This window comes from Diplotaxodon limnothrissa, linkage group LG4, assembly GCF_057381915.1.
Source record: "Diplotaxodon limnothrissa isolate DT_005_m linkage group LG4, D_limnothrissa_male_GT1.1, whole genome shotgun sequence".
In the NCBI taxonomy this organism is placed as follows: Eukaryota; Metazoa; Chordata; class Actinopteri; order Cichliformes; family Cichlidae; genus Diplotaxodon; species Diplotaxodon limnothrissa.
In genome coordinates this window covers 14,446,929-14,591,107 of record NC_140599.1, presented here as the reverse complement: position 1 = coordinate 14,591,107, position 144,179 = coordinate 14,446,929, and the positions used below count along the sequence as shown (strand labels likewise).

The following is a 144,179-nucleotide window of genomic DNA, read 5'->3' as shown; positions in this document are numbered from 1 at the left end:
CACAAGAGAGTAGGATCAGTGGCTCTGTTGGAATCTGGGATTCAGTGGAAACTCTCTCCTCTTCCTTTCCCTGGCTTTAAATCTTTATCCATTGCTCAAAATCTGTCATCCTCTACTGCATTCCCCCACCTCAGCTTCTTTTAATAACCGTCCTCTTTATCTCTGTCTCACATTTCCCCCTTCTGTCTCCCTGCTGCACACAACTCACCTCTGATGAAACCTGCAATCTATAGAAATATAGTGGGCTATTGTATCTGGAGCAATTACCAGAGTCATTAGGTGGATGAGAGGTAGCCACTTAGCGATGCTATTGATTAGTGGAATAGTACACTTGTACAGAAGCGGTGCAAGAAAACATACAGGGGTTGATTTAACAAGAAAAATCAGGTTCTCGCTCATTTGTCACTTGCACACCAGTGCCTGTTTTAAGCACTGGTAGACTTTTACCGTAAGTACTTGTAGACTAGCAGGAGCTCAGATGAACAGCTTGATAGGTAAACACGACTAAATGAAAATGGGGAGCTACAATCAGAGCAATTAGCTAACGGAAACAAAAACGAAAACACGCAGGAATAAGATGGTGACATGGGAATATAAAGCAATACCAGCGAGAAGGATATGTGACAGGTCTGACTGACAGTTTTATTATACCAAATCCAATTTTAGATTGCAGTTAGCTGGTGGAGATTCAAGTCTGGATGGCCAATCAATGTCAATCGTAGTAACCTTTCTTTCCTCTATAGCATTTCTCATGTTCGGCAGCACTGCAGTGGGAGCCACTCAGAAAATTGCGCTTCCCCCATGCCTTCTGTCCTAGCATTGGCCGACTAACCCTCATTATATCAGCGCCCACCACCACCACCACTGCACGTAATGGAACCCCAGGCCTTCTAATTTGTGCCACAGGAGTGAATCACCATGAATCACCTTTGCTCTGTTCTTTGTCTTGAAAAGTTCAGCCCACTGGCTCAGAGGCACAGCTCAATCGTCAGCCTATAGAGCCCAGCCAGTATTGATTGGTCTCTACTTCAGACCACAGAGGAAGGAGCAAGTTACAATGTAATTTTGTTCAATGAATTAGGTACCAATAAAGTACTCATGCTTCCTAGTGGCACCTAAATGCAGCTACAGTGGACGAAAGCAAGGCTATTGAAAAAGCGAGTAACATGAGGGCATTTTAGAGGATTTTTTTTTCCACTTACCATAGCAACAGGGTGGAGTATTCAGAAACTAAAGTTCAAATAAGGTTTAAAAGATTTTTCTTAAACATCCTTGAACTATGTTTCTATCTTTGATTCATTTGGCAGTTTATTGTACCTGTAACATACATAGTGTGGCTTACTCAAACTTCATTTTTCATTTGACAGTACTGAAATAGACCATGTCTTTTTGAAACACACTAAATACATTTAAGGACTTGCATTAATGAATTCATTCAATTCAGTTTTGCTTACATATCCTCAATTCATGACAGCGTTCACCCCACAGTGCTTTATATTGTAAGGTAAAAACCATACAATAGAAAGAACCCCCAACAATCATACAACCCCCTATGAGCAAGCATTTGGTGACAGAGGGAAGGAAAAACTCCCTTTTAACAGGAAAAAACCTCTGGCAAGTTCAGGGAGGGGCAGCCATATGTGCAACTGGAAGAGAAGAGAGCAGAGAGAGACAACTATCATCAATAAGAATTTGTTGTGGCTAATATCAGTAACAGGGGATATTATTACGATTTCGAGAGCAAGTGGCACCCAAAACCCACACCACACAGTTCATTGCTGGACATCCCTATTGCATGAGATAAGAAACTTTAGTTTCTTATCTCATGCATTTTAGGATTTTAGCAGCATGGTGTTTGAGTGTTTAACACCCACAGCAATATGTTTGTCCTTCTGTGATTTTCCACAGGTGTGCCGGCTTGTCCCACTATTGGAGAATATGCAGGGGTAATGTTGACTATTGTGCTATGAATACTCTGGAAAAAGAGATTTATTAGTCATATTAGCTTCACTTTCTTCTTAAATAAATGTTACAAAAATAAATTTGGACAACGCATAATAGAGAATATAAAACTAGCTATTACTTTAATTTAGAAATGAGGAGAGCTGGAGGCTAAATTATTTCTGAAAGTCAAATCAAAGGCAACATCTTGTGGACTGGGTTGTAGTTAACAGCTGGCATAATTGCCTGAAGAGGCAATTTCTTTTGTACAAAATGGGCGTATTGGTGTTTTTGCAATGTCCCAAGGATTCATTTGAACTAAATTACCCTTCTGCACAACAAAACACTGAAATTATGTAATGCCCAAACACGTGTGCTGTAGAAATCCTCTGTTCCAGATAACAATAAACAAGAGTCATTAAAGTGATATTTTTATGTCCGACTGCAGGTTCAGTGTCACAGCAATATGTGGCCCATGGTTGTCAAACATGGCAGATAAACAAAGCACGGCAGCACAACCCAAGAGAACAAAACCAAGAAATAATTGAGAAACACGGTCTGACGCACATGTTACCATAGAGTCAAATCTCTCCGCATAAGCCAAAGCCTCACGGGTCCCTGTAAAACCATTCAAACTGAAATTATGTTTTAGTGGTGAAGTCCCGGAGAGCGTAAGAATGAAATTCTGCACATATCAAGCACTCACCTAAGGCAAATCACTGTAATGAATTTTTATTGCTGGACAGGCAATGGGTACTGAATTGAGCGAAGATACGAGCAGTTAAAAACCTGATGAATAATTTCCAAACGTGTCAGTGAAGAGGGAAAGGTGGAATAGGGGCAGTCCAGCTTAAATAATCACAGGATGTAAGGGTCAAGATAGGATCGCACTCATCCAATCATAGGTGCCACTGAGCAGCAATGTCAAGTGAACCTTGCAAGCAATTAAATGATCAGCAGACGGCCATTAAATGGCATGACACGAAATTGCGTTTTAACACTGCGGAGTCTTCCTCTCTGACTCTAATCATTCTGAAATGGAAATCCCCATATTAGCTCAGGGCAAAGGCCTTGGATTCTTTTACCTTCCACTGGCGGATAATCCTGTCTCTGCTCGAAACCTTTGATCCACAGGCAGACAGGTAATCTGAATTCAGATGTACGAAGAGTTTTGATCAGGACTTCTTGATTGCATCTGACACAATGATCTATTTGATCACATACAATCAAAGGGTTGAAATAAGAACTATACACCCACAGTCACTTCACAAGATATCATACAAGTTTTGGCCTTGAAAGATCTTCCTCGAAAATAACTATTTTTATGACGGGACATCAAAGTTTAGAGGGGTTGTGAACTCGTCAATGAGCTTTACAAAGTGAACAACCTGTCGTAAGGTCATTCTCGTATTGTTCTATTACATCCCGCTTTACCCTCTAACTCTTGACTATAACTACTGGCTCAGGATCACATAAAATTCATGTTATGGTCATCTGCTGGCTCACACTCAATAAATGCAGTAATGTGCAAAAGCTTTGAGCCACTAATTATTTCTTTATATTTTGTATATTTTACACACTTTTCTAAAAATAATTAGAAATACAGGTTATAAGGCAAAAACCTAGTCAAGTCAATATTTGACATGTCCACCGGTATTCTTCAGTACAGCCTGTCATGAGCACTTGAAATGAAGGCAATTGAACACTGAAGTCCAGTTGCCTTCCTTTCGAGCATTTAAGACTCCCATGACCTGGATGAATAAGAACTGACACAGACTTCGACACAGCCTCAGGCAAGACTTGTCATTTCTTTAAGTAGTCTTTAGGACTAGTTCTCCAGGCTTCTTGAAGGACATTCAAAGCTCTTCTTTGCATGTTGGCTGCCTTTTTGTTCTGTTCTCTGTCAAGTTGATCCCACACTGCTTCAACAATGTTGAGGTTGTGGCTCTGGGGAGGCCAATCCATGACTGATAGGCTTCCATATTGTGTTTTTCTATCCAGGTATGCTTTTACTCCACTGACAGTGTGCTTGGGATCATAGTCATGCTGACAAATGATGCTCACAGTACTGTGTGTTTGTTCAAAGTGTGATACTTTTATGTGTTCAGAATTCAATCAAACTATGACATAACCTCCACCCGGTTTTACAGATGACTGCACTGACTGTTGTACCTCTCTCCTGCACATATTGTTGATGATTTGAACCAAAAATGACAAAATTGGAAATATCACTTCATAAGACATGTTCACACTGACTTTCAGTTCAGTTCTTGTGTAATTTGGCACACCTAAGCCTTTGACCACATCAGTAAAATGAGTGTATTGAAACTCAGTGAAAAAGCATCCTGACTCCTTGGAAGCAAAATACAAAGTATTGATTGGTCCCTCAAGACTTAAGCACAATACTTTATATGTTTAGTGATCTGTTAAACAACTACCTACATCATTACACCCTCTATGAGTTTGAATTGCTTTAAAATAATTGCCAATATGCACTATTTTCCTGTAATGCAAAACCCTTTCAGGGGCACCATGTAGAAACATACAGTTTAGCGGCACACTAAGAAATCCAAAAACACTGTTTTCCTTTATCTAGTAAATTATATATTATATTTCAGAAACTGTTTGAAAGGCATTTAGAACATGTCTGGAGGCAGAATTTGTGATGCTTGACCTCTCTTCACAGCTTCCTGATCATCAGTAATATTTACACAAACACATTTGCTACCCCAAAGTCATAAAATACTTATTTTCCTTATAAATTATGAATGAGATGCGGCCCGTGAATTTAGCCAAGAGCCATTCCCATTTCATATCAACTTCCATCCGCAGTTCAGACTCGACATGCTGAAAGAGCCATAAACAACAACAGATGCAAAACTCTGCAGGATTCCTTGTTTAATCATACAATATGGCTCCAACTACACAAACAACGGGGTCTCCACATACGGTGACTGCCACGCACACCCACACGCAAAACAGTGTCTGATGGGAATTCGGATTAGAGTCAAGGTAGATCATATAAAGACTGCTGGCAAGCAAATATTTGTTGTGCTACCCTCTTGCTGCACTGTCTAGCTAGCTGTATTTACAATAGGACCTAAAATACATACAGTAAATGTATTAATATGTTCATACATTGTGTCGTTTTCACATAGCAACAATTAAAGGAGCAGCTAAACAGATACAGGGAAGAGTGGTTGATGCTAACTTTGGAGTCAGTTGATCAGGATTTATAGTGCACACAGGATCTCGGAGCACTTTACAAGCTGGCAGAAAATGTATGATCTGCCACTGTACTGTACTATACTGCAACATGTCAAACCTTACTTGCTTCTTTTTAACAAGATCAGTGCTCATAACTCTTGAAATGTAACATTTTCACAAGCCAGTTTGCTGTGTTTAATGTAGTTGTAACCCCGTTAGCACTTTCACATTACTTTGCAGTAAAAAGAGCTAAATTAAGAAGGAGAAGGGGAAAAAGCCCTCAGTCTTTTTACTGGGTTCTGGATTTTGCCTTTACATTCAGTTGTAAATTGAATTACACCAGGAGGACATTAATCTTGCAGTTGTCCAAGGTAATAATGAGTTTCTTTAATGTAGTCTCAAGTTCTCTTTACCTTGAGAAATACATTCATCAGTGAGTCTACACATACAAGCGTGCCAGTTTTCTGACAGGTTTTCAGACTAAGTAGAAACCAAGAGTGGTTCTTTCTCCGGGTCTTCTTCTGTTGCTACACTATCCTTCAGCTGGTTGCTGGCGTACATGTATAATGATATTATGATCTTCAATTAAGGAGATTCTCATTTTTGTATTGATAAAAGATCAAAACGAATGGTGAAAAATGAAATTGCTTCTCCTAAAGTAGCCACATTTCAGAGCACTTTGCTCTCAGCTTGCTGGCTTTGTTGTGGTTTGTAGAGTTTTCAAAAGTGAAATGGGAGGGACTCCTGATTCCTCTTCTGTTGAATCAGCTCCCAGTTTGGATTTGGGGACAGGCACACTCTCTGCTTTTAAGATTAGCCTTTTTGATAAAGCTTCTAGTTAGGGCTGGATCAGGTGACCTTGAATCCACCACTTGTCATGCTGTAATAAGCTTAGACTGCTGAGAGGGAAATGTTCAATGCATCCCATGATGCACTGAGCATTTCCTCTTCACTCAGCTGTTTTCACCTCTTTGCATCTTTTCTCTGTGTGTTCATACAACATTACTGTTTTTAATTATTACCAATTATTAAACTCTGGCGCGCTCTCTCCTGTAGTTCGTCTCATTGTTCTCTTTTCCCCTCCCTCAGCCTGGCTCTGCAGGTGGTTCCATCCTGTTAAAATTGCGTTTTTCCTTCCCACTGTTGCTAAGTGCTTGCTTATTGATGTTGTCGATGTTGGCGATCGTGGCTCAAGAGTTGGGAGTTCGCCTTGTAATCGGAAGGTTGCTGGTTCGAGCCCCGGCTTGGACAGTCTCGGTCATTGTGTCCTTGGGCACGACACTTCACCCATTGCCTACTGGTGGTGGTCAGAGGGCCCGGTGGCGCCAGTGTCCGGCAGCCTCGCCTCTGTCAGTGCGCCCCGGGGTGGCTGTGGCTACAATGTAGCTTGCCATCACCAGTGTGTGAATGGGTGGATGACTGGATATGTAAAGTGCTTTGGGGTCCTTAGGGACTAGTAAAGCGCTATATAAATACAGGCCATTTGTCTGATTATTGGGGTTTCCTTCTAATACTGTAGTGACTTTAAAATATAAAGTGCCACGAGGCACTTGTTGTTGTGAATTAGCCCTATATAAATAAAACGGAATTAAATTTCATTTCTTTTCTATCTAATGAACTGACGTTTTTTTGTCTTATCCTTTCCTTAAGCTCATTCAACAACCAACAGATTTTAACAGTCAAAGGCCCTCGATACATTGCATTGTCTCTTTTGTTTTGAAGTGCTAATGATCCACAGAACAAAAGACTTGCACTAAATTTCAGCACACAGGATGTAGCAGTGTTGCCAAAGCAAGTGCCACAAATTGGCTCTCACATTCAGGCTTTCATCCACACGGTAGTGTGTGTCTGCATGCAACAAGTATGTAATAGGCTTAACAGATCACAGCTGAAAGATCCTTGGTCAAGAGCCTAAGCCAGTCTTGAAGGCAATTACAAGCACAATGCCTTCACACAACATGTAAGCAAGACGGACAGAAAGAGGATTAGCCAGGGGAGGCGGGGGTGGTGGTAGTTAAAGCTGTCATTGTTGAGACTCTCTGCATCGGTCTCGTGTGGAAGCAGAGAGGGGAGATTGATCATTTCAATATCCAAATCAGGATCTGAAAGGCAAGAAACACGGGTAACACACCAGCCCAAAGTTATTTTAGCCCTGACAGGTGATGAGATTCCCTCAGGCACATACAATAGGCAGACCTGTCAAGCTCTATATCTCATCTCTGTTGCTTGTCAAAGCAATTTTCCCCAACTACAGGTGGGACAGTCAAAAACATTTTCCACATCTGCATTTTGAAAACACCTGCCTTAAAGGTTTATAAATGTAACACTGACATGGTGAAACCTTGAGCAGTATACTAGGATAGGGCAAATACAGGTTAGAGCATTAAAAGGAAGTAAATTACTGTATTCACGTTTTTCTTTCCAAATGGAGCAAATCCTCCAACCTAGTCAAGGCATTCAGCTCAAGCTGCATTGCTTTAGACATGCCTCACTCTCCTGACACGATATACCAAGCATACCCTGTCAATTAGGTGGTCTATTTAAGCAGCAAAATTTCCCATCTCTCCATCTCTCTGTCTGACATACTCTGTTAGTGCATTTCTGCCTGCTGTTTCAAAACCCTCCACCTTCAGCATCTGCCTGTCCCTGCACCTCTGAGTTCCATGGGGATATTTACTCATCACTCCCCAATTACTGTATGCATCATAACCGAGGAGCTCGAAGCGCTTGGAGACTACACAGACAAACACAACTATATTCTCCTGTAGTAATAAATAATTTGAAATGCAGTTTGCCCAACTGGACTGACAAAAACCAGCTGAATCAGAGTCTTGAAACAGCCTCCTCATGAACAGTAACCCAATTTTATAAGAAGGCATTTTAAAATTCATAGAGAAGTCAAACTAACTAAAAAAGATTTTTTTTATATCTGCATAATAAAAAAAAATGAAAACCAATTTCTGGCAGCACTGTTTAAACATGAGTTGTTTAAATGAAATTCAGTGATGGCTAAACTGCTTGTCTTTCCCTACCTGATGTCATAAACTGGATAAACCGGTGGGAAAATGGGCTCAAGTGCAGAACCCAAACGAGGACCACAGAGAATGATTTTACTTTTACATTCTTTATTTACATGTTCAGTGTTAAGTGTAAAGACAAAGGCACCAAGGGGGTGGCTGGAAATCACTCCAGTCTTAGATGATGCAGGCTACAGGGGAGAGACAAGAGGTAGATGGATCCCTAGTTGATGCTAGGGATAGTGCTGGCATACATTTATGATAATGTTTTGGTCTTCATTCAAGGAAATTTGCATGGTGGAAAATACTCACTCTAAAGTTCTCAAACTGATCTCCCTGTTGGAGCTCAGTCTGGGGGGAGTTATTTTTTTCTCCTTATCTTTCCTCATGTGGTGCATTTTCCATTGTTATACCTCTCTGAACTGTCTTCCCCATGTGATGTTTTGTGTAATGTATGTATGGTCGGAGGGTAAGATGGCGCCGCCATTGCGTGCAATAGGTCGGCAGCCTTGTGAAATTTCCCCTTGTGGGACTAATAAAGGTATATCAATTCAATAAAGTAGCCACATTTCAGAGCACTCCTATCTCTAAAGTTTCAAAAGTAAAATAGGACGCAGAGCTTTCAGCTCTCAGGCTCCTCTCAGCTCCCAGTTTGGATTTGGGAGACAGACATTCTCTTTGCCTTCAAGATTAGGCTTTAACTTTTGATAAAACTTATCATTGAGACTGAATTAGGTGACCCTGATCTTGCTTTTGCTGTACTGCAATAGACTTAGGCTGCTGGGGGTTTCTTCCTTTGTCACACAAACCTTCTGCATCCATCGCTACATCCAAGCAGCTTCTTTGTGATCCTACTCTTTTCCTTCTGCCTCTAAGCTCTATATCCAGCATCCTTTGTCCTATTTCTTTGTCTCCAAACTGGTCAACCTGAGCTGTCCCCCTGTCCCAGTGAAAATCTTAGCATCTTCCAGCTCGGCCTCCTGTCTTCTTGTCATTGCCACCGTCTCTAAACCATACATCATAGCAAGTCTTAGTACAGCCTTCCCTTTCAGTCTTACAGGCTTTATGTTTTATGGATTAAACACAAACGAGGGTTAATTATTGAACATTAAGGGGCAAGTAGGCAGATTTTGTTTATGCTAAGCTAACTGGCTGCTGGCTACAGCCTTACATTTTATGGATAGATGTGACAGCGGTATTAATCATGTTGTGCAATTCTCTGCCAGGGAGGGAATTTTTCTCTAAAGGTATTTAAATTTGTGATTCTAATTCAAGCAGCATGGAGTGAATTATGAATTGCATTGACCAGTGATGGATTAAACATTCTGTAAAATTCAGATTTGAAGGTCATCGGGTTTGAAACAAGCGCAGCATTTTAGAAAACAAAAGATGATGCTTACCTACATCTAGAACCACACAGGACCCAAGTTGCAGAAGCCTCTTCATTTCTTCATAACATGGGCTATAGGGAATTTGAGCCGCAGTGTGTGCCAGTTTGCATCAAACAGTCATTCTGTGTTTTCCACTAATCTCTTTCCAAATGAAAATGAGTTTACTGTCACCTGAGAATAGAGGTGTCCCTTTACTGTGAGGAAAGTTTCTTTTAATTACACAGCACATTGACACACGCAGTTTAGACAAGGACGGAGGGCTTAGATGCTACAAACACACTGAGTGGTGTAGCGCCAGCATGCATCTGGGGATCACTTACGGCCCTGGCTTACAGTAACTACCTCATAATGTTGGAGAGAGACACGGAGACAGAGCAGTGAACACTAGTGCCAGGAAACATTTTCAGACAACAGTTTGGCTGTGTTTTTATCTCCTCTTGTTCTCTGATTCAATGCATCTGTGAAGCATTGTTTAAAACAACACGGGGACCAGACTTGTTCTGGACGGTCTGCAGAAGCCGATCTGCCGTTTTTTAAACTGGGTGACACTTTTTGTTCTCATAGATTTGCTGTCTTCATCTTAAAGTGCTGCTCAGATAATTTGATAGTATCACCTTGAGTCTTGAACTGACCTGAATTGCTGTTTATATTCATTTTTTAAAATTATTTACATTTTAGCCTAAGCTGTTAAGAGAAATATAAAATGATTTTATGAAATTACCTGTAGTTTTGTCAGCAATAATGTCCTTTTATGTCCTTGAATAAAAGTGTTTGCAGAAGATGATTGCATCTTATTTAATTTTCTGGTTAAAGACTAGGCAAAACTGATTAATTAACTAAGCACCTCACCATTAATTAGTTGGCAAAAACACTGCTTACTGATCATAACTTAAGATTACTGTACAATAGCTTATGAAGATAATGGTGATAAAACAGGCTGTCCTGAGACGTTAACACAATGAAACAGAAAAGCATAGGAACAGAAAAACAGAAGCCAGAGACATCTATAGGAAAGAGAGGGAAGAGGTAATACAGTAAAATTTAGGTATGCATGTGCAGTGGATACAGGGGTGATGGCACCACGTACTGAGCCATCCCTCTATAAAGTCTGACAGGATAAAAAGGACTGGCAGGTGAGCTGGCAGACGCTCCCATGAGATATACAGAACTCTTCAATATCTACATTTGCCTTGATCGTCCTGCTCCCCTCGTCCTTAATCTTACCTTCACACCTTTATGTCAGTCTCTCTACCTGTCTGTCTCGCTTTATTCTCTCTGCCTCTCAGCAGGTGCCCACATCAACCCCCAACAGTCTGGCTTTCAGCAAGGCAGCCCTGTGTTCATTTAGAGCTGGTGGTGAGGCTTGCTTCGAGAGGAGAGCAAAGACAGGTGCTCTGAATGTCAACATTTACTCTTTGCCAGCAGAAACACTATTGATTACCCATGATCTAACATGAAGTAGTATAGAGGAACCTTTACTGTCTATAGAAGGGACATGCACCATCAGGCAGGAAGAACTAGCTCCCTCCTGTCACATGGTAGCATTTAATAGGACACACCTCATGCAGAAGGTTAAAATATACAGTAGTGTGTCCTTTCCACAGCAGAGTTTTTGACTTGTTATAGAAGGAAAAGCACTGGTATTTTTATTAAACTGCATCAGTGTGGTATGTCTGACTTCAGACTTCAACCAATGAAAATATTAAAGCCAAGTGGCTTGCATATCAGATAGATAGATAGATAGATAGATAGATAGATAGATAGATAGATGTAGTTTGCAAGGAGGAATTTCAGAAAATGTGTCCAATTTATCATCGTTAATCATTTTATCATCACACAGACTCATTCGGTCTTATTGCCATGTTATTTTATCACTTTGGTTTGTAGATGCTTTGTAGTTGCAGGCCTGCTCCAAGTCGAAGCCACCATTTCAAATTTAACAAGTCTCCAAGCATATTGCTCCCACTGCTGTTTTCCCAGCATGAATTTTAGCTAATTTAGCATTTCTTGTTCTAAATTTTCTAAATTTCTTTCTTTCTTTTTTTTTTTTAAAAAGAGGAAGGCTTAATTTGATTTGCACACAGCCTTCGAGGTCTGTTGTCTTTTTATAGAGGAAAGTAATTCAATATTTTATGTGAACCCTGGGGCAGCTATTGTCAGGATTCAATCAATGGCATGACGATAAAGCGTGAGTTGGCACTCTTCTTTATTACAGGAAAGGGATGCAGCACAAAACATGTTTGTGGTTGTGTCATAAACGGGACTGCGATGTGGTGCTCGATGTCTCCTGTCGTTCATTCTTACATTAGACAGATTAGTTACTCGGCACAGCTTAGTAATCGATCCAAACAAGCAAAAAGATAAGTAACTGCTATAGTGTTTCCACTAAAGCATTTAAAAAAGTGTGTGTGTGTGGGGGGGGGCAAAAACTCATATTGACCTCCACAGTTCAGTGACCAATTAGAGGGCAAAGAATGAAAATGTCAACTACAGCAGTCAGTGAGCCGAGGAAGCCCAGAGAAATAAATGCAGGTGTGATTCGAATGCAGATGAAAACAACACAACTTAAAGCAGAACCTTGACAGTCTGTTGCAAATGAGGGCAGAGCTCAGAAATTGCCCTAAATTGTAGCTAGATTGATGGTCTCTCTTGTAGCAGGGAAAAATCAATGTAACACGATATGAGAGATGGTATGAAACATCAGAGATAAATAGATGTGACTGTATCTATTTGTTTGTGGACATATTAATCAAGCCCAGCAGTATATCAAGTCAGAAAATGAATTTCAAACAGGCCAATATAAGATTAGCTAATCAGACAGGTCCACAACTCAAACGAAGGAGTTTTACTGTTTGTTTTTCAGCTTCCGTACATCACACTCAAACCAGGGCCGCGATTTAGACGCACAGTTGTTTTGAGACCAACAATCCCGGGCAAAGTTTTCCTGCCAGTGTATCAAGCCTCCGGAAAATAATGTGGCGCACTAATCCGGAGCTCTCCTTTTCAATTAGTGGGAAGGTCAAGATTGTCAGAAGGAAGCAAATGAAACACGGCTTAGGTTTTAATGAGGCTCCACACTACAGTGAGAGCCTACAACCTTATGCCTGATAAGGTTTTCTCTTTTATTATCGAGTTCAACAAGAAAAAAATCCATTTTAGCTGAAGCCTGTGGTGGATAAAGAGAACTGGTTGAGCGATAAGTGGTTTTCACCTTATTTTTTATTATTTTATTTTTCGCTTTGTATTTTAGGCACTATTATCAGCTGACCTTGGCTTCTCTTAATGCATCAACTTTGTTAGCTCTTGCAAATAGACTCAGAGGAGTGTGTTGACATGGGTAAGCGGTGCATGAATCACTATTTTGCAAAGCACAACCTCCCTACCTTTTGTAATTTATTTATTTTTTCTATTCATGAGATGTAAATACAGAAAAAAAAGACAGCCTCAAAGTCATCCCCGTGTTGCCTATTTCCATGTCTGAGTCTGGAAAAGCTGAGAAAAGATCGTTCATTATCATGTACATATTCCCAGTGAAGGCTGGGATGCTAATATCGGTAACAAGTCTGAGGACTATTTCAGCAGCATATTATGAATGCAGCCCTCCTCCTGCCTGCCTGCTGTGCTCGCCAAAGAATAAAGTGTTCTAGTCTTCTAGGTTGCGGTCTTATTCCAGACTGATTTTAATTTGACTCTTACTTCAGACAAGTCCAATCTCCGCCGTGGTGGGAAAGCACATTCAATCAGCCGCTTATGAGGCAGGTTAGAGAGAGAATGTGAAATGTCTTAGGGAAATAACAGGGGGATTGAGTCTTCATTTGTGCCTATGGGGAGGCAAATTCCAGATAACTTTGCTGGAGACTTATCTGGGATGTTCAGCAGCACAACAAGCGAATAAGTAATAAGAAGTCAAAGTGCAGGTGCATTTATCAGTTCTTTCGTCAAAACTGGTGAGGAAGAGAGATAATATATAATATATTGGACAATACATTTGATCCTAAGACATCTCTTCTAGCACAGAGAGAGATTCCCATTTTTTGTGAGTAGCTTGAAATCTTTCAAAACATTTCAGGTTTCTTACAATTACAACTTAGAATAGATATTCAGGACATCTCTAATCTTTCTTCATTTTATCAGATGTTATAAAGTCAAAATTCATTCAGTTTACAACAAATATCTGCAGAAGAAATGTTCCCATCTCCTCCCCCTGCCCACTTTTAACATTACACTGTACCTAGTAAACATCAGCATGTGAGCACACAGGACGAGCTGTAATGATTAATCAGCCGAGTGATTTGTGGCTTCAGGTCAGCCAGGACACCCTCAGAAGGTGGCGTCAGGTCAACCAAACAGGTGGCCACATTATGAGGTTATGCATTATCGAGTATTTCATTTGCTTATGAAATTTTACATATGTAGACATTTTCAAGCCAATGTGAGCCAGTAAAATAATTTGGCCTTAAAATATATAACAGTTATATTAACAAAAACATTTTTTACGAGAAAATTAGGCACATCAAGATACAGAAGTGTTATTCTGTGTGTGGAAAATGTGGGTTTTGGGAGGTTGTTAGAGAAGGCTGAATAATTCACTAAACAAGCTTCAGGCTAAGTCGGTGAACTTTCTCTGTCTAACAGCACCGGCATGGCAGCAGGAAGTCAGGATGCTGGTAAATCAGCCTCAAAAAGAAAAAACTCCACGTACCTGACTGTGCCGGGATAAACACCAACATGACACGAGTTTGCAACCAAGAAGACAAAAAAAAGAAATAATAATAATAACGCAGGAAAATTCAATTAAGCTTTAGCTGGAAGCATCTGATAAGTTTATGGAAATTAAAGTTTTATGTAAATCAGTAGTCTGCCTGGCCCAGTGCCAGATCACAAGAGGCTGCACTTTATTGCATTTAAATTAGCTGCCTGAGAAAACTAAGCAGCTCCGCCTAACAAGCCCAAAAAACATTACATGAAATCTAGGGAGTGTGCTGCAGATTTTCAAAAAAGAGGTTTCATACCAGCTTCTCATTCCTAAAACCTCACCGTTTGCTCGAAGAGCAATAACAATCTCGATGATAAATCAAAGATATTGCTTCAGCACAGCTTTGCCAGCGCAGGTGCTGTTCGAAACACTTGGTGCAAGACACTCCAGAGACATCGATTATTATTGTTTTACAATTCTGAACAATTCTCCCTTCAATTTCATAGACAACCAAATGAAGACTGTGAGTTAAACTCCAAGCGGAAAGGCCGCTGCAGATTTGAGAGCAGCTCCAGCAGACTGCACTGACACCTTGTGGACAACAGAAGCACGGACAGAAGCTCATGTGTGCTTTTTTAAAATTTAATCTAAGAATATATAAACGCTACTGTGTGTGAGTCATCTCCTTTTTTTCATTTTATGCATTGTCGTATTGCAAGGATATAAGACGAAAGTGCATTTTCATCAGGTATTTGCATTATTAATGTACTCCGGTAGAAACAAAAATCAATCTTCAGTGACACAGCTCATATTTGAAAAACAAAATTCTCTTTGAAGGCACCAGTGGATACAAGTGAGCTTTGGTCATCGCTGCATCTGGACGTCCGCTTAACAGACGCTACCTTGAAATGGTAGAGGATGTTGTGGTGCCACTGAGCTGTGAGAAGCCACTGTGACAAGACTCGAGACTGGTCATGGAACCCCTAAAAAAACAAACAAACAAAAACAAATCGACAAACAACATTATCTTAACTTGAAGACGTAGTTACACCCAATCAAATACTAATCAATTATTCTAATCACTGCGGCAAATAAAAGGCAGCTTGCGCACAAGCATAAGGAACAAACAGTTTGCATAAATGTCCCTGTATATATATTTAAAGTCTTACATAAGACCCATGCAGTGAAAAAGAGCCTCAGTATAGCATCAAAAAAATAAAAATACCAAACTGACCTGAAGTCACAGGAGGCAAGGACCTCGGTGTAGTACATGATTTTACACTTGTGGGAGGAAACCTGCAGAGAGGCCAGCACATCATCCACTCGAGGCATGCTGGAGGCTGCGCAGGCTGCGGAGCTTAGGAAACGCCACTGGAGGATGTAGAAGCCGGGCCAGCGTGTTATGTGGGAGCCCTGTTTCAAACCAGAGAAATCTGCAGGATCAATTTGTGTTCGCTGTGACGGAGGATTAAGCACTTAAGACGGCGAACGGGGACAAAGGAAGGTTGTCTGAGACTGTTAAACAAAGACAGATCAAAAGAGCTTTTTATGTCCTCTCTCACCTGCACACTCTCTCCCTCCCTACACATGAGGGCTTTCTCCACCGTGCTGTAGTCCTGGCCTAGTACCCAGCTCTTGTCTATAAGCTGTGGATTAACAGCCCCTAGGGAAGCGATACCATGAGTTTCCTTTCTGGGAGGCTGAGGGGCTCTCCTGGAGTGGTAGATGTTAAATGCCACATCTCCTTTAGACACATCAAAGTCCCATGTGATGACAGAGGAGGCCTCTGTGATCTCTATCAGCAGCTGTAGAAAGATGTAAGAAGATTAGAAACACAGGTCTGAAGACTGCAATTCATTAATCACGCTATATATTTTAAGCATGCAATGCATAGTTGTTCCAGTAAGTGGCACTATTACACAGTGCATAAACTCTATTAAACGCAAAGAAATGTCGCCTTTCTTGCCCTGTTGTTAACTCTTATTGTCATAAAACTGGAGGCAAAGCATAAAAGTTGAGACTGCACCTCGTATGGAGCCCCCTTGTAGATACTGGCACTTTTATAGATGGAATCAGTCAACAGGCGGTTTTCTTCACTCTCTAATTCTTCTGCTGTTCTGTACAGAAATTTGGGAACCATTCCTCCTTCAGGAATGTCACACTGAAGAAGAAGAAATAAATGTGATTAAAGCAGAACGCTTACTAATATATATCAAAATATGAGCAACAACTTGTTGAGTGCTCACAGAACTGACTGAACTGTCACAGAATTCAAACACGCGAGTCCTCCTGTAAGGACATCGTGATGTGCCCCAGATGCAATTTTTTTCCTTTATGTCAACAAAAAAAGGAAAGAAAACTGAGCCAGCTGAGCTGAGGCAGATACTGTACCCACTAGCCAGTGAGCACAGTATGTTCTGGTCCTATCTGACAACCTGCAGCTCAAAAATCTATACAGGCCTCCAATATATCATTTCTTCATAACAAAACAACACAGGGTCAAGGGCCTGAAGTGCAAGGTGATGTTCACTGGATTTGTAGAGAAATGTCTACCCAGATGTAGCTATGCTAAACTGGTACATGCTGGTGAAACCACATACTGCAGGTATGATATGCATATTTCTGGCTGGGCTGAGACTGACTTTCACAGGTATGGTCAATAAGCTGAAGACTTAACCTCACCATGCAGTCTCCTTGCAGGAAGTCAGGGATAATTTCTCTGTCAATGTAGTCTACCAAACCTCCTGGACCCTGGTAGTCGTTTCCAGCATAAACAAGGAACTTCTTACGAGTGTTTTCATCAATAAGGGGGCTGACCTGGCGGTGAGACCGAGAGAGCATGCAGGAAAGGGCAAAGTCACTTATTATGGACTGTGAAAGCCAATCCATAATCAATGAATAATTCAAGCATGAAAAATGCACATGTTAGCTGGTTGATGGTGTTACTAAGCATCCATAGTATTTTATATTGACATCATCGTCCCAGTAGCTCATTCTCTTTCTGTAATTTCTTACAATCCTGCCACCCATGCTACTGCATACAGCAAAGATTAAATGTGCCCCTATGGGTTTTAGTTTTACAGTCATCTTTCCTGGTCCATAAATAGATTTTTCTTTGTTTATTAGTTGCTCATTTTTCCAGCATGGCTGGACTGCACTTAGCTATTTATAATCTCTGCATCTGTATTCTACAGCTTTATGAATTCTTCCATATTCAGGTGATGCAGTCAGTTTATTCTCACCAGGGTCCACAGCACAGGGAAAACTCTCGGTGCCCGCAGTATGAGCAGGCGACCCAAAGTTTCAGGGTAATTGGCCTCAACAATTTCGATGATTCTCAACAGCGCCTTAATGCCAGGTCGCCACAGATGACGCATGTTTAGACCGTCCAGATCCACCAGGCAAGTCCAAGAACTAGCGACACATAAAAACAGACATCGCATTGTTTTGGTTAAAGTGCACTGCTGATTTCTCATTAACCAATGGGACACGAGCAGGATTAAACTAAATACGATTTAGGCACCTAATAGGTTGTCCAAAAACTCTGGTGTTTTCCTCACAGCGCCTCAGTCCCTCCTCATTAATGGAAAGCACCTGCAACATTGTCACAGTTAAGTGCCAACTTCATTTAGAATATCTTCACTTTTTGCTTTGTTTCCATGTAAATTAAGTCATAAATTATGTCACCTGTCTCAGCAGCGCCTCCTCACCCAAGGCTCGTACTAAACCTTTAGTGTCCATTTGACCCAGACGCAAAATGTACAGAGGACGGCCATCTGAATGAGAAGGAAACACAGTGAACAATCACAAACTGCACTGCACACTTCCACCTGTAAACAAAGCTGGTGTTTACCGCTCTAGAAAGGGTATCGGTTTAGCATGTAAACACTCAAGGGGAACATCCTGTGTTCAAGTCTTAACTGTGATCAGTTGGATCAGCTGAGCTGTTAAAAGCAATGAAACCTTTTCCAAACATGGGAGTGAAGACATATGGTGTTCAGACTTTGCAGTCAATAATTAACAGGCTGTTTGAGAACTATATAAACACAAAAGCTTAAATCCCTGTGGCTTTTAAGATTAGCTGATAAAATTTCCCTCTGCCTGGAGTAAAAAAGCCTCACAATAATGGCAATATCAACCAGCATCGCTCACTCAGTACCTTTGTCGTGGTGGTGCCAGCCTCCAGAGTAATAATCCTGGAGCAGTTGAGGGCGCTTCCATGTGTCTAACAGGAAATCCACCTGATGCTGTCTCCTCCAGGTCAGTGACTGGCAGAGGAACTCCCTGGCCTTGTCGAGGTTGAAATCTCTGGCCCTGAGGAAGCGTAGCACATGCTGATCCTTTGGAATCTGTACATGAGAGGTGCATCGTTAAAGATGCTGATGAATCCAAAGCATTTTTTAATACTCTGCTGGTGAAAATCTTTGCAAATTGCATGTAGTGCAGTGAAAAAGAAATTGCGCCCTAAACTGAATAACTGGTTTGCTTCGTTTGCAAAAAGGTCCTGAAACAGCAAAGGAGCCCCAGACCATTACACTACCACCACCATGTCTGACTCTTGGTTTCATATTCTAATTATTAAATGCTGTGTTAGTTTTATGCCGATGCAAAGGGACTCAAACCTTCCATAATGTTCATCGTTTGTCTCTTTCTTATTGTTGAACCATGAACTTTGAGCTTATTTGAGATAAGTGAGGCCCGGAGGTCTTAAGATGTTGTTCTGGGTTCTTTTGCGATCTCATGGAAGAGTTGTTGATGCACTCTTGGTGAAATTTTGGCAGGTCATCTGCTCCTGGGAAGGTTCACTACTGTTCCAAATTTTCTCCATTTGTGGATAATGGCTTTCATTGTGGTTGACTGGAGTCCTAAATCCTTAGAATTGGCTTTGTAACCCTTTGCAGACGATGGCAATGACTTTTTTGCACGGGGCCAGGGAGGTTTGAATGACCTTTTTTCCTTAAATAAATAAAACAATAATTTAAAAAATGCCTTTTGTATTTACTGGGGTTACCTGTATTAAACCTATATTAAAATTTGCTGGATGATCTGATAAACATGATAAATATGCAAAAAACTAAGAAAACAAGAAGGGTGCAAATACTTTTTCACAGCACTGTATGTCTCTGAGCATCAAAACTGAGCTAGAGTAAGAGTGGAAGCAAGAGGGAAATAACAGGTTGCGTGAGTGTCTTAGAAATAAAGGCATACTGTATATCGCAGCATCAACTGTTCACTAATGAAAGAAACTGTGTTTGTTTATTTGTGACCTTGCCCTTGTGGGTTTCCTGCAGCCATTGACGCAACCGAATAAGACAGCTCTCCTGCAGAGGCGTTAAATCACCTAGGTAACGTCTGATGTAGTCAGCATCCAACTTGTCTACAGGCCAAAACACAATAACAGCATAATGTTACACAATATTGCATCCAACAGACTGAAGACTATGGTGCAATTTCAGCGTTTTTGAAAATAATTAGACACGGTGAGTTTTGCAGGTTTTTATCAAACACTTAAAATGTTGCTTCTGTTTGTTTGAGGTTTTTTGGCAGTGCAGTTATAGGAGGATTCCTGCACTGCTGTATAAATCACCCACTGATCTATTTCCCACACTTTTAATATCTCAGTTGGTAAATTCACTCTATGTATTGTTATCTTTTGACATTTATATTAAACCTTTGCTGGGATTAGCGAGCACACACTGACCATCAGGCGAACCGGTCACTAGCTCTGCAGAACATGATGAGTCTTTACAGTGCAGCCCGTCCTTGGCACTGTTCACTGGGATGGCTCTGGCAGCAGAGGGGGGCAGCAGCTGGTGCCTCCAAGTGACTGTCCCAGAGTCAACAGTGGAGGTCCAACGAGGTATATAAGTGACTCCTTCTTTCTCCAGCTCTCTGAGGTAGTACTCAATAATTTCTTTACCCTTCATCAGTTGAAGGAAATGAAAGACTGAATTAATTTTGACAGTTAGGGAAGCATCTGGACCAAGACGTGAAGGCAAATGAAGTAAAATATGCAAACCTTTTTAATGCTACTAGCATATTGCTTCATCGCTATCTTCTCTGCGGTGCTTTCAAAACCAAAAAAGGACTTAATATCCAGACTAGCCGACTGTTCGAAGCAAGTCCAGCTCTCATTCTCTGGATGAACCTGTGGAAGAGGACACGCATATGAATTTGAACTTGAACCAAACTGTTCAACCAAACTCTTTGTTATGTAAACAAAGCACAAGCTGAGGTTTAATACAAAATATTACATCAGTGCATACATGGTTACATATCTCGTCATCACAATTTTAACTGCCTTTTAAGTAAATGGTAGGTTCTGGTGCCAGGTACTGCACATACACTCACAAGCCACTTCATTAGGTACGCCTTTTCAACTGCTTGTTATTGTAAATATCTAATCAGCTAATCACTTAGTAGCAAGGCAAGGCAAGGCAAGGCAAGTTTATTTGTATAGCACAATTCAACAACAAGGTGATTCAAAGTGCTTTACAGAGACATTAGAAACAAATAAAAAGCATGATTTAAAATTGATTAAAACAAGCAAATAACCTAACTAACTAATTAACAAACAAACAAACAAACAAACAAACAAACAAACAAAACAGTATATAAAATCAAAACAGATAAAATCAGAACAGTAGATAAAATCAGTAGTTAATGTAAGTTTTGAAATTTAAGCTTAAAGTGTGGATTTGGTGCTTTATTCAAATGCAGCTGAGAACAGGTGAGTCTTCAACCTGGATTTAAATAAACTGAGTGTTTCAGCTGATCTGAGGCTTTCTGGGAGTTTGTTCCAGATATAAGGAGCATAAAAGCTGAATGCAGCTTCTCCGTGTCTGGTTCTGACTCTGGGAACTGATAAAAGACCGGATCCAGATGACCTGAGGGATCTGGAAGGTTCATACTGGGTCAGGAGGTCATTGATGTATTTTGGTCCTAAACCATTCAGAGCTTTATAGGCCAGCATCAGAACTTTAAAGTCTATCCTCTGACGGACAGGCAGCCAGTGTAAGGACCTCAGAGCTGGACTGATGTGGTCCACTTTTTTGGTCTTAGTGAGGACTCGAGCAGCAGAGTTCTGAATGAGCTGTAGTTGTCTGACTGATTTTTTAGGTAGACCTGTAAAGATGCTGTTACAGTAATCAAGCCTACTAAAGATGAATGCATGGACTAGTTTTTCCAGGTCCTGTTGAGACATCAGATCTTTTATCCTTGATATATTCTTGAGGTGATAGTAAGCTGACTTTGTTATTGTCTTAATGTGTTTTTCTAAGTTTAGGTCTGCATCCATCACTACACCCAAATTTCTCGCCTGGTTTGTGGTTTTTAGATGTATAGATTGAAGTTCTCTGGTGACCTGTAATCGTTTTTCTTTGGCGCCAAAGACTATTACCTCAGTTTTGTTTTTGTTTAGCTGGAGAAAATTGTGGCACAACCAGTCATTGATTTCCTCAATGCATTTACCAAGAGCCTGTACAGGGCCTCGGTCTCCTGGTGACATTGTGATATATATTTATGTGTCATCTGCATAGCTGTGATAGTTTATTTTGTTGTTGTTTATAATCTGTGCCAGTGGGAGCATGTAGATGTTAAACAGAAGGGGTCCCAAGATGGAACCTTGGGGAACTCCACATGTGATACTTGTCTGCTCAGATGTGAAGTTACCTATTGATACAAAGTATTTCCTGTTTTCTACGTATGTTTTGAACCAGTTTAGTACAGTTCCTGAAAGACCTGCCCAGTTCTCCAGTCGTTTGAGTAATATGTTGTGGTCAACTGTATCAAATGCTGCACTGAGATCCAGTAAAACTAGGACTGACATTTTTCCACTGTCTGTATTCAGACATATGTCATTAAACACTTTGGTCAGAGCGGTTTCAGTGCTGTGGTTCTGTCTAAAACCTGACTGGAAGGCATCGTAGCAATTATTCTGTTTTAAGAAGTAACTGAGCTGTTGGGAAACTGCTTTTTCAATGATCTTACTTAAAAACGGGAGATTTGAGATCGGCCTGTAGTTGTTCATTTGTGTCTTGTCAAGATTGTCCTTTTTCAGTATAGGTTTGATTACAGCAGTTTTTAGTGATTCTGGAAACACACCTGATAATAAAGAAAAGTTGACGATCTGTAACAGGTCTGACTCTAAAGTCTTTGAGACCTTTTTGAAAAAACTTGTTGGCAGGACATCTAAACAGCAGGAGGAGGAGTTCAGTTGACCTAAGATGTCCTCCAGGTCTTTGCTGTTAATAGGTTGAAACTGTTTCATGGTGTTTAAACAGTTTTTTGGTGGACACAGTACATATCCTGGATCTGCTGTTGATGTACCAATTGCTTGTCTAATTTTTTGGATTTTTTCAGTGAAGAATTTGGCAAAGTCATTGCAGGCCATGGTCGAATGAAGTTCAGCTGCCACTGACACAGGAGGGTTTGTTAGCCTGTCAACTGTAGAAAATAAGACCCGAGCATTATGGCTGGTTTTAGTGATGATGTCAGAGAAGTAGGACCTCCTTGCATTCCTCAGTTGTAAATTATAATTGTGAAGTTTCTCTTTATAGATGTCATAATGAACCTGGAGGTTTGTTTTTCTCCATCTGCGCTCAGCTTTCCTACACTCTCTTTTTTCATTTTTCACCAGTGTGGAGTTTCTCCATGGAGACTTTTTCCTTCCAGAGATAACCTTCACCTTAATGGGAGCAATAGTGTCCATTACATTTAACATGTTAGCATTGAAGCTATTGACTCAGTGCATACAGGCATGCAGACATGGTCAACACAATCTACTAAAGCTGAAAACTGAGCGTCTGAATGAGGAAGAAAATTGGTGCCAGATGGGTTGGATTATTGCTGTTGTCCATCTCTTTATGACTACAGCGTAACACATCATTTCAGAAAGCTCAGATCATGCCAAACTGGTTTCTTGAACATCACAATGAGTTCACCGAACTCAAACGGTTTCCACAATCGGCAGATCTCAATCCAATTGAGCACCTATGCAACTATGTGATGCTATTATGTTAACATGAACCAAAATTGATTGAATTTGTGCCACGAAGAGTTAAAGAAGATGAGAAGGCAGCTGTAGCAAGGTATACCTAATGAAGTGGCTGGTTCAGTAATTGCAAAATTACTGTCATACAAAATTCTTACTTTCTTCTGTGCAGACTGCCACATGATACAGAGCAGACATCAAAAAGTTGTGCGAAGCATCTTTTAACAGGGAGAGCAGTATTATAGTAACTCTGACTGAGACAACAGCAGCTTTAAAGACACCTGGTGACACTAGCTCTTTAGTGCCTTGAGCACACTATGGGAGGATCACCTAAGATGAATAATTCATGCACCACATATTGCATTGCCTTTAGCAGGGACTCTGTACCATCCGGCAAGCACTAGGCGTTGTAAAAGTTTATATAAAAACAAAGAAATAAACCTCCTACACGCTGCCACATTCTAAGCACCTGATTACCACGTTTGACTCTCAGACTCACCGTGTAGCTGCACCTCTCACGGACAATGACTCTGTTAGAAAAAGTCTCATTGTGAACCTCAATATGGAGCGTCCTGTCTCTGCGGTTCAGAGAGTTTTTTTGGATGAAGTACAGATAATCCACGCCGGCGATCTACATGCAGAAGAAACAAAACATGCTACATTTACAGTTACTGCAAAAAGTCACATCTTTTATCCTCCAATAACATGTGCAAGGCTGAAATGCATCATTTACAAGTATTTCACTAAATAAAGAGCATCTGGTTTTTGTACTTCACAAAAGAAAGATCACATCATAGTAACCAATTCCTTTGCTTTACCGCCCTCATCCCCTATAAGGTCAGAGTGGAAGTACCCGTTTGAGAAGTCGTGGGGCTTCGATGTCGATCGTACAGCGCCTCTCAGTCACCAGCACGCATCCATCATCACTTTGGCTCTCACTTATGATCTCGCTGTCCACAAACATTGGAATCAATGGACACTTTGGGAACCGTCTCACGTAGGCCTGAAAGACATTTATATAGAAAAATTGATTGATTGGGTTTATTATTATGTTGTCTGTATTAATGGCTTGCCTGGGTCCATTCAGTTTGTTCCACTGGGAGCTCTGCCTCAGTGAGGTAGCTCACTGTTAGGAAGGGAAAGCTGCTTATAGAAAACTATAATCACAAAGGCTGACTGAATAGATTTATAGCACTGAACTACTGTGTCAGGTTAGGGTGCTTTTTTCTGTAGTTAGCAACTTTAGTTTATGTAAATGCCTATTAAAATGTTGTGTTTTGCAGACACCAACAGCCTGCAGCATTTACAAGCAGTAATTGCCACGTGTTTTAAAGACCAAAGCATGTGACCATCTGCCCTCGCCACTATCACCAGGGCTACCTGTATGCATTTACTGAGCTGCCAGGCAGGCGTTTCAAGATCTGCAGTAAAAGATGTTACTTAACAAGGGGCAGTGCAGCTTCTGATAGCAAACTATTGACAACTAAGCAAAAGCAGGGGATGAACTAGACCTTTATGATACGGACAGCTGCCTGTGTAATGGCGCGGATAGAGGGATAAGCATTTTACCATGGGATAGAAAAGTGCCGTCAATGTCTTGAGGAACTGCGTTAAGCAGTAAAATCACTAAGTCAGCCAAGACTTAAGATTTTAAAAGTTTAAAAAGCTAAACTCTCAAAATCACACACACACAGACAACCTCGCACATCCTGCACGCATCAATACAGCACAGCGTATGAACAATCCAATCAACAGGATGAAATTATTCACTAAGAAAATTATTGGGAAATGTTTCTGTGCTAATTAAGCAGCAATGACTGGCGCTGTGCAACAGGCAAACTAACAAAAACAGTATGTTTCACTGATTGCAGACAAATTGAAAGCTCTGTTCTGCCTATTCCCCCTTCAGCATTATGAGCATAACCACATAATGGAGGCACAAAATATTTAATAATATATATAAAAGGGGGGGGGGGGGGGGGGGAGAACATGGGTTTCTAGTGTTTTAGGCAAAGCAAGCCTTGAGGACTTTGTGTAAGCCAAACGTCAGACAGACAGCACTTTTCAGCTCATTCAAATCATGTTTTACTCTTCTGCCGATATTGATCAAATGCATTTCTACAAGTGTCGTGCGTTTACAGGCACCTAGCTCTGTTACATAAAGGCCCCGGAGAGTCATTAAGAAATGTCATGACAGGAACAACAATGGTGTCAAGGTTAAACATTCAGTAATATCCAGGACACTGATTAGCACTGTTAGCCTGAACAACAGCTGTCAGTAGCATTGAGGGAGCTAATGAGAAGCTCTGAGGTAAATGGGAGCAGAAGAGGATGTTAGCTGTTCATTTGGATTCTCCTCTTTAAGCTGTCGCAGGCTTCTTTCTCTTCTTAAAGGAGCTGTTATTTAGCTTTCACAAAGGGCTTATTTTGAGAGTCTTTTCAATAACCTGCAGTGACGCAGGAAGAATTTCAGACCTGCAAATGTTCCATGGGGAAGCATCAAATGGCTTTGGTGTAGGTGTTATCCACACTGTCTATTGTGTTAACTCTGTATAGCAGCTGCACGGCAAACTGTAACCGCTGCAGCATCGCAGTCTCTACAACCCTTCATCAAGGATGTTGTGCAACACTTTGGCTTAATGTGTAACTTAAGAGAAAACACCAAGAGCAGACCGCACAGGTGACGGTGCCCCTCACGGGAATCCGTATTTATTTTTCTTTTGTCCTACTTTTGCTTTGCCTGGTGTTCTTGTGCTTATGGTTTTAGCCCAAAACTGCAATTTGCAGTGATGGGAAAGCAATGCATCGGTATCATAACAAAAAATATTCCATTTAAAGAAAAGCCAGCTTATAGCATGGAATTTTAATGGATTTTTCCCCCTGTGTAACTATTGAATACTGTTGGAATAATGGAAAGTGAGTTATATAAATATAGCTGCAAAGTTTTCTGCTGACAAACTCTCTTTTTCTTAGCGTTGCATTTTGTTTGCTTTCTAAAGGATAAGAGAACTGGTCAGCGAGGCACTTACATAACTTACAGCTGTTCTAAAAAACCATCCTACAAAACAACTCGAGAACTCCCGACCTCTGCCCAGGCAGCACATGATAAGAAAACAACAACCACGCTGAATGACTTACAGACACCTCAAATACACACTCACCAGCCACTTCATTAGTTACACCTCACTAGCACTGGGTTGGACGCTCTTTTGCATTCAGAACTAACATTATTTCTGAGACGCTGGAAACATTCCTCTGAGATTTTGGTCCATATGGACATGACACCATTACACAGTTGCTGAAGATTTGCTGATTTCACATCTTTGTGGTGAATTTCCCAAAGGTGCAATCTATTGGACTGAGATCTGGTACCTGAGGCGGCCAGTTGAGTACAGTGAACTGTGGTCATACAGCTTTGGACATGGTCAGCAACAATACTCAGGTCGGCTGTGGTGTTTAGACAATATTCAGCTGGTACTAAAGGGGTCAAAGCGTGTCATGGAAATATCCCACAATCATTACACCACCAGCAGCCTGAACCGCTGATACAAGGCAGAATGGATCCATGATTTCAAGCTGTTTACAGCAAATTCTGACCTCACCATCTGAATGTTGCAGAAGAACTCAAGACTTATCAGACCAGGCAATGTTTTCCAATCTTCTGTTGTCAAATATTGGTGAGCTTCAGTTTCCTGTTTTTGGCTATTTGGAGCAGCGCTCGGTGCGCTTCTTCTCCATCTGTGCTGTGCACTCTGCTTACGTTGGCAGCCCAGTATCACAGCGTTATGTAAAAGACCATTTCACACTTTGCCTTTACAAATGAAATATACACACGTAGCACTTGCAGTAACAGCAGAGGGAGATACTTTATTTCAAGCCAACATGAAAATAATCATGGGAGGAAGCATTTAAACTGACATCATTAAGACATTTACATGTAAATATATACTAGCCACCTAGCTTAATCGTTTCTGGTTATTAAGGACCCTTGAATGTACTTCATGTGTTTTTGCTTACTACTGACTTCTTGGCTTTAAATATACTATCTTCCCCTGTCGGTAATGCAACCATTATCTTTTTTCCCTCTCCAAAGTTAGAAGTGGACAGGGTGTACCGGCGTGTTTATTACACGTTTTGCTGTGATACTGGGTTGACTTTGGCTGTAAGGAGTGGATCCTTTCAGCTCAAAGCAGTCTGGTTATTCTCCTCTGATTTCTGACATAAATAAGACAAAAAGTCTAAGAAATGTAATTCTAATGCAAAAACAAAAATCACAATAGATCAGCAGTTTACAAAATACCCCGAACAAGAACGATGCCACGTTCAAGGTTACTTAAATGACTTTCTCATTCTGATATATTCTTGATTAAACCCCACAACCTTTGCATTTGCCAGACTCTGTATAGATAAGAAATAACGAGATTGACCGAAATTTGTCCGTTTTTGATATTTGCGCCAAACGAGCAGTTAAACTGACGTACCAAGTGAAGTGGCTGACTGTGAAGCACTATGGTCAACACTGTTGTTTTAATATGTGCTATATAAATAAATTTTGATTGATTGAGTGTCTATATCAGGGGTCGGCAACCCTTGGCACGTGGTGAAGGGTTAAGTGGTGGCACGGCATGCAGTGAAATAATCTGAGAAGGTGTATTTAAAATAAATATCTAAGGCTGGGCCACCAATGCACATCACAAATTAGCTCACACAGAGCTAATGACAATACAGCTAATGGTCTTTTATGACAATTTGGACGGAAGACTTTGTGCAACAGAAAGATTGTGCTGTATGTGCCCTTTGCCTCGAGAGTGTTGTTTGCCGGACTTCCAGTGTTAAACGACAATTTGAGACGAAACATCAAAAAACCTTCAAGGATGAGGCAGAGAAAGTTGAATCAATTACACGTGCTGTGTCAAGATATGAGAAGCAAGCAAGTACTCTAAAAGTTTTTACAGCTGCAAAACATCTGGTACTGGAACTGAAGCAAGTTATCGTATTGTTAATGCAACGGTTGATATGGCACTTTTTTAGATGGCACTTGTCATCAAAAAGGTTGCCTACCCCTGGTTTTTGCATAACCATTCAACATCAAGGCCAGTTGCCAAACACTAAATGGCAAGTCTGGTTTTGAAAAAAGGAGTCTTTATTGTGCTGTGTGTTTTCATGCAAAAAGAAAGAAAAGCACCCTTCAAGTTATTGTATTTAAAGCAGCACGAGCAGGAAAGAAAAAATATGCAGCATTCCAGTAAAGTCAATAAACATGCAGTACAGACTGCAAGTAAGCAAATATCAAAAATGAGACAAATGACTATCTGAGGCAGACAAGGCTACTGACTATTTTCTGAAAGTGTCTGGTCTCTTTTACATTGCCACCTAACCATGGAATGAGCTGGAAAACTTTTGAAATCTAAAATTTATTTATTTTCATGAGAGGAAAAGCTGAACAGCATTTGGATTGCAAAAGGTCAGTGCCCTAGAGTGAAAAGCAGATTGCCAAACTTTGATCCCTAGTTTGTGTATAAAGGATATTTTGCAAATATGAAGCTCATATTCAATGCTGTGAGCTGGAAGGCTGCATATATACATACGCACACAATCTGTGAATTTAAAAGATTCCTCAATATAAGCACGTCACTTACCGCCATTATCAACTCAAACGGGTGCTTGTAGACCCGAACAGGGGACTGGTACTCCTGCACCATGGCTGAAGCTCAGTCAGCAGCAAACTCTGTTAAACTGCCACAGAGATATGACACGGCAGCTGTCAGTATAGATTAGTGGAAAGGGCACGTCTTCTTCTTCTTAAAAAAAGTCTACATAACATGAGCTGAGTAAAGGTCAATGAGGGGAGAAAGAGAGGACAGTGACATTCACATGACCATAATTAGGGTTGAAATATAAGCTGTGTGCTGCAGAAGGAGAATTTCAGAAAGTTTTTTTGGAACCAGTTGGGATGTTTTGATCCATAGAGAAAATGTCAAAGTTCAAAGTTTGTTACAATGTAATGACACATAAGCAAACACAGTGTCAAGCGGTTTCTATAGCGGAAAGAAAGACACTTTGACTTACAGAAATGTTTTCTTTCCGTGCCGGCAGGTTGGCTTACTGTAGCTGTCCAACTATATGAGGGTCCATGTCGTCAGCTGAGAGAAGAAAGCGAGCCTCTCGCCTACTTTCCTACAATGAAAACCGCAAAAGAAAAACATTTCCTACCCGTCACTTTGACCTTACGGCAGACTTTTGACTCCGCCCCCTTTCGGCCAAACAGGAAATCAACGTGATGTTTGAAAAAAAAAAAAAGTCGTTTTGGTCGCACATTTTCAAGCAAAATTTCATCCGACACTGACAAACACGAAATGAACAAAAGACTGTAAATTCGTGATTTTTTTTTTTTATCTGTCTAACATTATTGAATATTTTCTACCGCCTTTCTGGACTCGGACACAAACGTAGGAGGGCATATATACAAAGCTTTTTAAAGCTGTTGTTGTTGTACCTTACCAGACGACATGATAAACACGGAAAATGTTTTTAAAAATATGTCAAAAGTTTGTTAAACAAAAATAATGTGTATTGTTGTTTATTAGTTTGTTTATATTGTTGTTTATTAGAAAAATGACAAACTTCACATTTTTAATCTAAATTTGAAGTCAGAAATTAATGAAACAAAATATTTAAACGACTAAAACGAATTCTGTTCAGAAATGCATGTAAGTTGCTGGCATTTGTCATCTTAATAGAAAAATAATAAAGACAATAATAAAAACAATGGGCTTTACTTGTTTTTCTTCTTTTTTAAAACTAAATTGAAAAATTCATGGATAGCAATAATTATTAACATATAGTAACATACAGCACAGTAATAGCAGTAATTATATTTATAGAATTAAATGTGTTATTTTGATCAAACAGGTTGCACATATTGGTATGTTTATTTGCAAAAAAAAAGTGTCTCATTTCCCAGTATTGTTGATTTAGGTCACGATCCTTTCATTGGGTCAGAAAGACAAGAGGGGTCATGATTAGTTCTCTAATCTACAGGTGAAACTATATATATATATATATAAATGTGTGTGTGTGTGTGTGTGTGTGTGTGTGTGTGTGTGTGTGTGTGTGTGTGTGTGTGTTAATGAGAGTTAAGGTAATAGAAACAAAAAGAGAATTATGATTATAAACTCATGGCCAATAATAAAAAGCTGAGCAGAGGGGAATTCTGACTGTGTGGTAGGATGTCCACATCTAGCAGCTTTAAAAATCTGTGAAAAAAAACCCAAAATCTTTACCCCTTTGAAGAAAGGGTTGGATTTCCTAGAGCTGAGCCCTTCCATTGGAGCACAGCGTAGCTCTGAGTAGCTCTTCAAAGCCTTGTTCAAATGAATCAGATTGAATAGATTGCTCATCATCTCTAAACTGTGCCTCTGGTTTCCAGCAGAACATTTCTCACTAAGTAGTGCTGTTATAACATAAAACATGGCATGAAAGCAAAGTGAAACTATCATAAGTCAAATTGTCATTCTAAGTGAAGAGGGACTCCTCAAGTGTCAGATCATGACTAGACTGAAGCTTTCTCTAAAAGGCTTTGTAGATAACAGATAAGTTGTATCTAAATCAGACTCAGGAAGGTGATAAGTGACCATGCCATCATCAGCCACTAACCTCTACCATTATTAAAGATTTGTGGGGCATAAAGCCAAACACTCCAGACATTACAAGAAGCTCTCTGGAACACTGTCACATTGTGCTGGGGCAACGAGTGTACTCTGCAGACCAAAACTTTCTCAAACACATGTATATTTCATTAGACACTTAAGCCATTGCTCAAATTATTAAGCTCATTTTGTCATTTGCCAGTTTGTCAATTAAGTTAAGAACTAAAACGACAAAGATTATTTGCTACTGGCCACAGACCTTTGGACTGCACTGAATATACAATAGGCTTATTAAATCCATCACTGCTGTTCTGCCTTGCTAGAGTGATGACAGGCATGGCTTTGGTTACTGGGACATATTTTTCATGGCATTATTTTGCAAAGGTGTTTACTGTGTCCTCGCTGCCTAACATTTGCCGTCCCATGGAGATACAGCTGGTCCCACATTGAGACTCCAGAAGCAGCATCTGTGGGGGAATTCAAAGGTTCTGGATCTGGCAGCCTACAAAAGGTAGTGCGGTCCAGCGGGGGACATCCTGAGACGGGGAAGTGGAGTTCAGATAAGCTGTTTCTCCTAATCAGCCTCAGGCACAAAGAATAACGTTACCACAGAGCAAGCTGTTCTTACCAACTGTCTCTGCAAAAAATATGGATCAAACTGCACCTCGGTTGTGCAACTGCACTGTCACTCTGTTTTTTATTTCTTGCAAAGTACCACAAAAGATGTGACATTTGTTTAGTTTAGGTTTAGGTTTTTTCCCTTTTCCTCTGTCAGGTTGTCAACCGTTTTAAAGGTTTGGCATTAACAAAACTATGATTTCAGCTGTTGATGGTGCTAAAAAACTGAAAATGAAATCACGGCGAGTGTACTTAGAGACTGAAAGACTTAATAAAATGTGCTTTACATAAAACTGACTGTGTACTTCCGATGAAACCAAAGTCAGCCATTACTCCAAGACAAGTTTTTCTGTTTTCCTGCGTGGGTGTTTTAGTTGTTTTCACCGTGGGTGTAAAAGTTGGTGTGTCTCTACCATTTGATACTCTAATTATGATCAAGGGCCATAAAAAGCATCCTTGACTCTATTATGACAAAGATGATTACTTTGAAATTCATATCCTGCCATATTTCACAGCCTAGGCGAAGAATATCACAAACACAATGACTCATCTACTCCCTTTGACTAAAATGATCACCTACACCCTCAGATGTTTGTGGTAATAGTCTGACGGGGGAAAATGCACACGGAAGTTTACTGATTGTTTCCTTTGAGCTCGGCTCATCACCTCTCTGAGCTCATCTTTCTTTTCAGTCCCTTCTCAGCTCCCATGTCTAATTAACTGTAATAATGACTAAAGCACTTTAGATTTATTTCTGTCTTCAATGCTGCCCAGACTTCACAATGACTCCACGCATTTCAACCATACAGTAGAGCATTGCATTCATGCATTGGTAATTCAGAGCATAAATACATCTCTTTTGATCTGCCTTTCAGCTTGATATGAATAAGGATGCCCAAATATGATTCTCACAAATGAAATTGTCACGCAGTTTCCAAAATTAAAGCACCTTACGGCCTTGGAGAGTCTGTATTTAAAGCACATAAAGCCATAAATATCAAACAAAAATCAGGAGAAGCTGGATTTTAGTTGTTTCTGCTTGGAATATATATTACATTTTTTATTTATCTATTTTTGTTCAACATTAATTGAATAAGCAAAATGCATGTGCAGTAATGCAGATGAGGCTCTTTGCAGTTAATTAGTTTAAGTGATTACAGGTTCCTCACAGTTTTTCTCTTCTGTTTCTCCTGGGAAAGCGCCTGAAGCAACAAGTCAGTGTTCATTAAAATGGAGGCTATTTAAGAGAAAAATAATAGGCCGAGCTGTGAGGAATTTCAAATACTTTTCAGACAAACAGAGAATTATTCTGGAAGGCTCCATGTTTAGCAGCATGAAATAGGTCATTTGAAATTCAATTTAAATACCCCCTACCTGTTCATACCCAACGTGCAGCGGATGAAAAAGACTCCACTGTGAATTGGATGTCTATATGCATACCTGTTAATTTATTTTAAGACGAGTATTGGATGTTTTCAGGACGCCCAGCAAGGGGTCGACGCCCTGCAACTGCCAGCGAGTGTGTGGACCACCTAATTACAATACTGTGCAAAAATCTTGAACCACCACTCATCTCTTTATATTTTGCTTCCAAGGAGTTCCAGTTCTCCATGAAGGACTTTCGAAGTGTTTCTTTGGATATTGACTGCTTGTTTCTTTGTTTTCAGTCGAGTCCTTGTACCTGACCAGAGGAATGCTTTCTTGTTTGTTTGTTTGTTTGTTAAGTCACCAAATACGGACCTATGAATCATTCAAGCATCAAAACCAACTCAAACACACACACACATAACAGAACGTTTAGTAAAGAACCAGCTATAAATTTTATCTGTTACAAAAATATAATTTGTTCCCATTTTTTTTAAGTTGAATCTATTGAAAATGCCAACGATAACACAGTGTGACAGGCATAAAATTATATTTTTGACATGATGATCACCAAACAGCTGATAACTAAACGCATATCTCAGCTTGGTGTGCAGTGTGTCCTTGAAGAATCTGAGGAAACTGGATAAGTTGAGGGCAAATGGAGAAATGGCAAACCTAAAAAACTATCCAGATGAACAGTAGCCATTTTTAAGGAAGGAAAACAGGGAGAAACAGTTGAAATATGAAAAATTCCACAACAGCTGAAATGAAAAATAGCAGCAACAGATCTTATGTATCGATGAATCCAAATCTGATCATTCTGCTTCAAAATGTCACCAATATGTGGCTGTATGTATGTTTGTTTGTATACGTTTCCATAAACCTGCATCCATTTTCCATTTTCCTGAATTCTTTTAAACACTGACACTGATCACAAAACGTTTAAAAAAATGAGCAAGTTGACTTTCAGCTCACAGCTGTAACCCACCTGTTAACTAGAAATGGACAAGAAAGAGTGATAAATTAGCTGAGCAGTTATTAAGTAACTGGAGTATTTAACCAAACACAGTGATGGAAAAGTCAGACAACATGAGTAATAATTGCATGGTTGAAAGTAGAAATAATAGATAAACTGTGGCAATATTGTATTCTTATTATAATTATTTATTAACAGAAGGACCTGGGAGGGTGGAGCTACACTTGTTAGCAATGTTGCCTCACAGCAGGAGGGTTGCTGCCTAGCTGGAGCTTTCATGTGCATGTTCTCCATGAGTCATTATTTGTTTTCAACAGGTGGGTCGGTTTTTTCTCACAGTCCAGCGCACCCGTGTAAGGTTAACTGAGGATGTAGCTGTGGAAGAAGGTGTGGATGTGGGTAAATGGTTGTTGCAGTCTCTGTTTGAACTCAACTGTAGCTGGGTAAGCAGTTAAGAAAACTTACTTAACTTACAAAAATACTTGGTTAAAATGTGTGTCGACACTACTGCAGTTTTTTAAGCTTTCATTAAAAAGGTGAAAGGTCAGCACTGTTTCGGCGTTCGACGTATTATTTCTTCAGGTTTCATTTCTATTTACAGTGAAAGGATTCCACATGTAGTGTTAAAACAGTCTTTGAGTAACCACACTGGGAACCACACAGATTCTGTTTGTAGTGGCTGTGATGCATTTCAGCTCAGTTCACTGTGCCGTGTTAGCTTTCAGTGAGATCCAATTAAGGAGCGTTTTGCTATCATTATCATAAAAAGCTTTACAGAAACGCAGTCTTTAACAACATGCATCCCCCAAATGAATGCTGGCCTGAGGATTTGGCAGATAGTCAGATGAGACCTCACACACTTAGTCAGACAACATAAAGGTTAAAATAAAAGGACTGCATTTATTAGCCATTCAATCTATGGCAGCTCCCCAGAGCTGCTTTTCTTTGAATGGGGGAAATTGTGCGTTAGATGGAACGCAAGGCCAATTATGTCAGGCTTGATAAACCCCATTAGCACAGCGTGTTATGACCTTTTCATTCCTGGCATTTGGCACTCACATAGATGGTTATTGTTCATTTGCCATCCACTTGAGGTCCTCAGTCCATTGGCAAAAACTAGAAAAAAATAACAAAACAAAGGGACATTTTATGTGAGGTTAATTGTTTTTTTTTTTTGTTTTTTTACTGTCGTATTAATTCCACTGCTCCTGGAACACAGAGATCACCCCTCTCCTAACAGGTGGAGGTAAGTTCTGTATAAGCTGTAACCCAAGGTTAAACTGTCTAAGCATGATGCTTCACCACAATGTCCAATTTTAGACTAATATCAGTTTTTGAAGCTTCTCCTTAACATATCTGTGGTGCAGAGCGCCTGTGTTTCCAACTCTGGGTTCTATTAGCTGTGAGATTAAGATGAAGTAAATTTTAAGATTTGCAAGAAGACAGAAAAAGTATAACAGTATTTTATTTTAATATTCCTACCACTTTAGTTAGTGGTGCTTCAGTGTAGCAATAGCACATTGTAAAGGGTGAACGTAGCAATGAAAGGAAACTCATTGACCTGCACAGTACAAATGTTCACAATCTGCTCTGTTAGTTTCAGAAGAACCACATTTTTACATGCGCCCTGTGCCTGGGGGATTTGTTTTTTTTATTATTGGGTATTTTATTGAAGTGGGAGGAAAATGTGTAACTATTTAATTTAACTGGTGTAATACAAATGCAATGTCTGAGATATTCTGCATGTTTTTTCCTCTTTCTTTTTTTTTTTTTTTTGAACAGCACAACAATTTGCTCCACTGGCCTCCTCCACCCACACACACTAGCCTGTGTATTAGCAGCATGCTTTTGCCGAAGACATTCGTGAAGCTAATCTTAAACCAGGCTAGCGAGGAAAAAAAGAACAACAAGCATGAGGCATTTTTTTGACTTTCTCGGGGAAAACAGATCAGAATTATTTCGATTAATGTTTGTCCAAATAAATGTACCAATTTTAAAGATGTATTCAGAAACTGATTCACGGATATAAACAGTATGAGAGATATTCATATGTTTACTGAATGGCCACTTTATTAGTTGCATCTGTTCAACCACTTGTTAATACATATGTCTAGTCAGCCAGTTACATGGCAGCTACTCAATGCGTTTAGGCATTGAGACATGGTCATCATGACCTGCTGAACCGCCTGCTCTGCTGGCATTTTTCCACACAACAAGAGAATGGCCAAAAAAAGAGAGAAATTATCCAGTGAGCAGGAGTTTTCTGGAAGAAAATGTCTTTTTTATGCCATAGCTTTTTTATGCCATAGTATAGAGCCATAGCTCTATACAATCACACAGTGATGAAATACATGCCATCCATCCCCTGTAAAAACTCTACATCAGAATGTGGCAGCTTCTATTACACCCCCTAAGGTGAAAAAAATGAAACAGAAAAGAAATGAGGTATGATTTATTAAATCCCATGCCTCTCATCTAAGAAGAAAGATTCTTGTAGTCCATACTCGTTCAGAGAAACATCAAGCAGAGTAGGGGAACTTAAAATTTGCAGACTAAAATGCCTCTAAGACAGAAAATCATGTTACTATGTCTTGGCAGCAGGCAAAAATAATTTCATGTGAGAGGAATACATTTCAACATCAGATTAAAGAGGCTGTGGAGAATAGGAAACAGACCCAGCAGACAGTGAAACAAGATGAGAGACCAATCAGCGAGCCCACACATGCAAAACTATCCTGAAAAATACATCAGATCTCATATTCTTTGAGGGAAAACAGGTATATTAGCCCTGGAAATAATACATGACTACAATTAGTGGGGCATTTGGTGCACAAACAGTGAGCAACTTTAAAGTATGCAACTGTTTTTTGACAGCCTGTTTGCCACATGCTAGTATAGGTGCACATGGAAGTATCTAGAAAGCTGCAATTGCCAGAAAACGTGCATTTTCTACAGACTTGGCAGCCAGTTCTGACTCAGGTCTTATGATAGTACACAGAGGTCTAATTAGTAAATCTTTAATGTGCTGGTCTTCTGATATAAAGACAGATTCAGGGTTCTGAACTTTGAGACACAAAATGACAAATGAGTCTCCAGACATTCGTGTCAGAATCAGTCATCTTGATGTAAGCTTCCACTGCCCTTTCATATTCAAATGAGGAGGACGCTGGAGCGTATAGTATCTGGGCAGCTGCGGGAATGTGAACCCATTCAGGAGGTTTAAAGGAGCAATGATCATCACCTCAGATTAGCCGTGTTTGCTCTTCCTACTGCATTCCAGTTCTGGAATGTCAATAGTTTATCGGACATTTTTCACCCATTAAGGAACACCATCTTACGATCTTGCGTTCATGAGGTGTTTGTGTATTGACTAGCTCATGGAAAATATTATATCCCTTATGCTGTTATAAGGCACAATTAAAGGCAGAGATAAAAACTACAAATTGTTGGGGATTTTTTTTTTTCTTATTTTTTACTTTTTGTTGGTGGTGGTGATGATTGAAGCCATGGCTATCAGATGCTTAACAGTAATGACTAAAAGCAGGAAAGGGAACAGCTAGTCTGCCTCTGTCCAAAGATAGCAAATCACCACACATTAAAATCAATAAATAACAAGTACAGTTCCCAAATGCCAAACTAATACTTTAAATAGCTGCTTGTCAAACTCTAAAGAGAAACAGACTGTAGATTAAGCATCTGCAAAGCTCAAAATCTGAGTTTGTTCATTTGAAAATCGACTGGGACTGAACTGGTTTAAATTAACTTCCTGCTGTGATTTTTTCTTTTAATCTTGCGTTCACATGGGGCAGTGTTTTAAGCACAGACAGGCTGCTGGAAGGTGATTTTTCACAGCAGACATTTTGACTCGGGGCTCCAGGGAAAGCACAGGTGTATTGATGTTTCACAAAAGCAGGCCCTCCCTTAAGTAGATTGTAGTCATTACTAACGCCCCCAGGCTTTTCCCACTGTGACAAGTCAGAGTGTCTGCTGTGAAAAAGGCCCACTTGGGAAAGGTCAAGTCATGGCTGAGACACGCATACGAGGGACAGTCGCTGTTTGGTGTTTGCGGGATTTCGTAAATTACTAAAGTATCTGCGTTGTGGCATAATAAGCTTGTGGCATGTGGTTCCTTGGATTGCAGTGCATTAAACTCACTTTCATAAAGATGTTCCAGTGCTCAATATTGCTTAAAGCACATAATGTAACCTTTGTCAACATTCGTTCTTGTATAGAGCACAGTGTGTAGGAGACAATATTCAGTCATGTGTTCTGATTGTCTCAGCTTTATTAAGCTATGAGACCATTCTGTGTTGCCAGAATTAACTTGGTGTCACATGATTGTTGTGACATGTACTTAGTAATTTCTCAAAGTGGCTATAATGGCTGCGTCAATTCAGAAAGCTCTAACAACTTAAATTAGATCAATTAAGGCCAATCAAAGCAAGACATTATAGCAGGTAGCGTGACAGTTATGTTCCAGACTGAAAACCTGTCCATGCCAGTCTGATCCATGCACCAAGACTTGGTAGCAAGCTTGATATCGCACAAAGAAACACTCATACACACTCCCTTCCTCTTTCTGGGTCTACCTAGTTTTAGGAATAAAAGAAGACTTTTATGTAGCTTAAATCAATTGAATAAGCATCTTTTTATAGTACCATTTTTTTTATAATTATCATGGGTTTCTTAGTTTCTCTCTTAAAAACGAATTGGTAGTGACAGAAAATGAAGCGTCTGTCCAAAGAATCTGCGAAAGAAGACCCAGAGACGTTTCATGGGATTCACTCTTGCTGCTTTCATCTCATTTGTAAAGATCAGAAAAACAGATCACACACAGAGGTCAGCTCGTGTCCCACGAGGACCTGCACAAACAAACGCAGCACTTTCTGTGATACAACCCATAACTGAGTAATGGATTAATCCAAAGCACCAACCGGGATCTTGTGGGAATTGATTAGCCGAGTGTTGAATCATTTATCAAACACCATCTTACGCCTGCTCTTAGTGTACCGTGGTACACATCTGAAGCTTTTCAGGCAGAAAGAACGTCTTTAATCATGAGTAAACATCTTAATGATTTACCACACAGGATGTGCATGTTGGCACAACGCCACTTGCCGCTTAGAGACATCATCCATGACAAGGCTTGTGGAAGGCTGACAGAAACACTGTGCAGGAAAATCTGCTGTAGAAAGCAAACTAAAAGTCTTTACTGTTATTTAGACTTAAACCTGCTATTTACAACCTTTTTAATAAGCTTTGTGAGAGCACAGAGATTGTCCAATCACAGCCTGACATCTGTGTCTTGGTACAAAGACCTATGAGGGGTCTCTTCATGCTTAATGATTATGTGGATCTCTAAGAGAGTGTTTTTTCCCTAATAAACCAACACTAAACAATAAGAGCTGTATAAATTGTAGCTGACTGGGTGACATTTATATATTATATATATAATAATGTGTTATGAGTGTCACTGTGGTCAGAAGGAGTAAAATATAGCAGTGTACCAAAAATGAAAAAGTACTGTTGTAGTCACTGACTTTTTCAGTGTGTCACTGAACATAAAAGTCATAATTCCTCTTCAGTAGCTTAAAACTGCAGAAGTCCGAGCCCAGAATCATGCACATTCTAGATTAGTGGTGTCAAACATAAAGCCTGGGGGCCAAAATCGTCCTGCCAAAGACTCCAATCAGGCCCGCTGGATGGCTTTGGAAAATATGAAGGACGGCATACATTTTGTGGCTTTTAACTCTATTTTTTGTAAGTTTTACAGCTTTTGATTCTGGTAACGTCCTCCGCAGCCATTCATACAACACCAAAGTGGATAATTAACAAAATTGATACTTTTAAAACTACAGGACCATGTGGACAGTGAGCTACCAGAGGTTTTTCCTGCAATTTTACACATTTGTCATGTAGAAAAGGGAGATGTGCTTGTTTAATCACAGTTTTTAAAAAAAATCTTATATTAAGATATCCCAGGGATTAAATGTGCAGTTAAGCTTCTTTACATTGACAGAATGTGCAGTTTCACTCGTTCGGCTCACGTAAGATCAAAGTGGGTTGTACCAGTGACTGATGAGTGCTAGGCGTGAAGTTTGAAAGATGGCAAAGATCAGGTCATGAGTGAGAAATGAGATGATGAAAATGAATGCTTAGGCTGGTTTGGGCATCAGACCCAGCTTATTACTTTCCATTTCTGTTTTGGTGCACTCGGGCATTTTTGGCCAGTATGACCTGTTTCAGTGCAAGTATTCATTGACTTCTAACTTAATTTTCCTGCTTCAGGGACAAACAGCGTTTAAACACCGGCATGGCACTTTAACTATTTGTGCTACTGATTGCTGCGGCGCTCTCTATCTTCATCTCTTCCCCAGCCCTCTCACTTCCCGCATCAATCCGAAGTTTATTTAATAATTCATGAGGACACGAAGCGTGCCGGCTGTAAAACTGCGAGACACCTTTGATCCTCCTGAAAACTTTTACATCAAGGTCCTACCAACACTGATCCAAGAAAACATGTTTTTTGATGATTTCCCGTTTGAGAGCTCTCGCCTTTTCCTGTGTATCTCTGTATGGTCTTTGTAGAGTACTTCGAGGTTGTCCACAATAAAAACTTGAATATATTCGCTTTGCCTTTCTGTCATTACTCTTATCTATTGCCACCCTGGCTTTTAATCTTGCAGCCTACTTTTCAATCATCTGTCTCTCGTCTATATCTTCTTTCCATTTGATTCATTTTCTCTGCAGGTGGTGGTCAGTCTTTTTCCACTTTTTCCCCCCCTATGCCTAATTCCTCTCACATCTTCTCAATCACTTCTATTACAGTTTGACAGTCCAATCAGACAGCAGGGTCATGAGGGCGGATGGGCTGTCTATAAGGAATATAGTATAGTATGCTCTTTCCACCTACCTTTTTTTTTGTCAGGACTGAATGTATGCAGTCACAGAGGCTCTCAAATCAAGCCAAAAGATTTTCCACAGACAGCCAGCTCTGCTCTTCAGGCAAAAGTTGCCACTTTTCCACACCCTAGCTGAGGATCGATGAAGAATTGGTTCCTTTATCTCTAGCTTTAGACGCAGATCTAATAAATCCAGCGACAGAGTGGCTTTCGGTATTGTACGGAGGATGCGGCCTGGAAGTCTGTGCCTGCAATTGCCAGCTGGCAGTTCAAGCCAGGATGACTCGGTAACTGAGAATGACTGTGGAGTATCCTCTTGACTTGTCATTGTGCACTACGCTGCTACTCAGGACATGCATTACTGAAAAAATACATAGAGATATGTCAAATGTGAAATGTGATTTACTCTAAGAGGGTGGAATTTCCTGCAGAACGAGGCACAGCCTGCAGGCCATAACTCTGTCAGCAGGAGGCTGGAAATGTAGAAAATATCAACACGCAAATGTGAAAAAGGATTTACCACACACGTCTCCCCTTGTCTAGGAAAAAAAGACACATCTGCATATTCAGCTTGACTTTACATTTCTGTAAAGTCGACAAACTGACTTTAAAACAAATGATGGCACAGCTTAATACGTACGATGGGAAAGTCAAACATTTAGGGGGAAAAAAAGCTTGGCAAACTTGGCTGTAACAAAAGTATCTAACACCTACGAGCCCTCAAAATAACATGTCATATCTAATTTCTCCGTTTCAAGACTAAAGAAGACTATATTGTTGTTGTGCTGCAGGGCAAATACAATTATACTGGCTATGCATCCCTTGCTTCTATGGACAAAAAATGAAAACAGACATAAGGTGGATCCATAAAGCCTTATTCCAAAAAGGATTAAATGAATTTTTCACCTCAAAATTCTACATGCACAAACCCATAATGACAAAATAATACAAATACAAATAATAAACAAAAATATAAAATATACATAAATATTCACAGACCTTGCTGATGCACTTTTGGCAGCAATTACACCCTCAAGTCTTTTTGAGAAAAGACTAAGCACACCTATTTCTGGCCTGTTCTTATCTTTGCAGAACCTCTACAGCTCCATCGAGTTGGATGTGGTCAGCGATTTTCAGATCTCTCCAGAGATGTTCAGTGAGGTTCAAGCCTGGCAGAGCCGGTCAAGGACATTCACAGACTGGTCCCAAAGCCCCTCGTTTGCTATCTTGGCTGTGTGCTTAAGGTTGTTGTCCTGTGGAAAGATGAACCTTTGTCCCAGTTCATGGTCCAGAGCACTCTGGAGCAGGTTATCATCAAGGATGTGTCTGTACATTGCTGCTTTCATCTTTTCCTTGAACCTAACTAATCTTGTGAGATCTTGTGAAAGTCTGCCCAGCCTTTTTAAACATAGATGGCAGTGGAGGTGTGTGCAGACCAGGAGATGACCTTAGTGATATTCAACCCCAGATGTTAGAAGCTAGGGACTCTCTGTGCACCTCTTTTCTTCTTGAAATCTACCACAATCGCCTTTGTCTTATATTTAGGATGAGATTGCTGGTAGAACATTATGCTGCCAGGTTTAGCACCTCCTCACTGTATGCAGTCCCATCATTGTTGGTTAATCAAACCAATGACTGTTGTGTCATCCATTATTTTGAGCATACATCCACCCTTTAAAAGTACCTTGTGTTTGCAGATGTATGGTGTTAGAAAAATACATATAAAATCTTTACAAATGATAGATTTCTAGTGCTAAACAATCAATAATAATTCTGCCTCTTCTGACTCAAACTGCCTCAACAGTGTGTAACCTTTGGTGAACTTTCTAGCGAACCATGAAAGAGTTTTAACACCATCTGTGGGCAACACTGCAGATCAAATTTGAAGCGTATCCTGTTTTAATTATAGTGTGTGTTCTGGTTTGGCTGTTCTGGAGGGTGTGAAGCTGAAAAATCAACATGAGTCTGTTTGCTTCAATACTTTCTCTGTTTGCACTTTCTAGTTCTCATATCTCTAAGGCCTCCAGTTAAAATGAGGTATGCTTTATTGTGGTAGACAATGGACTTTGCTATATAGCAGCAGACCAATTTTAAAATGGTAAGCACGTGCTAGTAAAAGACAAAATACAGTTGTGGTCCAAGGTTTACATAAACTCATCATAGACATGAATGTCATGGCAATTTTGGGCTCTTAATGATTTCTTTAAACTTTTCTTTTTCCAGAGTGGAATTATTCTACAGCATGAATCTTTAACAACTTTGAAATTCAGCAATTGGATGCACAAGTTTCAATTTATTTTGGATTACCTCCAAAAATATACATACAGGGTCAAAAGTTTACATATGCCAACCCTAAAAATAAGTTAAAATTCCTTTCGCAAGATACTTTTGGCATTCATCAGCCAACTACTAGAGTAATTCTGGCAGTATATTTGACCGCTGTTCTTGGCATAACTGGTAGATTTAATTTAAACTGATCATAACACTTTTCTCCAGGAGGCATTAGGTTCGTCCATGTGGACTGCTGCAAATCTCAGTCAAGCTTGAATGTGTGAATTTTGGAACAGGAGCTTCTTCCTTGGTTGGAACCTTCTCGTTTCATGGAGATTTAAAACTTCACAACTTCACAGTGGACAGAGACACTGGTGTATCAGCATTTTCCAGTTCATGGCAGGCTTGAGCCTTGGTGAATTTTTAACCAACTCCCTCACATCTGAGGGTGACAGTTTGGGTCTTCTTCCAGGACATGGCAAAGTATTGACACATCTGAATAACCAGTAACTTCAAACAGTAGTTTCAAGTGATGATATTGGAGTCTGCAGTTGCTTAGGAATGGCCCATAAAGCTTCTGGGCTGACCTTCACAAAACCCTGACCTCAATTTTATTGAAAATTTGCGTGCCATGTTAAAAAGCCAAGTTGATTTGTGACTGTATATAAACACCACAATACACAAACGCTTTATTTTTTGCTACCTCCGAGTAGATGATCAGGAGTTAAGACACTGAAACTGGAACAAAGGTGCACCTTTGCTTCCTGAAGGTTCATATATATATATATATATTTGCAACCACATACCCTAAAAATGAGTTCACATAGCGCACATAATCCACAAAGTGTTCATTGTGCACCTATAACACCTTAGAATGTCCACAAAACATTAATTTGGGTTGATATGGCATGATCATGTTGCATAGCAACCCTGTAACAATGGACTAAATCTACAAATCAAACAAAACTGTAATCAATTATTTTTTATAGCTGATAGACCACTTAGTTGTTATTCAGTTGTGATGAACAAGTTGAAAACAAAAGGTTGAAATGAAGGAAAGCAAACAGACTGAAAAAGTATGTAAATCTATAAACCCACAGATGACATTCTCCACCAAAGGCAGTTCAGTTCACTGTTTCTGAAGTTATCTGCATCTGCACCAAACTGAATGGATTCTTAAATAATGTGTCACCTCTGGGGTAGATTATGTGTAATTATGCTCAAAGACAAAAAAGGAAGTCACCAGATACCACTGGCTCGGTTCTCACTGTGGCAGAGATACCGTCTGCAGTGACTGCTGGAGAGGTATCCTCTAACAGAACTACATTTGAAAATCATTTTTTCATACATATTGGTGAGCAGAAACAATACAGTTCATCTGCCAAGTGATCTGTTTGTCTCTCACCAAGAATACCCAAAAACTATCAGATCAAAATTAGAACTTGTTGGAGACGTGGGGTCTGGCAAACCAGTGAACCGATAAAACTTTGATGTGGTTCACCGTCTTTAAAATGATGTGACTGGACGCTGGCTTTGAAGGAGGACGAGTACTTCCAGTGCTGTTCTAGTTTAGATCACAACCTAACTAATATTTCTTTTCAGTCCATTACGTCCATCAGTCCAAGTACTCTCTCTATGAGAGTGTCAGTTTTTCACACCTATTGTTATAGAGAAAGATATCCACATATAGCGTGCACACCCGGGGGGGCAGAACCATTATGTGTGATACATTTATCTTTGTGGGAGGCAGCGGTGAAGCAGCATGAACAGAAGGCAGCACAGCCCCCACTCCATCACCCATACTAAAAAGATACGGGCTGAAGAGAGAGAGAGGGGGGGGGCTGTTTGAAAAATAGTATCAAAACTACACCAATGTTAAGGATGGGAATTGGTCATGGAGAAATTTTCTTTAAAAAAAAAATAGGGTGAGGAAATAAGAAAAAAGGAACCATTTCAATTTTGAGGAAGGGATGGTGGTGGTTTCAAAAGAGGCTGAGGAGAAAGAGAAACCTGTGTAAATTGAGAAGCAGTAGAAAAAGATGAAACGAAGAGGAGTTGAAGAGAATAAGGGAGCAGCGAGGGGCACTGGTGAGGAGCTGAGCGTGAAGCGGGACGAATGAAAATGCCTGCGGTGTGTTGAGAAAACGTATTAATCCTAGTCTGTGTGATCTCTCTCTTTGAAAAAGGTGGCCTGCCACACCATGAATCATATAGTGACGTGTAAAAGTTGGTCCGTTGCTAAAACTGCTGCTTAAACAGCTAACACAGGATTTCATGCGATTCTTAATGATGACAGATCTGGACTAAAGTGATCACTCTGCCCACAGTGTCACCGTCTCGGAGGAGTGGAGCTGGGCGTGAAATGCTCAGAAATCTGGGGAAATGCTGCACTGACCTGTTTTTTAAATGGTAACCTTGAGAATTTCCCAAACGTGCCATCCCAAATTTAGAAAATTTGAAAGGAGTAGGTTATCTTCATCTTTATCTTCACTTGGAAGTGAAACAATTTGGACAATGTTGGGCTGTCTTAGCTGAAGCATCTCTGTGCCGTTTGGAAGCTGGGGATACTGCCAATGGAAATCACGGCATCATACTCAGCCTCGTATCCAATGTTTGGATACGAGGAGGCTGTTCTCGTCAGCTTTTAACTTCCAGGATGAACTGCAGCCAGCACATTTAACTAATAAGTTTGCTCTCTCAATAACTTAAACAGTCGTACCAAAATCACTTAACATAACAATTATAGCTTGCTGTCTTCCCTGGCTATGACTGGATAAAGACATTATGTTTCAACATGATTTAGCTATAGGCAACAGGAACTTTAAAAGGCTGGCCTTTTGAGCTGGCATTCTGTCTTAACCAAACTGTGTGCATATATTCATCAAAACTTGCAAGCTGTCTGAAGTGCACAATTTGAATCTCAGTAAAATTGTAAAACGCAGACTTGAAATAGATTTTCTTTCTTTCTTTGGCTGCAGAGGGGCTTCACACAGCTGAGCTCAGAGCTCGCAGGCCTTCTTTCTGGAACACGGCAGCAGCACACAGGCTATTTTGCCCGAGGCCTGACGTCAACGGGTCTTCAAGACAAAACACGTGTGAAAGAAGCACATTTTATCTGTAAGATGTCAACCCGTCATTGCGTGGTTTCTGCAAAACCCGTTTCTTGCTGTGGCAGTTCTTTCTTCCTGGAATATTAGGGATATTTTTTAAGTGGTGAAATGGAGAAAAAGAGAGCTGAATAGAAAAGCACTTAAAGGTAGGTGCAGCTTTTTAGGGTTACTTCAGAAAAAAATACCATCTAAGAAAAAAAAAAAGCCTCTGAAGTGTTACATTTATATTCTTTATACGCGAGTTTAAGTCTAAGAGGTTTTTGTTCAACACTCCATTTCTCGCCATAAAAGTCCTAAAAGATTCAAAGCTCCTGACTGCTCTTGCCACACACATCCTGTGGTTTCGGAGGATCAAGAGAAATTTCAATATTAGTTTAGAGATTATAAATTGGAGAGGAGAAATGGGCACATTGTGAAATGGTCCTTACTATCAGTCAAAGAAACACTAGCGCTGTCATTAAATGAAAACTGGCAAATTCGAGCTCTGTCTTCAGAGGATTCTCATTAAAATCCTCTTATCATAGTGACGGGTTTCAGCTTCAGTGGAGCAGCGGCTCACATGATAATGACTTCGGTGACATTGCAGCCATTCTGTGCATATTAAAATGTCCATCTGTAAAGGTGATTTTAAATAGCTCTGAATATTCAACTTCACTTAGTGGTTTCATAAATCCCACACAAACAAAATCAAAAAGTATCAAATATTGCTACAAATTTTGCTGTGAAGAGTCAGTGCCCAGCAGAGCAGTCTACATCAGGTTAGAATAGATCATTTTTAAACGTTAACGAGATCGACTAAAGCATTGAAGAGTCTTTAAAGCTGAAGTTACAGAGAGCTGCTTACTGATGCTACAGGTGGGAGAACTGATCTAAAGATCCATAGTAGCAATACCAACACAGGTAATAGTATAGGAGGTTAATAGGATCAATGCACTATGAGCAGGACTGACACTGAATTTACTTGGCATGAGATCAACACAAAGGACTGCAGCCTCACACAGCACTTATTGGTGCTAGCGCCCCATGGGAGTGTGCCAACGTTAGTAAAGAAATAAAGGAAAAATGCTAACATTACGGTCAGTAGATCAAAGCAAATGAGCAGTATAATGATGACTGTAAAAAAACCCAAAAAACATTAATGCACACTATAATGACCACTGGCCCAAAATTGAGTGATCACCTATGTGTGCTAACATGGAGATTCATTGTTGAAGGCATTCTATACACTACAGCCACCATAAACCATACTGAAGTACGGAAGAAAAAGAAAAGTGGGCACGTCCTTTTTTTTCGTCTTTTCCAGAATTCTGAGATTTAAAGTCAGAATTCTGACTGTTTGTCCTCAGAATTCTGAGATTAACGTTGGAAATCTGAGATCAATTCTGGAAAAGTTGTAACATGCAAATACAAAATAGATTGAGTGATTTATTAAATGGAAACACGTGGTAATAAATAGAATCAGTTCAGCTTGAACGTTAATGTTTGATATGACCACCTTTATTCTTTAGCACATCCTGAACACAGGTTTCTTAAAGGGCATTTAAAGCTCCTTTTTGGATGTTGGCTGCCTTTTGTTCCAGTTTCACTCAAGATGATCCCACACTGCTTCGGTAATGTTGAGATCCAGGCTCAGTCAATAACTGTTAGGGTTTCATTTTTTGTTTTTCTATCCCGGGATGTTTATACTGCACTTGTGTTGTGCTTGGTTCCATTTTTCAGAATGACAATGATCACAGTCAGATGTTTTCAGGATGGTATTGTGTGGTGAATCTTTTCTGTGTCCATAATTCCATCAGTTCTGAGAAGATCCCCAACACCACTGACTGAAATGGAGCCTCAAACCATGACACAGCCTCGGCCGAGTTTTACAGATGGCTACAGTCATGCACTGTTGTACCCACCTCTTGACCTCCTGTATACATACTGACAACAGATTTTCAGTCCAGTTCTTGTGTAATTCGCCATACCTCAGCATTTTCTCCCCGTTTCCCTTCCTTAAGAATGGCTTCTTGCCGGCCATCCTTCTGCTGAGACCATTTCTAATGACGACTCAGGGAACAGTAGAAAGATCAACTTAAGGCTTAAATTTCTGAGGTTCTGTGTCAAGTCCCTGCTGGAGTTTCATGTCCTTTCTTAATGACATGTGTTTATATACTGTTCATGCTTTTATTTAGGATTGAAATATCTTCTTTTGTCCTGTGTTTGTCAGTTTTCACTTGATACACTGCACATCAAATTGAAATATGTCAAGTTTTCAGCTAATATTGTTTTAGAAATCACATTGTTGGTGCAAGAATACAATTTTTAAGCCTGTCAAACTGTTTGCATCAAACCTTTTTATAGAGATGGGAACAATTCTGTGTTTGTGCAACAGTATTTTAGCAGTGAGTTTGAAATTTAAAATTTTAAAATTTGGTTCTTTGCTTTTAGTTACTTATTTTTTCCTCGAATAATTCACAAGTCAGCATTAATTGGCTGAAAAAAATAAACAAACAAACAAAAAAAAAACCCATTCCTGTGAAAATGTTTAGGTATGAGGGCTGGACTGGACCTTCAGAAAACCTGAAGAACTATACTTCCAGACACCTTTTAAAAAAAATTGAAATAAATAAATAAAAAATACTATACAGCATATTTTCTCCCTCAGTCTGGAAAAGGTACTTAAAGAGAAGTGTGTGGGAAAGAGCTATTTTCCATCTTCACTGTGCCATGCTGTGAAATTTGAAATACTTTATAGTCTGTACATATATGCTCTTTTTATAGTTTTGTTTTTCTAGATAAAGATATTTTCTTTAACAGCAGAAGCAAATGTAAAAAAGATGATAGCAGATAGCAGCATTACAGTGAGTGATGTACGTTAGCAGGAGATAAAATCACTGATTTGCCAGTCTGCCAAGATACAATATCATATTGCATATGAATATCACTCTTGAATAATGTGTCTCATTACTGCTGACATAATTTAAATATTTAAAATCTGATGCAGTTTCTCATACGTCCTGGGTAAAATCCATCTTTCCGTCATCGCCAGCCTAGTCTACATATATATACTGTAAATACACACACACATACTGAAGGAGTCTCTGGCCCCTGTAATCATTCAGCCAGTTCACTCTGACTATGATGAGCTTTCGTTATTCAGTTGTAATGAAAGAGAAGGTCAGTCTCCACAGTAACACGAGGCTGCAGTTAAATCAAGTAGGTACATAATCTTACTAAATCATTTCGTTATAAAATAAAATAAAAAAATCCCTCCTTGCACCTGCTATGCATAAAATAGTGCTGAAAAAGTAAGGAGGAAATTTTGTGGTGAAAACTGTAGATTTTCTGCACCTTTAGCAGGAAAGGAGTGATTTCATAGGCAGAGTGAGCTGGAGAATAAATACGGTTACCAAATGAACACTATTCTGATACGACCTGGTAACAATATTAAACCCTTTCCATGAGTGATATAGAAGCATATTGTAAAATGTGTCTTGGGTTGGGAAGCTGTGTTTTTATCATCCAAGTATTGAAGTTTGATGTCTGACTCCATTATTTTCGTTTATGCGTTTATCTATAAAGACAGTATAAATTTTTGCAAGGGATAGAGTACAAGGATTGCAGAGATGTGCCTTATGAGGAATATATTATTATAACAAATCAGCTTAGGATATAATATAGGGGAAAAAAACCCTCAAATATTCGTGCAGGAATCAAACCAAGAAGTGTCATCTTGTATCCAAAGTATACTTTATAACCAACGAGTCTGTGCCAACAAAGCTTTATGTCCGTATAAATCAGGCTGAAAGAAGTAATTGTTATATTTTGCCATAAAAAGATAATAAAAGATGGATAGTTTTACCTCACTTTAAATCACGATTTGTGCATTGTCATGTCTGTAAATCAGCAAGTTTACTGAAGAAATCTGTCTAGCCAGAAATTGTGAAAATTTGAAGCATTTGAAAAGACAGACCTCATTAAATTTTGGTGTGGATCCAGAACATTTCAGATGGTGACATTACAAGAAGGAGCTCTGACCGTGATGGAAGATGTGCTCTCTCAAAACCCTCAGAGACCTGTATTAAAATGTGTTTAGATACAGAGACTGATAGCTAGTAGAGTACTTTTTTAAATAGAAAAAGACGATGTTTCCTGTATGTATTTTATTAAACAACACTTATGTACAAATTTCATCACGGACATTTAAAATAGTACATCTCAATATAGTGTAAATGGCTTTGGGTGCATCTAGTACAAATATCCAACTCCACTATGACACTGTAAATATTCACACAACAACAAGTAACCACACTTGTGAAAATCAAGCATTTTTTTTTTATTCAAATCTTTCTTGATTACTCATATAACTCATCCATTAAGTTTTACATTTCATCGTGATTTCTGTAAAGACTGTCTGAATGCAGAACATCTGTACAGTGAAGCTTCAAACCCTCCAGACTCAAAGTACAATCATGCAGATCCCTGAGACGTTTACACCTTACCTACTTTGGTAGCCAGTTCTGGGTCAGAGGTAAGGTAGCACAGTCAGTGTGTATGCTTTGCTGCTTTTATCACACTGTCTCTTGCCAGTGAGTTTCCTACCCAAGGATTACAAAAGAGCCTCCATCATCCAGGTCCTCTTCTGGTCATAAGCAGTCCTTGCACAATGCCACCTGGCCGTTGCGAAAATCCCTGCAGGGGCAAAGGCGTCGGTATTTGGCACTGGAGCCGGCACAGCTGAACAGCAAGGGGTCCTGCTGCAGGCTGCATTCAGCATGCTCTGCTGAGAAAGCAGGAAAGAGGTGGTTCTTCTCAGACTCCACTCCTTCACATTGAAAGTCCAGCCTGGGAACAAAGACAAAGGATGAGGACACAGTTTACAGTGTGTGTGTGTGTGTGTGTGTGTGTGTGTGTGTGTGTGTGTGTGTGTATATATGTATGTATGTATGTATGTATATATATATATATATATATATATATATATATACATACATACATACATACATACATACATACATACATATATACATATATACATATATACACTGCACTGTGAACCACTGCGCTAATGACACTTCTTAAAGTTTGTGTGTCCTGCAAAAATCCGAGAAAGAGCAATACTTGTAATCCTGGAACAGGTTTCCGTGGAAATGTTCTGTGGACAGGTGACAAAACTTCTCAAAAAAGGCACAGCACAGTGTTAACACCTACTGTGGAACATGATGACCAAAACCCACTTTCGTGTCATATGAAGACAAGAAAGTGGGTAAAAATGAAGAAATTGAAGTAGGAATGCTGACCTTAAAGCAAAATCTGATAATTGTAGGGTAGCTGTGGCTCAGGATGCAGATCAATCCCTGGCTGCTCCAGTCTGCATCCTTGAATAAAATAGTAAACTTGGGCAAGATACTGAACCCCGAAGCTGCTTCCAGTGTGTTCATCAGATTGTGGATGCTAGGTAGTTAGCACTTAGACTTAGAAAAAAGTGTTTGTGTGAATAGGTGATCGACAGATGTTGTATAAAGTGCTTTGAGTGCCCAAGTAGGCCAGTAAATTGCTACACCTGAGAAATATTAAGAGTTTTGTTGGAGGAACGGTTCAAATTCCCAAAGCATTGACGTGCATTCTGAAAGCAGACAGTGTGAAACACCTGATGAAGCTGCAGATGGAGGAGGCTCAACATAGTACTAGACTCATGAGTTCAGTTACTTTTACCAGCATGTATTGTGAACGATTACTCAGGACGCTCAATAAAGAAATGAAACCATCTCAAAACAAACTACGTGTGAAGATCTGACCTCATTTTATGAGCAATGACTCTCTTTCTTCATGACAATTTATATATAAAAACCCACTAATAAAACCCTTTAATGTGTTTACTACGGCTGTTGTTCAGAATGGCAGGAAAACAACAGAGGAAAGGGTGATCCAGTTGTTTCATCAGTACTTTGTACTACTGTATAATACTGAAACTAGAAGTGCAAATGAGGCGTGGTGCTGCTCTGATGGAATGCAATCAAATAATTATTTGTAGAATGAGCTCAGTGAGATGGACTTTTAAGATGTTACAGTTTGCAAAAAAACAATGAAAATAAAAAACTGCACTAGATGTTTCAGATGAGTGCACATCACAGCTGAAGTTTCCTTTTTAGAATAAATTTACATCACATTCACATTTAAACATGAACTATGGAACTTGTAACCTTTATTTTAGTGATGCCAGCAGGATCCCTCAAATGTTTTTTTGTAAATTAACTTGTCTTATTAACCTAAAAAACACTCAGATGCTGAGAATTTTTTTTTTTCTGAGCTAGGACAGGCACGCAAGAGATGTGCACGCAAAAATGATTCATCATTCAACAAATTCAGGAAAAAAGGACTTACGCGCTGAAAGTCTCCCTAATGTTAATGAAACGATACAAGGCGGGTTCGCAGATTAGTCCTGCAGTCTGGCATGCCTTCACACACGACTCGCTCTCGAGTGAAGCCACGACACGGAGTGCAGTGAGAGGAGGCCAGGATGAGAAGGAGCTGGCGTTGGAGGCCCAGGTTAGGATTCTGGAGTTGGGTAGGAGGTTGAAAGGACTGGGAGCACTGCCCAACCAAGTCTGAGATGAGTTTACGGGAGGAAACGGAGCTTCAGGAGAACAAAAGTCCTGCAGGTGGAAAGAAAAAGTAAAATGTACAACAAAAACTAAACTCTGATTTAAAAAAAAAAGTACATTATGTTTAGCAACACGTTAAATGCTACTAAAATAATAAAGGAGCTGTTAAACACAAAGAGTTGCTTATCAAAAGTGGGAAGTCCTTGTCATCCTATATGGAAATAACATGGATGTAGTCATGGCACCCAGTAGTAAATAGGATTTGGAGGCAGAATTAGGGCTCTGGTGAGAGGCTGACTAGACCCCTCCCCACCTTGCTGGGGCTATTCATAAAACCCAGGTAATAACATTTCTCTGACATATCCCTCTGGCCTCCAGTCCCGTTTATTAAATAGGCTCCCAGTTCCCGTAGGCAATAACCAGACTTCCAATCTCTCAATCTCTGCTGCACTTCCACTCCTAAAAACAGACTACATTCCTGATTGCATACTCACGCGCGCACACGCATATGCAGTGTTCATCAGCAAAATAAGAAAGTGTGAAAGGGGCGAGATGAGGAGACGGAGGGCTTGAAACTATATTAAATCTTCAGTAATTCTTTTTAGACATTCTTCATTCCATCAGTGACGCCATGTTCAAGAAGCCAGTTAGAGAGGATCTGAGCTTTGAGATATGGCGCCAACATGAACTGGTTTCAAGCTGGAAGCAGCCATTAGAAGGTGGATCTACTGTGGTCATAAAGGGATGGACAGTTAGCAATAATACCCAGGTATGCTGTGGAATTTAAATGATGCTTAGTTGTTACTAAGGGGGCCAAAGTGTGCTAAGAAAATATCACCCACGCCATTACTCCACCAGCAGCAGCCTGAACCACTGACGTAAAGCAGGATGGAGCCATTCTTTCATGTTGTTTACACCAAATTCTGACCTTAACCTTCGAATGTTGCAGCAAAAATCAAAACCCATCAGTACAGGCAACGTTTTGTATTTTCTGTTTTCCAATTTTGTAGCCCATCTGCTTCAAGCTTTGACATGCTGTGCATTCTGCATACCTTGACTATAAAAAGCAATTATTTGAGTTACTGTGGCCTTGTTATCAGCTTGAAGCAGGCTGGCCATTCTCTTCTGACCTCTGGCATCGATGAGGTATTTTCACTGCATTTAACTGCTGCTCACTGGATATTTTCTCTTTTTCAGACCATTCTCTGTAAAGCCAAGAGATGCTGTGCAGAAAAATCCCAGCAGATCTGCAGTTTCTGAAACAGTCAGACCAGCCTTTCTGGCTCAACAACTATGCTACGTTCAAACTCACTTAAATCACCTTCCTTCCCTATTCTGATGCTCGCTTTGAACTTCAGCAGGTTATCCCGGCCACATCTACATGCCTTAATGTACTGAGTTGCTGCCATGTGATTGGCTGATGAGATAGTTGCAATAACAAGCAACTGGAATAACCAAGTAATTGCTGTGTCATCACACGGACACCATTTTTAGAAGAAAAAAAAAAATAGTGAGCTGCCATCAAACTTTATTGTATGAGGGTCAGAGAGGAGTTAGAGCTCTGCTAGAGCAAACAGAGGCGAGGGGTATTCATAGTGGGAGATAACGAGTGTGACGGTTTTGGTCAGAAAGTAGAAAAATGAGGCTAAAGGATGTGTGGAACTTGAGGAGTTAGAAGTAAAATTGGAAAAGAGGAAAGAAAAGGTTTAAGAAAGTGGCAGAAAGAACAGGGAGGAGAGCCTGATTGGAAGTCTGCCCTTGTACACGCCAGGCGGCTAGTCACAGTCTCAGTCAGTCACGGCATGTTGAGAGTGAGAGAGAGAGAGAGAGAGTGTGTGTGTGTGTGTGTGTGTGTGTGTGTGTGTGTGTGTGTGTGTGTGTGTGTGTGTGTGTACACATTATTGTGTGTGTATTATTTCTGACAGCGGGGGAAGAGAGGGTGTCAGAGCAGAACAGAGGCTAACACATTTCCTTAACCTGCCACTGCCAGACAATATACCAACCATCAAAACATCACAGATCTCATTGAGGACAACAACATCTGTAAACATTCTGCAGATAAGAGTGTGTGTGTGTGTGTGTGTGTGTGTGTGTGTGTGTGTGTGTGTGTGTGTGTGTGTGTGTGTGTTAATATTTCAGATGATTTTCTTCTTTAAAATAACTTGAAAGTAGCAGTAATACCAAGAAAGAGATACGGTTAAACACATGGTGATTGTTCATTTCTCATTTTGATGTGTGCAAATGTTAGAAATCAAGGACATTGCATATAAGCCGAAAAAACACCCCCAAAAAACAAAAACAAAAAAACTGTGCCCATCTGTTGAGCTTGCAGCCGGTGGCAGGAAAAAGGGATTTAATTGCTGACCCAGTCAGTCTAGCAGAGGGATAAATATTGTGGACAAACAACTGAAAACTTCAGAAAGGGAACGCCTTTAAAAGTGAATTCAGAAATAAAAGCTTGAATAAGACTTGTCAAAGGTCATGTTAGGATATTCCCCAAACACTGTTTTCACTCATTCAAACACAGGATCACATGAATGCACCATCAACACATGTTTCACCAGAACATTGCAACCATCAAGATAAGCAAGGACAAAGAAGCTTTCTACCACACATTTGAGAAGCATTAAAACAAGAAAATAAATACTTAAAATAGGATACAGATTATTGCCTTATATATACATACAGGGAGTGCAGAATTATTAGGCAAATTAGTATTTTGTCCACATCATCCTCTTCAGGCATGTTGTCTTACTCCAAGCTGTATAGGCTCAAAAGCCTACTACCAATTAAGCATATTAGGTGATGTGCATCTCTGTAATGAGAAGGGGTGTGGTCTAATGACATCAACACCCTATATCAGGTGTGCATAATTATTAGGCAACGTCCTTTCCTTTGTCAAAATGGGTCAAAAGAAGGACTTGACAGGCTCTGAAAAGTCAAAAATAGTGAGATATCTTGCAGAGGGATGCAGCAGTCTCAAAATTGCAAAGCTTCTGAAGCGTGATCATCGAACAATCAAGCGTTTCATTCAAAATAGTCAACAGGGTCGCAAGAAGCGTGTGGAAAAACCAAGGCGCAAAATAACTGCCCATGAACTGAGAAAAGTCAAGTGTGCAGCTGCCAAGATGCCACTTGCCACCAGTTTGGCCATATTTCAGAGCTGCAACATCACTGGAGTGCCCAAAAGCACAAGGTGTGCAATACTCAGAGACATGGCCAAGGTAAGAAAGGCTGAAAGACGACCACCACTGAACAAGACACACAAGCTGAAACGTCAAGACTGGGCCAAGAAATATCTCAAGACTGGTTTTTCTAAGGTTTGATGGACTGATGAAATGAGAGTGAGTCTTGATGGGCCAGATGGATGGGCCCGTGGCTGGATTGGTAAAGGGCAGAGAGCTCCAGTCCGACTCAGACGCCAGCAAGGTGGAGGTGGAGTACTGGTTTGGGCTGGTATCATCAAAGATGAGATTGTGGGGCCTTTTCGGGTTGAGGATGGAGTCAAGCTCAACTCCCAGTCCTGCTGCCAGTTTCTGGAAGACACCTTCTTCAAGCAGTGGTACAGGAAGAAGTCTGCATCCTTCAAGAAAAACATGATTTTCATGCAGGACAATGCTCCATCACACGCGTCCAAGTACTCCACAGCGTGGCTGGCAAGAAAGGGTATAAAAGAAGAAAAACTAATGACATGGCCTCCTTGTTCACCTGATCTGAACCCCATTGAGAACCTGTGGTCCATCATCAAATGTGAGATTTACAAGGAGGGGAAACAGTACACCTCTCTGAACAGTGTCTGGGAGGCTGTGGTTGCTGCTGCACGCAATGTTGATGGTGAACAGATCAAAACACTGACAGAATCCATGGATGGCAGGCTTTTGAGTGTCCTTGCAAAGAAAGGTGGCTATATTGGTCGCTGATTTGTTTTTGTTTGGTTTTTGAATGTCAGAAATGTATATTTGTGAATGTGGAGATGTTATATTGGTTTCACTGGTAAAAATAAATAATTGAAATGGGTATATATTTGTCTTTTGTTAAGTTGCCTAATAATTATGCACAGTAATAGTCACCTGCACACACAGATACGTCTCCATCGCTCTAGAGTCAAGTGGTGGCATGCTTTACACCACTGCATCAAACACTTCGCACTGTGCTTGATGATGTAAGGCTTAGATGCAGCTGCTCAGCCATGGAAATCCATTCCATGAAGCTCTCTACACATTGTTATTGAGCTAATCTGAAGGCCACATGAAGTTTGGAGGTCTGCAGTGACTGACTCTGCAGAAGTTGTCCACCTCTGTGCATTTTATAAACCTATGACCATGGAAGTGATTGCAACACCTGAATTCGGTGATGTTGATGGGAGACTGAATACTTTTAGCAATATAGTGTATACATCTCTTCAAATAGATTGAATTAATAACTAAAATACTTGAAAAAAATTAAAATATAATGAAAATAAAATGCACTGGCTCAGGAACAAAGATTTAAAATGCAACAGCGAGCTCGCTCCTCTGAAACAGCTGGAGCTTCACATGAGAGCCAATTAATTCCTTTCTTCTGTCAAGGGGATCGACCCAATGAGCAGAATTGAATAAACGCATCCTTTCTGTTCTTAACCTTGTGTTTAAATGTTACGCTTCTTTTCCCCAGCCATAATCCACTCTAGGACTGAATTTACCTCTATTAAGACACTTTGAAAGGTGGACATGAAAACTATTAAGCAGAACTCTTGCATGCTGTCTCACTTACTGCTGGTATTTTTAATAAGCTAGAACATATCAGTCCATCTGACCTTTATCAAGTATGCAGGCAATACTCCTGCATTCTTATATATTAGTATATACACACATAGTCAGATTAGTCCTCTGAGGCAACACTGCACACATGTGTGCCTTTAGTTTGTCAGTAGTGTCAACAGACTGAGTGAATGTGATAATAATTATTGTGACATCCATATAAATTCAGGGCAAACAAACAATGACTGAATAAAACTGTTTGATACATCAAAACACTGCATTAGCAGCCATATTTGATTTATAATAGATATAAAAACAGGTCTTAATCTATTAAAATATCTAATAAGTAGCATTAACTAATGAATGGATTAAATGTATTCAGAAGCATTATTCAATAGTTTCTACTATGGCATCATACAGTGCATAATATTAATAACTACTGAAACTGACTTTACAAAACATCAGTTTACAGCCCAAAACAAAGCGCTTATTATTCAGTGTTACATCCTCTGTCTTTTTTTACATTTGAATCATAAAGAAAATATAATATTACAGCGTATTCCCCTGAGTGACACTGGGCTTCTTGTCTTTTCATGTGACTGTCTCTATACCCTTAGTTGGTGTTAAAACAAGTTCAATACCAAAACATTAAGGGAGGTCTCGCAAAAATTAGAAGTTTTATGTTCACTTATTCCATGTTTCAGTTTTTTTATGGTTTCACTGATGTATCATCAACACAACCTGATCAAGAGGATGTGCAGTTGATCACACTTTTAACTGACTGACTGTATATTAGCAATAGGCACAGTTCCCACATAACTAATTTCCATTTTCAAGAGGAATTAAGAGAGTTTGGTCAACTAGATGTCAAGTTGTTTTGTTTTTTTCCCTCTGAACACAGTCATTATGGATCAAATGGTCTCTTAGGCTTCACTCACATTTATACATAAATGTGGAAAAAAGGTGCTTACTAACTAGTCTAAAGCTGTGTAATTACCATGTTATGTGTTTTGTGTTTAATTTGCATAAAACATAATCCTTAAAAGATTCATATTTTCCTTTTCCCCTGAATGCTTTCACTCAGTGCCCTAACTTTCTAAAGACTTTTCTGGTTGCAAGATATCCAAATGGTCGTGATAAGCTATAGAAACTTACAACAAATGTGAAAATCAGCAAAACCCCAAAACTTTTGATTGATCATGTTCAATATTTATCATCAGTATAATAGCCTTGGGGGACATGACTACCTAGGTTGGCTGAACAACTGGCCAAGGTCAAAGTTGATCTTGGAAAAAACATTTCAAGAAACCATACAGAGTAATATATCAAAGGAAAGTGTTTGGAAAGAGCTGTAAACAATATAGTTTTTCAATAGGACGCCCTATGATGCTACAATGACACTGCAAAGTCTTGAGTTTTCAGAGCTTATGGAAGCCAATTACAGCCAATTTTGCTCCAATCATAAGGATAAAGATAATAAAATTCACTAATTAGTATGTAATGCTTCAAGGTCATAGGTCAAAGGTCAGAGTCACATGAATTAGAGAATGTTAAAAAAAAACAGGCTGACGTCAGTATGTTATAATAAAAACATTATAAAACATCAGAGTTTCAGTATAGCCCTTGCACTACAGGGCGGTGTTGCATTCCCTGAGTGCTCTTTTAAGTATAACAGTAATAAATTACTGCCTGTGTCTGTTATAAACATCAGTTCCATGAGAGCCATAAGGTTTGAGCCAGACACATAACAATGAATCTTGTGGTTCAAGCCCACATCTATTCACAAAAAACGCAAACTGCTGGGAGGCGTCACGTGCACCATTAAATCATTCCTCTTAGATTTATTAAGCTTTGTGCCAGCACGTTTCACGATTCAAATGTTGAGCGACCCACCTGGTTCTGAATGTAAGCGTGGAGTCTTTCGAGCATTCCCTCACAGGTGTACTCGTACGGCAGGAACGGCTCCACCTGCAGACACACGTGCGTGCACAGATGAGCAAACAGTGGACAAGAGCATGCGCGCATGGCCGCAAAGCCAAGTCGTAGTAATTACAGGACCCCGAGCATCTGATAGTTAATCACAGTTGACACATTCATTAGCGTAATTGTGAAAGGCCTATATCACGGCACGAGCCTCGCATTAAAATCAACGACCTAATACATCACAGGTGACAGCTTTGAAAATTGATTTCATTAATTTTCGTGATGACTACATCAATATGTCAAACAATGGATTAAACCGACATCGGACCACAGGTCACGCGGCACTGAGACGGCTGTTTTGGTGACTTCTGGATACTTTGGGTGCAGTTAATAGTGTTGCCATAAAGACCTGTCAATCACTGTCAGATTGTTTTCTTAAGGCACAACATGCAAAAAAGCTCAAAAGAGAACACTGATCAATAGCTTTCCCTTCTTTCTCATATTTGATGCAGGCAGGGTCATAGGGAACTTATGGGAATAATGACTGTAGGTTGGAATCTTTGGAGACGGTGTTTATATCAATAACAGCATTTTTGAGGCTGACTGTGGATTGAACACATGACTAATTATAAAATATATCGGGACAGAACAGATTCTGCCGGTATCCCCGGTGTAGAAACCTCTCAGAATGTCTCCCTGTGGTATCTGAAGTGAGATCTCACTGTTTACCATCAGGCCACTAAAGCACTCAGGCTTAAATTGATAAATGGCTCCTTTTAGCGTTGTGTTCCTTTTAGCGCTCTCTTATTACTTTATTTCATCTGAGTTTAATGAAATGTATCTGGCACTTCATCAGCTATTCCACAATGCAATTTGCCTTTTGGGCATCTTTACATAATAGAATCCGAGTCGGACCAAAAAAAAAAAAGTTTCATAAAGTGTGATTTGAATTCAAACTCAGGAAACATTCTTTATGTGACTCCACATTTAATATACCTAAACTGACTGAAGCGGTTGGTCACAAAAAATGGGAGCAACATTCATCATTTCACACCATTAAAAGTGACATAAAATGATGGCTTATCTGTGAGGCAAGTTATGCTGGTAGTTGGTACAGACAGGACAAAAAACACACAAAGACATTTGAGTATTTCTTAATTTCCACAAGGCACAGTACTATTAAAGTAACATTAAAGCTTAGCCAGCAGCTTTTTAAGCTATCTAAATCCATAACATGAGCTGCAGGAATATGAACAGACCCCTAAAAAGCATTAAGCACTGAGCTGCCTGTGAATAAGCGTAAGTAAACTCACAATATGTAATCTACACAACCAGATGAGCCACACTAAATGCCATCTACACATGTAGCGTGCCTAATTTTACACTCAGACTCATCTCACTGAGCTTAAACTCTGCACGAACCGAAGAGTTATCCAAGTAATTGTATTACAAGGAAATGCTTTTACAAACACAGTAACTAATTATAACTTAAGATGAACTGAAAAGGGAAATTCAGTTCATCTCCTAGTGCACCTCTGCACTCTGACTGCTTTCTTTAAAATCCTATTTTAGCCACTTGTACATGTGTGTCTGCAGTTTTACCATCTATATCAAACTTTCACAGGGTGCAAAAACTAAATTGTATGTCAAACTGACCTGACACTGCTAACAGGAGCCACAATTACAGCCATGACTGGGAGACCAAACAACGGTTTTCACTGAAAGAGCGCACAGCAGCACATCAGGTCAAGAGCTCCCTGCTTATTTATTCATTTATTTTTCTGACATTAATAGGGTAGCGCACCGTGGCTTTTTCACACTGTAAATGAACATGTCTAATTTAGCATCTCGAGCTGTGCGAGAATACGAGCTCTCAGCTGAAAACAATTAGACTGTATTGTGTTTGAGCCACTGAGCAGCTCCTCACAGCAGAATAAAAATCCAGGAGGCTTTGGACACACCAACACAATCAACGCTCCTTAACCTCCCTACTCACCAAACCTAGACTATGTGACTGTCCCTTACTGCTTCAGCAAAAGAATAAAAATAGGATGGCAACCTCTTTGTGGCTGAGAATGGCCCAGAGAGTTGCTGTCAGAGTCACTTTCAATCACAAGGTGATTGCATGACTTATCTGGTGGGAGGGAACCTGTCTCCAAATATGCCAATGCCTATTGCTATCAGGCAAAAGTTTGCAAATACTTGCCAATGAGCTCAACTTCTCTGCGATCCATCGCTTTGCAGTAGGCGACTCGACTTGACTGGTTGTCAGCTGGTTGTATTCTGTTTTTTTTTTCTTATATGAATGTGTTGTTACTGAGCATCTCTATAGTTTTAATCCAGTTAAATCGCCATCCTGGAAGAACTATCTCAGTTTAGGAATTTCAGAATATCCGTTTTAGATCTATGACGCTCTATCTGCATCTCTATCTCTATGTGAATTTCCGTGTATATAGCTGGAAACAGACTTTTTATTTTTCCCAGTTTATCCCAGTTAATCACCATGGTGCCATTATTGCAAGTAACTGACCACATTCGGTTGCAGACTGATCACAGACTGATAGCACACTGACCTTGTAGTTTTATCACAGTCTTGATGTCTAGAAGCGTTTGAAGAAGGCAGCTGACTGCGAGTGGTCTCAACAATTTCAAAGGCATCGAGATCGCAAGTTTATTGCACAAAAATTCAATATTTTTAGCTGTTCAACCACTCTTTTCCCTAGCGTGACGGCATCTTGGATCCACAATTCTATAAATAAGAAACCCTACACGACTGTTTGTATAATAAATATGAAGCTACCACCCCGTTGTTAATTAAGCTTAGCAAAAAGACTCAAACAGGTTTCTTTTTGCTAATGTGAACAAAGGGACCTGTTGCCAGGCAACCAGTGGGGGATGTTACTGCTTCCTATCAAGGAATAGTCCGACACTGTTGAAAAATAGCAATTTTTGGCTTTTGTGTGCATAATAACAAACAAGATGTGATGTCTTAATAAGTAAACTTTTGAGGTGTTAGTAGGCAGATTTTGTGACAGAGCCAAGCTGCTTTTCAGTCTTCACGCTTGGCTGTTGGCACTAACTTCATATGCATTATAAGGACATGAAAACCGCATCAGCGTTCCAAAACTGATTCAAGTATATTACCCAAAATACCACACTTTTAAAAAAAGTTATGAAACACATTTTGGAGTTCTCTTAAAGTGTTTTGTTTGATGGGTTAGTAAACAGATTATTTTTTTTTTAACTTCCATTTCAACCCGTGTCTTATTAAATATGTAGAGGGTAAAAAAACAACAACAACAAAACAAACAAAATCCATCCGCTTATCCTTGTCAGGGTCGTGGGGGGCGCTGGAGCCTATCCAGCTGTCTCAGAGCGAGAGGCATGGTACACTCTGGACAGGTCGCCTCTGCACAGAAAGACCCCGGCCTGATGGTGGAATTGAACTCAGAACTTTCTCGCTGTGAGGTAATAGTGCTAACCATGATGCCACCGTGTTGCAAACAAAAAACTAAAACTGTTTTCTTCTGCTCTTTCTGCTTTTAAATTTTTAACTGAAACTCCCTCATCTTATGTGATTAGTGTTGTTTTTTTGTCCCCCTAGGACTTAAAGCATTTACCAATACCAAAACTGGTACTTTATTTTGTCTCTATCAGCAGGCAACACAAGGTCTGCTTAACACACCTGACAGGTAGAGGCACACATGAGTCTTGGAACTGCGAGATGCTTGGCAGTAGCTCTGTGTTGTTCTGGTGACAGATTGAGCACAGTGCGATTGATTAATAAGATCTGCTGTGGACAATGTGTACTGCCGGTGGGGCTAGCCTCTGGAACGCTGCCACGTAAACTCAGGTGTGGGCACAGTTTACCTACTGAGCCGCTCAATATCTCAAGCAATTAGGAGTGTGGAGAGTAAAGCGGGAGCCAGCTAAGCATTTTGCTGTAACGTCGGATGCCATGATTAAGAGCTCTATTAAACTCAGAGGGCTTCAAAAGCGGGTCAAACCCCACTGTGAAGTGTGCAAGAGTAAATTATACTTTCACCTCAGTATGCTAGTATGCAGCAGTGAGTAGCATGGTGGACTACAATATAAGAAGACCATTATTTTGTTGAATGAGTGCTGTTAAGATTGGATGGCAAACACACACACATCCACAAAAAAATGAACGCACATTGATCCTCATGATTTCACGGATGGTTGCATCAAACTCCTCGGAGTTATTGAAGTCAATAGTGATGACATGCGGTCTGCCAATGTACTGCTCCGCGTAGGGATGCTGAGAGGATACCTGAGGGAGGCACAAGTGGAATATATTAATAATCTTTCCGGCAATAAACACGGCTAAGATCAGACAGCATAACTGTCTTCTGTATATTTTTAAAAAGTCAAACATTGTGAGTTTCTACCTCCCTCGATGTGGGCTTCCCTCTGAAGAACTCGTGATTGAGAGAGCTGTGAGGAGGGTTAAACTTTGGCTGCAGGAAGATGCAGCCGTTGGCTATTGCCTCCAAAGGAGCGGGACCTTCGTACGGGAAGCCAAATCCGATGAATAACTAGTGCGGAATACAACAAAGATCAGCAGATTGTGAGTGTTTACACAGAGCTGCTCACACCCTGATCAGATCAATCCCTTTTCCAACTCTACAAAAGCAGGAAGTTTTCGCCAGTCCACTGGGATACAGAAACTGTGCGCAAACATTGACGCTTTTTCAGAGCTCAGACGTGTCGATATTGCAAGCGCACCTTGGCCTTTCTGAGGAGCTGCTGAAGTTCCTGCTGAGGCAGCAGGCCGTGATTCTTGACGAAGGCGGGCACCTCTGGGGGACGCTGTGCCTCGTAGTACACAGTCCCGTGGATCTCCATGTGGCGGTGCAGGATTGCCAGAAATTTTTCCTTACCCTTGAACACAAACAAGAGGGAAGCAAAATGAAGCGCTTAAAGACAAGAAATGAAAAATGAATGTATGAATTATGAATTTGACTGTGCAAACACTAAAAAAAGGTGGGTGAACTGCATTTGCATTTAAATAAGCGGTTTTTTCCCCACAGTACTTCAAATCCATTTTATTGAGTTTTAACTAAGCCTTGTTATCGGCACACGTTGCAGCTGGTTATAAGATTACCTGTAACCATTTTGAGTATTTAGAAACTTTGTATAATTGTGGGGTTTTTTTGTTGTTGTTGTTTTTTTGTTTAAATGTTCAGTACATACATCCTCTGCTAAGGTGTTATGCCTAAATACTTTGCACACCTTAAATCACTCAAATATGACCTTACAATTACACACACAGCAGCTTGGAAACCTAGATGTGTTACAGAGTCTAGAGTATCACCCCAACCTGAGCACAAGTACTGGTTGATGGAAATGAGGCTGCTAAAAGCAGACTAATGAGCCAAGTCTCTCCATACTAGTAGTAACACCATCACCTTGGCAACTAAAAATCACTCTGTACCTGTGGAATTTTGAAGGAACATGAAAGACTGAAAGTAGGGCGTACTGTATCCTCTGCGTTTCCCCGTGGGGATAATTTGCTTGAATAGTTTTATTGAGAAAAACTAAATTGGTTTATCTTAAAAAGTTTTTTTCTGAGGGAATGTTATGAATAATTTACTAAAGCTATGTCTTTGAGGCATAAATCATTTATAAATGTCAACTAAGTGTTACTGCTCATTATTCATTGCAGGCTTTCTTTCTTTCCTTTTTTTCTTTTAAAGCAATGAGGTGATGAAAACAGTTCCTTTTACAGAAAGTGATAATAATAACCATCAAAAAAATCAAAGCCTGCAGACTTGAAAGATGAAAAGGTTTGCGGTTTAATCTCTCACTCACAACTGCAGCTGTGGGCGACTTGTGAGTTCAAACTGTAGCCGGCTGTCCCGATTAAAAATAAAGTCAACTGACAAAACTTCATGAATTGATGAATTTCATAGGATGGTATATTGCATGTCTCTGCATGTTTAAAATATATTGGAAGAGATTAGAGTAATATACAAAGGTCCGTAGCAAAATATTTCTTCATATTTTGCTTTCAAGGCGCCAGATTTTCTTGTACTATTGTGTTATTGAGCAATAGTTCTGAAGGTCTTTCAAAGTTTTTCTTTGGACATTGGCTGCCTTGTAATTTATTTTCAGTCCAGTCCTTGTAGCTGATCATTTTCAGAACAATATTTTGTATTTAAGCAAATTAACAATGATCTCTGAATCACTGAAACATAAAAAATGCACTTAAATCAAGAGATGAACCCATGTTGTGCTTAAAAATAATAGACAACTTGGCAAACAACCAATTTTAAATCATATCTTTTGTTACTGGTGGCCTGTTGTATGAACACATAGTTTGTTCCCATTTCTTTAATTGAATTTTTAAAAAAAATGCAGTGATAACAGGGTGATTTCCAAACCAGGCAAAACTCAACATGGTGTGCAAAGTGTCCTTAAAAGAAATCTGATGAAACTTGACAAGTAGAGGACAAAAGAAGACATTGCAGGCTAAATAAAACTAAGAAGAGTATTTGAAAGTCATGTCCTTTCTCCAGCAGAGACCTGACGCAGGATCTGAGACACACAGACATCTGTTGATTCATTTACTGTTCACTGAAGCCTCATCAGAAATGGTCTCAGTGGAAGGGTGAAAGGACTGAGGCAAGTCAAATTACACAAGAACTGGACTGAAAATAATCAGTATATAAGGATGTGGTCAGGAGGTACAGCAGTGAGCGTCCACAGCCATCTATAAAACACAGGGGAGCTTCTGTCATGGTTTTGGCCTGCATGTCAGCCAGTAAGGATCTGATTGAAACTGATGCAATTATTAAAACAGACATGATCCATCATGCAGTAAGAGCACACCTGAAGAGAAAAACAAACAATGGACTATCAGTCATGGATTGGCTTCCCTAGAGCCTGGGCCATGATGACAGAGAACAGAACAAAAAGCAGCCGAGATCCAAAGAAGAGCTTTGAATGTCCTTCAGGAAGCCTGGAGAACTATTCGTGAAGACTGCCAAAAAGAGCTCAGACTGTGTTGAAGAATAAAGGCAGTCATACAAAATATTGACTTTGCCTTATATACTGTACTGCTATGTATGGTTGCCTGTTTCAATAAGGCACTGTAGCTCTTTCCTATTCTCTTAGCAAATTCGAAAGAAAAGCAGGCTGGTTCAAGACTTTTGCACAGCACTATTTACTGGCGTTGTTCATTTTGAAGTGATTTCTGCAGAAATGGCTCTTTTACAGCAACTTTTGGCAACATAAATTCTAGGAAGAAGACTTGATTTAAATTTGGCATCGAGTTAAGTAAAAAAAGAGGTCTACTTACTTGAAGCTGTGTGGAGCCATCAAAGATGCATCATGAAATGACAGAACAGCACAGAGCGACACCACAAGCAAGCAGGGGAGAAGTGAAACGAGGGAGGCCAGTATGGAGCAAAAAGAATAGCAAAGCATTAGTCAAGCTTCTTCTCATAGAACCTTTAGAAGTCCAACTCTCTAAAGTGAACCTCAAAATTGAGTTGGAAGAAGAGGCTGTTCTCAATGAGGGGGTTTTCTCTGTCTGGGGAGATTCCAATACTACTGGTTCCTACACAGCAATCTTTCTGTTTCACAAATCTTACACTGCAACTCAAGTTGTTCTGAGAAAACAGGGAGCGCCATGGCAGTGTAGGTACAAAAGCTGCAACCAGACTCAAGTAAAACAAACCTTGAGGGAGGCTGCAACACGCTTCAAAGTTACAGAGAGAAGGAGCAGCCTTGGCAGCAGCTCGGATGGAAAATTTACTCTAAACAAAAGCTATTGTTCCTGCAGCATCACACTTCAGGCCTGATTCCTGGAGGAGGAAATTGTTTGCAGGAAATGTAAAACCTAGTGGGCGTTTGACAGAAAAAGGAAAGCGATATTTAGAGGTTCTAAAAAAGTATCATATTTTGGAGTTTTATCAAATCTGAAGTGCCTCCATTATACAGTGTAAAATATATTTCACATTTAGGAACAAAAATTATTACATGGTATGAATCAAGATGTAATATTCTTTTTCTCCTCCTGTGGATTAGACACTTGCTATTTGTGTATTGATGCTTGTGCTGGATATACTGACCTTCCACATGTTGGCTTCTTTGCCATATACAACAGCCATGTTTTTAACCTTGTTCTTCTGAATATTCAGTCTCTCTGTCTCATTCAGCTCCTCTGCCACAAAACCCATAAAAGAGTTGTCTGGAGTGTGGGCTGCCAAGGACAAACAAAATAATTGGCAATACAGTGTTTCAAGTCCATTACAAGAGTCAAACAAATAAATAAAAAGGTAGCCAAAGTGCAGCTGCTGTGAAGATTTGTGGTGCTGTGCACGTGGACGGTACAGAACAAAAGAGTGTGGCAGGAATTCAGGGGAAGCGAAGCTCATTGTTTTTCTCAGCAATTTGTTATTACATTAATCTGGTGGACTAAAGGGAAACGCAGGAAATGGTGCACTCGCTGGGGTTGAGGATGCTTCTCTTGTATGATGCTGTTAACTCCTGATCGGGCGACTTGATGAGTCACATCTGCGCGGTCGATGATGACAGTGCAACTTCATTATTTCAGTAAGCTGCACAAAACCGCTGCTATAATGTCCCCACAGCTGTCCGCTTTCAGGAAGTCAATCAGCATGAATGCTAGCAGTCACAAAGGAAGTCTGCTGCAGCGGGGATTTGCAAAGAAACTGTATTTTTCAGAAACTCAATTAAAGCTGACAACTTTTGGTATAAGACTTTGTGATAACAGCAAGTGTTTTGGCTACAGACGGTTTTGCTCATTGTCACTGAATTAATTGGAGACAAACATCAGAAAGTTTCTTTTGCTACAATTTTCACCAAAAAGTGTCATGAATGTGCGTGTGTGTGCTTGTGTTTTTGCACCTTTATGTTTGGGTCTTTGTGGGTATATGTGTGTCTGCATCCCACACAGGAGGTATTACACATCTGTGCAGGCCCAGCTGTACTGATTAGTTTCCTGCCTGCTGCTGTAAAGGCTCGCCTGTGACAACCTGAGGTCTTTATTAGCTCACGGTGTGCTCACATTTTAAGTTTAAAACATTAACTCACTGGACACTGTATTAGGTACGCCTTGCTAGTACTGGGTTCGGCTCACTTGCTTTCTGAACTACATTAATTCTTCAGGGCACAGATTCAACAAGATCCTGTAAACATTCCCCAGAGATTTGTGTAGGGTAGCCTCAGTTTTCTGTTCTTAGCTGACAGGAGGGGCATCTTATGTGGGCCCATGTCCAAGGTTTGATGATTTGTGAATTCAGAGATGCTGTTGTGTATACCTTGGGTGTAACAAGGGGTTACTTAAGTTACTGTTGCCTCCCTATTAGCTCAATAGGGGGGCGATTGTGGCTCAAGAGTTGGGAGTTCGCCTTGTAATCGGAAGGTTGCCGGTTCGAGCCCCGGCTCGGACAGTCTCGGTCGTTGTGTCCTTGGGCAAGACACTTCACCCGTTGCCTACTGGTGGTGGTCAGAGGGCCCGGTGGCGCCAGTGTCCGGCAGCCTCGCCTCTGTCAGTGCGCCCCAGGGTGGCTGTGGCTACAATGTAGCTTGCCATCACCAGTGTGTGAATGTGTGTGTGAATGGGTGGATGACTGGATATGTAAAGCGCTTTGGGGTCCTTAGGGACTAGTAAAGCGCTATATAAATACAGGCCATTTACCATTACCATAGCAATCTAGTCATTCTATTCTAACATCAACAAGATATTTTGCCCCGGAGGACTACTGGATATTTTCTCTTTTTTGGACTATTTATTCTCTGTAAACTCTGGAGATGCTTGTGAAGAAAAGTCCAAGTAGAGTTACTGCCATGTGATTGGTTGAGTAACTATTTTGCAGTAACAACAAGTTGAACAGGTGTATCTAATAAAGGGTTCATGAGTGTATATATCACACACATATGTGCATCAAAACAACTTAAAGCATCTGTAAATTCAAGCAGACGTTGACTTTAGACTCTCAATCTCAGTGAGAACAAAGATCGTAGAGAAATAAGCAGCCCACATACGGAACATGGTCATGTACTGCTGGCCATGAAGGTTCCAGTAACCCCAGTTCGTCCTGTAGCCATGCAGAGTTGCATACTCCTCGTGGTTGTAGGCAGGCTCTGTACCGAAGGTATCAATCACTCTTATGTGGCATCTGGGACAAAATAAGAGATACAATTAGCCTGAATTAGAACAAAGCTGTCTCTTGCATTTATTTGTCTCCTCTAGCTGAGTGAAAAACAATACATTTAGCCTTTTGTACTTTGCCAGAACAGCACATGTGCATACAGTGAGATTGAGTCTAGAGAAACATGAAGAAAAAAAATCTAATTTTGAGTTATGGGAGCTAGTCTGAGTACTCTAACACAGTCTGGGTGTCAGAGTCTTGGTTTGTAAAGCTGTCAGTAGTGATAGATGTCCACGTCCCCAGCCATCACCCCCAATAAGCAGAGATCACACACGCCTCAAGGTGAGACAATAGGAGCTTAAATAATAGACTTGTTTTACAGCCACCACAGGACACGCTGCTGTAACGGATCATGATATGGTATTGGTCCATCCTGGCCAGAATCTGAAGAAATAAATTTTAGGGCGAGGCTTTTTTTTTCCATGTGCAGGGCTTTGACTAGAAAATGCGTCAGGTTCTCTCTGATAATGTCAAAGCAGCAGTGAGTGGATAAACATTACACCGCTTTGACTGCATCAACAGAAAAACAAAATAATTATTGTCCTCTAAGATCAAACTAAAATAGAACATTTAGCTAACAATGACAAGCTAAAGAGGAGAGAATTACTCATCAGCACTTTATTCGGTGTAAATATTCACACTGGGAAGTGGAAGAAGCAGTTCGATGTAATGAAATTGGAGACGTTTTATCAATAGCTTGCATCTCTAATCAGTGTCAGGGCTGGAGAGGCAATCAAAGTATTGGCCTGTCACTTTGTCAGGAGAGGACTATTGGTCGATCAGCCGACCTTGAACTGATGCTGACTGGAATCAGCGTAGGCTTTTGATTTGAGAATTCTCAAAATGCAGCAGAATCAACATTCATTGCTGTGAAATGTGTCTGGGTGCTACCCACTTATTTCATAAATACAACACCCTTGTCCTCTTATGCATTCAGAGTAAAATATGGGATGAAAAAGCCCAGATGATTGTCATCATTTACATACGACTATAGCTTGAGTGTTTTGTTTTTGTTTCCTTTTTCATTAATCAATTTTGTGACGAAATTTGCAATTTGCATTGAAAGCTGTTTTTTTTATCGCCTGTTTGGTTTAAAAATTGAGGATTCACTTGTATACCATGACTGCTTCAGCACTGCAAAGCTGGAAGACAAGGACAAAAACTTTGCCAACTGCATTTACTGTCCTTTGATGCTCTGCTGAATTTGTACGTTTGTCACTGACAAAGAAATGGACAGTCTCTAATTTCATGGCAGTTTGATTTTAATGGAGAAAGGCAGAATATCAAAAAATTCAGAAAAAATGAACATTACATAAAAGGTATACATTGATTTGCATGTAATTTAAATAAGTATTTGATCCCCAAACATAACATAACTTAGTACTTGGTGAAGAAACTCTTGTTGGCCAGCACAGTGGTAAAAACGTTTCTCACCAGGTTTGTAACCATCTCAGGAGGGATTTTGGTCCGCTCCTCTTTACAGAAGCTCTCTAAATCTCTTAGATTTCTTTGCTGTTGCTTGGCAACTCAAAGCTTTAGCTCCCTCCACAGATTTTCTAATGGATTAAGGTCTGGAGACTGGCTAGACCACTCCACGACCTTAATGTGCTTCTTCTTTAGACACTCCTTTGTTGGGTCATTGTTCTGTCTTCTGTGTTGTGGCTGATGGGAGGAGGTTCTCATCCAAACTTTTCCATCTTATTTTGGCCTCTCAATACAGTGAAGTTATCCTGTACTCTTAGCAGAAAAACAGCCCCAAAGCCAGTTTCCACCTCCATGTTTGATTGTGGGGATGGTGTTCTTTGAGCCATACTCTGCATTTCTCTTCACGGCAGATCAAGTTGATGCCAGCGAGCTTGATTTTGGTTTCATCTGACCACAGCACTTTCTCCCAAGTCTAAGTCATTTAATTCACTCCCAAACTTAAGGTGGGCCTGTTGATGTGCCTTCTTTAGCAGGGGAACCATGTGCATGATGTAAGATTTCAGTCCATTACAGCGTAGTTTGTTACCAACGTTGGTGACTGTGGTCCCAACTGCCTTAGGATCAATAACAGCTCCTCCAGTTTTGGGCTTATCCACCACCTTTCAAATGATCATCATCACCACAAGAAGCAAGATTATGTATGTACACCCGGCCGAGGGTGATTGATGATCATTTTGGGTTTTTTCCACATTTCCAAATAATCGCACTAGTTGTCATTTTCTCACCAAGCTTCTTCCTGATGGTCTTGTAGCTCATTCCAGCCCTGACACCCTCTGACAGGTCTTTGGTCTTGCCCGTGTTGGTGTATAACTTTTATGTAATTAGCTTTCACTGGATTTTTCATTGATATCCCGTCTCTGTCCTTGAATGAAAACTATCATAAAAATTAGAGACTGTTCATTTCTTTGAAAGTGAGCAAATTTACAATTTCAGCAGGGGATCAAATAATTATTTCCCCCACTGTAGGGAGTGAACCCGGGGCTCCTTGATCGGTGTTTAAATTTCTGTTAACCAACAGGAGACCCCCCCCACCCGCCTGCCCTCAGATCTTGGTAAATAAACAGAAATTAATATTTTGATAGACACAGAAAAATAAAGCATAAAGAACTGACTTGTGCTTCCTCAGTGAAAGACCCATGAGCTGCTTCATTTGCTGCAAACCATGGTAGTCTGTGTAGATGAGGTCAAAGGGCAGAGGTCCCGTCAGTGGGCAGCTTCCTCTTCCTGGAGGTACACCCAAAAACCTGCACACAGGTCAGATGGGCTTTCATCATCACACTGAGCCAAACAAATTAAAACCCACGAGAGTTGGCACAAATAACAAAGTTTTGGACATTTCACCAACACTGTCCTGTAGCTAACCGCAGCATTTCTTCTGCTGATGTTTTCCAATATTGCCTTCTTTCATCATGTTTTCCCATGATGTATTTTTTTTCCTTTCAGTTCTCTGAAATTCTCCTTTGTGTTAAAGTATCCTTGCTAACTAAACTAATCAAAAAATAATAAGAAGCCGGCTCCCAGAAAGCACTGCAGCTCCAGTAATATTCCTGCAGAGGAAACTTCGAGCTTATAAGATGGCAAAGATGTGTGCATGAGTGAGAGGAAGAGAGAGTGAATGAAAGAGCCCAATCACGTCGTGAAGCATGTCAGCGCTCTCGGTGAGACGGCGCAGCTATTCAAGCATACAACAAAGAATTTAGCACTACCAGGGAGCAACGTCTCGCAGTGGGGAGCCACCCAGTTTGTCTGCAGGCTTGTTCCAGCTCACACACCAAAGCACACATATTACCCAAAGCAAACACCACATTCATTCGACACCTATGAAGGGGTGGTTGCATTACGCATGTGCAATCTGCCATACTCATGATGATGAGGGGCTTCAGATCTTTTACCTTCAGCCTTAACGTGCACACCTTCTGTCTGTATTTTTAAATGTCTGCACCACATTAAGATGCCTGTCATTCTGCTATTCTGCAGCTTGATCAGCCTTGATATGAAAAATCTGCTGCCTGAATATAAATAAATAAATAAAACACAAAAATCAGGCTTAAATAAAATCGGAGAATGGCAATTACAAAAGAGCCTTTTGGAAAAGGAAAGACAGAAGATGTAAATTTGGTGTCTGCTATCACAAAGTGCTATCTAACTTCAGAGCACCCGGCTTTCAGCTGGGATCAAGGTTGCACTTTGTTCGAGAAAAAAAGCAATTAAGCGCGCCTATTTTCATTACAAAAGGAAAGATCCATTTCGTCAAACTTCGGCAGTTCTGAAGACCGACGCCACAGTACAAAACAGCGCGGAAGAAAAAAAAGACAGTGTAATTGGATGTGAAGATTTGTAAAATCATCTGTATACTAAAGAGATCTCACTGCCTGTCAGGATAATGTGACATGAAACCATCTGAAGGCAGTTTGCTGAGAGAATAAACTCTGGTATAAGATACTCGGGTATGCATTCTATATTCATCCCAGACTAGACACACACACACACACACACACACACACACACACACACACACACACACACACACACACACACACACAAATCTAAATATATATCTTTTAAAATGAAATGGTACAATAGAATAAAACTAACCATTCACCTTACAAATGTAATCAGATCAAGTTTTGACACATTTGTCTCTTGAATTCATCAATAATCCTGTTCAGCTTTATATTTGTTACAGTCCAGTGAGAGCAGATTTTTCATGATTACTTTTGACAGATATATTTGAGAACAAAGCATAATGAGACAAAAACTTGTCTATTTTATACACAGACATTTTAATGCTCAGTCCTGCAGCACTAATCCATCTATTCAGATTGCGGGGAAGAAGCACAGAATCACAGATTTCTCTCACCCTTGCCACCTCTTTCAGTCATCCATCCAATCACCAAGTTGTTCCCCAGACAGTGTGTCCTGGGATCGCTCTGGGGCATCCTCCCAGTGGGACATGCCAAAAAAAAAAAAAAAAAAAATCTTTGAAAGCCTTTAGGAGGCATCTTTTTTTCTTCTTTTTTTTCTTTTCTTTTTTTCTTTCTTTTTCTCTTTTTTTTTTTTACTTTTTTTTTTTTTTCTTTTCTTTTTCTTTTTCTGCCAAATACTTTATGTATAATCTGGATTTTTGTCAAAACTTTTGTAAAAAAATTCGTAGATGCACTGATTCAAAGCTACTAGACTAGACTAGTTTTATAATCCAGGTCTGGAGCGAAAGTTGTTACTGTCTACTGATCTCTGCAGCAGCACTGAACTGTGAAGCCCCACTCAGGCTGTGTTACAGGGCCACGGTGTGTTATAGTTTGTTCAACATGGAGGTCCACTCGTAGGGCCGTCCAAACCAAACAGAACTTGTGCTCTACTCTCTGTGGGGGAATGGAAGAGTGTGAGGAATTAACATGCTTGTGTGTGTCTGAGTCTGTGTGTGGTGCATGGACTGATGGTGTATCTGGAAGTGCTCCTAGTTTAGCACCTTTGCATGTTGGGTGAGAGTTTCTGGTTCCAGAGAATAACACTGGGGGTCTAATGGATGTTTGTGCATCAGCATGGGGAATTTGTTAGGGATCAACTATATGCTAGTCATCCTCTAGTACTGATGTTTTGGTTTCTCAAAAAACCCCACAAAGTGATGTTTATATATTTTTGATGGGCGGGTTAAATGTCATGTCTTACACTAAAATTAATAAAGAATGGTTAGTTTATGGCTAATATTTGTGTGTTGCATGTTTTTAGGCTTGACATGGTATTGATATTCTCCATTTGAATGTTTTAAAGAAAACATTTCAGAAATATATTCAACAATTTTGTTTAAACGCTTCAGTATCTATCCATATAAGTTTTTATTTTCTTTTAAATTTCGTGCCTGTGTTATTATATTTTCAGGTTGTATGTTAGCCCATATCTCCTATTCTAATGAACACAATATCCCATGAACCTCTGGTGAATTTCTTCACACTTGGACCAAATGTTCTCTTTGACTTAAGGATGAACTGATCATAATTCATTATTTTGTTATATCTTGACATTAATTTATTAATGATTCAGTCTAAAGGGATGAAATGACAAGTTACTACAGCCACAAACTTCAATAAAGGAAACAAACTAGTCTTATTTTTTTTTTCTTTAATTCAATCTGTTTTGACAATATAGTGTATGTCCTTCACTGACATTCTCAGTCACCTGAGGAGTTGCTCTGCTGTTGTGCCTTATACATTGCACTACTACAGAAGCCATTGACATTAAATCATCAAATATGAAATGTCCACCATGCTAACCTTGTTATCCATCCATCCATCTGTGACCAAAAAAGACCAACTGGAGCACAAAGTGATCACAACAAGTGTGGCTAAACGCCACTCACTTACTGCCATGGACTGCCACCAAACACACTAAACTGTAACAAATTACAGCAAAGCAAAATAACAATGTGCTTCGATGGAAGGGCAGCACAACAACCCAGCTAAAACGCACTAAAGAGAGTTTGCTCAGTCACAGTAAATACCTTAACAAAAAAAACAAAAGAAGAAAAACCAAAAAAGAACCAAACAAAAAAAAAAATCCTCTGATGTTTAGGCTTGCTAAAAGAGTCCAAAATATCCCGGACGAGCCCCCATTTATGTTTCAAGCCGGCTCAAAAGCCACAATGTAAAGTGGAGACAAACACCAGACTTTGTAAAAACATTGGTTATATTTTAAATTACTTAATGATCTCATCTAAAAATGACAGCCAAGAGAGCGTGGCGAGATCTGGCGTGAAGAGGCGCCTCCCCTCCAAGCTGATCTTTGGCTTTTATCCGCCTCTCATCAGGTGTAGACAATCAGCAATTAAGCCCAGGCAAAACCCCAAACTCTCAAACTGCCCCTGCAAGGAAAGCAAGGGTTGTAATGGGGCATATAACTATATTTAGCGTCTAGTTGTGTACTGAATTTAGACTAATCAGTGCCAACTTTTATACATTTGCAATTGCATAGCTTACTGGAATTAATATATGAATGAATTATTAGTATCAGCTTTATTGGCCAGCCTTATAGATGCATTAATACATACAGAAACATTTACAGATTATCCAGGGTTGTGATTATTTCCGGAAATATACTGTATTTTGGTCACTGCAAACAAAACCTTCTTCCAATGAGGTGAAGAAGTCTAGTGGCAGAAGAAGGCACATCTTGGGGAGCTACGAAAGGCGAGGAATGTCATCTACTTTGCTTAGTACATGTAAATGAGAGTGAGAGTCAGCATGAGTGTGTAATGTATGTGTGTGACTATGGAGACTGTAGTTATGCTACAGGGTATACCTCTGTGACCCATTCACATGGTTAATAAAACATTCATAGAAGCAGAGAAATGTTATGGTTTGTGCATATGTGTCTGTGTGTGTCTGTGTGAATGTATGTGTAGGCAATCGTTTGTATGTCCTTGTGTCTGTGATGTTGGGCCTCCTGCAGTGACCCCACGGAGTGCACCATTCTGTCCACAAACAAAGAGCCGGCTGTTTCCCCCCGACTTCAACTGCGAACTGCCCCAGCACTGCTGACCGTTTACCGCCGAGCTAACCAAATATTTCCCTTTCTGCTCTGAATTTGTCTCAATAAATAGATTTGCGATTTGGGGTTTTCTTTCTCCTCTGGCTCTTTGCTTTTGATACAAGACTCTTGAACTCACAGGTGGCCACATACATACAGAGACCAAAGTGGGACATCTTGTTTAAAAAGTGGAGGACAGGACTTCACTTCTCATAATTTCACCTCTTTTGAGATATTGACAGTGTGTGGGGAAAAGGAACCTAGAGTACACCAGACCTCTGTGGGAATATTGCTTCATGTTTAATTGACATGTTTCAGATTCACTTTGGTTCACTTCTGTCTTCACAGCCTGTGGCTTAGAAAGACGTATTGTGCTTAAGATCTCACTGACTGACTATTTTCTCAGAACCTGACTCTGACCACTTGACAGGAGGGCTGATCGGTGATTAAGGAAAATAAATGGAAATGTGTGTGGTGTGTTTTAAACTCTTGCAGGATTAATGTTCTTTCCCAGGTCTGACATGCAGCCGTTGTTCTGTCTTTTTCCACCTCTGAATGGCCACATTATTCACTGTTAGGAACATCTATGCCTACAGTGTATCTCAACTAATATCTAATAGCTTAGACATAATAATGATAATAATGTTGTTAGTGTGTGTTTGTATGCAAATATCAATTACCCAGTCACCAGTAATTGTCTCCATTCTTTTTTTTCTCCGAGGCTGTCATTGTGTATTCATTCACACAGTCTAAACTCCAGTTATTTTCCACATAGTGCAAAGCAAACAGCTCTGCATTCAGACACCAAGAGTGCAAAATATTCTAGAAAGAGTGTGATTTAAGCTGCGACTGGTGGTGTTGTGTTTACTCTGACGCCCATGATATTCATTACAGGCTGCGCTGTGTGCTGCTACTTCCTGAACACGTCCCATAGGTCCATGACCTTGACCTATACAGGCTGCCTTGAAACCCCATTGGGCTGTAGCCAGGATGGAGGAAATTGCACTGTGAGATTGATTAGCTAAATCCTTTAACTATTCGGATTTCACAATGGGGCCTGAGTGACTGCACCTTTGGTAGGTGACTGCATCAAACAAAGAAGGGAATGTCCGGCAGACCCCACTGTGTTTTTGTTGCTTTATTCCAAAGTTCAAGTGATATTTAGGGTTAATTCGGTGTGTGTAAGTTGTAGCATACTTCTTAATGTTACAGCAATCTTAAACTTATGTGTAAAGCAAATCAAAAAGCACTTAGTTTTTTTATGTAGTTCTTAGATTGTATTTTAAGTTCGTTCAGTCATGATCTATAAGTGTAAAAAAGAAAAAGTTAAGTACCTCTGGTTTATCCTGATTTTTATCAAGATAAAAAAGGACCTTCCATCATAAAGACTGTTAAAAGGTTTAGTGTGTCAAATGTAACAGAAATGGGATCTGCACTTAGATCTAATTGATCTGAATCCAATGTAAGTCAGTAGAAGCAAGACAGAACACGTCTGTGTAAAGGACAAGGAGGCAGGTGGTGATGAAGGTGAAGGTGCAAGGAGTAGGTGTAGTGAAGGTGGATAAGTTTAAATATCTGGGGTTCAACAGGGTAGAGGGTGGGCAGCAGCAAGAAGGTTTACAAGAGAATACTGAGACCTGCTATTATGTATGATTTGGAGACGGTGGCACTAACAGGAAGACAGGAGGCCAAGCTGGAGGTGGAAGCTCATGGGAGTGACCTGGTAGTGGAGGAGGCATCCTAATCAGAAGCGCGAACAACCTCAACTAGCTCCTTTAGCTATTTTGCAACAGATAAATGTTAAAAGAAAATTAAGTCATTATTTGGTTAAATAGCTCTGTGATGCAATGGTGACATTTAGTCATCCTTTGAGGATCGTTGTTAAAGGGGGCGCCTGTCTCCCTTTCAGTAAGTAAGTAAAATATTCATTCATGTATGTTCTCCCCGTGTCTGTGTGGGTTCTCTCCGGGTACTCAGACTCCCAAAGACATGCAGTTAGTGGGGTTAAGTTAACAGGTCATTCTAAAATGGCCCAGAGGTGTGAATGGTTGTCTGTCTGACCGCCCTATGGCAGCTGGGATAAGCTCCAGCATAATCATCACTTCCAGAGAACTGTTGTTGATGCAGGACAGTTTATGTTTTATACATGATTCCCTTTGCTGTGGTTCGCCAAGATGAACTCTTTCCTGGCACAATCATTTCTCTGGTCTTCATACTGGTATGCGCCTTCTGGCTCCAAATGCAATCTCAACAGATGAAAAGAACATAGATGCAGGTTAGAAACGCACTAGCCTTTTATGTGCCATCAAAAGAAAATCAGAAACACCAGAGCAAGCAGTCGCCCCTGTCAGTCAGTCAATAAATTACTTCTGTACAACTCAATATGACGGCACTAAACACAAAACATTTTCTCAGAAGTAGTGAAATGCATGTGTATGTGAAGACCAATGAATAAAAATCCTTTAATTGAAAGCCCACCTAAGGTCAATGGCAAACACACAAAATGCAATCTTTAAGATTTGAACAATAATAAGCATCTCAAAGCTCTTTCTTCCTACATGATGCCTGTCATCAAAGTGAACAAAAGCAATGAAAATCTATTTCTAAAGATCATGTGTGATTAAAATGGCACTAAAAGAAAACCCACCGGTCTGGTGAAACAAGTTTTAAGCATTTCTTTGAGAAAAATAAAATTGTTAGCAGTTGGAGTCAAATCCATGACCTTACATTTCACCATTCTTTTACTACCTGGCTCAGAAGCAAATAACGCACAACGCAGCATACACATACACACAAATACCTGCATAACAAGAGCCATCGATCTTTCTTTGGACAGAGAACATATTTAGTCAGCATGGCAGCCTTGTGGAAACCAGCGTGGCAGCTGGTTCCTCAACAGTGGACGGGAATAATGAGCAGGAGAGGGTCAGCCAGCGATACTTAAACTGCAGTTTCATCAGTCGATGATACACACCCAAGCAAGTCGGTGCTTACACAAACAAAAGGCTGTTTCACTAAAGCTGTGTTTTCACTCTATACTCCTTCAATTGAAGTATGCAGCCCGGTGGATAGAATCCACCAAAACCATAATCAGGCAACAAATGTACAATAAAGTAAACTTTTCAGATACTAAATAGATTGTGAGGCATTTCACAGATTCATGAAAACCAAGAGAGAGCTGAGGATGATGTCTGTAAACATGACTAACACACAATGACAATAACAACATAAAGCTTGTTCACAGGTTCACTCATGAAGATCCGTAGCAACTCGTCTGCCTGCGATGCTGGTTTCTTTGAGCTGCGTGTCTATTCGGTGTCAGACTTCATTTCATCACTTCCTACCAGTGCAGGTATCTGACCATGTTGACCCTTTTTTAAAAGTGATTGCTTGGACTTTTGGACAAGGAATGAACCAAAATTCATCTTCATGTTTCTTAAACGGCTACAGGAAATGTTCGAGTGTAGTGAGGTTCTACTGCATGGATTTCTCCTCATTTCTCTGCATCATTGCTTTACATAACAATATAAAGTTCCTTGAGACAACTGTTGTTCTCGTCATTTGGCGCTATATAAATAAACTGAAATGAATGGAAATTTTTCCCTGCACTATGAGTCATAGTGTGTTCAGTAAAGACATGAACACAATCTGTTAGTTCATGTCTGACCTTCAGTGTGGCTTAGATGGAAATTCAAGTAATTTAAAAAAAAAAAAAGAAAAAGAAAAGAGAAGAAAGAAAAAAAAACCAAATGTTTCTCTGCATTTTTCTCTGGTGCCATAAATCTAAACATTAATGCATTTCTATGGGGCTGTATGTATAAGATCATATGTATATGAGAAACTAATGACCTCAGTTTCTTCCTGAGGCATCTCCGTACACATACATACAGTACATTCTTGCTTTAGCAAGAGTGGACCATTATTATAGCGTTAGGTGTAATCAAAATAAAAAGTAGAGCATTTCAGACTTTGTATATCATCATAATTAGAAGCAGATGTGACTGTTTATTTAAGGAACATTTCAAGGTGTGATCAAAAGCCTCGACTGATGTCAACATTCCCAAAAGTGGACCTTTACAGACTGTAGTGGAACTAAAGAACACAAAGGAACGTCTTGATGCATTCTGATGCATTCTGGGAGACTGAAGAAGTCACTTGGATGAGTGACGAAACGTTTCTCCCACAAAAAAACAATACGTCCAGATGAACAGATTAAACTTTTGGAGGTAAACACAAGGGAACTTAACTGAAGTTAAACGAGTCACTTCCTGAGCTGTGAATCTACACTATTTGTTAGACTTAAGACATTAAGTAGATTAGAATACTGTAAAACGAACAAACTCCATATAAATGTATGGGACGTTTTCCTCAACATTTCTCCATAACACTGAATTTTGTATCATTCTTATTTGAATCTATGTGGTCATGAAGTGTATATTTTTTTAATATTGTATTTCTACTGTATTGTGTTTCTAAAATTTATTTATTTTTAATCTGAAGACTCAAATAATTATTAAGAAAAATCTGCACTGCAACTCAAAACTTAATAGCTGTTCTAAGATCAGCACTGTTAAGAGGTAAAACTGAGATTTCTACTAAATATTTCTACAGTGCACATTAATGGCGTAAACTATCATAACCAAAAATAACTAAAAATTTACAGTCATGCTATCAGAGCTATTTGACTGTACGTTAAAACTGTACATAAGCTTCTGAGTCTGAAAAGGGAAGCCAGCGCTGGAGCGTCTTGTACCTGCATTCTTTCTGACGGCCAGCAGGTTGCGAACAATAGTTCAATTATATGGAGTACAAGCTCTTGGCTCCTTTGATCTATGACCTTAGAAAAAGCTTTTCTGATGAGTTTATGGACTTAGATCCTAGTTTCCACCTCATTTTGTACATTATAATCCCCTTTAGTATCAAAAATCTGACTACATCATGGTAAAAATGGGTGTACAGTTTCAACTGTGTGCGTGTACAGATTCTTTAAAGGTCTCAGTTAGATTTAGCGTCACGCCTGGTTTCAACATGGTGACAGCCAAAATACAAAACACAACAGCTCGAGGCTCGCCTGAAACGGTGGCTCACTCCATCGATTGTGGCTCAAGAGTTGGGAGTTCGCCTTGTAATCGGAAGGTTGCCGGTTCGAGTCCCGGCTCAGACAGTCTCGGTCGTTGTGTTCTTGGGCAAGACACTTCACCCGTTGCCTACTGGTGGTGGTCAGAGGGCCCGGTGGCGCCAGTGTCCGGCAGCCTCGCCTCTGTCAGTGCGCCCCAGGGTGGCTGTGGCTACAATGTAGCTTGTCATCACCAGTGTGTGAATGGGTGGATGACTGGATGTGTAAAGTGCTTTGGGGTCCTTAGGGACTAGTAAAGCGCTATATAAATACAGGCCATTTACCATTTTCCATCTTTTATCTAGTGAATAGTGAACATGCGCTAGAGCATGAAAATGAGTATCAAATTCCACGAAAAAGGCCAACAATCAAAATATTTCACTCTGAGGTAAACGTGGTGCGCAACTAGTCAATTAAACAACACTGCTGTCACAGGACCGTGCTCCTAGCATGACTTAAAACCGTGACATTAATTTTTACTCTATATAATAGCCACTACATACACACATACTGAGCCACAGATTTGCACGCTGCTTCGTGTGGTTTCACTCACCGGTACTTTGCATGAGTACGTCTCTTAGATTTCACTGCAGGAGTTTCAGTATGAATTACGGCCTGTATGGGCTCTCATAGTGTAATGCTGACATGCATTAATGTGAGAGCAGATGTATTACAGTGACTGAGTGCAGAGCTGTATGCGAGTCTGCTCCTCATACATCCACTAATGCCGCTGCTGTTCAGAGGTTTAATTGGATATATGCAAATCCAGGGAAACTTTAAGAGAAGAGTAGAGGGATTTAAGTGCATTAACGGCCTAGGAGTGCGGAAATGAGAGTGCAAACATACTGTAACTCGCATACAGTATGCGCATTAGTACAGAAACAACTCTCTCCATCTCCCTCACACACAAGATTAGAGGATAAGGCTGGCATTAGTTTTATCTTTTTTCATGATTAGCAGCAAATCCCATGAAAAGACCGAAGCCACCGATGAATTCCCCCTAAGTGCTGTCTGTGCAGCCGCAGTCTATCATATACAGCTCCACTATCAAACATACACAACATAAAACAAGATTTTGTTTAACACAATTTTGTTTCCACCTCATAAGCAGGCGGTACATCCATGAGCATGCTCAGTGACGCCTTCCTAATATAGAAGTATTCTTCAAATGCAGTTGCAGTTATAGAAAATTGCATGCCACATTCTTCATAATGAAGGAATATGCACAAAGATGTAGATCACATCTGGACAACTTATAATTATAAGAAGGATAATATCATTTAAAAATAAGATAAAATAATCTCTGCATACATTGTTTTGCACACGCACAATGCATTTGAGCTGCACTGCAAAGAAGATTTGGGTTTTAATGGGCCACTCAGCTTTCATAGAGCACGAATAAGCTGTGAGATAAGGACGGCATAAAAGGAACACTGCAAAGTGAAGAACAAAGGTGCAAGACTTGCATAAATTTACTCCTCTTGACAACCACCACTGGGCACAATTTCTCTGTTGCACAGCTGGCCACTGGCACCATAACAAATCAACAGTTTGGGGAAAGGAAGAGAGCCAGAGAAACAAACGAGGGAAAGAGACTTCACGGTCACATTGTGCTACTTCTTAAAGGGTGCATATGTCCAGCAGGGAGGGGAATTGGCTGAGGCAGATTTTCAGACACATATGAGGAGCCGAGCCTGCGAGCGAGGAGGTTGCCAAGGGCTGCAGGGCAGCTGGGAAGAGGGCTCACAGTGTGAGGGGAATGACATGGGCCACTCTCTCTGTAAAGCTGGCCTGGCAGAGGGGAATGGGGTCTGGCATGCTAATCAACCACTTGAGGCAGGAGGAGGAGACAAATACTCAGATGTTGTTTCTGTTATGATCATAAACAGCTGATGTGCCACTTTGATGTGCACTGTCTGAGTCAAACTTCCTGTTCAAACGGCTAATGAAAATATGGCGGCTGTCACGGCACATAATAAACACTTTCCTCATATTCATGTTGAACAGCTGTGTGAATGTATAAATATGACTTTCTCTCATAGTCTGCAAAAATAAAACTGTTAAACATCTGTTGTTTTTTTTTCTGGGGAAAATATCAATAATAAAAAACAGCTGAGTCCAAATCCTGCAGCTCACTTGTGGTTTCTCCCCATTTTTAATTTTATTTATTTATTTATTTATTTTAAACCCACACTTTTTATTCTTGGCGTACTTTGAGCTGTCAAAATCACAAGCGAACGTATTCTTCTTGAAAGTGTCCTCGTGCTGCAAAAATTATAACAGCCATGGATGTCTAGGGACATAAAAATCTGTGGGAAAATCTGTTCAAATCTGGTTTGGCCTTTAAAAAATTCAGTGAAAATATGTAACGAGAATTAACAGCTCGGGTTTCTAAGACTCTGTTTCTCCGCAGGTTGCACTGATTTTTAACCTTGTCCGCATCAGTTGCCATCAGTTATTCATTTCATCACATTAGATCAGGGTTGTCAAATTCATTTTACACTGAGGTGCAATTTTAACAGTACGTCCGAGTTTTTTCTACCTAATAGAGAAATGCTGCTTTACTACATTGAGGAAATATCCCTGAAGTAGATTAATAAAATTACAGAAAAAGTTCTGGTAGCTGGAGGTTTTTGTTAATTCATAGAAAATGTTCTTATTTTTATTGTGGACAAACTATTAAAAAAGAGAAAAAAACATTTCAATGTTTATCTATCACTTAGTTACTTTAGTGCAGTATGAATGGTCATGTGGGACTTTATCAGGAGGACAAGCTGTAACACTTATGAAAATACATTTAGAAGTCACAAATCGATGCCATCCTTCACAATTTCCAGTGGGCCAGATTGGAGTCTTTGGCAGGCCGATTCTGACCCACGGGCCTTATGTTTGACAATCGCTGCATAAGATATAAGTTCAAATATCATATACATTTAGTTATGACCAAAAATGTGCCGTGTGAAATGACTAGGCCAAATTATAAGCAGTTCACCTTTAAGCCCCAAAGAGTTTGGGACAAACTTCAGCCATAGCTTTTGTAAGCAGAAATGCATGAAAACCCCCCAAAACCAAAACGGGAACCTTAAAAACCTGAAGGTTCTGTCATAATCTAAATGAAGAAATATCTCACTATGGTTGCCAGACATTGAGGGGGGGAAAAGAGCTATTTTAATTTCCCTTCCTGTACCGAAGACAAATCATTATGATGCTATCTCACTGATGTCTACTCGGGCTATTTTTAACAATACTGCTGTATTGCCTTTGATCCTAAACCATAGAAACATCAATCAGAAAGCTGCTGGGTGAGAGTGCATCAGCACTTATGGAGAGGCACAACCTGAGACTGCAGTGTAACAGGAGGAGGGGGTCTTTGCCGGAGCTTCGGAGACGAAAACGCTTTGATTTCAACTTTCTTATTTTACACTTCTGAATGCCCGCTCACGTCTGCCATTAATTCGCGTTTTCGGGGTAGGCTGCTGGATTACAGACACATTTGACCCTGAATTTGACATTTGTTAAATAATTTCAAAGGGTTAGCAATCACACAATTCAGACACGTCTTCATGTTTGCAGCCAGGAACAGGGTGAAATTACCTGGCGGTTGTGTTAATGGGCTCTGTCAAGTGCACTACAGATCCAGATTAGACATAATTGATCTAGAAATGGCTATGCTTGGCATAAGCAGGGGAGCCTGAGAAAACAAACAAACAACACTGTTTCAGAAAGAGATGGACAGAGAGTGTGTCGGGAATCGTCACAGGAGATGTGTGGCAGTAGCTGTAGCTGAGGTGTATATCCTGTGGGTGGAGGACAGGGAGTCTCTTTGAAAAAGCACACTGAAATATTGGTTTTCTTCAGATTATCTCTGGATGACAACACTGCTTTGTCTGCTTACATTACCTCTCCACTCTGCTGACAGAAATTTCTATACCTGAGTGTGTAGTTGTTTCCCCTGTTTTTTTTCCCCCCCTTTCCCTCCTGTGTTTCCTAGCTCCTCAGGTGCCTAGACACCATGCTCTGTTGCAGGCTAATTACCTGTGTCGCTCTGGGAGGAGATGAGGGGAGATCCCCAAGCAGAAGAGACAGCTGTCTTTGCGCCTTTCCAAGCTACTGTAGGGCCCTCCCCTCTGTGCATGACAAGCGCCGATGTTACAGACAGAAATCATGTCAAGGCCACTTCAGCCTCCACCTCAATTAGAGCAAATCCGGGGAGGAAGAGTGACAGAGACTGCATTTCTTCTCTTGTTCTTTTAGTAATAGTTGTCTCCTTTTAAATGGATATGCCTTTTGCTCATCTTTTCATGAGACAACCTCCTGCATCAAGGCTCATGTCTTGAATTAATCTCCACATTTTTATATTTCACCACTTCCAGCATGTGATTCTGCATTTACAATAAAGAAATGAGTAAAGTTCAATATGTATTTCATTTCTATCATGTGAACTGTTTTTACCTCAATGTGCTTTGGGTGCAGACTAAACTGCTATCTCTCTGCTGAACTGGACGAGATAACCTTTTTTGATGTTGCCTTTTAGAGCATTTTTAATGCCACCATCTGATAAGGCTTGCTTTGTGTTTAATTGTGCTAACAGCCGACATTATTATTAGTTTTTGCATCCTAATTAGCAGATATTTGTGTTTGTGTGGTTGACCCGTGAAGTCTGTAGTAGAAATGGGAGTATGGAGCCAAGTATCAATAGTATTGATACCAGTGTTGCTATCGGTATCAGACTGATACTGTTGAGCTCACTTAGGCATGCTAAATTATTTTTTGGAAATAAAAAAATACATACCTCAAACATGCCCACTGAGAAAAACAGGACCTTTTATTTGTAGCCTGTAGCATATTTAAGTTTACCCAAGGTGCTTTAGGTCAGTGGTCTCCAACCTTTTTTTGCGCCACGGACCGGTTTATGCCCGACAATATTTTCACGGACCGGCCTTTAAGGTGTCGCGGATAAACACAACAAAATAAAACTAGTACCGGTACCGAAAAAAAGAAGATTTATTCATAACACACCTGAAAAGACCCAGGAAAACCAAGTTAACGATAAAAACGATAACAAAATAACTGAAAACCAATAAAAACCCTGAAAACCATACATTTCACACTCAACTCTCGCGGCCCAGTACCAAATGAATCACGGACCGGTACCGGTCCGAGGCCCGCGGTTGGGGACCACTGCTTTAGATCTTATCTTAAAACTGACTCCTTATACTGCCAAACTTTCTCTTATGTCTTTGTATACATGTGTGTTTGTGTACTCTGTGGCTACTCCAACTTCCTTCGAAAGACTAGCATGCTAGGCTAACAGATGTTTCTAAATTGGTTAAAGGGCTAATGTTAGCTGGTGATACTGTAGCTAACATTAGCTAAAGTATCACCAGTTAACATTAGCTAATGTTAGCTAAATGCTAACATTAGCATGCTAACATTCTGATGGTGACAAAATTGCTTTGAAAATTTACCAATTAGCACTAAAAGCAACCTGCTAACGTTGACTCAAAACTACACATGAAAAGTGTGACTGTCAAAGCTGTGAAAGGATAGGCACAAAAGTTCACACAAACCATCTGATATTTGAGATGTTTCAGTCACACTAACAGGAAGTGCTGATGGTGCCACACTGGAAAAGGCTTTCTTGTACTGCCAAGAGACCTAGGTAAAAATATCATTAGGATGATACGCACCCCTGCCACCTAACAAAGTCTAGATGATAATTATGAATGCCTGTGCCATCTGTTGTTCCCCCATCTTCTTGGATAAACATTAAGAGACAGAAGCAGGTTTTCAAAGTTATAATTTCCAGGTAGTCAATAATAAAAAACAACAGATAAAAAAGATAGAATAATTACAGTTTATATATATTTATTAATTCAGCATCTACTCTTAAGAAGGAGTGATCAGTGCATCTTTCAGCACAAAAGAAAAAGACCACAATGGAGCACCTGCAGGGAAAGTAAACAAGCGTCTGCCTAAAAATGTACCATGGGAGGATAATTGATTTGTCTGAGCAGGCCAGTAAATGGAAGATGCCAGCCAAAGTCGCCACACAATGAAGCCACCAGAGAGCACGGATGTTGCTAATCAGCTGTGTGATACAAACCAAAAGCGGGCTTCCCACTGTAACTGAATTCCCAATATGGCTAATAAGCCTATCAGAGAGAGTGCTGAACATATGCAACAGGCCTGTCCACATAAGCACCACAGCAGGCCATGCAGTGATATTAAGCTCTTTGGGTGGAAAAGAGGAGAGTAGGAAATGTAAATAGATCCATGCCTGAGGGAATCTGTGGGAGCGCAACCCACATAACGATCTGTCAATTTAATAGCGTGTGGGAGAGTAAAAGTACGGGATGGAGAGAAATGTTCTCCTTTTCTGTTCATTAATCGTCACAGAAAGGGATTGATGGATGTTCGGCGTCTGTCATGGCCAAATTTTAAAGGCTGTGGAAATGGAGAGGGAGATCTAAAAATTGCCATATTTTGGGGAGTTGCGTCCAAGAAGCGCTAATTTCAGTTCTCCATTATCTTTTCTCAATGACTGACCATTTCATTTGCTGATTACTGAAATGGTAAGTTAAAAAAAGAAGAAGAAAGAAACTCAAATATAAGCACACACTGGACGCACAAAATATGAGCTGCTTGAAAGAATCGTCCATAACCCTTGCTAATGTCTCTTTGTGAGTCTCTTGCAGGACTCATGCAATTTTCAAAACATTTCTGATGCTGTTCCCAATGGAGACGAGACTGCGGTGATTCAAGCTGCCATGACACCAATTAGTGGGGTAAATAATGGCATGGAAAACAGACGCATTCCCACAGCGGCTTTCCCACCTCACTGATCTCCCTAGTATTTTCAAAGTGGCTTTTCTTCACAGCCTGAAATTTATGATGAAAGGGCTGCACTAACTCATCAGTGCTGTTGCCTCTTCCATACAACAATGGCTCGATAACCAGTGCATATCATCATCAGGCTGTCTGCTCTGGCATCAAGCCACAGCACTGTTAACACACACCAAAAAAAGAAGAAGAAGAAGAAGAAGTAGTAATAGCAAATCCAGACTTGTTCAGTCATTTTCCTGAGCAGCCACTGTGAAGCCCGGGCAGCTCCAAAACACCACGCCACTGAGTAAATGTTCAAGCAGGCAGGACTGGACATGTCTGCTTTCTGAACTCTCCATACTACACCTCATCGCCGTGGCAACCAATAGTGTTGCTTTTAGATAAAACCAGTTCACCAGCCTGACTGCGAGACACGCTGTGTGTACACGTCTGTATGTCCTCTGTCATAGGCCCTTATGTCTGTGCAGCGAGTGACGAGCCCGTTATCACTCAGGAGTCAGTGAGCTGCGCCAGGAAGGAGGTGCACAAGCTGTAGAGATGCTGTCAAGCCCTCAGGCTGAAACAGCACTCTGCAGCAGGAGGAGATAGCTTATCTGTGTGTGGCCAAAGGTGATCGAAAACAGTGTGTAGGCAACAGCACTGGGATCGGGCTGCCGATGGCTCACAGAGCATCTAGAATGAACAACAAAGCATTTTCATTCACTTTTTTTGTTGTTTTGTTGCTTTTACGAAAGAGCAGATGACTCCCGCACAGATACCCTCACATAAGATTTTAACTGTGTGTTAAATGCAAGGTTTATATTAGCTTACCCATGCAGCTCCTTGAGAGAAAACGAGATCTTGAGGTTGTGTCCCAGCACGTGGAGGGCTGTGAGAATGTCGGCCCATTGCACCATCTCACCTAAAGGACCTCCCTTCAGCACCTTGGGACTGAAGACATCCCCAGACTCCTCTGTCAGAAAACCCACGTGGACGAGAATCTGAATGCAGAAGGTAGAGGAGAAGAGTCAAGGCAAGAGAGGAATGGAGTTGAGTGCATCACAGCACAATGTTTTTTTAATGCAATGCGTGCAGTGTTTCAGTTCTGTTACAGTAGGGAACTGGAGATTTTTTTTTTGCCCCCATCAATTTCAACTTTTGCTATTCAGACAATCTCCAGCACTGCATGGGGAATAACTGAAAGCAATTGTGAGAGCAATTTTCCTAGGTATTTTAAAATTTCACATATAAATGTATCCAGATATTAGGCATGGATCAGTGAGGTTACATTTTAAATACTGAATATGTAATGAATGAGGAAAAAAGGAAAGAAAAAGCAGGCTGGCTGCGTTTCCACACTAGGGAACCAATTCATTCAACTCTGCATGAAGCCGAGAGAAAAACTGACCTGTGCGAGGATAATTAATATGCACAACGATGCACGACTTTTAAAACTGTTTACCAGGAAGCATAGCTTTCACAGGCTATTAAATATTTTCAACAGATGGCAGCATATACTTTTCTTTTTTTTTTTTTTATTTCTCCATCACACGTGTTTTGAAAAACCTTTTTTTTTTTAAAAAAAAGATTCACAATAGATCACACATATGCTAGCTAAGTAAATTTAAACATTGCAAGCATTGCTTTGTTTCAGTTCGCAGATTCCTTTATTGTCTCCTACACTGCTAACACAAAACAGCTTGAGCCTTGAAACTGTTTAGCATGCAGAGCTGTGCCCACATATGAGCCACACATATCAGATGTGAAATCACTGCCGCAACAACAGTGCGAATTGTGGTAGGGAATAAAAAAAAACAAACAAACAAAAGATCTCAGTTTGGTGTAAGGGCGGGTGGGTGGTGTAGGGGGGGTTAATTTTATAATTTGCACAAACATTGAAAGAATAAAATAACCAAGTACGTAAACAGGACATAGTGATTATCAGCATATGTTCAACAATAACAGAAAGAAGAATGGATCCTTTGAAAAAATATTATAAATCCTTTTATTTTTTTTTAATAGACAGGGCTTCACTTATTATAATGCTTTTGAAGACAGGAATGGTTTGGTCTAGACTGAAGCATCACATTCAGAAGTGATCAAAAACAGCGTGTGGGCACAAACACTGTGATCGGGCTGCTGATCTCTTACCGAGCATCCAGAAGAAACAGCAAAGCATTTTCACTTCTGAATTGAAATTTGTGGGAATTTTCCATAATAGTGATGATGGTGGTAAATGTATAACGTGTAAGTTAAAAAAAAATTAGATTTAAAACTTTACTCTGGAGGTTTTTTTATTGGATTAAACTGATAAAACTGTAAAGTTAAAGTTTATCTAGAAAAAGCTATCAGTCTGTTTGTTTTTCCTGATTTATCCAAGTCAGGGTTGCAGGAGGGCTGGAGCCTATCCTAGCTGACTGTGGGAGAGACATGGGGTACACCCTGGACATATCACTAGTCTATCAGAAGGCTAAGACAGAAACACAGTCAATCACACTCATGGCAAATCTTGAACTGAATTAACTGAACTGGACTGTGGGAGGAAGCTGGAATACCCAGAGGGAACTTGTACAAACACAAACACGACATGCAAAGTCCACACAGCAAGTCCCCAGCTGGCCAGCAGGTTTGAAAGCAGACCATACTTCCTGTGAGGGGGCAATGCACCATCATGACACCCTCCCTTTAGATAATGATATAAGCTTGCTAAAATGTTTTGATAGTTTGGGGGAATGATTTATACAACCCTGATATCTAAATCAAGTCGAACTCCGTGTAGCTACTTGGCTTGTTGAAGCTACCCAGGTGTTAGCTGGTCTAAAAAGTTCCCTCATCTCACTTTCCACCGTGCTGTGGGTAACACTGGGTGCAGTTGAGTCCCATCTCGATCAAGTGACGAGGACAATGATGTGACCGTTTCAGGAGATGATAAAATATTTCTTAACACCCCGATAGCTTCCTGAAGAACTCCAGTTTCTTCTCCCGCCTCCATGCTGTCAGACACTTGAAAGTGACCCGCGCGTGCTTCTCAGCCAATCACAGCGGTACAGACACCCAGCCTTCCGTTTCCATTAAACTCCTTCCGTTTCCACTATACTCTTTCATTCACATACATTATTCTCTTGCATACATATATTTTCTTCAGACATGTATGCATTCTCTTCTTACATACATATATTATTTGTGAGATTAAATGCATATTGAATGCATGTAAATGAGAGCAAAATGTAGGAATGCATAAATGAAAACGCATGTATGTTAGAGTGAAAATTGTAAATATACATGTATTTTAATGTACATAAGAGAGCACAATACTGCAATGTGTGTGTTAAATATGTGTAAACATGAGAATAAAAATATCTAAATATAGAAATTAAAATAAAACTATGTGAGAGTGAAAGTATATACGCACGTGCGTATACACACGCGCACGTACGTGTGTATATACGTATATACACACACACGTACGTGTGGATGAACCGGGATGTTCGTCTCCTCCTGAAGGCCCGCAACACTGCCTTTAGGTCAGGAGATGCACACGCCTACAGTACAGCCAGGGCTAATCTAAAGAAGGGCATCAAAAAAGCCAAACACCATTACAAAAAGAAGGTAGAAGAACACTTCTCCAACTCCAACCCCCGACGCATGTGGCAAGGACTCCAGACCATCACAGACTACAGGACCACCAAACCCTCCCCCGCATCCTCTGATGTCTCCTTCCTCAACGAGCTCAACAACTTTTATGCTCGTTTTGAGCGAGGGAACCCCACAACCACAACCAAAGCAGACGTGACGCCAGACCACCAACCTATGACTCTCTCCCCCACCGATGTAGGAGCGGTGCTGAGCAGGATCAATGTCCACAAGGCTGCAGGCCCTGATGGCATCCCCGGGCGTGTTCTCAGAGCGTGTTCTGGGGAGCTTGCAGGAGTGCTCACAGACATATTCAATCTGTCCTTGGCCCACGCTGTGGTACCGGCCTGCTTCAAATCCACCTCCATCGTCCCGATACCCAAAAACTCCAACCCATCTTGCCTCAATGATTACCGCCCAGTAGCACTCACCCCCATCATCACTAAGTGCTTAGAGCGACTGGTCCTAGCACACTTCAAATCCTGTCTCCCCCCCACCCTGGACCCCCACCAATTCGCATACCGCCAGAACAGGAGCACAGAGGATGCAGTCTCCATCGCACTGCACTCTGTCCTCTCACACCTGGACAACAACAACACCTACGCCAGAATGCTGTTTATAGACTTCAGTTCAGCGTTCAATACAATCCACCCCTCACAACTCATCAGGAAACTGACAGACCTGGGTATCAGTTCCCTCATCTGCAAATGGTTACTGGACTTCCTGACCAACCGCCCCCAACATGTCCGGCTGGATAACCGCTGCTCATCTACCATCACAATGAACACCGGTGTACCACAAGGCTGTGTGATGAGCCCTTTCCTCTACTCCCTCTTCACCCACGACTGCAGACCTGCTGATGGTTCCAACACCATCATTAAGTTTGCAGATGAGGTGATTGGCCTCATCAGTGACAACGATGAGGCCGCCTACAGGGAGGAGGTGGATCGTCTGGCTGAGTGGTGCGACAGAAACAACCTGCTGCTTAACACCGAGAAGACCAAGGAGCTCATCGTGGACTACAGGAGGAATGCTGACCCACATCCACCCATCCACATTAAGGGGACGGCTGTGGAGCGTGTGAGCAGCTTCAAGTTCCTGGGAGTCCACATCTCCGAGGATCTCACCTGGACGACCAACTGCTCCAAGCTGGTCAAGAAGGCTCACCAGCGCCTCTTCTTCTTGAGGACTCTGAGGAAGAACCACCTGTCCTCAGACATCCTGGTGAACTTCTATCGCTGCACCATCGAGAGCATCCTGACCAACTGTATAACAGTCTGGTACGGGAACTGCTCTGCCTCGGACTGGAAGGCGTTGCAGAGGGTCGTGAAAACTGCCCAGCGCATCGCCGGAGCACCACTTCCTGCCATAAAAGACATCTACAGGAAGCGGTGTCTGAAAAGGGCTGGGAAAATCATCAAAGACCCCAGTCACCCATCACATGGACTCTTCACCCTCCTGCCCTCTGGGAGGCGCCACAGGAGCCTCCGGACTAAGACCACCAGGTACCGGAACAGCTTCTTCCCCACAGCTGTCAGACTCCTGAACTCTGCCTCCTGACATCTGACCCACGTTAAACTCATGGACTGAACATACACACACCCACAATGGACAACTGTACCCTCAAACACAATAATAACATGGACTGAACCACCACTCACAACCACTAGCACTTTATATAGCCTCTGTAGAAACTATCTACACCCTCACTTATCTTAACTGCACTACTGTATAGCTCTGTGTAAATAATCATTCTGTACATTCGATAATTTTTAATCCTACAACTGTTTACAACTTGCATAGTTCCCATTTCTGTATAGCTGTATATCCCAGATTCTGTAAAGTTATTTATTTCATATTCTGTATAGTTTTTCATATTTATATCCTGTTCATATCCTGTACATAGCTTGTACTCACTACAGCCTGTACATACTTATAGTTATAGAATATTCACAACATACTTCATACCGTGTACATTATAACATACCATAATAGACCCATTTCTGTAATATACTCACATATCTATATTATTGCTAATATATATTGTAATATATCTATATCACTAAAGCACTTCTGGATGGATGCAAACTGCATTTCGTTGCCCTGTACCTGTGCATGTGCAATGACAATAAAGTTGAATTCTATTCTATTCACACACACGTACATATACGTATATACACACACGTGCACCCATGCTATCTTGCATAGATAGAGCACTTTAGGTTGAAGTTGTAAAAACACACATACATACACACATACATACATAGCCTCTAGTCCAGTGTGACCATCTGTTCTGACAGGATGCTGATGTTATTGTTTTATCTGAAGATGATTCTGTGTCCAGTCCACTCAGAGGCAGATTAATTGTATTTGAACAGATTAATTCAATCAACAAACCAAAAATATCAGACACGATTTCTAACTGCTTGTCAAAGAATGACTCAGAATAGATTTCAGTTCCCACAACCTAAAAGAGCATGCAATTGCAATGCATGCATTTCCTTACCCTTTCTATTTAAATCAAGATTTTTGCTTCTAGTTAGACTTTAAACAAACACAAAAGACTCACCAGCAGTTACTCATGACTTACTAAAGTATCACATGAATGCCGAGTCATACCTACTGAACGATAAAGTAGGAGGTGAGGACAAGTTTTTCACTCAAACACTAAAAGCTCAGAGTACAGTGAAACAGTAAAGGCATCAGAAAACTGGACACGCTGGCCCGATACACTCTATAAAGATCTCTCTTTCACACAAATCAGTGCATTTCTGTTTGCTCAACAGCTCTCAGTGTTTCAGCAAAGGAAGCCAAGCTTGCAGGGTCTGGTTAATGGACAGTAACTATTACTGTCACGCAGACCATTACAGTAAACAAAGCTCTCTTTTCCCAGTGGGGGAAAAAGAAGCTGGCATTTGGAAAGAGCGGAATCCTATTAATAGAGAGAAATTTGATTTATTCAGTTGAAAACTGGCTGATGAGAGCAACACAAATACACACACATAACATAATGCCAAGATAATGTGAGTTCATTTACAAAAGACAGAATTCAGCAATTCTGAATTTCTTTCAGTCTTGGGAGAACGGCCTACATCCATCTCAGTAAAAATAGCTTATGAAACTGAGATCTGGACTACAGTAGCATCATAATGAGAAGCAAGGCACATATAATGACACTGTAGCTTCTTAATAAGATGCTCCACACAAACATGCATGGCAAATAACTTACCATACGGTACATGGAGAGGATGTGTAATTGTATGGCTATAATCACATATGACTATATTTATGTTCAAACCAAATTAGTTCAGACATTTAATTACTTCATTACAATAATAAGATGTGACTGGACCTCTGTTCCATGTGGAAACAATGTCAGTATCGGTCTGTTTACGATTCACTGACCAGTTTTGACCAGGGAGATGATGTCATTGTTTCAGCCATGTTTCCTTAGAGCCTGTGCAAGAAGGCCATGGTCTATTTTTGGTGAGAGAAGTTATTTCATTAGAATACCACTTAGCACTAGTTAGAATAGATCTGTGTAATGCACCCCTACAATCTATGCAAGTACCTTTCTAACCAAGCTTTACTTAATAGGAGAGAATTTAGCAGTACACTTTCATCTAAACACTGTCACCCCTTGCTCCAAAATACAAAATGGGCCAAAACTGAGACTTTGCAAAAGCAGCAGTTGGATAAGATGGACATAGCTACTGTGATGTCACCCGCAGGTTTCTAAAGTCCTGTAGCCTCGAGATGAGACTATAGTTATTAGCTATACCACAGATAATCCTCTATTTTGAAACACAGTATCACTAAAGACCATTAAATTCAGGCCCTTTGCAAAAAAGTTTAGATTTTTCAGATCCAAACTCAACACACTTGCATTTTTGCGGAAAATACGTCCTCAAAATATGCACTATGGACAAAAAAATTAAGTTGGCATCAAGCAATGATGAACTGGTCATGATGTTTCTAAACAAGAAAAGGAAGAAACTGGGATTCTGGGTTCATCCGATTCTCACGAGAAGCCGACAGCAGGGAGAATTTCATGTTTGAGTCCGAAAAATATTTTTAACTCACAAAATATTTGCACAGATTTTTACAGATTTTACGGAGCCAGTGTGTAAAGGCCTCAAGATTTCTGAAAAAGGACTGAAATTTTTGTTCAATATAAAACAAAATGAGTTCTTACACTCAGTAGAAAAGTGTGACTGCTATGGGATGCAAGACTTGTTGCAACCAAAGCTATTGCCATCTGGTGGCATCTGGAGAAAAAGTAGTTTTAAGGCTTGATTTATTCTGTATGCAGTCCAATCTTTATACAGATTATGGTATGGAATTGGCATTACTTTACTATTTTTGTGGTCAGATTGGCATCAGACAAAATTCAATCAATTAAAACAATTAAGAACAGAACAAACAGCTGATATTTCAAAAAGTGTGCTTTTGCCTTAGGCTACAGTGAATTTTCAGCCCCTGGTTGTAGTGGTTAAAAACAGTGGGGTTTTTGTTTTGGTGGGTTTTTTAACTCCTGTGTTCTGAACCAAAAACATATGAGCAGCCTAAGGCAAAGCAGACTGCTGGCACCCCAGAGGCAGCAACAGAAGTTTCAACTAGGGGTGGGTTTTTATAATCGATTCATCGATTAAAATCGATTCTGGCTTGGATAACGTAAAATCGATTCATTAAAATCCTGAATCGATTTTTTAATATAAATTTATTTTGTCCGAAATGCCAGAATCTCTGGTGACATCTCACAAAATTTCAAGAACCACCAAACAGTAAATGAGAGCAGGTACAGGGATTCTGCACATAGACTTAAACACACAGCGCGACCCGCGGATCAGAATCAGTTAGATGTCGCCTTTCTCACAGTCGGGGCTGAAAGCCGACAGCTCGCTGATCCGGGTCCGCGCTTTGTGTTCACGCCCTTTATGCGCTGATTCTAAAGCTGTTAGTTTGATCTCTCTCCAAACAATATTGACCGAACCAGCAGCAAAAGAAGATCCAAACGCTTCACATAAACATCGTCATGAATTCACTCTTTTACTGTTTTGCTTCCATTGCGATGCGCAGCTCTCTCTCTCTCTCCCTCTCTCCCCCGAAACTGTTCGAGAGAGAGAGAGGGGGGGGGCCCTCTCTCTCTCTCGAACAGTTTCGCTTTCTTCATTATTCGCTTGCTTGTTACGCACAAGTCTACTGTTGTTTACAGCGCTGTCGGCCGCTGTTTTTTTCCCTTTTACATTCTTCCGAAAAGAAAGCCTCATTTCTGCTGTTCAATACTGAACAAATTTAAACTTTTTAATATTATTCAAAATGCAAAATGCTTAGCCATGTCTCTAATAAAACCGCTGTAACGTCAGAGGTAATGTTGATTAATTAATGGTTTTCTTTCGTTTTTGATGTACTGCAGAATATTTTTATAAAATCCCAGGCCAGGAAAATCACCTTCATGTTTTTCTGTGTTTTATCTTCAGCTACTTTGATACAAAGGCATCTGCTGTGATGCTCACACCTTGGATAAAGTCTTGCGAGTGTCAGCTTCCTTTTTATAGATACAAAAATATGTAAATGTTCTGATCTGAATTATACTTCTGACTGTCAAAATTTCCCAGATTTAAATCGAATCGAATCGAATTAAATCGAATCGTGGATCGAATCGATTTGGGACCTTGTGAATCGGAATTGAATCGATTCTAGAAATCAGTGACGATACCCAGCCCTAGTTTCAACAGTGCTAATCAATGCGTCATCAAGATGTGAAACAGCTAACACCACAGCAATTCAGATAAAAGTCTAGAGGTGGGGAAATCTGCCATGGCTGTATCTTGTGGGTGTTCTGCATTACACATTGTTGTTTTATGCCATAATTAACATCAATCTTTGCGACAGGCATTGAACATTTACTTTTTATTCCCAAATGTACAATCTAAATTCTCGCCAAAATACACCATGCACTCATGCCAGTGCTTTTTCACTGGACATCTCTTGATACTTGGTGGAAATGCAGCTGTCAGAGGTGAAAGTGCACAAAAGCCTCTCAGTAGTTACTCTGAGTCAGCATCTGTTCATGTCTGTACCTCAGCATAGTGTAATTAACACCAAGCAAGCAAAGATTAAGAAGAACATAAAAGTTCATCTGAGTGTCACGGTTGTTGGTAACTTGGTCTGGTGTGTGAGCAAGTTTGTTAGAGTAGAAACATTCTGTGCTGAGAGGTTTTTTTTCCCCTCAGTGCCGAACCAGATGGATTTACATCAAATTAGAAACTGAGGAATACGTTTCCAGACTTAGAAGACAGGAAAAAAAATAAATAACGAGGGAAAAAACTGTAGATAAACGCTTTTATTCAGAGCACTCATCTGCTGTATGTTGCTGTCACAACACTTTGAAAAGAGGAAACCGCATCACGGACTACTTCTCCTTCTGCGCACACTTTTCCTCCAGTGTGCGCAGAAGCATTTGCGTGTGAAAATCTCTCATATTCACCCTTTTTTGCTCTCTCCAGTGGTTGCGAAGCTTGTCATCCAGCCGCCGAGCAGCAGAGGCCCACTGTGCTGCCAGCCTGCGTATGCGTCTCTTCATGAAGCTCAAAGATTCCTTCCCGGTGCCCACCTGCTCCATCAGAGCCCCGATGTCAGACTGAAAAACAGCCTGGATGACAGGAGAGGAAAGGTATCAGAAATGGAAGGAAAATTAGATGTGGCTTTTCATGAGCCAATAATTAATTTCATTCTTTTGTTGTAATAATTCCTTACTGAATTTTACACCAGGAAATAGGGATTATGCTGGTATTGAGATGAACGGGTGAGAGATATTAGAAAAACGTTATGATGGCTGTTTTTTCTTAACAAATAAAGCAGTTTTCATTGAATGTAGTTTAAAATCTATAGGTGACAAACAGTGTGCAGTGTCTTGTTATCCACCGTTAGCCTGAGGTAGACTCCTTGGATAGGACACACGAGATTCCCAGATTTTCCTCTTTCACCCACTCTAATCACTGCATTATAAGGCATAACCAGTATGGGATCGTTAATCGAAGGAGAGACTGCATAGAAGAGCTGAAAGGATTTAGAAGCGAATAAGCTGATAACCACAAACCCAAACTGTCTCTCTCTAACACACATATACTATAAAAGAAAAAAAATACATAGCGCTGCACCGTCTTCTCTCAATACAGGTGGATTATTGCTCTCAAGAGCAACTTGTGTACAGCAAAACAAGATGCAGAGCACTGAAGGGACGCATTGGGAGTATTCCCAGTGAGTACCGGCTGGCAATTACAGCAGAAGGCAGAGCTGCAGAAAGACTTCACGTCAGGGCCCATCATGCTGGCAGTGCATTACTCTGGGGAGAGACACGGGGGAGAGGATGGGGGCGAACGGATGGGTAGACCTAGCAGAGTGATTGTAAGCTCAGCGCATCGCATGTTGATGCTGAAAATAAAAATCAAATGAGGCAGGAAAGCAAACAGCAGTGAAAACTGGGAGCGACACCTAGCACCGTTTAAGCGATAATTTACAGCTGCTTATTCTCCTCCGCGGGGAACTTATCAACAAATATGGCCACTGAATCCTCGAACATCGAAGCACGAACCACTCACCATTTCACACCGTTATTTTTTATTTGCCAATTTCACATATTTTCTTATATTTTTGCCAATTTCAGGCTTATGATAACTTTGAGATCGACACCACAGGTGGCGTTTCATGCGAGTGCAGATTACCATGCACTTCCTCAGTGGAGCATCAGCCCCTTTTTTGACCTGCCGGTGAGAATTTCGACTTTAAAAACATTGCACTCCCCCACCCTCTTGAGTTCTTCTTCATCAATGCACAGCCGTGAAAACAACCCAGCAAGATTCCTTAGTTCAGCAACAGGAATTCTCCTTTATTCTGCAGAAAAGCTTCTAGCTCTTGTACATGGCTGGGCCATAGTGGGCGAATGTTTAGCCCCTAAATCACTGTCACTTTGCTCTCTGTTCCAAATTATTGTTCGGCTACCAGAAGGTCAGAAGCAATTGGAAGAAATGATGTGAAAATATTATATTACCTGTCTCTTGGGGGGAGGCTTTAAGGTAGGTGTAGTGGTCTGATTCCTCCAGGCCAGTGGGGGGCAGAACCACTCCACCTCACTCAGGTAGATAAGGAAGGAGCAGTCAGAGCCGTCAACGCCATAAAAGGCGTAGCAAGGGTCCGAGGTCCAACGAGCACGCATCCACTGGAAAGAAAAGTTGGGGTTGAATACTAGAGACATACTGGCCCAATACACCACCAACAAAAGAAGCTGTTACAGAATTCAGTTTTTGTAAACTGTCCTTCATGTTCTCCTTGACCTGAGGAAGGCCTCTTGTCAACATTATTATCACGTTATTATTACTTTTTTGCATTACCACAACCTCAAAAATGTTTTTTCTAAAAAGACAAAAGCCTGAGTAAAAGCATGTTATAAAGAAAAAACATAACATGTGGAAATACTTGTGACTTTAGCCAAGAATCACCATCTCGTAACAGGAATACAGACATTTCTGTCAACTAGGCCAGTTCAGACGAAAGCATACTGATCAGATAAGGTGATCAGCTGTAAATACAAAACAATAAAAATTTCCAAAGATATTGATGGTTAAATAATCCATAATGTTGGATATCACCATGGGAGTGTGGCTTTTGCCATTTATCAGTGGGGTCTACACATTTCTGCTTCAGCGTGATGCCACTTTTCTTTAGTTAAATTAGTCTGATTGGCTTTGCATCAGATTGGTGACCTGTCCAGGGTGTACCCCACCTCTCGCCCTATGGTAGCTGGGCTCCAGCCCCCACCTGACCCTGATAAGGATGAGAGGAAGAGAATGGTTGGCTAGATAGTCTAATTAATCTTAGATTAAATAATCTAATGATCCCCGTTATGAAACAAGTTTAGGATGCTATTAACTTAAAAAGAAAAAAGCTTTGGAAGTCTGACTCAACAAAACTTTTCACGTCCAGTGTTCTCTACAGTAGGCTGCAGTTACTGAACTCCATCCCAAAGATCAGTTTTTTTGCAGACTCAGTAAATGCAGCGTTCCATACTTCTTCTGGCGTTAACGTTCAGTTCAGTTCAGTTCATTTTTATTTCAAACATTTCAAACATGTGCCTTCACAATCATTACAAAATCATTCCATTATTTGTTTGAAAAGGAGTAGGCTGAAGTATTTACTTATTTGTCCCTACCCCCTCAAGTTTTACCTCTCATTCATTTAATTTTTTTTTTGTCTTAAATTAAACAAACAACATATGAAACATATGAAGTAAAACAAAACATAACATACATAAATCAAAAACAAGAAATTAGCAAGCCCCACCACAGTATAGTTTCTTTCATATGAAAAATACAGAATGTGTATATTTGCAGATACACAAGTTATGGAAAAACAACAAACCAAAACAAAACAAAAAAACAACCAAAAAAGAACCGCAACACCGTTACCAGCAACATTACCGTCCTGGGTTAACCCCGTTTTCTTCATTCTTATACTTATTTAAAATTAGGTTTTTATATTTTACTTTAAACTGTTTTATGTTTTGACTGTCTTTTATTTCTTCTGTTAGACTGTTCCATAATTTAACTCCTGCAATTGAGATTGACATAGTTCTTAAAGTTGTTCTAGCACTTTGTATTTTTAAATTCCATTTCCCTCTTAAGTTATACCCACCTTCTCTTTCTATGAACAATTTACAGATTTCTTTGGGAAGCAATTTATTTCTGACTTTATACATTATTTGCGCTGTTTTAAGCTTCACCAAGTCTTGGAATTTAATAGCTTGCATTTTGACAAAGAGTGCATTTGTATGGTCCCTGTACCCTACATTATTTATTAATCTAATGGCCCTTTTCTGTATTATAGTTATTGTTTGTGTGTTACTTTTGTATGTGTTTCCCCAGACCTCTACACAGTAGCTCATATATGGCAGTAGTAAAGCACAGTATAAAATGTGCAGTGCTTTCTGATCCAACATATGCTTTGCTTTCCCCAGGACGGCAATGCCCCGTGCCAATTTCCCCCGAACATAAGTAATGTGTGGCTTCCAACAGAGCTTGTGGTCAATGATCACCCCAAGAAATTTTATTTCATTTACTCTTTCTAAATATACATTGTCAACACATATTTCTACTTCGATGTTTTTCTTTTGGTTTCCAAACAACATAAATTTGGTTTTATCGAGATTCAATGATAATTTATTTATATCAAACCACTTCTTTAATATCGTTAATTCCTGTGTGATCATTTCCAAAACCTGTGGCAATTCCCCACCTGCACACAGTATATTTGTGTCATCTGCAAATATTACAAACTTTAAAATCTCCGATACTCTGCAGATATCATTTAAGTACATAATAAACATTTTTGGACCCAGTACTGAACCTTGAGGTACTCCACAAGCTATATCCATCAAATTAGATTTATATTCATTTATTTGTACATATTGTTGCCTATTCCCTACATAGCTTTTTAACCATTCCAAAACCACTCCCCTAAACCCGTACTTTTCCAGTTTTTTTAATAGAATTTCATGATTAACAGTATCAAACGCCTTCTTTAGATCTAAGAAAACTCCGAGCGCATACCTCTTATTATCCATACATTCCGTTATCTTTTCCATTAAATCTATCAGTGCCAAAGCTGTTGATCTGTTGTTTCTGAACCCATACTGACTATCTGTCATTAATTCATATTTTTCCACAAAACTGTCAAATCTTTTTATGAAGAGTTTTTCCAGTATCTTAGAGAACTGGGAGAGTATTGACACTGGTCTATAGTTTGTAAAATGATGTCTTTCACCGGTTTTGTAAATGGGAATAACTTTAGAAACTTTCATTTTTTGTGGAAAAACTCCTTTTTGAAACGACAAGTTGAATATATATTTTAATGGTTTTACGATACCATCAATAACTGTCTTTACCGTTACCATATCAATATCATTCCAGTCTGTACTGGTTTTGTTCTTAAGTCCTCTAACCATGTCATAAATCTCTTTCTCTTCCACTGCTCTTAAAAACATTGAGCTACTATTCCTTTCAATATTTTCACCAGTGTCCCTTTCTATTCCATCAACCTTTATTTCTTCTGCCAGTTTTGGCCCTATGTTTACGAAGAATTCATTAAAGCCATTTACTATCTCCTCCATGTTATTAATACTTCTTGTCCCTTCTATAAAGTACCCAGGGTAATCATTATTCCTTGATTCATTTTTGATTATTCTGTTTAATACATTCCATATATCTCTTGTGTTATCTTTATTGTGTTCTAACCTTTTAATGTAATACTCTCTTTTACAGGATCTCATTATATTAGTTAATTTATTTTTGTAAGTTTTATACTTCATTTCAGTTTCTATTGTTCTCTTTTTTATGAATTCTCGATATAAGGTATTCTTTTTTTTGCTGGCATTTTGTAGTCAGAACAAAGAATTTACACCAGGAGCTTCGTGGCATGGATTTTCCTGGCTGAGGAGATCCTCCAGGTGGTCTAGTACTTTTGTCACATAGTCTATATTAAATACATCCATATGGCATATTACTGATGATGGATGAAGGTCTGCTTAATACATACAAATAACTATTTTCTCTGTATACATGTCTGGTACACAGCTATACTAGCACACTTCGTTGCGACAGCAGTATACTGAACAAGCTTAGTTTTTTCATAAAGCACAATGACTTTTTCTTTTATTTACCCAAGCTGTTTTTATTAAACAGTATTTTTTTCCCAAACTGCAATTATGAAACTCTGTTTACTCATCTGTTTTTATAGTCTGCTTTTCTTTGTTTTGATTAGTAAGTGCAGTCCATTGCTTAGACAACCCAGTTTTCTGCTAAGAGCCTTTAGCCTTCACGTGGCCAAATGGGGTTTTTTATAGCTTTTTTTTTTCTTTCTTTTTTTTTTTACATATTGTGATGTTTTCAGTCATAAAAAATGTTTCCTACTTTGAGTTTTTAAATTGAGGTCTCCTGTGCCTTTCATTTCCCCCCCCCACACTTTCTTTAACAAAAACTGTTGTAGTGAAGAAAATGGAAAGAAGTGGTTGTTAATGAAAACAGCTCATTGTAACTTATATATTTATGTATGTTTAATCATAAAATCTTTTAAATATTAAAGATCTACAAGTATTTAAAGTACAACGAAGCATATAAGTATCAATTATGATCGCTATTGTATTACAAAGCCACAGGTTTTATAAATTTTGCTGGTAAAACAATATAAGCACACTATAAAATACATTTCACACAAACTTCAAATACCTTAAATTTTAAAGTGTATTTTTTTTTCCCAGTATTATATAAGCAAAGACATTTTGTTTTTATAATTCGTATTCTTAACTCCTTTTGGCATAAATGGGTTGTAAACCATAATTATAGTAGAACATCTTAGAATATCTATCTATCATAGAGGAAATCTATATGTGTGTTATAGCTTTAAATAGAGCCATTAAATAAAAGGTCTCTGTAGTGTTCTATAGGACCTCACTTTAGACACTAAAATACCTCGGCCGCTTGAAGGTTAAACATTCCCTTATCTTATTAGAGCAGATTTATATTGGCTTGCACCAAGGTGAAACGCCACAACACGACAAATGGATGATTGCTCTCTGCGTTTGGACTTAAGTGAGATATAAAGACTTACATCCATCTTACTGGGGCAGTCTGGATAACGGGGATCTTTAGGAATCTCACACTGTCCGAATGCTCCGTCCCTAACTGGAGAAAAGAAAAAAAAAGCAGGGTATTTATCAATGCTTAAACACACTCTGACAAAAGACTACACGCATTAGACACAAGCATTAATCAACAAAGAAAAGCTGCATTGTTGAGATTTTTTTTTTTTTCCACGCTGTATATTGCTACACAAAGCCTAACACATATACTAGGGGTTTTTACTGTCATTGGCACAGCTGTATAAAAATCTAGCTATGCAGTCAATTTTATTTATATAGAGCCAAGTGGCCTCAAAGTGCTTGATATTGTAAGGTAACGACCTCACAATAATAGACAGAAAACCCCAACAATCAAAAGTCTCCCTATGAGCAAGCACTTGGTGACCGCGGGAAGGAAAACCTCCTTTTTAACAGGAAGAAACCTCCAGCAGAATCAAGGTCAAGGAGTAGCAGCCATCTGCTGCGACTGTTTACATTTACAATAAGAGTCCTGAAGCGTTCACTGTATTTGAGCATGCTACAGTAATAGGACGCCGCCATTGTAGCAAGTCAGTTTGTGAAATTTTGTCACTCCAAGATTTTCCACAACAGCTGAAAGTGGTATTATTATTGGAAATCACAGAGACTCAGACACAAAGTGGCAGACCAGGTAAAGTTACAGAGCAGGGAGGTCGAGTTCTGAGGCTCATAGTGCGTAAAAGTCATCGCCTTCTGCTGATTCAAAAACCCCAGAACTTGAAACCTACTCGAGCATTAACGTCAGCACAAAACCTGAGCACTGGGAGGTTCATGGCACCATTTTCCATGGCTGAGCAGCTCATGTAGGTGTAATGTGTAGGTGGCCCAGTTCTTTTGTCCATATAGTGTAGGAGGATAAGAGAAACATGATGGTAATGTCCAACCAAAATTTCGACTGTTTTCAGTCAACCAAAGTAAAATCTTTATATTTCTTTCAAGTGTTTTTAGAAATCCTGTCAATATATTAGATTTAAAAAAAAAAAAAAAGATTTTATATAGCTGCACAAAGCCCAGCTACATTGAAATGAGGATAAGACTAGCACATGATCTATAGTCTACAGTCTTTCCTCTGGGCTTCAAGTCTGTTTATTTTTTGTATTAAAACATACTGTAAATTCTCCAGCCCTTGGGATGAACGGAGATAAATTAGAGAGAAAGGCAGATAACAGACAAGCTCCTGTAAAAGCTCATATTCCCCTGCTAAATGGCTAAATCTCTTCATCGGCCAGCTCACTGGATTTACTATAGATAGATTGCATTAGTGTGATTCATAAAAATTGGAATCCGCCCCCACCACAATCCTGCTTCCCTTTTCCCCTCTTGCCCCTTCCTGTTGCATTGAGTATCTCTCCCCTTCCTCTTTCCCGTCTAAAATCCCAGCACTAGTAAGCCTAATTAAAAAAAAAAAGAAGTTGCAGCTCCTCCACCAGCACCTACCGAGCATCAAAGAGCAGAATGGATGACAAATAATTGCCAGCTACTCTTACTGATTAGCATGATAACAACAGAGCTCTCACAAAGAAAAGTGCCACTGCCATTCAGCTGTAACCAAAAGTAACTAGATCAGCCCCACTTGAGTGATAGCGCCCATTATGTCAACAGAAAAATGATCTGGCGTATTTTAATCGGACGTCGTGTTGAATTGTTTTCAGTCAAGTGCAAGGTGGGGGTACAGAGGAGGAACTGAGCCGTGCATCAAATCACGCTGATTTCTATTCTTTTCCCAATAAAGTAACTGAGAATGAAGGGTAATAAAGAAAGCTTGGCAAGACCCGGATCCCATTAACGAGGCAGCAATTCATCTTTGTGATTTAGATGTCCTGCAGTTGTGTAGTTTTGATATTGCATGTTTGGATTGCTATTCTCCAGGGTAATGTTCTGTGAATAATGTCTATCATGTTCAATATGACCAACAAGCGAGTGGATGTTAGACATAAATTGTGCAGCAAAGTGCTAAACTGGATCCAAACTTGACAGTTTGGCTTATAGTATGTGGGCAGCAGGAAAGGAGTCTCTGGGATTGGATGGATTGGAGATTGACGGGAAGATTCATCAGAAGGGCTGTATTTGTTTTCTTCGTGTGTGTGTGTGTGTGTTTGTGTGTGCATTTTAAATCATACCTCTGTTATAGGCCATGCTGCGCTGCAGGATCTGCTCCACTCTAACTGCCATGTCTGACATGTTCTGGGCTATGGCCTGAATTCGCTCCACTAGACCAATGGGCTGGATCCTAATCAAGCATATGAAACACAAAAACACACACAAACACTTTGTAAAGACCCGAAATATCTTAAATGTGAACCACAAATAGGCTTGTCAATGAAACACAGCGCTATATTTCTGTAACAGCTTCCTTCCATTCAGTTTGTTGTTTTCTCACTCTTCACAGTAAGCGTGAACCAGAAGAAGAAATGTTAATTATCTAGATCTTGAGGCGTGAAATCAAAAAAGCTTTTAAAACACTGACAGATAATTTATTTGCTGAGATAATATAGTAACTCTGCATATTAAAGCGGGTCTGTTGGGGAAATAAAAACAGAAGGCAATTAGGTTGTTAGCAAATGTGTTTCACTCCAATTGGCCTCTGTGGCCTAAAAGCTGCTGGAGAAAGGATCAGGAACCAATATTTACAATGGAGAAGACGATGCATTGGATGAACTAAAGAACAACTAGGATGAAGACAAAAGAAGAGTCCGAAATCAGCAACATTATGCAATATCACAATTTTAAGTTGCCATTTCGTAGCATGCCAGAAAACAAGCAAAACTAAATACATAAAAAAAATAACAGGGGAGTATCAGGAACTTTTCAACATCCAGGATCTTTCATTTCAACACAGAGGCTACAAAAATATGAAAAAGAAATTCTTTCACAGAATTCATTGCTCTATGAAAAACTAGGTTGGTTGGAAGGAGAAAGCCTGTCATCTCTAAGAAGAACATGGTAGCACACTTTAGGTTTGCAAATTTGCATTTCAGCCAGCTGTAAGCCTTCTTGAATAACATCCTTTGTACAGACATAACCTCATATCAGCTGTCAAGCAGAGAAAGACTGCAAAAGAAAAGAATGAGGGTGTTGCAATGGCCCGGTTAAAATCCAGACCTGAACCTGAAAAAAAAAAAAAAAACTAAATACCAAAGTAAGTTTACAAAAATATAAACTTACTCACCTTGGGGATGCCCCCATTAATTGTTAAAGAATTTGTGTGATGAATTATAAAATACTCTTGTAAGAAACCCCAGTACGCCTCAGCATAAAAATCAATGAGTTTCTGCTGGTATTTGAAAAAAACACTTTTTTAAAGATGTCTAAAATTCATAGGTAGTTATGTACTGTTTGTATGAGCATTCGGTAAGTTGTTATAAACCTGTGTATACATTTCTATAAATTGTGATACATGTTACTAACATTTGCAGCTCAGACATTAATTATTTTGATTTTTAGCTGATGTATAAATCATTTTATTAAAAAAAATGTCAGATGTCGTAATCTGCAATGTCCCCTGAATTATGTTTTATAATCTCTTATCCAACCAACTATATGAAAACCCAAAGGTATACAGAATTTAATACACAAAGGAAATCCTCAGGTCTATGTTTACAAGAATAAGTGTAAAATCTTTAAATGTTGTTTTTTTTTTCCTAAGCATCCACTTTCATCCCCTCACTATGCGAGTCGTTTTCTTTGCAAGAGTTTGAAGTGCACCCAGATTGTCTCCTGGTCTTGCTACTAGAAAACTTTGGAACAGAAAGACTTTTATACACATGGTTAACACCTTAAACAAGTTTGTTTTAAAACTTTTTCACCACATTTCCCAACCTGCAGAACACACAGTTATTTATTGTTCATGCCCTTCAGGAGTACAAACCCTGAAAGGTCTGCAGCCTGTCTTTGATGTCGTTTAGTGGCACTTAATTCAAAGTTTATGTTTAATGCAGGAAGAAATAAAAGTCTAGTTCAACTTATTTTTAAATGGCAAAAAGATGGCACACAAACTCCCTTACATCAAAACCATGAAAACAGCTCAAGGGACTGAAATTGAATCGGTTACAACATAAATATTTAGGCATCATTATAGATCTGAATTTCGTATTTAAAATTCACACTGAAAAGCTTGTGTTCAAGCTGAAACTTAAATGAAGTTTCTTTCTTTGGAATAAATTTAGTTCATCTCTCCAGGCGAGGAAATACTTGATTTCTGCAACGTTTCTTTCCCAGTATTTCTTGGATTACAGTGACCTATTCTTTCTGAATGCATCTGATCAGTGTCTACCATTGTGCTTTATGTTTTATTACTGAATGTGGAAATTACATGACAGTCTCTCTGTATGCCCACAGACTTTTTACCAATTGCTTTTTAAATCATCCCTTTCTGCTTGGGCTGGCGTTTTCTTATCTGTGTACATGTGCATATAAATACATAACCGGTGCAGCCAACACTCTCAAAGTCAGAACACCAGTTGGAAAAAGGGCCTTTAATTATCCTTCACCTTTTAAATGGAATAATCTAAAGAAGGACCCGAAATTGTTAGGCCTGGTTACTATGGGAAGACTGTAGTTCTCCTGTTCAATGTGATTGCTCTTATCATATATGCTCTAGACCAGTGTTTAATAACGCTCTTGGAGCCATGGCACATTGTTCACATTAGAAAAATCATATGGCACACCACCAAACAAAAATGTCACAAAAAACATATTGATAAGTTTTCTCCGTGCACCAGGTACAGCGGAATTGGTTCGGTTTGTTCCAAGCGCACCATTTTTTGCTTTTTTAATGACCACTTTTTTGATGGACTGTTGGGCGTTCATCTGGGTCCGAATTCTCTCCAGGACCCAGGTCAGATTGACTACTTTTTCTCTTCAAATATTTATCTATTACTATTACGCGCACCATCATCTCACAGCATGACTATTATTTCTTCTTCATCTTCTTCTGTTTTACTAACAGTTGGTAACCCATCTCACCAGCTGGGCCCACGTTGTCATTTTAGGTTCAGGAGCATTTTTAGTAGATAAAGGCGAATGGCTTAATCAAGAAATGAGCTGCGGTTAGGGTGTGGGGGTGTGTGTTTGGAGGCGTGGTCCTGCTCCTGGAATTTAGATCATTTACCTCCAATTAATTAGAGCAGGTAGTTGTACTGCCCTCTAGTGGAAGAGAATGTAATTGTACTTCGCATTACTCACGCCGATCGCTTACAGCACTAATCAGGTGGAGCCAGACAATCTTCCATGGCACTCCTGATCATTTCTCACGCACACCTACGTGCTGCGGCACAGCGGTTGGGAAACACTGCTCTAAAAGATGTGTTCACTCACTTGTAATGTATGTCAGGTACATTTGAATGCATTGTGTATTTGTAAAACAAACCACGGTCTTCCATTAAACTTAAGGAAGTAGTTCTGTTGTAGTAATTAACCAAATCAGTTTTCTTAAAAAATACACAAAACACAAAAATAATTCTCCTGATATCTTGCTGGATATTATCTTGCAAGTATAACCATACACAACTAAAAACTAAATAATCCTTTAAGCTTAAATACTCAATTTCAGACATCACCTGAAAACAGCATTACCTGGCTATTTTCTCTGGTTATACATGCAAGTGAGTAAGTAATACGCATTTGTGGCTGAAATAAGTGTTATGTAAGGTAACGCAATGATCCTGCCAAACCATTTGTTTCCCATAAGTATTTAGACAATGACGTGTGTGTGTGTACAACTTTGCCTCTGTACACCACCACAGTGGATTTTAAATGAAATATTCATGATGTGTCTAAAGTGCAGAGTTTCAGTTTTAATTCAAGCTGTTTAGCAGAAGTGTCACATTTAGTTTTTAATTTTATACTGAAGATCTTGATTGTCTAATTAAATCCACTGTGGTGTACAGAGGCTAAATTACAAAAATATCTCACTGTCCCAAAACATGTGGATTAAACTGTAACTAGAAAAGAGGACATAAGTTAGATCTGTATCCTCTTGATTGATTAACCAAATTAGCAAATAACAGCTTCAGCATAGCATTTCGTAGCATTACAATCTGTGTAATAGTGCTGATGCTGTGGAGAAGAACAGTTTTTTCCCCCCACTTATTTACACTTTCTACTTCAGATATGCCCTGTGTGTCCAAAGAAAAGTAGTTAGATAATAAGATTACAGGTTGCTATTACTAGATTTGCCTTGCAGGGTGAGTTTTCACAAGAGTAAATATTTTCTGTTTGCAGCTGCTGGTGAACACTATTAAAACGGTTAAAGGCGATCCTTTGCGGCCTGATCCTCGTCTCTGCACGGCTCAACACATTGCTTCATAAACATCTGACATGGAAAGACTAAGAGAAAAGTACATCGTGACCTTAAACTTTTGCACATCACCACACAACTTGGTTGCTGCTTGCGTTGTAACCAACCAACATTCATTAGTGGAACCACTTTATTGCAGTGTATCATTGCTGTTTTACATGACACTTAAATGAATTATTCAAATGAGCACTTGTGTTATATAGTAGTATTTCTGGAATTTATATTGCTCGTTAAACAGCTCTGAATATGTAAACCCGCAGAAACTCGCAAAAACAAATGAAACAGTGGTCCAGGGCCAGATGCAGATCGAGCAGAAAAAGTCTGATTTCATTTAGGCAGCATTTATTATTTTGTGTGTATGCACGTGTGTGTGTCAGGGGAAAGCAATCATACTGTGCTTATATGCATAACTTAACATAATTCTAAAACCCAATCTCATTCCACTTCAGTCCATACAGAGCCAGCACCCAAGAATACAGGCCATTTACCATTTACCAAGAAGCAAGTGGCAGCCAAATATCTTTTTCTATCCCTTAAGTTGCAACAGGGCAGCACAGATTAATTAGCGGTCACACAGATATACAATCCGGTCGTTAAGTGATGACGTGATGAATCCTACTTCCGGGCCTAAAGTAGTCTGCGTTTAATATGGCTTTTGTGTTGTTAACATGTTTAATGTTTTGTATTTTCTTCTATTTAATCTCAAAAAGCTCCTAAAACAGTCAGTGATCACTGTTGACCTCCCTCGGCTTTTATTACCGCTAATCATTTATTTAAGCTCAGTTTTTAAAACCTTAGGATGGAACTACAGCCCAGCCCATGCAGCAGTATATGAATGACTAACCTCGTATTGTGGATGGATTATCTCAGTTGTTCTCCTGGCTGAAGTTTGGTCCTTTTACAGCATCCTGCCATGCGATTACATTTGTTCCTGACCACCGAGAACACTCACATTAACTTTTATCGAGTGGAAAAAAAGTTAGCTTGTTTATATTATGCTAACATAGCTGTGTCGCTAGCACATCATTATTAAATACCAGCTAGCCAAACTTCAGTAACCCTACAAACGTCACTGCTGTTTAGCTTTCTGTCTTCCTTTATGTTGGAAGTGATAACAGAGCTGTACGTTTTAATTTGTTTCCAAAACCCGACAGTCAGGACATGCTATATTGTATTTAGATAGAAGCTAGCGAGCTAACTCCCTGCTAACTTCTAATTCCGTTAAATGTCATAAATTCCGTTTTCATGGATGCCTGGATGTTAAACTCAATTGTTACACCTGGTAGAGCAGAACGCTGATCATTTTATTAAAGATGAAAGAGTTTAGACAGTTTTTCAACTCTCAGTAATGTCATAGTGATCGTTTGATATATGGACCTGCAGCGGAGTTTAGGCCCAGACACGGCTAGTGACGTCAGACTTAACGACCGGATTGAGCACAGGAGTCACACGCACAGCCTCTCATTGTGCAAACATACATTGGTTGTTTCACACAGAAGCATCTATATTTCCATCAATCTCGGAGTGTAAAAGGCTATCAGCTGGTGAAGAGCAAGAGGACAGCTTAATTACTTTCACAGCATTATACTAGGTGAGCAAATTTTTTCTTGCTGGGAGATTTCACGCTAACCTCAAGTGTGAACTTTTACCCAATATGTATCAGCATTTGTGGTTGGTTTTGAAACTATTTGCCCTTTGTCACCGTAACATTTCCAGTTTAGTCCCTGAGAGGCCAATTAAATGATTGTTAGAACTGTGAGACTGAGGGTGTATTCAGGGAGCATTCTGCAGTGGAAACTAAACTGTAACATAGAAATATAAATATGTGGAGCTTTAGCCAGTAAATATTTTCCCATCACACTTGTGAAATCAGGGTTCAGGTTAGGTGAGGCACTATACGTCTGCCTTCATTCATTAAATGCAGATCGAATCGGTTACACAGTGAACAAGCCATACTGTAAACAGAAAATGTTCCTGCAGATCTCTAGAGATCATCAGAAGTGAATTCTGAGAGGAAAGAGTTCCTGTCTATGACGAAGACACAGAGATGATGGACATGATATCTAACAGGGGAACTAATAATAAATGCACCAAAAGGAGGAAGCTTGGAAGCTTCCTATCCTTAAACCTGGAGCAAGTGCAGGCATAAGAAAAGGTCAGTTGCCAAGGAAACCACAGAACACACAACTCTAGCTTGGCATCATATATATGTCTATATACATGTATACACATATACACATATCGAAATGCAAGCCAGTGCTATACTGTACCTGTCCAGTGCCGAGCTCAGCTCATCCAGCCTGTGGGTGTCAGTTGTGTTGCCCAGTTTTGACAGAACATCCATCCTCTTCATTATTACCTCCAGCATGTCACAGATTTTTCTCAGCACCCCACGAGACTCTTGACCACCAAGTACTAAAATAAAACAAAACAAAAAAATAGAGACAGATAAATACTATGTGACTAATAACACCTCAAAAAAAATCAGAAAGATGGCACAGAGAAGATGAGGAAATCAAAAGCAAGAGGATAAGGCACAAGAATTTATTGAAATAACACAGAAGTCATTCAGGTGTAAACTGCTGCCTCCTTTAGAGGTAACTACGGCAGACCCTCTGCCTCCATCTCACCACATCTCTAGCATCCTCCTCTGGTCAAGCCAAACCTCTACATGTCCTCCTTCAATACGTCTATGAACCTTGTTTGTGGTCTTTTTCCTCCTGCCTTGCAGCTCCATGTTCACCATCATTTGTTCAGTTTACCCACTATCCCTCCTGTGGACATACCCAAACATGTCAGCCTTGCCTCTCTAACTTTGTCTCCTTTATCTCAACCAGAGCTGTCCCTCAGATGTACTCATTGCTAATCGTGTCCGGTCACTCTCAATGAAAATGTTAACATCTTGAACTCTCCTGGGTCAACAAATTACCCCTGAAACTCCAATCTTCCTTCATCCTTCTTTACCTCTCGTGTGCACCATCCTTTGCTTTGGATGTTTGACCACATGTAGATAAACACATCCACCTTCACTTCATCTGCTCCTGGTATCTTCACTGTTAAACCAGTCTCCCTCTCATGTACACAAATGTATTCTGTCTTGCTTCTACTGACTTTTCTTTCTTTTTGTCTCCAGAGCATACCTCCACCTCTTCAGCCTCTTTTGCTCCCTATTCATGGATTCTCAAAGAGCCTGTCTTACTATATTACTTATGATATTACTTTAATTCATTACCCAGTTTACTCTGGTTTACCTTTAACATCATCTCAGTCAATTTTCTATGTACTTTCATCCCCCATAACTAAAGCCAGCTGCTCACTGGGAACCAGCACACCCAGCAAAACAAAGGAATGGTCAAATTAGACTCTCAGTGTTGGACTTGTTTTGGCGCTTAGTTCAGATTATTAATGACCTGACTGGTGGTAACCCAGAAGGGTGCAGTTTACAAATACCCAGTCAATTAACAGGCTTGCAGAAACAGACAACCAGGTCAAAGCAGAATGCTGAGCCAAGGTCCTGACCCTTTGCTGTTTGCTTCAGTCACACTAAGCCCAACGTCAAGTATTCATTTTAAAATGTAAATGCACGAATTACCAAGAAAACACAAATAGCTCGGCGTGCCTCAGGCGGTAGGTCTTAAGTCGCTTTTGATGAGAAAAAAAATTGAAGAACCGAGAAAAAGAGTGCAACTCTTGGGACTTTGGAGTGAATTTGTAGCCTGAATTCCTGAAAAAAAGAAAACATCCGAAACCAACAATAGCCTCATATTGTTCTCAGAGAGTGAAAATCAAACCTCACCTTTGAGCGTTCCCTCATCAATTGCACATCAATTGCATTAGGCTTTGGAAACTGCAATGTGTGCAGGCTGCACTTCCCTTGTCAGGGTTCATTTATCACGGGGCAGGGAAAAGTCACCTTTCACATAAAATAAATAAATAAACTGCATTACATCTCCAGTAAATAAAATAAGGAGAGGGGAGGAAAAACTCAACTTCTTCTGCTGTTTGTGAGAGTATGTGTGCCCCCCCCCAAAAAGGAGTGCCTCTCAAAAAAGGTTCACAGAAATGTTGCACTGATATACTTTCCTTCACTGCCTGTGTTTTGTTCTTTGGCTGAGGCTTTTCTATTATCCTCAGTCAAACTGGCCTAAAGACGTCTCCTTTTGAATAATTCAGTAGTTAGACAACAAATTTTTTATTCTACGGGCAGAAAGAAAGAGAATAAATGAATTCCCTTTAAGATTTGGAGCATTATAGCAGCAGTTTAATACTATACTTTTATAAAACACTGAACCAGGATTTTAGTGGGTTTTTTTTAAAAGAAGATTAGAAAGAAGAAAGCTAGTGTATTATCATGTTGTCCAAACTGTAGCATGTAAGGCCACATAAATAAACGTCTATTTGAAAATTGCAACCACTACTTAAAACCATCTATTAAAAACAAAAAACAAAAAGGAAAGTCTGTTTCTTAATAAGGGGGATTCAGACTCCTTGCTAGGTTCAGATGATCCCCTATCAGTTGCCGTCTGCTCGCTGCAGTAAATCTAAACAAAGCCCCTGGGCTAAAGTGTGGGAAGAATTCACATTTTTCCACAATAATGATCCAGCTCTCACACGTTGTGCAAGTAAATCACTATTACTGAGACTGTGCCCCACCCGCCACCCCCACCTTTCCTGCACAGTGCATTTTTAGCACTAAACCTTATATATGTTTGCAATCAACTGCTCATCAGATAGCCTTTTGCTCCCGTTTTCTGTCGTCTCTTGGGAAACATTAGCTAATGTGTTATTTCCCATGCAGATCTGAGTGCACCGACAGCGGTGCAGCAGGAGTTGATAGTGTATCTACGTGCTAATGTAGCGCCTCCTCTGTGTCATTCCTCATCAGCTGGTTAATAAAAGGCACATTTAACGACAGCTAATCTCCTTTAAAGGCTCAATTTCAGAAGTGCCACAGCACAATCAATATTCTGAACAAATTCCAGTTAGGTCACCATCTTTACTGTAGCCTGCTGTGTCCAAAGCACTTGCTGACCGGCTATAAACAACTGCCTTCCAATACACCCACAGGCTCCGTGTAGAAGTTCAATACCACAGTTTTTACCCAGCCTGTCCGCCCAATATACAGCATCTTTTTATCTTTGTAGCTGTGGCCCTCGGTGTTTTCCCCCATTCTTTCCCCATCACTTGATCCACAATCATACACAGTTTTCTCATCAGCACCGCGAAATGTGTTAGGCCGCGTCTGTGCCCTCTGGCCATAGTTCTTCGGCAAATTGTTTATGTGCCATCCAAGCCTCAGTGTTTGAGTCTACAATTGCAAACTTTGCTTTTACCCTACATGTCCAGCCTTCAAGTCAGTGGCATTTAAAGCTCGTCCTCTGGGCTTTTTCACAAGCATTTCTGCTGGGCCAAGAAAATGTTGGTATGTTTGGAAAATGGCTGTGAGTGTGTGAAGCCTAAGTTGTTTACAGAGAGTTGTTTACTGATTTTAATACCACCTCAATGTTGAAATCATAAAATTCATACAAATCATGTGTGTTCATTTTAGTTGCAGACATAAAAACAAAAAACAAAAACAAAGAGCCCTGCACTCTTTGGCATAATAGCATAAAAAAAATAAGTAGGACATGTCACGCTCATGTACAGCCCACACCATGCTTTCTGTCTGATTGCTGTTGCCTTCTGCAACCCTCTGGGCAACTTTAACAGAGTCCCAGTCTTCACATTTTCCCCCCGTATTTGACATGGCTGCAAAAACTGCTCTTTTAAGAGAAATACTTACATAATAAATTAATTAAAGAACACTGCTTTAATGAGCTCGATAAGTAAGGACAATAAAGCACAAAGAGACACGTAGCAAGTGGCCCCCACGTGTGCCTGGAGAAAAACTATCAGCAGGTTTCCGTGGGGATGACACGGGCACTTCATATAATTCTATGTAAATTAATATTTGAGACAGAGCCTATCCCAGCTGTCACTGGGCGACGGGTTACCAATCCATCACAGGAGAAATACCACAATTTATGCTCACATTCACACCTAGAGCCAGTTTAATATCACCAGTTAACCTAACATTCATGTCTTTGAAATGTGGGAAGAAGCCGAAATACCCAGGGAGAATCCACACAGGCACAGAAAGAACATGCAAAACTCCCACAAAGACTTATTGAAAGGTTAATATAATGGCCCATACATGTGGTTACCCGGCTAGGAGTAATTGCAGTGTAGAGTAAAATGCTTTAAAGATCATTTATTGATGGTGATTTATTTATTATTTATGCATGTTGTCATATTATATACATGTACTACTTCAGCCGTGTACACCGTTTTGAAAGAAGGAGCAGTGTGCAGATGCTACTTAAAGGGAAAGATGGTGTTTTAACTTTAGCCTACTGATAGATAAAGCTAGAAGGACTCTGCAATGCACCTGCTTCCTCTGAATTATATAAATGTTCTGGAGTCTATACCACACAATAAAAATAGCTGTGAAATGACTATTGTTGTAATTAGGCACTACATACAAGAAAAAGCTGAAAAGACTTTGTATTTTATTACTTAATTTCCAAAAATATGTATTCAATATAAAGAAACGAACTGCAATGATGGAAAACACGTCAGGGAAAAGGTCAAGCCTTGTTTGTTTGCAAGAGCAAGTCTGCTTAAATCAGCAACAAATTTGTAAGTGGGAACAAAAGAGTGCGGAGGCAGACCAGGAAAGGCCAGCAGCAGGTTAGACTGCATGACTGTGAGCAGAAACAGCAGCTTGGATCCCATCTTCAGTGTGAAGACATGGATATCATGATACCATCATTAGATTGATAAATACATTCACTTTGGTTTTAGCTCATCAAAAACATTACAAAAGTCTTAAGCCACTCCCATTTCTTTACATTTTGCCTCCAGACTTTGTACTTTTTAAAAAAAAAATGTTCTCGAGCAATAGTTCTTCTCTGAAGGTCTTTCAAGGTTTTTCTTTGCAAATTGCTGCTTTTTTGCTCACTTGCCTTATATATTGTATTTCTATGCATTTTACATTTTTCAGTAAATCATTGCATTTCTTATGTTCCTAGCAAAATGTAAATAAATGAGGAGTGTTTCAAGACTTTTGCATCTTTTAATCTTGTTATTGAAGATGAAGGCTGGGTTGGTAAAACTAGGTAATAAAGTGATGGGTAGTTTACTATTAACATATGCAACATGACAAATAAATGAGAAGAATTTCCTTTTCTCTGAAAAAAAAATATAGTGGGTTTAGGAATCATGTTTTAGGTCATACCACCCACCTGTACATTGTAGATCAATGAGAATCATTGATACAGCTTGAAATATTAAAAAGAGAATAAATCTGTGTGGGTACAGAGGAAGAGCAGTACAGCAGAAATGCTCAAAGAGTACCAGAGCTAAAGCTGAAGCTGCAAAACATGCGAAGATAGAGTTGAAGATTTGTCATTAAAAAAAAAGTTTAAATTGTGTCAAAACAGTAATAGACCAGCATTATACTATTGCATTGTTAGGTGATTAATGTAGAAGCATAAAAGGGACATTGGCAGCACTCTGAGGTCGCTTTAGTTGGAGTGATTTTAATTGCTTTGTGTACTGACATACAGTTAGACCAGTGAGTATTTGTACAATGACATTTGTTGTAGTTTTGGTTTTTTACAGATTGGATTTTTCAATCAATGTGACTAAAGTGCAAAGTTTCAGCTTTAATTTAAGTACTGTATTAACAGGTTCAGAATTACAGACATTTATACACAGTCCCCCATTTTCAGAGGATTTATTGGGCAAACCTAGATCATTTTACATAATAGGACTGTTTAAAATACTTGACAGCCTAAAATCTAACAAAGAACCCTTGCACATAATAAAGTGCTGCGTTTCCTCCCTTGAGATGCTCTACTAGACCTTTACTGCAACCACCTTCAGCTGCTGCTTGTTTGTGAGTCTCTCTGCCTTCAGTTTTGTATTTAATGACTAAGAAGCATGCTCTATAGCCTGAGATCAGCTGACTGACTTGACCATTGAAGAATATCTCATTATTTACCTTGAGAAACTCCCGGGTTGCTTTTGCAGTATGCTTTGGCTCATTATCTAATTGCACTGTGAAGTGTTGTTCAGTCAGTTTTGCAGCATTTGGCTGAATCTGAGCAGAGACTGTAGCTCTGCAGACTTCACAGTTCATCCTGCTACTTCTATCAGCAGTCACATCATCAATAAACACTAGTGACTCATTTCCGCTGGCAGCCATACTTGCCCGTGCTGTACCATTACCTCCACCATGACTGACAGATGATTTTGCATGCTTTGGATCATGACTTGTTCCTTCTCCATACTTTTCCCTCCCCGTCATTCTGGTTCAAAGATAGGGTTGTTGCCTCTCGCTTTAACTGTGCGGTCTCTTTTAAATGTTTTGTGGCAAAGTCTAATCTGCCCTTCCTCTTCTTGAGTGTAACCAGTGGTTTGCACTTTGTTATATCCCCTCTGTATTTACATTCAAGAAGGTGTCTCTCAGTTCTAGACTTTGACACCTTCCTTCTTTTCTGAGAGTGTTAATGACTTGTTTAGATGTTGTGAAGTTGTTTTTCTTAACAATGGAAATAATTCTGTCATCATGCACTTTAGCTGTCTTCTGTTGTCTTCACAGCCTTTTGGTGTTGCTAAGCTCATCAGTGCATTCATCCTTTTTTAAATAATTAACCAAATTGCTGATTTGGCTACTCCTATTTTTTCCCCATCTCCCTGACTGGATTAGTTTGGGTTTCAGCCTAATGACCTCCCTCGCTTCCACTGAACAGCTACCAAGTGTAAGTTCAACACTTGGAATCACTTCCAAATCTTTTATGTGTTTGATTCGAATGAAATAATGCTAGAGCAGGAGCACCACCGTTCAACTGCTTTTTTTTTAAGCTTTCAAAATGTATAAATACATAATTTCTAAGTTAAGAATAAGTTAAGAATATAAGATTTAAGAATAAAGCCCAACTGATGTTGGGTTTTTGTCAGGTTAAAATAAAAGATTTAAAGATTTTGTTATCTATATACAGTATATGCTAAAAATCAAACAAATTCAAACTATCAACCAAACTATCGATTGCAGCAGTGTTTAAAGTCTGACTTTTACTCAATAATTTATTCTTTTTCCCCATTAGCACCACAGAAAGCTAAATAAATAAATCCAATCTTCCCTGCTATCCACTCTGGCTGGCAAGGTTTCTCCGTGAGGGAGATTAGAGCTGAACCTCTCCACCTCACCTGTCACCAGGATAAAAATCATACATTCCCTCCTGCTCTGAACTCAGACATGCTCAGCTAACCCTCCCCCCGTCCTCACGCTGCAGATTCAAATATTCATTACAGAAAAGGCTGATTGAGATTGAGTTGCTCTCTGCTTTTTGGCACATGTGAGGGAGCTGCCAGATCCAGAAGCTATTAGAGCAGAAAACCTTTGTCACTTATCCTGCGTGCAGCTCCAACCTCTTATTATGCCCGACAGCCTGGAAAAATGGAAACAACCTGCACTATTTTTTAAAAACACGACTCCCTCTAACTTCAATTAAAACCTTAATCTTCTATCCACAGTGTGCAGATAAACCAACACATTTAGTCCTACGCATGATGATTTTTGGATTACACCGCACGGTGCGAAACACGGAATTTCCACCTTTATCAATTTGCAAATGTGAAAATATATTTTAATTGGATGTTTGATTTTTATGATTTTTATTCAGAGCAGCAGCACATAGGTTGCTAATTTACAGCTTGTAGATATTTAGTTTTTTGTTCCTTGCACTTCAGCACATTTTGAAAAAGAAGTGGAGACTTCTCAGCGGTTTATGTTAATATTGAAAGAACTATGTGTGAGATATAGCCCTTTTAACACAATATATCTAAAGGTTATTGGTGGCAGTAAAGAATTTTACTATTTTGTGGAAAATCCTGTATCTTCAATGAAGTCTGGGAGCTCTTTGTATCTCCCCCTATAATCTCTGAGACCTTCAGCAGAGCAAGCTCCAGCTTTGCTTGCTGTGAAGTCTCACAGCCCAAATCTCCAGCAGATAAGGTGACTGGCTCGGTCAGACATCCTGAAAAGCTCTTTGGATGCATAGGTTGTTGGTTTAGGATTTCTGTTGTCCCGCTGAGTGATAAAATTTGCTCCTTCAACTCTGTCAGTTTTCTGAAGATAAGCTTAAAGAATCCTCCTGTACACAGATCTGCATTGATCCTGAAGCTTGTGTCAGCAGTGTGCCAGTGCCATTGGCAGCCATTTAAGATCCATGCTAGATCCTATCCACGTTCGGCAGATGGGATGGGATCTGTTGGCTCTTTTGGGTCATGGCCACCCCCAGTGCTTTCCTCTTTTTGTTTGCGTTTTGTTTCTTCAGACTTTGATTTTCTATAAGTGAAGTCACTGGGGTTTGAGCTTGCACTGTGGTAACCGCCTTTTTCCATCTCTTCTATATTAGTTTCCCTTACACATGACCAAATGTTTATGCATTGTACTGAAAAGCATCTGAACCCGAATCTAAATAACAACTCTTAACTTTCACTCAAACTCACTCTTTTGTGCATGAACTGACATTCCAGTAACAACCTGCTGCTTATGAACCATTTGGTAAGCATGTCTCCAGGTATGTTTGGACTTCCCAGGAAAGAGGTTCATCCCACAAGCGGCTCTTTGAATAATTTTTCTAATTCTACTCCAATTAAAGCTGATCCTTAAAAACTCTAGTGCAGTCTCCAGTATATTATTTTAAATTGAATGTGCTTAGGCAAAGACCTTGGAAAAAAAATGTGTTTATGTCTGTGGGGAGAAAAATTACGGATTATTATAAGAAAGCTGCATGGTGGTGAATTGTTTTGTACTCGTGCCTCAGGGCCTGAAGGATCAAAGTTAAAACCTTTCTGGATTCATGTTGGAGTCTTCTAGTTTCCTCACAGTCCAAATTCTTGAACATTAAATTAACTGGTAACCTGTATAGTGTGTACAACAACTCTTCGCTTTCACTCCACCCTGTTTTTTAAACCCTGTTCCCAGACAAGGGAACACACTGAGCTTCTCTAATAGCTCCCAGATTGGATAATAAGCAGCCAGGCTGTGTTCAGTTGCTGCAGGGAAATTAGAAGCCCCGTAGTAAGGTCATATCATTCTGAAATGGTTCAGTTGAGTAGGGATAGCCAATCGTGATACAAATATGAATACACTGGAGGACATGTGACAAATGTTTCCCATCACTACATCATGACTCCGAGATTGGTCCTTATCAAATAAATTAGGGCAATTAAGATAATTAGTCTAACTGCCAAATTATTCGAAGTGAATAATTACAACAACAAAAACATGACCAACCAGCAAATAAATTCTGTATCTTAGGGCAATTTTTTTTCTTCACTTGCAGTTTTTCTTCAGTTATGTGTTGCGGATCATTCTGCAGTCACCGCAATGCATCAGGTTGTTCTGATTCTACCTTTAATTTTGGAAAAATGTATTGTGATAGCGTCATGTGATTACCTTCTCAAAATGGTTAAAAATATACCAACTGGAGCTGGTGTGTGCAACTGCTTTTGTCAAGGGGTCACATGAGAAACTGGGACTGTTGTGGAGGTCTGCACCAGCTCACAACTGGGACTGTTGCGGAAGGTAACAGTTTTGGTTTCTCATATGATGCTAGTGAGCTGGGACCTTAAGAACTGGGACTTTGCTACTTTAGGAGTGGATGACTAATTTTCCCAAGTGGCCACTTGAGAAAATTAATCACCCACCCCTGGACGAGATGGACCTACTATTAAAAACAAAATCAATTACACTTGAATTTCCCAAATTCACTTTCTGAAACGTACATTTCTAAAGCTCAGTTTACTAAGAAACATACTGTGTGCCTGCACAGCGTCTCCACTTATTTTCCAAGAAGGAAGAGTAGTACTTTTATCCTCTTTCATGCTTTCACTGCCTACTATTCTGCATGAACATATTTCCTGTTTTTGCACAGACACAAAAATACATGGAAGCAAAGGGATACAACAAGAATAGAAAGTGAACTTCCTGACCCAGTTTGCAGCTCACGTAAGTGACAATACTTGATCAGTATCCTCTCCACCCAAAAAAAGCCATTGAAATCAACCAGCCTACCATAATAATTTCATCTAGCATAGGACTCAGTATGGTGTAAGAGCATATTGCTTGTGTGAAATCCATTGCTTCTTTTTTTGCTCTATTTTGACTTTACAAGCACAGATATATTCTGTGGCCACACTCCAATGGAAGCAATTATTTTACTGCTACTAATTTGCAGAAAGTTGTAATCAAAAGTGTTGTACTTATATTTCCCTATAGGTCACAATTAATTAGCTAACATGTACACACAAAATTCAACAGTCCAGTCAACTTAACCACTTAAAACTAATAAATAACAGTTTTCTTTATAGTTCACAGCAAAAACATTGCATGAGTATTATCTCCGCCTAAATCTGTCTATTGTAATACCAAAAAACAAGGGAGGGGGGGGAAATAGCATGCAATAAATCAGCCACAATACACCCTGATGACAATTCTTTAAATAAAAGATGCTCAGCACCAGAAAGCTGTAAATAACAATCTGAGAAAGCATGTTAGCGGTTGAATCTAGCCACAAACTGTCACAAACAGCAATCAGTGTCTGCATTGTCATATCCGCCTCACAATGCAAGCCAAAAAATAAAAATCTGCTTTTTTTTCCTCTTCACCAGGTGAAAGTGTGAATGATGAGCAGTCATCTTTTATCCACACCTCTTCTTTGTCAGGCACAGATCCAGACAGTCACCTGCACAATCATTTCCCATTTCTTCTCAATTGCTGGTGAAGCTCCAGCAGTAGAAAACTTGGGTTTATTTTATTCATAGTACCAATACACACACGGTGGAGGGACAGTGCTTCGATTTCAAGCACATTATCAAACTTTTTATTCAAAAATTTAAAAAAAACAAACTCGCATTTTCAGCTTTGCTAGACGTGCAGATGCCACACCCTTGCTTTGCTATGATCGATGTCAGAAAAGGCTCATTTTCATCCATCACGTAGTGAAGATCGCTGATCCATGAAATAAAAAAAGTTCCATCAGTGTCTGTGAAAGGATGGCAGTAAACAAGGTGCCGAACAACACTCCCCGCACACCTGCTGCCCTGCTGTAACTCAGCACTTTATGAGGCTAAAGCAGCTTGTAAGCAGCTGATTGTTATTCATTATTATCTTATTTCCTTTTGTATGACTTTATTATTCTTTTAGGAGCAATTTCTGCAAAACTGTTTAATATTCACTCATTAATTAATATTCATTAAATTCAAATTCACAGGATGCAGGAAAAGCAGTTAAAAAAAAACAACTCAGGTAATGGAGCTTGCATGTAAGAATGAAGAGCACATTAACATCCGAACCATTTCGTCTTGCTCTGAACTGGGTAAAAACCTGAAACCGCGCTAGGCCCATTTCTCTCTTTATGGCTAAACTGCATCAAGACCCCCGTGGCAAAAGGACACACTGTGAAGGTGGTCTTCAAAGAGCTTATTAGAAAGCTACGGTACGCCTCTGGAGCCTTTAAGATATCTAGGATCAAACGCCTCCGTCTTTCATGCACCCCACTCTGGAAGAAATGGTCTCCCTCTGACCACCCCCTTTCCCCCCCTTACTTTTTCCACATCATTAGTTTCCCCTATTTTCAAAGGGAAGTAATGAAGGAAGTGCATGCACTTTAAATCTGGATAGAGCTTTGCATCCCAGTACATTTCTCCGTCTCTGGCAGAGCCACAAAAAACAACAAAAAAAAAAAAAAAAAAAAGAGCCAAGAGAATGATAGAAATGTAGAGGCAGGGGAGAGAAACAGAAGGTAGCAACCCAGTAATTACATATTTTTTTCCACACCTTTTGCTCTTCAGGCAGTTATTGTCATTCACAAGATGAGCAGTAAACAGAGCTGCGGTTCCTGTCAGCACAGCCTGGCCATTTTCATCGATACAAAAGTACTGTGGGCGTTACGGTGCTTCTACTCTTTTTACGAAATGATCACAAAGAAATTGAAAAGAGCTACAATGTGGGGTCCGATGCATCCAGCCTTTGCTCTTGCAGCTCTCCAGAGCATCCCGTGCAAAGGCTCGATGGGTGCGATAGCTACAGTAATCGCCTTCGAGGTGCCGCTCCACTGAGTAACTCATCCCAACTTAATTTATTATGCTAACTCCTGGTCCACTAATCCTCACTCCCAAGCAGGCACATGTGCATAAACACACAAATGCACATGGAGAATGAGCCTTTACATGGTTGGGCTCTCCCTGGTTAGCAGCGTTTAATGAGCCGGAGGCCTCATGGCTTCCCTTGACTGCAGCCTGTGAGCGATTAATTAATCAGACAGCTCTCCTGTCTTACACTCCCTCCTTTCTGGCTTCCTCACCTTGAACCACTTCTCTGTATACCCTTTCATAAACGGGTGCTATCCCTAAAATTATCACCCATGATCACACCTGATACAACATTCCCATCTACACTACAGAATTACACAGATTTTTTTTCCTGGTCTGAGAATTATTAGTTTTAATAACCAAGACGTTTCTAGTACTAATTCAGTCGGCAACATCTTTACAGCTTGCACGCACAAAAACCACACAACGGTGTGCCCTTTACTCACCGACCCAGAGCCAAACTGCATTCTTCAGCAGAGATTAAATTCATGCCGTTGTCTACTTTACATAGGAATGAATTGGCATCAGTGTGGTGTGTTGCTAACACAAACTGGTAACAACTGGCGTCCTTGGATGGGTGGCAGTGGATAGGGAGCATTGCTTCTTCTAATGCCAGCTGGTCTCTGTCACAGAGGATGACACACAGTGTCAACATTGTGCCAAGCGGTGATAAAAAGGTGAGAGACACAAAGTCCAAAAAGCTAACAATGACTCTCCCAAATGGCTTGTGCTGTAGTGGTTTGTATGCAGAGGCACATAGCACAAACACAGAGGACGTGCCCTGAAAGATAACCGGTTTCTCTGAGGGATGGCTGCGCATAGTTCGGATTTCTTTCTGGAGTGGAATTCATTTGAGGGATCTCTGTGAAGTGAAGCCTTTGTTGGTATTTTAAAATTACCTTGTGAAAACTGTAGCTGTCACCCTGAAACACGCAGCTTCCAGCCCTCCAATGATCAAACTATCTTTGAAATCACCAGTAAATATGATTATAGCGTCAGTCATTTTCTACTTTACTTTTAAATGCTCTGCTTATTCTTGTTTGGCTGAGCTTGCGGGATCTGGCCGACTTGTAGATTACTTCCTCTGCACGACACACCGTGTGGCCCTGCACTATTTGCCCACACGCGGGGTAAAATAACCGGCATAAAGATGGACAAAACCATGAGCCAATTTTCAGCTGCGACTACAACTAAAATCGAGTCCCTCTGGGTCAGAAGAGGGTCATGACGTGAAAGCAGACGAGGAAAAAAAAATGGCGTGTAGATGAGAGGAGCCTCTCCAGGCGATGGTACCCCCTGACGCACTCCTGATGAGCAAAGTGAGCAGGTCTGTCAGTTCACTGGCAGTAATCAAGGAAGCCCCATGAAGCTCTCAGCATGTTTCCAGCCTGTTCATTACAAGTGCAGGGCACAGCCACTGAAGTCACAGGCTGCCGAGCGGCACTGATGTATAACCGCAGGCTTACCTTCAGCTCGCATGGTGAAGGGGGAATCTCCGGGTCGCTTGGCCGAGAACTGGCCCCCAAGAGAAGTCATTAGAAAGCACAGGCTGAAGAAGCCGATCCCCACCACAAAGATCCTGCAGGAGAGGGAGACAGACAAAAGGGCAATTTGTGACATAAGACCAAAAGCCAAGGATAGAGCTCAGGAGACAGAAAGAAGCAGAAGACAAAGGACAGGTGGAGTAATGTCACAGAGGAAATGCAGCAGAGTTCAGTTCAAACTTAGGACACTGAATACTTCATGACATTTTGGACCTATTTTTCAAAATTCATTTTGTCTCAGTCAAGCCAAAACCTTTTTTTTTTTGGGGGGGGGGGCACTGTGTACTCTTGTGTCATTTCAAATTAACCATGACATGTATGGGTTTGCTGCATCACACTGCGCTCAGCGAGCAGAAATCCAAAACAAAAGCATTCTGTTACAGGCAAATGGCTGCATGTGGGAGAGAAGCACGACATTTCTAAAGCTTAGAAAACAAACGCTTTGGAGCGATTGACTTAAGACAGGCTCCTCTGAACGCTCCAGGAGCCGTGCTGAGAACTGCAGGTCGGATGGTCCTGCACTTCTATCATACACACCTTTTGTTTTTGTTTTCTAAGGCAAGACTGAAAGCTGACTGCAGCCGCTCAACTACAGCCTCAGTGCCTGTGATAGAGCCGCATGTGAGATAATTGCGCGGGGTCAAGGTTGCTAATTACGCGGGGCTGTTTAGTTCACGAGTTTACGTTCAGCCCGTGTTGTCAAACTCTGAAGTTTTAATGAGTTTCTGTCTGCTGGCTTTGCTTCCACTGCTTCTCCAAGCTGCTTGTGTGGAGAAGCTTTAGCTGAATAAGCAAATCTTAATTGTGGCACAGCGGCCGCTTCTTTACTCCAATTAATCGACAAGCTCTGAACTTTTAAAACTTGCTCTACTGTGGGGGGAAAGCAAGAAACACTAATCGGTCACAGTCTGGGAAACACTAAACGATCAATTTGCAGTGGTTTTGCTATATTTCTCTTGAATCCCATTTATTTTTTACGACGTTGAGGCAAGAATAATAAAATAAAGTCATATTAAAAATCAAAAAGGAGAGGAAATGCACTCTCGCGTTACCGTTTCTAAAGTCAGCAGGCTAGTGCTTTAAGCCGTGGAAAAGCCAAACTAATGTGTTCTTACCTGAACGGTTTGAAAGTGAGAAGACATCTCCTCAGCATAATGGAAAGCTCGCTGCTGGCTGCGATCATTTTCCACACTCACAGAAAGCGTCGGCTCTGTTTAACATCGTGCGAGTGTGCGTGCCGAGCGGCGTCAAAGGCATAACTTTCAGCCGGGGTCCTGGACAACGACGGGAAGTGCGTCCAAGACAACGCAACTTCTCAGCCTTCCCGGTTCGCTGGGAACAAGTTCAGCGGAAATCCTGACGGTGAGTCGTGCAGACAGCGGGGTGGATGGTCCTTCTGAGGAGCGAACCGAGACCGATGTAAGCCGTGATAGTCTCTTTTAATAAGTTATGATCGTAGCTCCGGTGCTGGTTAATTGTCCTGAAAATCCACGCGGCATTAAGCGCAATAACCCAGGACTGCTGAGTTCATTGAATTACTCTGAGTGGATGGAGCACTGACTCTGTTCCTATTACACGAGTGGCTCTTTAGCTGGGGATGCGTTACTGATAGCGCCATCTATTGATCCAGCCTGATATACAAAAGTTGACACCGTTCTTGGAAATGAATGGGCGGATAAAGGTAAACACATAATTTCTAAAAATGTGAATATTATAGTAATATATTTTTTCAAATCACCACGCCCCCCCCCCAAAAAAAAAATAAATAAATAAAATACAAATAAAAATAAAAATCTGCAATAATTAAAATGAACCTGACTGATGCTTAAATTGCCCAACAAAAAGGAGAAAACACGTCACAGTCCTGTAATGTTTTTCTCAGTTGTGGATAAATCCGGATGGAGCGCCTCTACAAGCACTTTGAAATCGATTGCCCTCAGAAGGGTCCTTTAAGTGAAGGAAAACTAGAAAACATGATGAAACGCTCTGGTGTACAGAAAATGTAATGCGGTTCTCTGAGTTGTTGGCGTAATAAGGGTGAGCTGGAGGTTTTGTATAGGCGCTCTTCTGTTTGGAGAAAAAATACTCTAACACACTGAAGTGTATATTTAGGTGCTCTTTCAAAGCATAATGCCATGACGAGTGGCCTTTCGGGAAAGACAAGACGCGGTGTGCTGTAAGGGAATAAAACACGGTGGAAGTGTCCTTTCAGAAAAGAACACGAGCTGCTGTGTTCTATAAAATACCTTTACGATGGCCATTATGGAGAAGAATAATGTGTCCGTCGTGCAGGCTGGCAACTTGGAAAGACCTTTGGAGTTGTTGTTGGTTTAGAGCAGATAGAGAAGTGTTCTTTACTCATAGACTGAATCCAAAGCTGCAGCAGCAGAGCACAGGGAAAACTTCAGCCTGAGAATGCTGAAAACGTCCATGAAAGCTGGAAAATCTGCAACACAAATCATTTCAACTCGGAGTCAGTGTTCAGAAATACTCATACTACCCCAGCAGCAGGTTTCCGTTTGTGGGGACGTTTCAGCACCCAGGACAGCTCCACTTGCGAGGCAAACAGCAGATCAGCAGCGACACCCAGAGGGCGGAATATAGAATACAACAACAGGAGTGTCATCGTCCTCTTTTGAGCCTCGTTTTGACTTATAGGCCACGGATCATTTTAAAATAAGATGCTGCAGACTAACAGGTTGACTTCATTCTAAACTCCAAACACACATCACCGGGCAGTCCATAGTGAGTAACTCTGAGTTTACAGCAGGTAGTGGCTGGATTGGCCCTTTCAGATGAATAACAATAAGATTTTTTTAAAGATGGAAATAACCAAGTAAACAAGGAAAAGCAAGGAAAACAGATATCAGCAGATAAGGTTCTTCTAATACATTATGATCTGGCACCACGAGGAATTCTAGTGAGCTTCTGGAAACAAACAAATAAAATCTGGCACCATTCTTTAGACACTTGAGCCATTTAATTTATTATTACTATACCATTTGGTTTATTACTTTATTTTATTATTATTTCTTTATCATTTATTTATTTGGGGGGGGGGGGGGGGGGCGCTCCATCCTAATGAACGACAGACAACAGCTTCCTCTGTTGCCATAGAAACTGCTTTTGCTTTGCTTTGTCTTGGCTATATCTGTTGCTGCTACGCTGGCTTTTGGCCCGCAGACCAGTTCGGCTGGCTCTGCTGACATTACGAGCCCAAGCTGACATTTAAAATTCATCACCGGTGAGATCACATTCACTTACTGTAAAATGACAGCATGACAGGCCTTCTTCTGACTGGCTGCAGAATGCAAAATCCCAGCAAGGGTTACCCATGACAGACAGCATATTATGTGTCTGTGTGCTTATAAGAGCTAAAATGATGTTTGTTTTATGCATATGTCATTCATATCTTTTTATTTGGAAGCAATATGTAGATGCAGCTGCACAAATGAGCAAAGCGAGCACGGATTTGTGCATCAGCTGTGATTCAGGTATAAATAATCCCACCTTTGCAGTGTCATGTTGGGGTTGAACGGCAAACACAGCGAGGCTAACAGAAGAAATCATTTCTTTATTTAAGAGGTGTTGGTTTCTAAGAGAAACAGCAGCATTGTGTCTTGAGTTTGAACCACATGGTGCAGCAGGCAACTGAAAACACCAGCTGAGAAAATGAGCGCAAGGAGAAAAAGGAACAAAAGCATCAGAGAAGAATATTAGAAGAATAACAGACAGGGAGGCCGTGCTTAAAACCTCGGTCTGTTTTGCATTTCTGGCACATAACAGAGGACTTGAATGTGCAAGAAGACATTTGGATAGGCCTGCAGAGCTCTGGGAGTCTGTTTCGTGGAGGGATTTAAGCAAATTACATGATATGTACATGATAAACACTGTCCTCACAACTGAGCACGAGCAGCTTCGTCCTGTCATCGTGCTGTTTTGGCGCTTTTGGAGTAGTTTAACCTTGCCTGACTTCATGGGATTTTACAGAAAAGGAGTCACTCCGTCTGAAAGTTATGTTTGAACAATGATTGTGTCACGGCTGCCGAGGCGAGCCGTGTGGATTTAGAAGGAGGACCCAAGATGCAGGCAGTGGATGAGATACCGGTGGTTTTATTTACAGAGGTGTAGTGGCAAACAAACAGTGGGGCATAACAAACAACTAAAGACACCTAAACTGGGAGAACTAAAAATAACAGACCTGGGAGCATATGACAACGGATGATGAATAGCAGAGAGACGCAGACGAGGAACAGGACACCGTGGAACACAGGGTAACAGACTGACACGGAGTTACACAGACTGACACGGAGGAACACAGACGAACCGGCAACAGGCAGGAGAACACACAGGGCTTAAATACACACACCAGTAATCAGGGGATGAGAGACAGGAGGGCAACACAGCTGGGAGGAATCTGGGCTGACGGGACAGGGGAAACGTAAACTGATCACACTCACATATGACACGGACCTTCACAATAAAACAGGAAACTCAGATACATGGAACCAGACAAGACATTGAACTAAACAGACAGATTCACAAACAGATGGGGAGACACCATAGACAGACAGATACAGACGCAGACTCAGAGGCAGATCGAAAATAACACAGAACTTAAACAATCATCATCTAGAAAATGATAACAAACTAAAAGCGCTGGGTCACCGACCCAGGACCATGACAGTACCCCCCCCCCCCCCCCCCCCCCCCCCTCAAGGGCTGGCACCAGACAGCCCAGCAGAAACGAAAAAATGGACCAAAACAAAACAGAAAACAACCCGACCAGGGCGGGCGGAGGGGGCCCAGGACGGAGGGACAGAGTCCAAAAAGGCCCAGATGGTCAAGTTCAGGAAGCCGACCATGCGAATGGCAACGGGGCAGGTCCGGATGCCGGCCACGCAGTAGGCAGTGGCGTGGAAACAGTTCTGGGGGCCGACCGTGCGGACGGCAACGGCGGCGTGGAAACAGTTCTGGGGGCCGACCGTGCGGACGGCAACGGCGGCGTGGAAACAGTTCTGGGGGCCGACCGTGCGGACGGCAACGGCGGCGTGGAAACAAGTCCGGAGGCCGGCCACGCGGAAGGCAGTGGCAGTGTTCAGGAGGGCGTCCACGGTGGCGGAGATGCCCAACAAGCGGCCTGGCAGATGACCGAAGATGTGGAGGTGGTAGTAGTGGACCTGAAGGCTGCGTGGCCCCTGCAGCCCCAGGCGAGGCTGATGAGGATGATGAGGATGCCGAGGCCGGTCCAGACGAGGCCGGACCAGGCGAGGCTGATGAGGATGCGGAGGCCGGACCAGGCGAGGCTGATGAGGATGCGGAGGCCGGACCAGGCGAGGCTGATGAGGATGCAGAGGCCGGACCAGGCGAGGCTGAAGCTGATGAGGATGCTGAAGCTGGACCAGGCGAGGCTGAAGCTGATGAGGACGCTGAAGCTGGACCAGGCGAGGCTGAAGCTGATGAGGACGCTGAAGCTGGACCAGGCAAAGCAGCTGATGAGGACGCTGAAGCTGGACCAGGCAAAGCAGCTGATGAGGACGCTGAAGCTGGACCAGGCAAAGCAGCTGATGAGGATGCTGAAGCTGGACCAGGCAAAGCAGCTGATGAGGATGCTGAAGCTGGACCAGGCGAAGCAGCTGAAGCTGAAGAGGAGGCCACTGCAGGTGATGCGGGAGCTGGACCAGGCGAGGATGAAGACACGGAGGCTGGACCAGGCGAGGATGAAGACACGGAGGCTGGACCAGGCGAGGATGAAGACACGGAGGCTGGACCAGGCGAGGATGTAGCAGTGGCTGGACCAGGTGAAGCGGATGAAGCCGAAGCATGCGCTGGACCAGGCGGCGCTGAGGATGCTGAATCCGGACCAGGCGACGGCGTGGAGGATGCAGCAGAGGCCGGGCCAGGCAACGGCGTGGAGGATGCAGACGGAGGCGCTGCAGCAGGTGGCGGCATGGATGAAACTGCTGCTGCAAGCGTGGATGAGGCTGCTGGTGGAGCAGCTGGTGGCTGGACGGGCTCCTCGGGCCCCCCAGCTGACGAGGAAGGAGGCTGGACGGGCTCCTCGGGCCCCCCAGCAAAAACAGTCTCAGAACCAGTGGGCACTGGAGCCCCTGGCACACACAGAACAGAACCAGCAGGTGCGGAGACCTCTGGCAGGAACGCAACAGAACCAGCAGGCACACGGGCCTCTGGCAGGGACAGAACAGGACCAGCAGGCACACGGGCCTCTGGCAGGGACAGAACAGGACCAGCAGGCACACGGGCCTCTGGCAAACACATAGCGGCCTGCAGCTGCGCAGAGCATTGACCCTGCTCAGGCAGCGACAGCTCTGTGCAGTCCTCAGCTGGCTTCTTAAACTCCAGGGGTCCAGAGTCTAATGGGGGCTGAAACCCAGCCTCTGGGGAGGCCCTGGAGTGCATCTCAGTCTCAGAACTGGCCAGCCTTTGAGGAATGTTGACATTGTTCTTGGGTTTGTCTCTCTGCTTGGAGTACGGAGTTGTTGAACTGTCCGTTATGGGTTGGACTGACATGGCTTGCTGTACAGGAGGAGTAGGTGAAGGTGATGGCTGAACAGGTAGTGGAGCAACTGACACAGGATGCAGGGCTGGTGACTGCTGAACTGAGGATAAAGCTAATGATTCTTCTGCTAACCGGGCTACTGACTGGGCCATGGATTGTAACAGGGTTTGTAATAAGTCTGGCTGTGACTGTAATTGAGCTATGGATTGTGAGGCTGAATGTGGCGGAGGTGGCGACTGGGCTTCTGGCCGGGCGGCTAACTGAGCTTCTGGCCGGGCGGCTAACTGAGCTTCTGGCCGGGCGGCTAACTGAGCTTCTGGCCGGGCGGCTAACTGAGCTTCTGGCCGGGCGGCCAACTGAGCTTCTAAACAGTTTTTGTCCTGTGCCGTACAGAACATCACCCCTGAGTAAACGGTCCCACAGTTCAGACCAACAATACTGTCCTGTCCACTCACCACAGCTGGCTGCTCGGAAATCCCCAGGTCCGACTGTGGCGAGGAGCGTCGGCAGCGTGAGCGCCGTTTCCCCCTCGAAGGCTGGGTTGACGGGCCGGGCAGAACACCCTCCGTCGGACTGGGCAGTGAAGCATGAGCTGCAGGGTGGGTGGTAGCAGCCGGGGGGTGAAGACGGAGTCCATTCAGAATGAAATTCTGTGCGAGCGGGTGAAGTGAGCTGAGCAGCCAGGGGAGACCAGAAACCAAGCGCTGTAGCCGATTAGCCACGGCTTGGCGAAATTCTCTCCCCTCGTGCTCCAGCCACGCGTTGATTAATTTGTCCACGGAGTAAACAATGTCCTCCCGGAGCTCCTTGGGCGGGTTGAATGCTGCTGGGTCCATAGTGGCCGGTTCGTACTGTCACGGCTGCCGAGGCGAGCCGTGTGGATTTAGAAGGAGGACCCAAGATGCAGGCAGTGGATGAGATACCGGTGGTTTTATTTACAGAGGTGTAGTGGCAAACAAACAGTGGGGCATAACAAACAACTAAAGACACCTAAACTGGGAGAACTAAAAATAACAGACCTGGGAGCATATGACAACGGATGATGAATAGCAGAGAGACGCAGACGAGGAACAGGACACCGTGGAACACAGGGTAACAGACTGACACGGAGTTACACAGACTGACACGGAGGAACACAGACGAACCGGCAACAGGCAGGAGAACACACAGGGCTTAAATACACACACCAGTAATCAGGGGATGAGAGACAGGAGGGCAACACAGCTGGGAGGAATCTGGGCTGACGGGACAGGGGAAACGTAAACTGATCACACTCACATATGACACGGACCTTCACAATAAAACAGGAAACTCAGATACATGGAACCAGACAAGACATTGAACTAAACAGACAGATTCACAAACAGATGGGGAGACACCATAGACAGACAGATACAGACGCAGACTCAGAGGCAGATCGAAAATAACACAGAACTTAAACAATCATCATCTAGAAAATGATAACAAACTAAAAGCGCTGGGTCACCGACCCAGGACCATGACAGTACCCCCCCCTCAAGGGCTGGCACCAGACAGCCCAGCAGAAACGAAAAAATGGACCAAAACAAAACAGAAAACAACCCGACCAGGGCGGGCGGAGGGGGCCCAGGACGGAGGGACAGAGTCCAAAAAGGCCCAGATGGTCAAGTTCAGGAAGCCGACCATGCAAATGGCAACGGGGCAGGTCCGGATGCCGACCACGCAGTAGGCAGTGGCGTGGAAACAGTTCTGGGGGCCGACCGTGCGGACGGCAACGGCGGCGTGGAAACAGTTCTGGGGGCCGACCGTGCGGACGGCAACGGCGGCGTGGAAACAGTTCTGGGGGCCGACCGTGCGAACGGCAACGGCGGCGTGGAAACAGTTCTGGGGGCCGACCGTGCGGATGGCAACGGCGGCGTGGAAACAGTTCTGGGGGCCGACCGTGCGGACAGCAACGGCGGCGTGGAAACAAGTCCGGAGGCCGGCCACGCGGAAGGCAGTGGCAGTGTTCAGGAGGGCGTCCACGGTGGCGGAGATGCCCAACAAGCGGCCTGGCAGATGACCGAAGATGTGGAGGTGGTAGTAGTGGACCTGAAGGCTGCGTGGCCCCTGCAGCCCCAGGCGAGGCTGATGAGGATGATGAGGATGCCGAGGCCGGTCCAGACGAGGCCGGACCAGGCGAGGCTGATGAGGATGCGGAGGCCGGACCAGGCGAGGCTGATGAGGATGCGGAAAATGATAACAAACTAAAAGCGCTGGGTCACCGACCCAGGACCATGACAGATTGTGAAAGAAACAAAATTGGTTTCATAGACATAGCTATGTGGTGACATAGGCCTGCAAATTTTGACAGTACTGTTTTTGTCTTGTAACATGGTAGGAGAGAACAGTCCTGATCGCATTTATATTGTTAAAATAAAAGGCAAGCTAAATAATAAAACATCCACCATTCACATCAGCATAATGAAAATGAAATAAAGATGAAGATGTGAAAAGGTGAGACTTTTCAAAGCAATAATACTAAAAAGTACAGCCTTCTTATGATGTAGGATACAGACATGTTGCTTGTTTTCCTGCTAAATTACTAATAAATTAACTTACATTTATGTACAGATTAGTCATGCATTACTTAAGATTACTTACACCTTAATGAAACTGACTTGCAGTTGAATTATTTCTTTGTTTCCAGGTAAAAGTCTGACTTGTTACTCACTTATTCCAGTGTACCTACCTGTTAGTATAATTACATTCTATTTTCAAACAAAATACATTGAAATTCCATTTAATTACAGGGTTCCACACCGTATTACATAATTTCTCAAATGCTAATCCTTTTTTAGAAGACGCCCTCTGAGTATTAATCATTGGATTTCCCAGCTTAATTCAGGTTCAATTCAGGTGTTCGTTCATGAAAAATCCTCAAGGGGACATCACAATCCCAGAATCTGGACTCTTTTATGCTTATGCTTTCGGATGGGAACGACATGGTGAAAATCAGACTGAGGGAAACTACTGGTTAATAAAATACTGTAGTTCATACAAAGCAAACGGTTTTTGGAAATATTAACTTTGGGGCACATTTGGAGAAAGATTTATTGACCTGTATTTTCCTAATCGCAAAAAAGTTTCTACTTAGATGTAAAGATTTCCCTCATAAATCAGTGCTAAACTATCTTTGGCTCCACTTTCTTTTAACCACAGAGACCCTCTTAAATATCTCACATCTTCTTTTTCATTACCTCTCTTTTATTTGCTTTCTTCTTCTTCTGGGATTTTTATCAGCTACAATAAATATCTTCTTTTGATTTTCTTCTTGTCATAAGCCATCATCTTCTCACTGACCCCTCCGTCTCTGCACTCTCCACATACAGCCTCTCTCAATCTATCTAACCTTATCTTAATCTCACCATCTTTTCTCTCTGTCTGTTTACTTGTCCCTTGAGAATCTGCTTCCACTGCTGTTTCTCTCACCCTCCCACTGTTTGGTTTGGACTTGCTCTGCTTTGCTGAAAATTCACAGAAGCAAATGCCCAAGGGCGCACACACACACACACACACACACACACACACACACACACACACACACACACACACACACAGTCTTAAAAGTATTATACCAAACACCGAGTTAGTATTCGATAGGGATCTATGCACCTGGGGAAAATGCAGAATGTTTTAGGGTATTGGCAGAAAATCAGATGTATTAAGCTTCATATTTGTGATCATGAGATTCAGTCATAGTGAATATATTACATCTTTTTTTCCTGGTGTCTAGCAGGGGAAGATGTGTGGGAGAAAATCAGGGGACTGAGTGCACAGTTCTTCAGCCCACGTAACTTTCTTTGCTTGCTGAGTCTCATTCAAGGCAGCGCACATACCCGAAGCACTAAAACATCTCCGTATATCCAGCGCCCTTGTGGAAATATCCAGTAATTATTACCGTGATTCATGGGTTTCGACACATACTTAACGAAGGTGTGTGGGCTTAGCGTTGTGCCACTAGGTTAAACCCAGGGCTTTCAGGGTCACAGAGGCAGTATACTTCATAAAAGAGTGTGTCACCATGGTAACTCATGCTGCAGACCTAACCTGCTTTGGTGCGGGTTAAGTGTGAGATAAGAAACCACTATATATAAACCCTGCTGGAAAATTGCTTCATTCCTAGAAGACCCCATGAACCTCAGTGCACGGATAAGAGGGCCTTTAGATTTTTGAGGCCACTTCAACACTTTGACTCTCCCTGACAAGGATCAATGAGAGGCAGACATTTTCCGCAGTGGGAGCTTTATATCTTGCTTTGTTTTACCTGCTTTCAGCGAGCAATTTTAAAGCAATTTCATTGTCCTATAGGTCTCCATATAATCACCGTTGTTGGCTATTTTCTGACTTGCTGAACTTATAAATATTTCCATTTGTAAAGGTGTTGGAAGCAAGTTATGAATAAATCCAAATGGTAATCATATATAGTATTATCTATGGATCTTATACTTAGATGTCGTACCTGTGCTAACATGATTAGTGCCTCAGTGCTGTCTCTCAGTTTTGATATAATTTCTCAATATCAGCCAACTCTTCTGTCTGCCCGTTGTACATGCCATGCAGGGGCCTGTCCTGTCATGATGGTTCCTTTGGCATGTTTAGGACTACTCAAGACTTGTTTACTCTCTGCAGTTTGCAAGTGAAAGGATAAGTTCTATTTAAAAACAATCAGACCTGATTCTCGTATCAAACACTCCACTCTAGGATATATTTGCTACATTCTAATATCTACACCACTTGTAGATTATTCTTCTTATGGTAGAATTATTTATTCCAATCATCTTTATTGAGACTCGGCATGTTGAACTGTTGTTGGAAAAGAGACCCTGAATGTTACAGGGTGTCATTAGTGAAGGAGGTAAATTTGAACCTTTGATTCTAAGAAAGGTCTATCTACAAGCTTTTAAAATGTAGGTATATACTCCCTTTTTAATGTGACTGGGTGGGTTTTTTCACCTAAATCACGACAAGACCTAAAAAAATCTAAATGTCATGAAATGTCACGCGTTATTTCTTTTCGTATGTCAGCTTTATCTGCACTTTTTGAAAGAAGGTTTAAATGTTTGCTCTTACAGATATATGTCCAAATAAAGTTATAGGTTGAAATAGTTTTTTAAGGTCTATGAAAGTATATTTTAAAAGCAGTTACACTGCACATATATCACATTTTCAAAAGCTCACATACATAGCTGCACATTGCTAATCTGAATGAAAGTGAACAACACAGAGTCTTACGGGCTTGTGAAAACGTGTTCAACATGTTTCACTGCCAGTGATTCTGAGTTCATGTCAGAGCCACGGTCTTTTGACACTTTCTTTAGTCATTATTTCATTTAAATTTTTTATTACTTCTTTCCAAACTATCATCCTCATTTCTAGCACCCAGTGATTTATTTCCATTAGTGGGGGTTTGGTCAAATTACTACTCACAAATAGATCCCCTGCTCAACAGAGACATAAATGTCATAACTCCCATAAAAAATTGTAAGTGATACATAGCGCTTGATGCACTGATACTAGTGTTGAGCACAAGCAAAGCACCAGTCTTAATGGTCATTTATACAGTTCCATCAAGAGTCAGATCCATTAAGATCTGAATGACTGTGTATGTCATAGCAAATAAAATATGCATGCAACAAACACAGTGGAGGAAATAATTATTTGATCCCCTGCTGAATTTGTAAGTTCACTCACTTGCAAAGAAATGAACAGTCTCTCATTTTTATGGGAGTTTCATTTTAATGCAGAGAGAAAGAATATCAACAAAAAATCTGGAGCAAAAGAAATTAGATAAAAGTTTTGAATTGATTTGCATGTTTTTGAGCGAAATAAGTAATTGATCTGCTACAACACAGCCAGCATTCTGGCTCCCAGCACTGGCTGTGCACCGATACAGCTCACAGATTCCAGTCAATATCATTCAATTGATTACTCAATTTAGATACTTCTGATCACAACTCGTTTTGTGTTATCTTTACAGCCCTGGTTTCAGATCCAGTCCCTTACCTTTTTTGGAGTTTGCATAATCTTCCTGTGTCTGCATGGATTCACTCCAGCTACTCCAGACATGTCCTCCAAACACATCAGGTTAATTAGTGATTGTAAACTGACCATAGATGTGAATGCTTAATTAGCTCTCTTAATATGCAGTGGGTCTACCAGACCCACTGCATATTTAGTATCTTAAAATGTTTAACTTTGTCGCAGTTTCAAGGAGTACAGACCATATTATTAGATATTTTATCTCTGTTCGGGCCCAGCACCTCCTGATCAGGATGATTTTCTAGGTGTCATCCAGGATGAAAAGTTTTTAAAATTACTGGTTCCTTGGAGCCTGCTGTCCAGGCAACCAAAGCCATGTTAACAAGTCCCATGATCAAGAAGCGGGACTAATCAAATTTGACTTGGAAGACCATTCCAGTTTCTTCTTATCAAGATTAGCAGGAAAAACACCTGGACAACATCCAGGTAGGTAGTACTGGGCAAGTCCCCTCACCCACATTGGCTCCAGCTGACCACCACATACCTATTGGGTAAAACCCAAAGGATTGGGGATTAGGACATTTTTTATGAGAGAGCTGAGGCAGACTTCCTGTATAGGGGTTTTGCAGGCCCTGCAGATTGACAGTGTGATAAATGATAAAGCAGTTCCCAGACAGGCAGAAGGCAAAATATTAGGGAATGTGTGGGATCAGACAGGTGTTGGTGCTTGAAATGGAGCAATGCTGTGTGTGAAAATAGGAAGCAGGATGACAAAACACAGGCATGCTATAAACACACAAATACAAACAAATACACCCCCTCCCGTCCAGTGTGTCAGTGGGACCGAACGCCTTACTATATCTTAAAGTGAGCAGTGCCATATTCCCACATTACACGATGGGAGTCAAGCACCAATTTCCCCTTGTGAGTCACCGGGCGGTTAGCCAGAATCCCTCCAAGGTTGGCTAAAAGTCTTGTTCCATGAACTCCTCCCACATCAGAGTTTTGCTACAGCTACTTCAAGAGCTACACTCAGCTTTCATAGTTTTCTTACATACAACATATACATGAGCACTTTGGAAAACCTTAGTTTCAGTTTCCGAGGATTTTGATGTGATTACTGGCCAGATTTTACACACTTCAAACATATTTATTTCATTCATATTTCATGAACTGATTCTGGGCATAGGTGTGCTTTATACATAAAGGTGCTGAGACTATAGGTCATCTGCATTCATGCAGTAAAGTGATATTTACAGATCACTATCACTGTCAACTCCAGAGAGGGATTGACTTATAAATGCAGTTATGTTGGGGAGTTGGCCCTCAGGATACAGCATGTCTCAAACTGTAACATGAGGAAAATCCCAAGTCAAACAGGTCTGAACTTTCTGAACAGTGGTTTTTCTTTTGCCATCACTTGAGTTTGGTGTCAAAAACATTGAGACGAAAATACTGGGTGCATGGTGCTTTACTGTATGAAGGCATGATTCGGCAAAAAACAACTTTAAAGCCAAAATTCCTTCTCTCTGCTCAAACATGTTCACTGCATCTGCAACAAAAGCTGCTTCTTTGGCATTTGCTATTAACTCCATTGCATAATGCATGTTACTGACTGTTCTCCTCTTTTGGTTTATGGATGTTTGGTGTATGCTGCCATGATTAGAGGGAATTTTAAGGCCTTTGCTATAATTTTCAGTTAGATTTTCTAAGTACATCGGTAAACTCATTCAGGTGAGGATACGTTTTGCCTTGGTGTGAGTGCGAGCTGAAACATGCCAGTGCTCATTAAGTAGCTGTGAATCAGTGAGTAAAGGTATTACAATATCAGACAGGCTGCTACTTGGTTGGTATTAAATAAAAAAAAGCCTGATAAATGATATTTAACTTAACCCTTTTTATTATAACATGAAACAAAGTGGAAAAAATGAAAAGTGAGTCCTTTGGATACTCTGCATCACCTTCTACAGCCTGTCTTTGTTAGGCTCTAGTAAGCAGGTTAGCTTGCTAACTAGCTTCCAGTGTTCTTCCTTTACTGGCATGACAACCATTAAAATAAAACCTTTCTATATTATAACTCCAGAGTCTCTGCTGTCAGCTCACTTTTACATTGTCTGGGTCTGTGCAGCTGCAAGACGTTCTGCTGCAACACCCCCAAAAGCCCCAGCTGTCTTCATCTCCAAGCTGTCTGAGATGCTTACCTTTGTATGTCTGACGCCCTCCACACTCCTTGTGAATTTTATATTTCACATCTATACTGACTCTCACAACTACCCTTTGCTGCAGAAATGTCACTCTTAGACTGCTTTAGCATTGGTCACCATGTTTAAGACCCCAAAGATCACACACTGGAAGGATATAGCCCCTTCCGACCTGCACTATATTGACCTCGCTGTCTCTGATCATCATGCCATCTTTTTCTCTGTTACTGTTCTCCCGCCCAGTGTCAGGTGTATCATCGCATACAGGAACATAAAGTCTCTCGCAAGTCACTGGGCTTGGCTTGACCTCTGACCCTCCAGAGCACAATGTGGAAGGGCACGCTACGGTTCTGTGTTGTCTCTGTGCCTTGACTCTGTGGTCCCTTTAAAATCACAACAAATCCAAAATCTCAAACTCCCATCTTCATCCTGCTCTCAATTCCCAATATGAAGGCCTTTGGTTTGGGTTAAATGCACCTTCATCCACAGAAACTATACAAAAAAAAAACCTAGTTTATAGGTGTTATTAATGAATATGCTCAAGGCTGAAACTTCCCCTCATGTTTGCTTTCCTGTCTCAAAGTGTTCTGTTTACTGAACTTTTAAAACATTCGTTTTCACTTCATTAAAAAAAATGTATGCGTGTCCTTAATTTAAATAGATGGAATGTATTAATATAGCACTTTGCTCATCTCATCCATGATGGCTGACACTAGAATCTCGTGGCCAAGATTCCAGCTCAAGTTATGAAAGCTCAAAAGGATTTAGACAAATACAAACCCTGATCTCAAAATAAAACAAAGACACTTGCCACATGTTGAGGAAAAAAGACATGATGAGTCTTTGTCAGCGCTGTGGTGAAAATCGCCTGAAATGCATTTGTTTTCCGGCACATTTCTTCACTCTTCTTCCAGAGAATAACGGTTTACATTTAAATGGGTCATAGCGATACAGACATTACAAAATCCTTCAAACTTAAATTAAATCACATGATTGTAACAAAACAGTGTCTCCTGCTATGAAGAAAAAAAGTAAGGTGTGTTGACTGTACTGTCTTTTGCTCTGTCCAGTTCACCAGTCGCTATATGTGGTGTACATAGTTACGCCACATATAGTCTTCTCTGTCATTTCCATTTCTAAAGGATAGAAGTTATTAACAATCATTCAAGATCAGGTCTCTGGATAGATCAGACCTTGTGAAAATATGAGTTTCTTTTGTCTGATGCTTGGTGACATACATGTACATCCTAAACGTAATTATTTGTAATCACCAAGATTATTAACTGAAACTAAAACCAGAGGTGAAACAGCATTTAGTTAAGTAAATTGAAATAAAGTAAAATAACTAAAAACTAAAAAAAAAGTAGGAAATATTTCCTTCAAGTATCACAACTTCCTCGATGAAGCATTGATAGACACGATGTTGTGAGACTGGATGTTTACAAGTCTGCGATTCGACTGCTTTTAAAAGGTTCACTGTTTTTATTGTAATACCTGTGCTTATTTTCTTTTGCCTCTGACATATCCTCCAAACATTAATAATTAAAGTTATAAGGCGAGTAAACACGTGAGTTTAAGAAAATACCATTAGCCAATGATACGTTTAGGGGAAAACATGATATAGCTCTGCGTCCAGCTGGTGAGCTGTCCAGAGTGACCTGTCCCCCGCCTTTTGCCCCATGGTAGCTGGGAAGCTGATAAGCATAAGTGAGAGCAAATGGATGGATGGATGGATGTATGGATGGTTGGACACATAAACACATAAGCACTCCTGCATTTGCTCAATTAGGTGGGGATTTGATATATTATCAATCAATCAATCAATCAATCACAAAAGAAGGGTAAAGCCAACCAGTTCAAAAAAGATGACTGAAAACTAAATAAACTAACTGTAAGAGTTAGTATTAAATTTGTTCCCCTATGTTGTTTTCTTAAGAAGAGAAAACTCAGTTTGTTGGAGCAGGGCATGTCTGTTCATGTTGCTGAGTAAATATGATACCCTAAGCTGAAGTGTCTTAACAGCAGAGAATGAGGCACTGTGTGTTCCTTCATTCTGCCCGTGTGCTCTGACACCATAAAACAGAGTCAAACTAAACGCCACAGACATCTACAGTGGATCAAAGACAGCAGGGTGGTACGTATAGATAGACTTGTTTTAGCCCATGTAGTAGCTCTCTGTGCTTGGCTTTTATCTGATTCCTCTCATGTAAAAAACATTGATTTTCATGCAGGTTAAAATGATGGCTTTCTTATTTACTGAATGGAGACATGTTACTGCCTTGGTTTCTATTTTCTGGCTAGCTGCAGCAGAAGGTAAGTCTTTGTTTTGAGTTTTGAACAGTGCTTAAAAAGAAGTCCTCACGGGAACTTTTTTTTTTTTTAAGATAAGATAAGACTTTATTGATCCCACAACGGGGAAATTTTTGCGTCACCTCAGCTCAAGTACAGATATATGAAGGAAATACAAAAATACAATTAAGTACAATCAATGAAAAAAAGTAAGATAATACACTATATACAGTGGGGCAAAA

General features: G+C 40.6%; 2 protein-coding genes across 6 annotated transcripts; both read right to left on the bottom strand.

Moving 5' to 3' along the window:
• Window positions 1–13,737: 13,737 nt before the first annotated feature.
• Window positions 13,738–29,470, bottom strand: sec14l1 (SEC14-like lipid binding 1). Its single transcript, XM_085351508.1, has 16 exons — window positions 29,314–29,470; window positions 28,884–28,980; window positions 24,098–24,247; window positions 23,744–23,875; window positions 20,272–20,400; window positions 19,954–20,173; window positions 19,520–19,629; window positions 18,412–18,601; window positions 17,940–18,028; window positions 17,776–17,846; window positions 17,495–17,666; window positions 16,935–17,069; window positions 16,279–16,413; window positions 15,815–16,057; window positions 15,487–15,665; window positions 13,738–15,235 (listed from the first exon to the last, which is right to left on the bottom strand). Exons 2-16 carry the CDS (start codon window positions 28,944–28,946, stop codon window positions 15,151–15,153), a joined length of 2,103 nt encoding a protein of 700 aa, XP_085207634.1. The 5' UTR covers window positions 28,947–28,980; window positions 29,314–29,470; the 3' UTR covers window positions 13,738–15,150.
• Window positions 29,471–50,763: 21,293 nt separating this feature from the next.
• mgat5b (alpha-1,6-mannosylglycoprotein 6-beta-N-acetylglucosaminyltransferase B) lies at window positions 50,764–128,110 on the bottom strand. Of its 5 annotated transcripts, none has more exons than XM_085352245.1 (19): window positions 128,043–128,110; window positions 126,850–126,962; window positions 113,449–113,593; window positions 107,001–107,110; window positions 105,634–105,640; window positions 104,832–104,901; window positions 100,222–100,389; window positions 98,659–98,823; window positions 89,367–89,536; window positions 72,184–72,315; window positions 69,420–69,553; window positions 67,481–67,611; window positions 67,441–67,443; window positions 64,131–64,286; window positions 63,794–63,940; window positions 63,559–63,675; window positions 59,355–59,429; window positions 52,502–52,773; window positions 50,764–50,962 (listed from the first exon to the last, which is right to left on the bottom strand). In XM_085352245.1, the coding sequence occupies exons 1-19, from the start codon at window positions 128,108–128,110 to the stop codon at window positions 50,764–50,766; spliced, it is 2,382 nt and encodes a 793-aa protein (XP_085208371.1). The 5 variants fall into 5 exon arrangements, with proteins under 5 accessions (XP_085208371.1, XP_085208369.1, XP_085208368.1 ...); XM_085352243.1 differs by lacking the exon at window positions 67,441–67,443 and adding an exon at window positions 64,485–64,493; XM_085352242.1 differs by lacking the exons at window positions 67,441–67,443; window positions 105,634–105,640 and adding exons at window positions 64,485–64,493; window positions 105,605–105,607 and having other exon boundaries at window positions 104,832–104,905.
• Between the last annotated feature and the right edge of the window lie 16,069 nt (window positions 128,111–144,179).

What these genes read in the sequence shown, in the direction of transcription:
- sec14l1 (XM_085351508.1), bottom strand. Translation starts at nt 28,946, where the DNA reads ATGGTGCAGGAGTACCAGTCCCCTGTTCGGGTCTACAAGCACCCGTTT. An exon ending in ATGCTAGTAGCATTAAAAAG is followed by an intron (nt 20,174 to 20,271) that starts GTTTGCATATTT and finishes CAACTGATGAAG; the next exon opens with GGTAAAGAAATTATTGAGTA. An exon ending in TCCTGCAAGGAGACTGCATG is followed by an intron (nt 16,414 to 16,934) that starts GTGAGGTTAAGT and finishes CTTCTTCTTCAG; the next exon opens with TGTGACATTCCTGAAGGAGG.
- mgat5b (XM_085352243.1), bottom strand. Translation starts at nt 128,110, where the DNA reads ATGATCGCAGCCAGCAGCGAGCTTTCCATTATGCTGAGGAGATGTCTT. An exon ending in CTCACTTTCAAACCGTTCAG is followed by an intron (nt 126,963 to 128,042) that starts GTAAGAACACAT and finishes CCTCTCCTGCAG; the next exon opens with GATCTTTGTGGTGGGGATCG. An exon ending in TCTCTCAAGGAGCTGCATGG is followed by an intron (nt 72,316 to 89,366) that starts GTAAGCTAATAT and finishes ACCTGTGTGCAG; the next exon opens with GTTTTTGGGTGTACCTCCAG.